We start from the raw sequence: 140760 nt of genomic DNA on the forward strand, positions 1-140760 counted from the left end.
CTCTTTTAAATTTTTGTTTGTCTTTTGTAAGCGGCCTCCCCAGTGTCGAAATCTTAGATCCGCCCCTGCTGATCGCTAATATAAGTGAAGATAGAGACGGGGTGAGGAATTTCAACAACAATACTTCAATAATTGTAATCCAGTTTGTAATATAAAAATTAAAGTATAAAAAGATGCTTTATGTTGTGACGAATGTTTATTTATAATTTCAATCTCATCCATAATTGATTCAATATTGAAAGTTTAAGCAATCTCTTTTCAAATATATTAGTAATTAAATATTTTTTTCATATGATTAATCTCAATAATAGGTGAGATGAGATATTTTTTTTTAAAAAAAAGAGAGAATAGAAGAGATTTGAGAATTAGGGAAAGGCAAAAACTTATGTGAGTCGGTCTCACGGGTATTATTTGTGAGATGAATCTCTTATTTGGGTCACCCATAAAAGAGTATTACTTTTTATGCTAAGAGTACTATTTTTATTGTGAATATGAGTATTGTTAACCCGTCTCACAGATTATGATCCGTGAGACGGTCTCACATAAGACTCACTCTTAGGGAAAATAGAGAGAGAAGAATTGAGGTAAATTGATATGATTTGTTTTGTATTTTATTATTTATTTATTGTTCATATTCTTAAAAATATTATTACGTGAAAATTGATTTCTTCACATTTAAAAAATGACTGAATTATTTAAAAAAAAAATGATATTTTATCGAACAAGTAGGTGGGGGCAGTAGAGGGGGCGATAGATTTTATCATATATTTCTAAATCTATCTATCCAAATAAATCTAGTGAAATGTATTCAATTAAGAATTTTAATAATTTTTAATGATTTTTTCAAATGATGACTTTTATGAATATTATAGATTTTTTGTTTTTTTTGCAGAATCTCATATATTTATATGAAATCATGTAGACTTTTTTGCAAGATTTTTATAGACTGAATTTTTTTTATAGCATTTTTTAAATTTTGTACTTAATTATAACATATTATTTTTAATTAATTTCTTTGAACCAATAATTAATTGACATATATAACATATACAGTTTGAAATAAATTTTCATTTATTAATTTAAATCATATAATCCTCACATGTTTATATGTAAATTTGTATGTATGTTTGTAAATTTTTTAAACTACATCAATTGATTAATTTGTAACCTTGTTTTTGAATTGATAATATACATGTGAAAATAATATTATTTAGCGTTGTATTGATATAATTTTGTATAAAAATCTCATAACTTACATATTAATTGAACTTGCTAAAAAGAATTTAAAAAATCATGATTGTTGTGAAAATTATTAAGAAATAAAAAAAGAACGAAGCCTTCAAAACAATAAAATTGGCTCATAATTGAAATATATGATGAAAAATATGACCAAATAATTAAATAACTCAATCTTCCAAGGATGAATTTTCAGATTTCGATGTTCATATCAGAATCATAGCATCAACGGAGAAGTGATTTGGATGTATAAATACCGCATCCATCCCAATTCTAATATCATGTATGATGAAATAAAATGTAATTTCAAATAATTAAATTAACATATATTTAACAATATCAAGATAGTGTTTACAAATGATTAAAAAATAATTATGGACTTTTCATTTACAAATTTTTGTAAAAAAAAATTCCTAATCACTTTTTTAAGCATTTACAAACATTGCATAGGATTCAAAAATTTGGTTAAAAATAATTATGGACTTTTCATTTACAAATTTTGTAAAAAAATAAAATTCCTAATCACTTTTTTTAAGCATTTACAAACATTACATAGGATTCAAAAATTTGCTTTTTAAAATTTTGACGGTAAAATGTCATTACCCTTTATCCAGTAACATAATGCAAACAAGAACACGTGAAAGATCGAAGTAGGATCTATTTCCAGGTCGTGTGGAGTTAAACCACCTTATCTTATGTCATGCAAAGAAAAGATGCATTAGGAAACAATAAAGGTAACAATCATCACAAATCCATAGATCTTCATAAGTATGATCAGCCACAACGATACCAAAACAAAACGATCATTTCCGAGTCGAAAGTTCTCAAAATGAGGCACGATAAAGGGAAAAAAATCAAAGAAGATAACTTTTTAAGTTCGAAATCAAGAACCATTGCATGAAAAAGGATCAGCTTATATCGCTATCTCAGTTGCACTCGACAACGGCTTCAGCAGCCCGATGAGGTTTGCTCTTTCGCCTATTTCCATTTTGGCGAAAACCATTAGACTTAGCAGACTCTTTGGTTTCTATTCTCGTTGCATTTCCATTTTCCTCCTTCACCAAGACAGCTTTCTCCTTCGTTTCACCGTTCTTTAAACGTTTTTTTTCCATTCTGTGCCAAGGTTTTGCTTTTTGAGTCTATATCCGGTGCTTCACCTGTGTCTTCACTGGACCCATCTTCTATTTTTCGAGCTTCTTCTTCGTCTACCTCGTCTTTAAGTGATTTTTGAGGTCGCCCCCTTTTCTTCTGCGCAGGAAGTTTTTCTTCTTCGCCACTGCCAGTGTCATCTTGGTTGGTCATGGTTAGCTTCTTTCCCTTGGCTCTACCTCGACCCATGATTTTGAAATTGGCGTTATCACCTCAATTGTGGATATTTCTGAGGAAACACAGTTTCTCATGTCATACGATACAAGAATAAAAAGAACAACGGTTCTTAAATCTTAGAGCACGAGAGTAGTATCAAAATAAAACCTGAATCTATTTTTTCAACCAAGAAGAGCACATTGGGAGCTGTGAAGCAAATACATCAAAAATAAAGAACAAACTAAGAAGAAAGAGAGACCGTACGAATGTAATGAGTGTGTATTCTGAATAGGTTTTCACGACTGAAGAGTTTCAATCTGAAACAAGCCAACGAGGTGTCATCAGATAGATTAAATTGATCATCTTTACTTATCTATCAGTAGTGCGGATCACAGAAAAGACAATAGACCTTGTATTCAAGTTTCACTCAACTATATAGCCAAAGCATACAACTACATGAAGGGGCAAATAGACAATATTCATTGAAAACCTCAATGTAAAGATTAGGAAATGGAACAATGTTGGTCTTTCAGATTTGCTCGTTATTCAATACCAAATTTTTTAGCAGCTAAAACTTTTGGCCCTGAAGAAAGGTATGGAACACTTTGCATAGAATCAGTATTTTCAGACCACAAAACACTGTACTGTTAGAGATGTCGCATGCTAAGTGATATGGACACGAATAACATAAATGATACACATTACACAATTTTCTCGGTATGTTTTTGCCATGATGGAACAATAAACAAACACTTTGCTAGTAAGCATCTCCAAAAATACACAGACACAACCCAGACAAGCACTAAGAATGAATGGCATGTGCAACAAATTTTCAAATGAATCTCTCTGGACTGCAACACAAAATTTGAAAGTATAAACTACTCCCAATATCCGATGTCGAAATACCACTACCAAAGGAGTCGAGCAACTTGTATTTTTTGAGAAAACTTCTATTCTTTTCTCCCATTCAAGAGGGCAAATACGCTAAAATCCACCAACCAAGATCCAATTATTTACAAAAAGTCTACAACGCACATCATATTCAAGAAGCGCATAAACAACATCTATACACACAAACCAAATTTTTTAATTAACCCGAGGTTAGATTCAAGCGATGTTGCACCCAAATAAAATAACAGACGAATGCCCTTCCAAAAGGCGCATGCAAGAGCAATTTTTACAAAGTTGCAACAAAAAGAAACCGACAAACAAACAAAACAAGAAGAGATCCATGGACAACTGAAAGTACAAGTAGCCACAAAATCCAGAATTTAAATCTGCACCATTCACAACAGCAAATAAAATAAATACATAATCAGTAAACATCCGAGTACAATAAGAAAAATGAAAGAAAAAAAACACTCACCAAAAAGATCATCAGATGACTCATTTGGATGGGTGAATCTATTGAACGATACGTAGAACAGACGCCTCAGAAACCACCAGCGCCCAGATTAAATTTAAATCTCAAGATTTTGATAAGACAATGAAAAGGCGATACAAGTAACTTGTACAGCAAAAAAAATCTAGGGGAACGGCAAATAACCCAGATCAAGAATGTCGGTAAGAATCGAAAAATCCCATTTCTTGATGAAGCAAAGGACCTCAAAGTACCAAGATGGTTTAGAGAGAGTTGAAGATAATAATCTATCTCAACCAGTGTCAGTCTTTGTAAATGCTGCAGTAACTGGATTTGGGGTATTCTGGTTTAATCACAAAAAACCCCCTCTAACTTTATTCATATTCAATCAGCTCTCTCTCCTGCTATCATCAAGTATTCAAGCCCATAGTATATTTTCGTAGTAGTATTCGAACTCGCGATTTTGTCTCAAACTAAAATTTTTAACAATTTTTAAAATTTTATTCAACGCATATTCTTTAAGTTTTATCAAATTCTTTATTTTTATTATTTTTTCATTCTCTACCATTAAATATTATGAACAATTAATAATTACTATTGGTATTATTAACCGGACTCAACTAAATGTGTATTCGACTCAATTGTTTAAAAAGTAATAAATTTATTATGTCATCAAATTGCGAGATGCACATAACATTAAAGATACATGTATAAGAAATAAATCGAGACGATCATAAACAACATGATTGTAATCGATTAAAAATGTGTCTATTTTTATTGTTTATGTACACTTGTTTTAATTTGTTGATGGTTTACTATTTTCTTTTGGTTTTTCTTCCAAATAGTCAATTACAATAAATAAAGGCAAAAATTTGTGTGAGACGGTCTCACGGGTCGTATTTGTGAGACGGATCTCTTATTTGGGTCACCCATGAAAAAATATTACTTTTTATGCTAAGAGTATTACTTTTTATTGTGAATATGGGTATGGTTGACCCGTCTCACGGATTATGACCCGTGAGACGGTCTCACATGAGACTCACTCATAAATAAATGGGAAAAAGACAGAAAACTTGAAATCATTTTAAAAGGGACGGGAAAACCACTAAATTAAATAAAGAGATGGAAAAGAACAAATATATATATATATATATATATATATATATATGAAATTAATCAAAAGATTAGAGAGTGGGTCTGTTGTGAGATGGTCTCACGAATCTTTATCTGTGAGACGGGTCAACCCTATCGATATTCACAATAAAAAGTAATATTCTTAGCATAAAAAGTATTACTTTTTCATTGATGACCCGAATAAAATATATGTCTCATAAAATACGACCCGTGAGACCGTCTCACACAAGTTTTTGTCAAGATTAAAAATCATTAAAAAAAAAAAGGATCATTTGACAATTTTGGAGTCTATTTGGTATTTAACGCGCTCCAAAATAGAAGGTGAAAATGAGAATTGGTTGAAGGTCTATTTGTTCTCCATTTTGGAGATATTATGCCCAAAGAGGTTTTTAAAGAAAAAGACCTTATTTCAAGCATCAGACTGTGGGAAATTAGTAAAATAATCTTAGTCGAATTTTTTAAAGAAAATGATATACTCAAGTATATTTGAAATACATTTGAGGAAGTTATTTTCTTAAAAAATGTTGATCAAAGTTATAAAAAATACACTGATATGATATTTTCGTTGTTTCCGAAATTAATTTGATAATTATGACTTTTTTTGTTATCTTTTGGAGGAATTATCGGCGAACAATGATTCAAATCTGAATTTTTGGCTTTAGAATTTCTATATTTTTAGCCATTGAGCCTATGATTTATTACATCAAGTGCAAATTCTATCCACAGAAAATGAAGAACCCATGGATTGTTTTGAATGCAATGGGGGACATGAGAATTTATCTAACCAACAATCCACATAAGTGAGTCTCTAATCCAAAACCTATTCGGTGAGGCCCCAAAGAACATATGCATTTTGAATGGATAATATCATATATTACAATAGGTTTTTAGTGACTGACACAAGACATGTACAGAATCTTGCCATCACAATAGGAGATTTGGAATGCGAGTTGCAAGCTTCAATCATGCTTTTACTTAGAAACCATGGCAACACATGATAGTCACAAAAACACAAGATCAAACTTCAATTTATTTCAACTGTCAATATGATTTCTTGCTCAAAATCTAAGTCCAGATATTTCACTGCCAGTTCGTATCAGAGCTGAAGAATGTAATTCTTTTTAGTAACCAAGTTATGCTACTCTGTACATCCCGAGATCTTTCGTCCCTAAACAAGGCAGCAAAGCTACCGAACCAATTTCCATTATGAGATTGAACCAACAGGTTAGTGCAAGCAAGATTATGCGCAATGTTCCCACCGATAGACTCAAGTTGTTAAGGGTACACCATTCAAGATTCTCATTTACCAGACCAGACCAACTTCTAAACCGAACTAAAACCAGGCTTTTTTTGGACTCTCTTGTCCTTCATCACTTCCCTCACATCTTGAACACCTTCCCACTTCCCTTCAGAAGCATATATATTCGACAGTGTCACGAAATCTCCTGGCTTTCTCATCTCCATCCCCAGATGATCGGATATTTTTTCAGCAAGATCACTCCTTCCGTGAATCTTGCAGCCATTGAGAAAAGCTCCAATAACTGAATTAGTACCCTCAACCGGCATTTGTTTGACAATAGAATAAGCCTCATCCATCCTCCCGAAACGACAAAAAAGATCGACGACACAAGCATAATGTTCACGGTTTGCTACGACATTATATGAAACCATGGTCGCAAACAAATCCACTCCTTTCTCGACTTGGCCACCATGGCTACAAGCACAAATAACAGCATTCAGAGTAACTTCATTTGCTTGTATTCCTTCTCCCTGCATCTTTTCAAAAAGCTTGATAGCAGAATTTACCATCCCATGCTTCCCATAGCAGCCGATCATAGCATTCCATGAAGCTGCATTCTTGGTATACGTCATGTTGAAAACATTCAAGGCATCTTTAACGCTCCCACATTTTGAGTACATATCAATAAGAGCACTTGCCACAAATGCATTGACATAGATTTCTGTTCGATATATTATGCCATGAATTTCTCTACCCATAGAGTGTGAACCAATCATCCCACACGCAGGGAGCAGCCCTGTCACAGTCACCGGATTAGGCTTAACTCCAGCAACCAACATACTGTAAAACAGCTTCATCGCTTCACTAGCCTTATGGCTTTGAACAAATCCTGAAATCATTCCATTCCAAGTAGGCAAATCAGGAACATATCCTTCTTCTCTCATTCGAGTACAAAATTTGAAGGCACCATCACAATCTCCATTCCTGGCGTGCCCAACTATGATGGAGTTCCAAGTGAATTCATTAGCTTTAATTTCTTCCAGTCTCATTCTTTCAAACAAATCAACAGCCTCTCCAATCATCCCCTCGTCAGAATACCCACAAATTATGTTAGTCCAAGACACTACATCTCTTTCACTCATTTCATCAAATACTTTTCGCGCGCAGCACATCTTCCCGCACTTCCTATACAAATCCATCAAAGCATTGCAGACGAGCACATATATTCCATAACCCGTTTTGCAAATCATGCCATGAACTTGTTTCCCCAAGTTCAGGTCCAGCAAACCGACACAACATTTCAAGACAGCCGAGAAAGTGTGTTCGTTATGAGAAATGTCGGGATTTCTTGATTTTGTCAATGAAGAAAAGTACCCAATTGCTTCTTCGTGAAATCCAGAAAAAGTTAACGTTAAAATCATCCAGTTGAAAGCAAAAATATTCGGGTTTGGAGACTCTTGAAAGAGTAATCTCGATGAACCCAAATCCCCACAGCTGGCGTATGCACCTATGAGCTTTGAACTTAAAGAAAAAGAATTCATGTCGACTCGTGTCGTCAACATTAATGCGTGGATTTGCTGACAGGGTTTCAGTGCTCTCGGTTTCAAGCATTGCTCCAATAATAAGCCGAAATGATGACAAAACGAGCTGTTTTGTGAACGTAGGAGCTTTTTCATGTTCTGGACAGAGGTAATATAATGCCTGAAAAATCCATCTTATTAAAAACAGCCGTGAAAATGAAACATGCAAATATATGCGTTTAAACCATGAAAGAATGGATGAAATTCGATAGGTTTTGGGTTCAAAAAAACCATGAAAGAATGGTTTGGAACTGAGGTTAAAAAAAAAAAAGCACAGACTTTCAGCCAACATTCAACACATACACTACTACTTGACAATTGCGGTGTAAAAGAGACAGCGAGACTTATAAAACGGATTTACAGAGAACAAAAAGAGCATTTTTTTACCCCCCAAAAAGGGTGAATCTAAGAAATGAAGGATTCGGGATGTGGAGGATTAGGCACATCGATTGCTCCTTCAAGCATATGCACTACTCTCTTCATATTAGGCCTCAACGATGGATCCTCTTGAATACACCAAATGCCTACCATCACGAATTTCTTGAATCGTTTTATATCCTCAATGGCCTCCTCGTCGTTTTCCACCAATAGCTTTAATGTCCCTGTTTCGTAACAATCGTAAGCCCAATCAGAAAGAATCACCTCTGCCTCATCCTCAGCGTATCTTTCGACCTTCTTTCTGCAGCAAACGAGTTCGAGCAACAAGATTCCAAAACTGTAAACATCAACCTTGCTTGTAATAGGCATATTTCTAAACCACTCCGGAGCAACATACCCTCTGGTCCCTCTTAGCTCAGTTGTGGTTTTAGTCTGATCGGGCTTCAAAAGCTTCGCTAACCCAAAATCTGCTATTTTTGCTGTAACGCAATCGTCTATGAGTACATTATTAGGCTTAATGTCACAATGTATGATTTGAGTGCTGCACTCTTCATGCAAATAGCACAGTCCTCTAGCAGTTGCAAGTGCAATTTGCACCCTTCTGTACCAGCTAGGCCTTGGCTTTTTGAAAAGAAAGCTTGCTAGTGAGCCATTGCTCATGAATTCGTACACCAAAAGCCTGTTCTGACCTTCATCACAGTATCCTAGCAACATGACTAGATTTTTGTGGTTGGTTTTGCTGATGGAGCTCACTTCGGCTTTGAATTGTTGTTCGGCTTCTTTAGGTATCTTGTCCAGCTTTTTTACCGCAACCACTCTGTCGTTTTCATTCCTCAGAGTGCCTTTGTACACTGTTGAGGAAGCACCTCTACCCAATTCTTCTGTGAATCCATTTGTAGCTTCTTGTAGCTCATTAAATCTGAAGCTTCTTAAGTTCACTTCTGGATGGAGGGTACTTGATTTTTTCCCATTAAAATGGAAGAGACACAGAAAAATCGAAGTAAGAGTGAGCAAAAACATTGAACAACCCAACAAAAGAGAGAGCGTGATGATCAAAGTGGTTCTGTTGCTCTCATTTTTTTTTGAATTACTGCTAGAAGTGTGTATTGTCTCATTGTTTTTTCGTATTTTTATCATCGTTTTTCCAGTAAAATTAGCATCAAATCTTCCGTTGGAAAGAGGGAATCTCTTCTTCCAACAGTTTCCGTTGTTATAAACCACAGCAGGACAGAAACAATCCTCAAGGCAAGCCTGTCGACATTGATCCTCGGTCATTGATCCAAAGGCAGTATAAACAGACCAAACAAAATCGGTTTTAGGCAAGTCGGTGAAGCGAAAAAGGTCAGCTTCTTGTGACTGCTGATCGCATTCAGGTTGGGCGAAATCCGGTTTGCATCCACTGATCCTTATGTTTGAATCCATCGGAGAGTATCCATCAGGGCAATTACAATTTATCCTCGTATCAGTTCCCACAGAGCAAACACTATTGAAACCACAGGCACCTGATCCAGTAACTCCAAGAAACAACAAACATATATTTGAAGGAGAAGACTGTGAAAGGGACCACTCCATCGCCCTCCCACCTGTTGAATTAGCAAATTTAGGATAGACATAGTGCCGAAGAACCCCATCATATTCCAGTATCGCTCTCTGATAAAACATGCTCGTTGAAGGGCCACTACTAGACAAGAACTCAAGTACGGTCCCATTATTTGTTGCAAGAAATATGTAGCCAGATTCGTTGAAGATCAATTGATAGGCAGGGGGGACATTTTGAGTCGACCAATATGTATACGTGAACGCGGCATCATCCATGGGGAAGTTTCGGGACTGAAACGCAAGTTGCCCATCTTGTACCCGGCACACGAATCTCCCCATTGAGTAGTTCGTGTCGGAATAGTCGGATACAAGCCTACCCCCTTGTTCAAGTGTCTGGGATGGCAACAAAGTATTAGTTGGTACTTCGAAACTCTGCCACACTATAGCTGAAGAATTGAGCGCCAACACAAAATTACCACTGTCGAGCATGGCGCCGTAGGCAACCCCTCTGGACATGGCAACATTCCAAATCTGATCGCCTCGTGGACCACTGAGTTCCAGACCGCCATCCGCAAGAAGCTGGACCTTTGATCCTTCTTCTGCTGGACTACCACGATTAGCCGACCAAACAATGGTTTTTTCGGGTATTTTATCGAACCAGATGGCCAGCAGATAGTCTCCATCAGGCGCAATCCTCTGGAAGCCGAAAGCGAAATCTCCCGAAGGTGATAACCAACTGGTATTTGTGCTGTTTGCAACTAAGGATGCACCCAAAGTAACATTGCTGTAGCGTTGTGCAGAAGATGATAGTGGAAGCAAAACCAATATGGTGAAGAACAATATTGTACAAAAAACTGCGAAAGCCATTCGACGTTTGAACGCAAAAACTCAAGGCATGCAATTTGAAAAGGTCTGGATATGATTGAAGTGGGGAAGAACTTAATAAATATAGAAGGCAAAAACTTGTGTGAGACGGTTTCACGGGTCATATTTGTGAGACGGATCTCTTATTTGGATCATCCATGAAAAAGTATTACTTTTTATGCTAAGAGTATTACTTTTTATTGTGAATATGGGTAGGGTTGACCGTCTCACGGATTAAGATCCGTGAGACAGTCTCACATGAGACCTACTCTAAATAGAAAACAAGGAACTTTCAAAGGGTCTGAGTACGAAAGAAGTGGGAAATAACTTAAATACACGACCAAAGCTTTAAGCTTTGGAAAAGTCGACTCTAATAATTCATTCATCCAACTCAAAGACCGGCATTTGCAGCGTCTAGTCAAATGAAATTTGAATAGATCTCGTGGCCTGATGAGGTAAGTTCCGAAGGGCTTATTCTTGTCGGGTATTTTATTTTTTGAGTGCGCCTCATGTGATAGTAATACTCTTTAACATAAAAAGTAATATTTTTTTATGGATAACTCAAATAAAAGAACCGTACGACCTCTGAGACCGTCTCACACAAGTTTTTGTCTTATTTTTTTAATCTTGATCGACTATTATTTTTAAGAAAATCACTAGAGAATGTCATTTTTTTTTTAAATATTTGAACAATATTATTTTACAAATTTCTTCTCAATTCATATGAATAACATTCCTAGTTTATCATAGATCAAATTGTTCCGAAGACTTGTCTGAGAAAACTGGAGTCTATTTTTCCAAACGTATGATTTGAGTTTTCCAAATATACATTTTCACATTTTAAAAAATTGTAGTTGTATATTTGATTTGATAACCATTTATCGTAATGTAATTTTTTAAAAAAATGATTGATCGATAAAATAAATTAAATAATCTTGAAAATAAAAATTGCACTTAATTGAATTTATTAATACAAGTTGGACTTAAAAAAAAAACACAAGTTAAGTGTACACTTGATTTTTAGTTTTAATCATGTATCAATTTTTCAATTTAGAAGTAGTTCATATATCAATTTGTCGATTTATAAATAGTTTGTGTATCAAAATCAATTTTACTCGATTACTTCTTTATGAGAAAAATCAAACAACGACTATTCTTTCAATTTAAACCAAAAGATTGACCAATTTCTTTTTCTTTTTCTTTTTTCATATACAAAAGATATATAACTATAATTTCCAATACACGCACATATATACATTAATTATTTTTTGGTGAAAAAATGGTTATTGGAAACTTACATGTTGAACTAATTAATTAAAGAGTGAGTCTCAGGTGAGACCGTCTCACGAATCCTAATATGTGAGACGTCAACCTTATTGATATTCACAATAAAAAGTAATACTTTTAGCATAAAAAGTAATATTTTTTCATGGATGACCCAATTAAAGATCTGTCTCACAAAATACGACCCATGATATCGTCTTATATAAGTTTTTGCCTTAATTAAATATACTGTCGAGAACCATGCTTCTTAGCTCAACCATTGATTTGCCTTGAAAGATTGCGTAATTGTAATCGTTCCAGCCTCTCTCTCCAACCATGAAAAGGATACTATGAAGTTTCTCCACACAATGTATATATCAATTTGTAACATATTATTAATTAGACTTTGAAAATTTTATTTGAAGATGAAAGATTGGTTACAAAAATAGAATGAAAATAGGAGGCCATCCAATGCCAGGTATTTTGTTTTTTAATTATTCTTCATTTGGATTGTGGGATTATTCATAATTTAAAAATTAATTTTCCATTGATTTAGGAATCTTTATCTATGAGACGGGTCAACCCTACCGATATTCACAATAAAAAAAATAATACTCTTAGCATAAAAAGTGATACTTTTTCATTGATGACCAAAATAAAAGATCTGTCTCACAAAATATGACTCGTGAGACCGTCTCACACAAGTTTTTTCCTATTTTTTTAATGACATAATTCATGTAAAAACCGATTGTCCGGTACTAATTTGTTTGGGAACATGTTTTTAAGATTTACATACATTAAAATGTAAATTTTTTTAAACATTTAATCTGATTTTTCTTATTAATGCATTAAGTACATATATATATATATATATATATATAATATGATGTTTCCTCATTAATGTATTATGTACATATATTTAATATAATGTTTTCTCGTTAATACATTAGATACATATATTCAATATGATGCTTCATATACTATTTCTAGTAACAAAGTTTAGGGGACAATGATAACTTCTATTTTTAGCATACTTTTTAAGGGCATAATTCATGAAAAAAACGAGCCGTCTGATATCGATTTATTTGGATATGTTGGTTAAACATGCATGAATGAGAGTAGTAATGAGATGAGTGATCTCTTGGAAAATTATCGTCTGTCAAACTGTTGATAGTGTGTCGTTTGATCTGGTTGACTAGATAAACTATAAAAGAGTAACATCATATTTTAACGGGTGGTGGAGACAGTGTCGGTGGTGGAGAAATAACAAAATTGATCTTTAAGATATATGAGACAACACCAGCAGATAGACACGTACTTCCCCAGACTCATAGGCCTAACAGCCTTATCCATTAGCACCCAAACATGCGCACTATGCGCTGCCACGAATATACAGATATGTGAAAATAAAGTAGCGTCCTAACTAACAACTATAGTTTTTGGCTTAGTATTAAACCATGTGATCATAATAAGGAATCTTTTTTAAAAAAATTTACAGACATTAAAATGTAAATTTAATCTTCTTTCTCCCTTTTTAATTATTAATATGATGTTTTATCATTGATGCATTATGTACATATATTCAAAATTATGTTTTCTAATTAATGCATTAGGTACATATATATAATATTGGGTTAAACGTAGACTAATACTGGGATGAGTAATCTTTGATAAGTTCTCATGCTTCAAGCTGCTGAAGTTGTGTTGCTTGATCTGGTTGGCTAGGTGGACTGTAAAAGAGTGACGTCGGATCTTAACGGCTAATATTGTCTCTGCCGGAGACAGGTCGATGTAAGGAAAATGGTAAAACTAATCTTTAAATGATACGAGACATCACCAGCAAATAGACTCGCACCTTCTTGAACTCATGGACCTAACTATCTGACTCATTAACACTCAAGTAGGTGCAGTTTGCGCTGCCACAAGTATAAAGAAATAAAGTTGCACATTGGCTAACAACTATAATATTTGCTTAGAGGTAAGTGTGTGATCCAAACAATTAGTATCACAGTGATCATGAGTTCAAGTCTCCCAAGAAACCTATTTCTCTATGCTTCTTGGGGGGTATTTTGGGTTAAGCGTACATGAGTTAGAGTAATACTGAGATAAGTGATCTCATGAGAATTCTCGTTCTTCAAGCTGCTGACATTACATCGCTTGATTTAGTTGGCAAAGTGTGTCATAAAAGATAATGACACATCTTAAAAAGATATGAGACAACATCAACAGATAGACACGCACCTCCCCGGACTTATGAGCCTAACAGTTCGACCCATTAACACTCAAGTAAGTGCACTCTGCGTTACCATAAGTTTAAGGAAATAATGTTGATCATTGATTAACAGTTATAGATTTTGGTCTAATGATAAGCGTTTGATTCTAATATTTAATATGATTTTTCCTATGCTTTTTTTAATAATAAATAATTGGGGAAATGATAACTTCCATTTTTACCAAAAAAAAATTATTTTTGCATATACTAGTACATCACGTGTGTGATGCAAGAAGTGTTATTTTATAGAATTAATGATTAATTTTCTAAGTATGAGTGTTTGATTAATTACTTAATTCTTTTTTATATAATATAATTCGAATGTAATAATAAAAAAATTAATTTGACTGTTGAAGATGGATATTTCTTTTGAGAGTTATATCAAATCATATAAATATATGTTTATAACCATATTTAAAATTTAAATATATTCATAACATTATATAAACAAATTTATGTATGTATTCAAACGTTCCTACTTATTAAATTTATTAAATAATTACATAAAATAGTTTAATAAATAATTACATAAAATAACATGTGTTCGACAAATGAGATCCTAGTTTAACTAGAGAGAGGAAACGGGCATGGAGGATCTTCAACTTCAACAATGCCTTCAAGCATTAGGCAAGCTTTCTTCATACTCGGCCTTCGAGACAATTCTTCTTGAATGCACCAAAGCCCAACTTTCACCATTCTTTCGACCCTTTTCAAATCATCCAACGCTTCATGATCATCCTCCACCACAAGATCCAGTCTCCCCTCCGTGTAGCAATCCCACACCCAATCAGTAAGAACAGATAACTCCTCATTGCCAGAATCCATATACTCCAAGCTTTTCCTGCAAGAAACAATCTCCAGAAGCAGCACACCGAAGCTGTAAACGTCGACTTTCACGTTTATCTCTGTGTTCCTGAACCATTCGGGAGCGACATAACCTTTCGTTCCTCTTATATCAGTCAACATCCGGCTCTGATCAATCATCAAGAGCTTGGATAATCCGAAATCCGTGCATCGTAGTGTTCATCAAGAAGTATGTTTTGAGGCTTTATGTCGCAGTGAATGATTTGGTTGCTGCATTCTTCGTGCAGATATGTCAGTCCCCGGGCAACACCTATGGCCATTTGAGTCCTCTGGATCCATCTTGGCTTCTTTTCACCAAAGAGGAAGTTTGCTAGTGTCCCGTTGCTCATATATTCATATACTAGCAACCGATTTGGCCCTTCATGGCAGAATCCGAGGAGGCGAACAAGGTTCTTGTGATGAGTATACCCGATCACATTTACCTCGGCTCTGAATTCTTTTTCAAGATCTTTAGCAACCCTTTCGAGTTTCTTCACTGCTATAATGGCTTCGGAAGAATTCGGCAGCACCCCTTTGTATACTGTCCCGAAAGCACCCCTTCCCAGTTTTTCTTTGAACCCGGAGGTAGCTTGTTCGAGTTCTTTATACGTAAAGCAACGCAGATTTGATCCGATGGAGGTGAGGGTTGTGTTGGAATTTGTGATCTTTTTGTTGTATGTCAGGAAAAATACTACGCAAGCTGCGGTAATGCACAAGAAGTTTATGAACACTGAGCTGCCTAAGAGCACTGATACGATGAGAATCAATGTCTTCTGGTTCTTTTTTGTGGTATTTGGAGTTGAAATATTTGGATTCAAAAAAGGATCACCCTTTCTTAACTTCAAAAAGGCCTTGACATTTAGAGTCGCGTCAGTTCTGCCATTAGAGAGGGGCAGTTTCTTCTTCCAGCAGCTATTATTTCTGTAAATTGCCACAACGCAGAAACAATCATTCAGACAAGATGATCTGCAGTCTTCTTCTGCACTAGGAGCTATTTGTAAATAATCATTAAATGGCCAATCTGTATCCTTAATTTCCACCAATTCAAATATATCTTCAGGCGAACCTTTCTCACCTTCGATGCAGTTCAAGGCAGCTTTGGGCTTGCAGTCTCCATACTGGTCATTCGGATCAGCCAACGTGAACCCTCTCGGACACACACATGTAGGCCTCCTATTCTCGAGATAACACACACTATTATAGCCACAAGGCCCGCTTCCTCGGTCTACGAAAATGGAGAGACAGATATCCTGCGGCCAAGAATTGGCAACATTCCACCCTGGATTACCATTCTTGGGATGATAGTACAGAAAAAGAACTCCATCAAAATTTAGGGTAGCCCTGTAATAATTTTCAGAAGCTGGAGGGACCGAACGGGGTGAAAGATCAGATTGTTCCCCATTTCTTTTCCTAACAAACAACAAAGCCCTTTCGTTGAAAACAAGCTGATAACCAGAATTCGATGCATTAGTTAGATCAGAAGTCGAGCTACTATAATAATCATAATCAAAATCTGCATTTGAAATCACACTTTTAGAACTGAACACGAAATTTCCATTGTCAAGCATCCTGGCGTAGAATCTTCCCTGAGAAAAGTTTGTATCCGATTTTCTTGAAATAAGCATGCCATTAATCTCAACTGTTTGAGTAGGCACTATGGTATCTGTCGGGTTCTTGAAGCTTTCCCACAACCGGATCGAATCACTGCGGAAAAGAACAAGATTTCCAGTATCATTCAAGAACCCATATGCAGTGTCATCAGGAGAAAGATCAGTGCTCCAAATTAATTGGTTCTGAGCATTCCGCAGCTCGAGCCCGCCTGCAGCAACAAGCCGGATCGTGGAGCCCCGAGGCACTGGGTTGCTGCCATTTTTGTACCAGATTATGGTTTTATCTGGGATTTTATCAAACCAGATGGAAAGCAAGAAGAGATCTTTGTTATCTGAGAGCTGTTGGAATCCAAAAGCAAAGTCTCCAGAAGGCGAAAGCCACGGTTTCGAGCTTTCATCCGCTGTTAATGAAGCTCCAACTGTTACATTACCGCTGTTTTGAGATAAAGCACAGAGCGGGAAGAGGAGTAAGAGAAAGAAGATGAGATCCTTACGGAGCATGGAAGTCATTTGAAGGAGATTCTTTGGAGTTTGTGTGGAATCGATCACTCATAATTCTTTATTTATCAGTGAAAAGTGAGACGATTTCATGCGCCAACTCGAGAGGGCGAGAGGCTGCTCACGTCTCCTTGGGTCCATATTTCCTGGAAAGCATGCAACGGGTCCGCGACTTCACTGTATTTTATGTTTTGTTTGATCAAATGTTGCCTTTTCTCTAAACTATTCATATGACCATGATTATTTTCAATATATTTAATAAAAACATAATAGTTTTTCATGAATCGAGTTGAATTAGAAGTTCGTTTTATTAATTTGATTCATAAACCCGTAGTTTTTATATACATTGAATTGATTATATAATTGATTTCTCTATTTTTTCACATAAATATAAATATTTCGTTAGTGTTTTATTTTATTTTATCTTTTGTTGAGTGTATTATTAGATATATATATATATATATATATATATATATATATATATAAATTAGCTGATTGTGGAATTGCTAAGCTATATTAAATTAGATTATATTTATGTAATTGTATTACTCTTTGTCAAACACGTGGTCAAGTTTTGGTGCCGTTCAAATTCTTTTTTGAATTAGTTATATATATTGGTCGAATGATTTTCAAGTCGAGAAGGTCGTTCAAGGAACAAAATCAAAATTAATAAATGATCTGTCTTAGGTTTCAAAAGTCAAGAATTGTTTAGTTAGCCAAGTTGAAGAAAAAATTGTGAGCTGACCCGAGAAATTAAATATTAATAACACAGAAAATTATATGGGAAAATTGCATAGCTCTTTGGTATATTTGCCTTAATATTTTGCTTTTTATTAAAAAAAAGTGTTCCAATTCCAACAACAAAAAAGACAAAAACTTGTGTGAGACGGTCTTACGGATTGTATTTTTTGAGACAGATCTCTTATTGGGGTCATCCATGAAAAATATAACCTTTTATGATAAGAATATTACTTTTTATTTGAATATCAGTAGGGTTAACCCGTCTTACAAATAAAAATTCGTGAGACCATATCAAGAGAGACATACTTAAAAAAATGGGGAAATTTTTTAGAAGTGGTCGTATGTTAACGTTTTGTTAGGACAAATACTTGTGAATATTTTTATAAAAGTTATTCAAAAATTTTTTATAAAATATTTTAAAATTTGTTTTAAGAATACATATTTTTTTGAACATCTATTCCATAAATAATATTTTTAGAGTTTAAAGGTGTTTGGACAACTGTTTAAAAAATTGATTTTATAATTGAAAATAATTAAGAAAGTGTTTCGACAACTATTTGATAGCATAATTTCATCCCGTCCAATAAATGGATGATACATCTTCGACATTCACATAATTATCCATAATAGTTGTCCAATATATGAATTCTAGATATATAAGTATAATATATGTATACATATCTATACTTCAATATTATTATAGATAAAAAATCTACTAAATAGAGACAAAATAGTTAATCATTAATGACACCAACATGTTGTTTACAAATTGGTCTTATACCAATACTTTTCTTTCAAAATTATTATTGTAATTTATTTTCGATTTTATTTCTCTCATATTATATTATGATCATTCTTTAATTTCTAAAGCTATGATATGAATATTAGTTTAATATAAATCAAATCAGAACAAGACTGCACTAGTATATATTAAAAATAAAATAATTAGTCACATATATATTAATTTATGATATTTTTAATTATATATATTTCTTTAAATCAATTATGATTATGTAATTATTTTGTCAAAATCGTATCCGCATATTTCGCAGTCTATGAACGAACTCCGTCCAGGTTTATTCAGTGCAAAATTTTTGCTGTGTGTTTTCTATTTACTTGCTACAGTTTCACCATTTGACTTTGCTACTGATCTTCTCTCTCTGGAGTTTCTAAGATAATTTTTGTTGGACTATTGTTGGACTTGGACTTTTGTAGTATTGGGCTTGGTCCATTTGAATGAGAAATTAGACTAGCTTGTGGATGGTAAGTGGGAAGTGTCCCACATAGGAAAAAGAACAAGGCATTGGTGAGCTTATATTGATTTACACTTTGTAGAGGTGTAAGTAAGATTGGTCAAGAGGCTCTCTCTCGCGCGCACAGGCGCAGGGGTGCAAATCATGGGCCCGATTTGCAGTGGAAAAAGGCTTGACTTGTGTGGACGTGCGCGACCTGGGCGCGTCGAATGTCGGACCGATCAAGGCAAAATTTCCCACCAAGGTTCACCTGGCTTTTGCTAATTTTCTTTTTCGAAATTTCAGTTATGAATGACCTTCCAGCTGCCTGACTCTTCACATGGCTCGCGCTCCAGCTGAGTGACGGTTGGTGCTCCAGCTGGGCTGGCCTTTGGCCTTTCGGATGACCAACAGTTACAGCCGGAGTGCCTATAAAACAGAGGCATCATCAAGTCTTTCAAAAATAATCCATCACACTCACCTACACTCTCAGATTTTCGAAGCTTCATTCTGCTACCCTGTCTCGGCACCCGCTGCTTCCCGCTGCTGCTCTTCAGTCGTCACACTGTCTCGTGATAAAGTTCAGGTACTTTTTCGGTTCGCCGTGGTGGTGCCTTGTGCTACGGTACTACTGGTTTTCCGTTGTATCCTGGGAAATAGACGTCCGCATTCAGCCTCGCAGCACACACCGGAGGGGACGAATCTGTTTTAAGGACACTGTATTTTCATACAGGCCTCGGTTTGATTTAATTTGAGCATTATTCTACTGTTTTGTTCACTTTACTACATCGCTTGTTTTAGTGCACGCTTGTTTTAGTGCACATTTTCGCTTTACTACATCGCTTGTTTTAGTTGTGCTACCTCTTCTGTTCGCAATAATAGTACATTGTTCTCGTGTTCCTTTTTATTTGTGCATATACGTTTGTTTAACAATTTTTTGGTATAATTTTTACTAAAGTTCCTCCAGCAGTTCCTCCAGCTTTGAAAACTCGTTTATGCACCAACTTCAACACAGCAGAAGGATGCAGATTTGGAGACAAGTGCCATTATGTGCATGGTGAGTGGGAGCTGGGCATGCCAGCACGCTCATCATATTAAGACCTACATGCATGCTATGGGACAAATGCCAGGAAGATACAGTAGTGGTCGTTTTGAGCAAAATGAACCAGGCCTTTTTGGAGCCTCGGTTACTGCTAAGATCAGTATCGATGCCTCTCTTGTGCGAACTGTCATTGGAAGGGGTGGCATGAACTCTAAGAAAATTTGTCGTGTAACTGGAGCCAAGCTGGCGATACGAGATCACATATCAGATCTCAACTCGAAGAACATCGAGCTTGAGGGTCAAATGGTACGTGATCAACTAATTAGTAAATGTGAGTTCAGGCTTGGGCCGACCCACAATGAATCGGGCAACGGGTGGCCGGCCTGCTCCTACAAGCAACTTTAAAACAAAACTTTGTGACAATTTCACGAAAGGATCATGCACTTTTGGTGAAAAGTGCAACTCAGGTTGGCGGTGTAACAATTTGAGTTATTGGATCTTGCTATGATTCTTGGAATTTACTTGTTTGTAGGATCTTGATTCTCGACTGTTGTAGATTCATTTAGGCTTTGTATGAATGTGATCTTCTTGTATAGCAACTGTAGTGAGTATACATTTTTGGAGTTTGCAGAAGATGGAATCTTTCAGGAGTGTGATTTTATTTTTATATGACACACGGAGAAATGGTGCAGGCAACCGTAGCTATTCACAATAATTTATGACGTTACATGTACATTAATTCGAAAAAAAATCAATATAAAATTCACTTGTTGTCTAAATCTAAACATATATTGAATACAAAATGTCGTGATATAATGATCGTAAACATTGCCAATAACAATTTATTGATTGTATTTTTAGTATTATTCTATGATAACATTCAAAAGTAAAAATATTTCATGCAAGGCAATTCAAGTAGCTAAATGTGGAAGTTACGGGCTGTGTACATAATGTAAGCTAAAGTGGATGTAATTTTTTTGATATTATAATAGTTATTTGGAATCATTATTTTAATTTTATTTTAAAATTAAAAATAATATTTATTGCTTGCCATCTTTTCTTACTGATAAGGCCACATCGTACAAATATTTTAGGGATTTAATTTTATAATATTTGCCTTATCTAGAATTTTTATCCCAAATTATGTGATTATTTGAATTAATAATTTTAAATTTGAATAAAAGTGAAAAGTGTTTAAATTAGGAGATAAAATAAATTTACTAGATTTCAAAGGAAATAAATATTCTTATTCCTGGATGATATTGAATTTTTGGGAAAATCTATGTAAATCTTGACAAATATCTTATATATCTACACTTTTTTTACTTGATATGAGCTTAAAAAGAATTAAAGGAGAGATCCATTTAGGAGAATAAAAGGGCAGAAGCGTACAAGAGAAGGAAGGTAGCCAATAACAGAAGAAAGGAACAGCAGACGGAATAGCAAAACAGTGCGGAAGAAGGAAAAGAAGAGAGGAAGACAGAAGACTTTTGTTGGAGGAATTCCTCACACGCTACAAATTACAGAGAATCTCTTTCCATTCCTTCTTAATCATGTTTTCTGTATTGAATTTAAACAGTGAATTGCAATTTTATTTTAAGTTTATGGAGTAGATTTTTATAGACTAAGGCCATGATAGGGACTGAGACATATTATTTTTTGATGTTTTGAGTTTAATTCAATTAGATTATTTATTTTATTCATTGATTGATGTCGTTTATCACGTGTTCTTTTAATCTGGCCAATTAAATAGAATATTTGTTGGTTAATCTAAAACCGGAAGGCGATAGATTAATATTTGCTTCACACATCAATCAACACATGGTTAAATTGACTAGAAATAGTATTCGATTTCAGTGTGCGACTTTAGGTTGGAAAACTGGAATTTCACAGCGATCTAATGCGGTTCAATCTAATTAAATTCAGTTAGAAATAATTGGACTGTTAGATTGAATTAGGTTTATTAATTCAAGGAACGTTCAATGAATAATTTTGGGAATTCCGTCGTGAATTAAATAATTAATTTATTGAATTTAAATTTGACACGTAGATTATAAGTTTGTCTCGGTACCGTTGTGCGCCTTAGTCGTTTTTAAATAATTTGAATTTTCGTCTAAATTAATAGTTTGGATTAGTTTTGCTTTAGTTAATTTATTTAAATTGTTTGATTTAGTTTTCATTAATTTATCTCCCCTCAATTGACTTTATTAGCCTAAATTAGGAAAAATAATTCATATTCTAGTAATTAAACATCGATCTCTGTGGGTACGATACCTGGACTCATCTCCAATTACTATTACTTGATCTAATCCGCTTGCTAGATTTATTCCCAACCGAAATCGTCGGTCACTTATTGTTAAAAAAGTTTATAACATGTAGAAGTTCATAAATGTAATCAAGTTTTTAGCGAATTATTCGGAGATTGGCTCGGTAAAAAGCTTGTTTGAGATCGTTCGTTGATGAGCTCAATTTCGAGATCGAGCTTAAGATATTTGGCTCGTAAACTAGCGAGCTTTTTTACGGGCTTGAGCTCAGCTCAACTAGTTTGTTGAGTTTTGAGTGTACAATAATAACTTGTATTGTTCTACATAGAACTTTGAGTGAAAGGAAAGTGATTGAAAGACAATAAAATGATAAGCATACCTCTTAAATTATCATATCTCAGTTGACATTTTTGCCTATGAATGCTAGACAAGCTCGAAAATTATATTGTTTAATGATTTTGGAAATGAGACAGCTTAACGAGTCGAGAGCTCGAGTTAGACTCGTTAAACATGATAAATAAGCTATTAACGAGATGAGCTCGAGCTCTTCGTGAGCTTACTAATTTTAAAACGAGGCGATCTCGAATTTCATGATAAAAGCTCAAACTAAAGCTCGACTCGAACTCGAGCCTATATATGTATATTAAACAAGCCGAGCTCGAGCTCGAGCATGATAATGTTCGGTGTACATCCTTATATTAAAAAAAATCTATCTAAAAATCTTTTCCAATTATTTGATGACGTGTAGTTTATTTAGCACCAATGTCTCGAGTTTGAAATGATTTATCGATTTCGAGACTCATTTGTAACAATCTATTTCATCAATTAATTTTGTTTCCAAATTAGATCTAAGTCAAAATTTATCTGGTCGAATTAATGGAAATAAATTTTGTTGTTTGGATAAGATTTTCAAATTTATATAGATGAATTCTTAAATTGTAAACTGTATATCGGGTTTTTTCATGTTACGTTTGTAGTATTTATTATGTAGTCAAAATTAACCTTTGGATTCCAAACATGTAATTTTAATAGGTTCACGCCATTTAATGGTGTTGAGATTCAAGAAAACTACTCAAAATGAAAGATTGATAGACTAATAGGTTTATTGTGAGACAATCTCACGAATCTTTATATGTGAGAGACGGGTCAATCCTACCGATATTCACAATAAAAAATAATATTCTTAGTATAAAAATTAATATATCTTTTCATAGATGACTCAAATAAGATATATATCTCACAGAATATGATTCGTGAGACCATCTCACACAAGTTTTTGACATCCTTGCATACCGATTGAATGATTGATGCCTAAGAGAACCCAGAATTCATGAGTTGATACCAGAAACGAACACAACTGATTTGCACCCTAATTATATGACTTCGTTGATTTGAAAAGATAGTTTTAATTTTAATTTTATACGTACTTTGTTTGAAAAGCGATAGTATTTTGCGACATCTTAAGAAAATAAATTTGGAGATATTATTCTGAATTTTTTTTTATATAAAAAGTGATACGCTGCATATTCGGGCATATGAATATAAAGACTTTTTATTTAAACAATGAAAATGATTTTGAAAAGGCAAAACCCAATTAGTGTCAAAAGTTTGGCTGCCGACTTTTGAAGATTTCCCCCCCTTTTTTATATATATAAAAAAAATCATATCTAGATACAATTTTTTATATAATAAAAATCAATATTCTAAAAAGCGTTAGACGATCGTCTCTCACTTTAATTTTTTTTAAAAAAAGATACCCTTGGGCTTGTTAATAAAATTCATCAGCCTGTAAAAATTTTTGCTCGAGATATTTTTGGATCCCAATAAGCTCAAAAGTTCGGTTCTATGTTCGTAAGAAACGATATATTTTTTAAAAAATAAAGTAAAAAAAAATTACAACTTAGGACATTTATTTATTTAGTCTTAAAATATATATGCATGTATTTTACTATCTTAGAAATAAAAAAACACAAAGTATTAAACTAAAATATAATATAATTACCAAATATATCCTAAATTTCGTATATTGTTCATCATCGAGATTCATTTTATTAATATAAAAACTCTTATGAGATCATGATATCACGAGTCAATTTTATAAGAAATATATTCTATTCGGATCATTTATGAAAAAATAATATCTTTTATTGTAAATATAGAAATTAGAACCTACCACATCTCTCCTAAATAAGAAAGTGACGTCAAATCAAGAAATTTTAACAAACTACATATTTTGTGAGACAGTTTGCTCGTTTCACGGATAAAAACTCATAAAAATGTCTTCACAAAGTAAGTAGTTTATGAAAACCTCTTGATTTGACGTCACTTTTTTATTTAGAGAAGATGTGATATGTTCTCATTTCACTCGCCTGCCCAATATATAAAAATGAATAACGTTTATTTTTAACCAAATGTACCTAAATTAGAACAAAGTACATAGCTGCGTATTAACCAATTAGACTACGTACGATTTCTTTTGTATTACTAGAATATACGTGATTTGATTATTTGAATACATTATTCCACGAATTCGATGGTCCCAAAACTCTACCGTCTGTAAAGTTAAAGTCTTTTATTTTATTTTTTTTATATGTAAAAGTAAAAGTTGTAGTAAAGAAAAAGTTGAATTAAAATATTAATATTAAGAATATATATATATATATATATATCAGTTTATATGCTCAAATTTCATCGTACACACTTATATAAGTATCGATGAGTGACATCCATATATTGGATGTATAATTTTTCTATGTTTCATCACATCCAGTAGATGAGTGTTACCTAATCGATCGGTTCACACATCATTTATGATCGTATCATATCAGAACTATATATATATATATATATATATATATATATATATATATATATATATATATATATATATAATGATTTTGAAGAATGATTTTGATATTGTGTAGGCTTTGAGAACGGAATTTTAGCTAGGGGATTGTAGCATGCGGATGCGATAAATCTCGGAGGAATATAAATGTACTTAGAAAAAATAATGTTACTATTCTATACTACAAATACAACAATTCTTGATATATATATATATATATATATATATATATATATATATATATATATATATATCTCGGTAAATTTAAGAAAAATGTAAGTATTTTAAAATGTTCATGCTTATTTTATAATTTGTTTTTTTTACAAGAAATATATTAAATGAAATGAATATGACATCCAAATGAATTTTCCATTAAAAGTCAACACTTGGTGAACTTACGTTGCATATTTGAATATCCAGTATTCTATGACATATTATGAGTACCTTCTATGTCAAATCAAGTATTTACAAACACAATTTAGGTACTTCTCATCCAAATGCATATTCCATAGAAATATTAATACTTGGAGAACTTACGTTGCCTATTCAAATATATAAACATATTGTGAGTATCTCATTTACGAAATCAAGTATTTATGAACTCAAATTAGGTACCTCTCAAGTAAAACTAAGTACTTTTAAAATTTTCATGTTTATTTTTTAAAAAATATTTTAACAAAAAAATATATTAAATGGATGAATATGTAATCCAAATGCATTTTCTATTGAAATACCAATATTTGGTGAATTTACTTTGTCTATTCGAATACCAGTATTTTAATACATATTATGAATATCTCATTTACGAAATCAAGTATTTGCAAACTCAAAATAGGTATTTCTCAAGTAAAACTAAATATTTTAAAATTTACAAGCTTAGTTTGGAATTTAATTTTTTTTACAAAGAAATATTAAATGAGATGAATATATCATCTAAATATACCTTTCATGAAAAGACAAATAATGACTGAATTTATGGCGATCTTCGTATTTTCTGATCTTCGTATTTTCTTACACATTTGGAGTATTTAAAGAGTCAAATCACGTATCTGGAACGTCAAAATAGATACTTTATATGTCAAAATAAGTACTTAATCTTATTTCATTATGAGTGAGCAACTATATTTTTTAAAAAATAAAATGACATGAATAAGTCATCATAGTGTATTTTTAATGAAAAACCAACAATGACTGAATTTCTTGTTATTTTTCGAAAATATAGTATTTTTTTACACATTTTGAGTATTTAAATAACAAAATCAAGTATCTGAAACCCCATAATAGATACTAATATTTTGGTAGATGGAAAAAACACAATTAATTTGGTGGATAAAATTATATATTTATTTAAATAATAAAAGGGCAAAAATGTAAATTTATCTTCGTAGGGAGCTAAAACTAAGTTTGTAGAGTTGTCAGGTATTAATTTGTAAACAAAATCATTTAGGTACTGAATCTTAAACAAAAGATATACAGATGTATTTTTTTAAAATTTTCCCTATATATATAGTATATAATAATAACATTATTTATATATATAAGTACCATGCACTTTTTTTAATCACTGATTTATTATTTTGTTTTATTTAAAAAATAATAGTATTTTTTTGGAAAAAATTGTTTTGATACGAGAGATAAAAAAATAGTTACTTTTCATCAGCACTGAAATCAGGATTTGAAATTTACCTAGACTGAAGTCATGACCGACAACTCTTTTGAATCAGTGACCGTGATGAGATATTTGAGACATGTATTAGTTTTGGACTGCTCGGTCTAATATCAAAATGGCCTGAAAAAATACACAGAAATAAAAATAAATAAACCAGGCCACTCAGGTTTTAGCTCGGGTGGACAACACGTAGCTCCGCCCTTGTTATTCATGTCTCAACTTTAATAATAATAATAGATACAATAACTATCTAGCACATATATTGTGTAATTCGATGTTCTGAGTAATATTACGAGCGAGCTTGAATACATAATGATGCCCCAAGGGAACCCGGGCCCGGATACAGACCCTGACCCGAGAGGTTCTCGGACTCGGGCAAGATCATAGCAGAGAGAAAATATCAAAGTACAATTACTTTCAGTAAGCCGGGGTGAAAACCAGGATCCCGGATCTTCAGACGCCCGGCAAGTTGTGCACCCAGTTATCTGGGGAATTCCCAATGAACCACTTGACGAGCCACCGCCCAGTGAGTAATTAGCCAATACCCGGGGTAAAAACTTCCCGGTCCGAAAAGTACCTCAAAGGCACCCGGGTGGAAAATACCCAGGAAAGAGACACGTTCTCTCCCTGACCACCACGTCTTCCGGACATCGCGGAGCCCATCCTCCCACACTCCATGACCAAGTCCACTCTCAGTACATGGCCCACTACTTTGCAACGTGGCCCATGACCCCAAGTCATGGACCACCATCCGAACTTTGCGGGCAAGTTATCTATCAGCTTCATCTATAAGTACCCTCCGTTGGTATTTCACAGAGGTATCGACTCTTCTCTGAATACACACAAGCACTCACAAATATTCTTACTTTCTCTCTCAGTTTTCCTTTGCGTACATCACTGACTTGAGCGTCGGAGTGGATACGCCGGAACAACTTCCGGCGCCCCCTTAACGTTCTGTGATTTCAGGATTAATACTCAGGTCATCCCGGGCGTTAGTCCTCAGGCTATAGGGAACTCAATCTTCCCAGATCACCAGCCATTCATTATAGAGAATTCAAACCGCACAGATATTCAGACACCAGACTTGGCAGATTGCACACCCGGCTATTAACCGATTTGCCCGGTCGACATCATTGGCGCCGTCTGTGGGAACTGTAGCTAAAGACGTAGATATGGTTACCACTCGTAAAACTACGGGGAACCACTCTGGTCCTCAAAATCCGGAAGGAGGTCAAGAAAATCCATCGCCCAGTCACTTCCCAGAGGAGTTGGCTCAGTTGATAGCTGCTGCGGTACAAAAAGCCCTCGCAGAAAGGGGCCTACCTGAACCCAGCCAGTCAAAGGAAAATGAGGCAATGGGAGAGTCTCCTCTCGAAAAAGAGAGAGACAGAGAAGAGAATTTCCAGGCGTTTTCCAAAGCTCCTACCCTTGCTATGGCCCAGGAGCTAGAAGATTTGAAGAAGAAAGTGAAAGAGTTGGAAGCTAAAGCAGGGTCATCTCAGGTTTCAACCCCGGCTACTTCCCAGGGATGCCCTTTCTCCCTGGAGATTGTGAGTGAGCCCCTCCCAGCTCATTTCAAAGCTACCAAAATACGGGAGTATGATGGAAACTCAGACCCTGACGAGCATCTCACCCGGTTTGAGAATATGGCCATGTTACATTGCTACTCTGACAAAATCAAGTGCAAGGTGTTCCTCACCACCCTAGTGGACTCTGCCCAGAGGTGGTTCGAAAAGTTGAAACCCCGGAGCATACAATCTTTTGCAGGTTTCAGAGACACTTTCTTACACCACTTTAGCAGCAGCAAGAGGTATAAGAAGACTGCTTTTAGCTTGTTCGAGGTAAAGCAATCAGGTGATGAATCTCTTCGGGCGTACATTCGCCGGTTTAATAAAGCATCCCTGGAGGTGCCGGCTTGTGCTCCTTAAACCAAAACTACAGCGTTCACTCAGGGACTCAAAGAGGGAGATTTTTTCAGGTCCTTGGTGAAGAAGCAGCCCGGGAATTTTGAGGATCTGCTGTCCCGAGCAGAAAAGTACATAAACATGGAGGAAGCGCAACGACAGAAGAGGGAGTCCACCTGCCGAGAAAGAAATGATCGAGTCGGGAAAGTTGAGGACAACGCCCGGGGAAATAATCTCGGGCGTTTCTCTAGATACGCCCCCATGAAGCCGCACCGGGGTGAAGGAGTCCATCTTTGCAGCGATGATCAGGGACCCAAATTATATCGGTCACCTCCAAGCCTGCTACACACTTCCAAGATGTGCTCCTATCATGGAGAATGTGCTCATAGCACAAGTGAGTGCCGAAGACTGAAACGGGCCCCTTCCCAGTCGGGCCCCGGGGAGCAGGCACAGTTAACAAAGAAGCCCTGGGGGCTCCCGTGGGTAAATAAAGATGCAGGGTACAAGTCGGGGGACAAAGGCCAGGTCAGACAAGAAAAGAAAGATAACACCAGTCAAACGTCTCGAGGTCGGGAAAACAGAGACGGAGGAGGGTCACCCACCCTTGGGGTGATTAAAATGATCTCGGGGGGATCAACGGATGGAGATTCCAACCGGGCCAGGAAAGCACATTCCCGACAAGAGAGTTTTGGAGTGGAGGATGTAGGGAGGGATGAGGGGCCGGTGATCAGCTTTGGTCCCCGGGATCTTCAGGGAGTCAGCCTCCCACACAATGATGCCTTGGTCATCCAAGCGAAGGTGGCAAATTATGACATCCGCCGGGTTTTCATCGATTCGGGAAGCTCGGTGAACATTATTTTCCAGGAGGTCCTGGACCAGATGAATTTGGAGGGCTACCAGTTGCAGCCAGTGGAAACGGCATTATTCAGATTTGCTGGCCACACAGTTTACCCCCGGGGGGAAATCACCCTGCCCCTCACAATAGGAGCTGAGGAGTTCAGGAAGACGGTGATGACGGTTTTCACGGTGGTAAGTGTTCCTACCTCTTACAATATCATTTTAGGCAGGCCGTCTATGAACGCTCTCCGGGCTGTAGCCTCGGCTTACCATCAGAAGTTAAAGTTCCCGGTGGGGAACAGAGTTGGAGAAGTAAAGGGAGACCAGCCCTCCTCCCGCAAGTGCTATGCAGAGACGGTCAAGATTGAAAATAAAAGAGCCCGACGAGGCGGAGAAAGTAGGAGGCCAGGGAAGGAGGAGGTACACTCTATCCAGCACGTGCGCATGGTGGAAGGGGATGAGCAGGAAGAAGTAAGCATCCTGCCTGGGCAACCCATGAAGACAACAAAAATAGCCAGTGACCTTGAACCAGCCACCCGTGCCCAATTGTTACAGTGCCTTGAAAAGAATGCGGACATCTTTGCATGGTCTTCATCAGAGTTGGTAGGGATCTCCCCCCACGTAGCAGAGCACAAGTTAAATATCATCCCAGGTTCTCGGGCAGTAAAGCAGAGGAAGAGACACTTTGGTCCCGAAAAGGATAAAGTAATTGCCGATCATGTGGGGGAACTATTGAGAGCCGGGCAGATTAGAGAAGTCCAGTTTCCCACCTGGCTATCCAATGTAGTCTTGGTACCCAAATCAGCCGGCAAATGGAGGATGTGTGTTGACTTTAGGGATCTAAACAAAGCCTGCCCAAAAGACTGCTACCCCCTGCCCCGGATTGATCAGCTGGTGGACTCGACATCGGGGTATGAATTGCTGTGTTTCATGGATGCCTACCAGGGGTACCATCAGATCCCCTTGGCCCGGGAAGATCAGGAGAAGGTCAGCTTCATTACCTCGGGAGGAACCTTTTGCTATGTGGTCATGCCCTTTGGATTAAAAAATGCCGGGGCCACATATCAAAGATTGATGGACAGGATATTCATCAAGCAAGCCGGGCGGAATATCGAGGTTTACGTGGACGATATCTTGGTGAAATCTCGGGCACACACTGAGCTCATCCCAGACCTCGAAGAGACCTTCTCTACTCTCCGGGAGTATGGGGTGAGGTTAAACCCGGCCAAATGCACGTTTGGGGTTAAGAGTGGCAAGTTCCTCGGGTTCATGGTCACCGAGAGAGGAATTGAGGTCAATCCAGAGAAAGTCAGGTCTATTACTGAAATGGCATCCCCAAAGTCAGTCAAGGATGTGCAAAGGCTCACAGGGAGAATCGCCTACCTTATCACGCTTCATTTCTCGATCTGCACACCGGAGCTACCCTTTCTTCCAAGCTCTAAGGAAAGCCAAAGAGTTTGGCTGGGATGAAAAATGTGAGAAGGCTTTCGAAGAATTGCAGAATCATCTAGCCGGGCTCCCTGTCCTTGAGAAGCCTGGACCCGGGGAGAAACTTTGGGTGTACCTTTCGGCCACTGAGTATGCTGTCAGCTCTGTACTGATCCGAGAAGAAGGTACTGATCAAAGGCCGGTCTATTATGTGAGCCACGCACTCAAAGGGCCCGAGGTTAGATATACCGAAGTAGAGAAGGTGGCCTTGGCCCTGATAATTACAGCACGAAAACTTCGCCCGTACTTCTTGTCCCATCCCATCACGGTGCTGACCAATACCCCCCTCGGGAGAATCATGACTCAGCCAGAGATCTCGGGAAGGCTGGTAAAGTGGACTGTAGAATTGGGAGAGTATGACATCGAGTACCAGCCCCGGAAGGCGATTAAAGCCCAGGCCTTGTCAGATTTTATCACTGAGATGATTGTCCCCGATATCGAGGAAATTTGGAGAATATTTGTAGACGGGGCTTCCGGCAAAGATGGCAGTGGGGTGGGAATACTATTGATATCCCCCACCGAGGAAAAAATACAGTTGGCAGTTAGGTTGGACTTCCGGGCCTCCAACAATGAAGCAGAGTACGAGGCCGTTATCATCGGGATAAAAGCGGCCCGGGATGCTGGAGCTACCCGGGTCATTATTTATACAGATTCGCAGTTGGTAGCCCAACAAGTAAAAGGAGCGTATGAGGCCCGGGAGGAGAAGTTTGTAAAATATCTGACTATCATCAGAGAGTTATCAGCGCATTTCATAGATTGGAGCATAGAGCAGATTCCCCGAGAGAAAAATACTGAAGGCGATGCCCTGACAAAAATGGCGGCTTCACTTTCTGACTATCGGGAGCCGGGTATATCTTACCACACTAGCCTGGTATCCTCAGTGGATACCGGGCCTCCTCAAACCCGGGAAGATAATTGGGCCACCCCCATCCTTGACTACATCTCCCGATCCTATCTACCCGAGGATGTCAAGGAGGCCAGTCAAATCAAAAAGAGAGCGGCTCGGTTTGTTGTGATCAAGGACATCCTATACCGGCGTTCTTTCCAGGGTTCCCTTCTCAAGTGCATCTCCGGGGACGAGTCCATTTATGTTCTAAGGGAGATCCATGAGGGCTGCTGCGGAGATCATCTTGGAGCAACCTCCCTGGCTAGGAAGGCTTTGCTCGCTGGATTCTGGTGGCCTACGATGCATCAAGATGCTGCCCGGGTAGTCCGTTCATGTGAGGGATGCCAAAGGCATAGCAACATTAATCACCACCCAACTGCCCTGATGAAACCTATCCGGGCCTCTTGCCCTTTTGATCAGTGGGGCCTGGATATTGTGGGATCCTTCCTTGTGGCCCGAGCTCAAAAAAAATTTTTGCTCGTAGAGATTGACTACTTCTCTAAATGGGTGGAAGCAGAGCCCCTGGCCAAAATCACGGAGGGAGAGGTTCTTAAATTCCTGTGGAAAAATATTGTCTGCAGGTTTGGGATCCCCCGGAAGCTTATATCTGACAACGGCAGGCAATTCCAGGGGAATAAAGTCAGAGCCTAGTGCGAAGAGATGAAGATTACTCAGGCTTTTACCTCAGTTGCCTACCCACAAGCCAATGGGCAGACTGAGGTAACCAACCGCACTATTGTCCAGGCACTCAAAGCCCGGTTATACGGAGTTGGAAAAGACTGGGTAGAAGAGTTGCCCAGTGTTCTTTGGGCATACCGTACCACACCTCGGACAGCCACCGGGGAAACACCATTCAGCTTAGTGTATGGCTCTGAAGCAGTACTCCCAGCCGAGATCGGGCAAACTTCAGCCCGGGTGCACACATACCCGGAAGACAATGATAATGCCCGGGCCAGTGAACTCGATCTCATTGAAGAAAGGAGAGAAAGAGCGGCAATCAAAATGGAGGCTTATCGGCGTTGGGTGATGAAAGCTTATAACCAGAGGGTCCGACCTCGAGAGTTCCAGATAGGAGACATGGTCCTCAAAAAAGCAAACCCGGCTGGAGATGTTGGCAAGCTTGATGCCCGGTGGGAAGGACCTTACAAAGTGGTGCGCAGAGTCAGCTCAGGCGCTTATTATTTTGAAGATGGGCATGGCCGTCTTCTCAAAAGACCCTGGAATACTTTCCACCTCAAGAAATACTTTCCTTAGAAGTTGTTGTAAATTTCCTGTGATCACTTGGCAATAAAAATCAAGCTTCGGAAAAGATTATTCTTAAGCCCGGTAGGTCCCGAACCCCGGCCCATATATATAAGGGCCCGGGTGATACCATACCCCGGCTTCCCTTCAAACTATTATTAAGGGCCCGGGTGATACCATGCCCCGGCTTCCCTTCAAACTATTATTAAGGGCCCGGGTGATACCATGCCCCGGCTTCCCTTCAACAAGTTATTAAGGGCCCGGGTGATACCATGCCCCGGCTTCCCTTCAAACTATATTTGTTAAAGCCCACCTTGAAATAAGGAAAGGCTTTATTTGTCACTATCTGCTGAAATTCTGCAGTATCAAGGAAAGAAGCCTGCCACCCCTCCTCTTGGGTGGCCTGAGCTGCAAGAGCCGCCTCCCGAGCTGCAAGAGCCACCTCCCGAGCCGCGAGAGCCGCCTCCAGCTCGCCTGCTCTCTCGGTGGCCAGCCGGAAATCATCCAGGGCAGCCCGGACATCTAAATCTAGCTTCTCGGCCCGGATCTCTGTCTTCTCCAGCTTAGCCTTTAGTGAGATGACCTCTGCCCGGGCCTCCTCGAGCTGCGCCTGCAAGCAATCTATTGTGGTGCCCTGACCAAGGATAGCCTCCGCATGGAGGTCTTTGAGCTGAGCCAGTTGTGCCAAGGCGTCATCATGGAGAGCTTTGGCGGAAGCTGCCCGGGCCTCTGTGGTCTTTTGCAAGGCGCCCATTTTCTCGAAGGCAGCCCTAGCCATCTGCCCGCCCTGCAAATAGCCAAAAAATGCGTAAGGAAGAGAGGATAATGATGGAACGAAGAAACAGAGGGAGAGGAAGAAAAATACTTACAGCCAGAAGGAGATTGAAGCTCTCCATCATGAGATCCCATGCTTTCGAAGCCCGAAGGATGGTCTCCTCGGCAGGAGTTGCCATCCGCTTCAACGTTTGAAAGCCCATCGTTGAACTTCCAGCTGAGAATATGGTCTCAGGCACCGCAGGGGAGGGGGAAGTAGTGCCATCAGTAGACAGTGGCGGGACAAGCCCGGACCCTTGAGCCACTTGAGTCACCACCCGGGGCTCAACACGGACAAGCTCTTTTGAAGTTTTCCTTTTCTTGGTGGCTTGGAGGGGTCGGTCCGGGGACTCGTCCTCCCCTTCGATTAAAATAACCCCTCGCTCCTTGGGCTCGGTGGCCTTGGCAGTCTGAACGCTCGGAGGGGTACGAGCTTGCCCGGCCTCAACAGTAGCCGGGGTCTCTTTTCCAGGCACCCGGGATACCGGCTCCTCCTCGACCCGATCTTCCATAGCCATCCGGGATGAAGACCCCCGTTGCTCCCGTTCCTTCCTTTCAGCAGCAGCGGCCTTCCGGGCAGCCTTTCTAGCCACTTTTTCCTCGGCCAACTTTTGGGCAAAGGCTTCTTTCATCTCGGCGTCTGCAGAAAATAAAGCAGCCCATTAGAAACAGATAAAGCGGAAAGGAAATACAATAGAGGCTAGCAGAAGAAACCTACCGGGGCGAGAGGCATCGAACTCTTCGATGATGCGATCGGTAGATTCCTCCACCCCGGGGCTCAGCCCGTAAGTCACCAGTAAATTTTCACCGAGGAGGGCAGAGGAGCTATACACCTTACCGCCTACCACCTCCTCACACTGGGTGTAAGAGTCAAGTGTGCGGTAGTTTTCAGGAAGACCCGGCTGAGTAGGAAGGATAGAAATAAACCCAACCGGGCATTCAGGGAGGTTAGCAGGACAAATGTAAAAGAACCGGCGTTTCCAGTCCTTGACGGAAGAAGGAATATCTCCGAAAAGTTTGTGGTGAGACCGGGTCTTGAAAGAAAAGGCGTAATCGCCAATGTAGCAGATAAAGAAAAAATTAAAAAGGGAGGGCTCGAGGGGGATATCGGGATGCATGGAGATGAGGGTGAAAAAACAAGTCATCATCCTAATAGCATTAGGATGAAACTGGTTGAGAGGAATGCCAAGAAGAGAAGATATCCCAATAAAAAGAGGGTGAAGGGGAAACCTGAGGCCATTGGTAACCTGGTCTCGGAAGAAGGTAAGAAACCCTTCTGGCGGCTTGTCAGCCCGGTCACTAGGGCCCGGGATGACAATGGCATGGTCCGCAGGGATGGAGCCAAGGAGGCGGATCTCCTCGGCAGATTTGGCTCGGAGGGAGCTCACCATGGTAGAAAACCATGGCAAGGGGCCAGAATCAGCAGCCCGAGCAGGAGAAGGAACAGCCCGGGCTGAAGGTTTCGAAGAAGTTGCCTTCTTCTTTTTCTTCTGGGGACGGGAGGGCCCAGCCCCGTGAGAAGTTTTGAATTTTTTGAGGGGAGGAGGAAGAGGAGTTGGATTCTGAGGACGAAAAGTGGAAACAGGGGAGGCAGAAATCGGTGGACTATCGCGCAGGGCCTCCGACTCGAATTCCGAGGAGCCCTGGTAGATATTACCCGAAGTAGAAGAAGTACGGGAGGAAGACATAATGGAAAAAAGGGGAACTTACGCGGTGTTTGGAAGAGAAGTGGTGGTGTGAACGCCGGGGATTGATCGGAAATATGGCAGAGCTGCAGACGCGGAGGCTTAGTGAAAATTGGCGAAAGTAATGAAGGGTTGGGGAAGGAGATATATAGGAGTAGAGAAACGATCTGGGCCGTAGATCTAGCCGTGATCCAAGGGCCCACATTGGTTCAGAAAAATACACCCGGATCACGGATCTCCGCCGTTGATCTGGAGGGATATGAACGATCAGATTTGCATCGTAAGTCGCACCAGGCATGTGAAAGGACGTGTAATCATGAAGGTGTCAGACTTATCGGGTCCTCGGGAGACGGAACGCTGCCGACCGTTGGAAAGAAAAAGGGAACACGTATCATCAGGACATCCTACATATCATTCAAAAAAGATAACTGGCGTGTTACTTCAAGCCCGGGAGGTTTAAGGCCCCGGCAAGTTATTTCAAGCCCGGGAGGTTTAAGGCCCCGGCAAGTTATTTTAAGCCCGGGAGATTTTAGGCCCCGGCAAGTTATTTCAAGCGCCCGGGAGATTTTAGGCCCCGGCAAGTTATTTCAAGCCCGGAAGGTTTAAGGCCCCGGCAAGTTATATCAAGCCCGTGAGGTTTAAGGCCCCGGCAAGTTATTTTAAGCCCGGGAGGTTTGAGGCCCCGGCAAGTTATTGTTAGTCCGGGAGGTTTTAAACCCCGGTTTTTTACTTTAAAACCCATAAACTTGAAAGAAGTACACAAGCAAAGTGCGCAAAGTAAAATTTTATTAATAGAATCGGTGAAATATTGCAGTAGCCAGCCTAGAGCCTACATGATCCTCCCAGTCCGACATCCAGCTATGAAGCTCAGGGAAGGGAAGGTTGGCAAAGGACTCGGTAGCAGCAAGCTTGCGCAGCTGTTTCCACTCCTTCCGCAGCATCGCCTGAAGCAGAACTTGATCAGTGGCCAGCTCGGCCACGTGCGTCACATAAAATATCCGTTTGTATCTCCTGGCCAGTGCCCTCTGTGGCCTGGTGAAAGCCAAACCATCTTGGAATGATTGCACAAGATTGTGAATCTTATGCCAAGTAGACATGACTTTCGCCAGAATAAACTCCTCGATGGTCCTCTTCAACGACTCTAAATGAGCACGCGTAGAGGGTGGCAAGTGGCCATACGGGCTGCTGTTGACAGTAGTTTCACTTGAACTCGGCATGATTGAAACGATCGCTCTCACTTCGCCTTCGTCTACGCATTTATAGGCAGAGGGTAGGTAGTCTGGAGGAAGCCGAAAGGTTTCCGACCCTGTGAAGCGACTCCGCATTTATGGAGGAGAGAGATTAATCGCGACCGTTGGCTTAAGCATACGTGTTGGATCAGGAAGCGCCTCGTAAATTGGTTCAAACATAAAAACTTTTTATGGTTGTGACACCGTACCAGGGGTCGAGAAGTTTTAGGTTATCGGCATTTTGTGCAGCCTGGGAAGCACGAGTCCCCAGCATTTTGGGAAGCCCAGGAACCATGAGTCCTCGGTATCTTGAGAGGCCCGAGAAACACGAGGCCCAGGCGTGTCATTCACAGCCCGGGAAGCACGAGGGCCCGGGCTATACGTGTCAATTAATGGATTTAAAATTGTCATATCCAAACAGTGACAGAGAAGGAAACTGAGATAAATTTTTATTTAACTATATACATTGGCACGTACTACATCGTCATATTTTTCTTCTATTACAATTATTCGTATCTTCAACCAAGCAGACAGCGGGAGAGTGGAGCCTTGCATAAAGCTTGGAGAACCGAGAATGTTCTTCAGGAGCTTCAATTCCTTCCGAAGCATCAGCTGATATACATGGCCATCCGTGAAGATGTCCACCCACTCTGCTATGTGTAATTGTTTGCGCACTTTCTTTAGCTTGGGTACTAAAGCAGGGGTGGTGGTTTCCCCAGAATCATAGAGAAGTTTCAGTGCTTGAAGCTCTTCCCAATAGCCGAGAACTTCGTTAAGCACTTCGTCTTCTATGATGGATTTTTGGACTGCCAGGTTGGGCTCCCTAAGGGCCTCAGCCATCCCTGGGGTTCTTGAGCTGCTTGCACCGGCCATATCTATTGAAGTAATCAGCAAGGGATAATGGAAGGATTGGAGGATACTATATATTTATAGGAAAGAGGAGTGTATCACAATCGTTGCTTCTCGAATATATCAACGGTTGAGATGGGTATCGGAAGTTGCACCGAGCAGGCGAAAAGACAGGCGTAAATATCGAGATATCATAACAGTCTTCGAAACGCGAAACATTGCGGATAAGTTTGAATTTTAGGGCTTACGACAGCATCAGCAATGATATCCACATCTGTAGAATTCTAGAAGACTCCGCTATCACCAGGAGAACTGTTTTTTACTAATCGGGACAGCGAGACAGACTCTAGCCCGACTTTTTTAGGAGGGAGTGGTGATGCCCCAAGGGAACCCGGGCCCGGATACAGACCCTGACCCGAGAGGTTCTCGAACTCGGGCAAGATCATAGCAGAGAAAAAATATCAAAGTGCAATTACTTTCAGTAAGCCGGGGTGAAAAACAGGATCCCGGATCTTCAGACGCCCGGCAAGTTGTGCACCCAGTTATCTGGGGAATTTCCAATGAACCACTTGGCGAGCCACCGCCCAGTGAGTAATTAGCCAATACCCGGGGTAAAAACTTCCCGGTCCGAAAAGTACCTCAAAGGCACCCGGGTGGAAAATACCCGGGAAAGAGACACGTTCTCTCCCTGACCACCACGTCTTCCGGACATCGCGGAGCCCATCCTCCCACACTCCATGACCAAGTCCACTCTCAGTACATGGCCCACTACTTTGCAACGTGGCCCATGACCCCAAGTCATGGACCATCATCCGAACTTTGCGGGCAAATTATCTATCAGCTTCATCTATAAGTACCCTCCGTTGGTATTTCACAGAGGTATCGACTCTTCTCTGAATACACACAAGCACTCACAAATATTCTTACTTTCTCTCTCAGTTTTCCTTTGCGTACATCACTGACTTGAGCGTCGGAGTGGATACGCCGGAACAACTTCCGGCGCCCCCTTAACATTCTGTGATTTCAGGATTAATACTCAGGTCATCCCGGGCGTTAGTCCTCAGGCTATAGGGAACTCAATCTTCCCAGATCACCAGCCATTCATTATAGAGAATTCAAACCGCACAGATATTCAGACACCAGACTTGGCAGATTGCACACCCGGCTATTAACCGATTTGCCCGGTCGACATCACATAAGTTGCAGCTTAAAAACACATATTTTAAAATGATTTTATTAAGAAAAACATATGTGATTTTGATGTTTAAATAAATATTAAAAAAGAGTTTGTTTTAAAAATAAAATTAGAAGCAGAAAACTATCTTTTGTAACCGAACAATATTTTTTTAAAAAAATTGTTTTTTTTAAAAAAAAAAACTTATAGCATGTTGGCTTATCCAGCCAAACGAATTATAAACATGAAATATAATGGATAACACGAATATATATCGTCAACTAATTATAATATCCAAATGTTAAATATTGAATAAAATAACGATACGAGAACATTCAATACCTTTTATATCTCATATCGAATAAAATAAAAGCTAAAAGACTATTTTTTTGGATAAAAGAATTTGCAATTGTTGCTTTTCTGTGTGTTTCGAGTAAACCATGATAATCAACACAAATAGCTTATAAACTATAAATACTGACAAGAGAATATAAGAAACAAATTTGTTTTCTAATTAATTACATGTTCGTATTGCATGAGTAAAAATAAAATAAAATTATATATATATATATATATTATATATATATTTATATATATATATATATGTACATGTATGTATATATATGGAACATGCACATGGCCGTTGCCTTGGAAGATCCACGTCAGATTAAAAAGCATGTACTTTTTTGAATTTTAAAGCCACCGTAGCATAATTGCCTTTATTTACGCAAGTGCCCCCACCTCGTTTATCCCTATGAAAGCTACCGATCAACACTAAAATATATATACAAAAAATACAAAGAATTCCAAGCAAAATATGTTCGATAATACTGTAATATATATATAATGAATTTCATATAATTTTCTAATGACTACGATATTTAATATACTTTAAAAATTCGAAGATATCTATAAATTACATATTTAATATAAGATTATTTTAAAAATTCATGTGAGACCGTCTCACGGATCATAATCTGTGAGACGGGTCAAATTTACCTGTATTCACAATAAAAAATAATACTCTTAGCATAAAAGTAATATTTTTTCATGGGTGACCCAAATAAAAGATCTGTCTCACAAATACGACCCGTGAGACCGTCTCACACAGGTTTTTGACTTAATATAATTACATTATCATTATTCAAACAATTAACAAAAACTATAACAAATTTTACGAATAAATTCGATCTATTAATGATTATACTCATGATTTTAATCGTCCTTATTATATATATAAGTAATTAAAATAATAGACATTTTAAAATCAATGACTCTTTCTTAATCGTATTTTTAAATCTATCATTTCACATTTTATCATCAATTTTTTTTCAAAAAAAAAAATAATCTAAAAGGTCTTAATTTCAACACAAAATTACTTGAAATAAAAATATGATGAGAAGAAAATAAATCATATGAACATAAAGGTATACACAAAAATATTGATTGTAATCAATAAATTAAAAAGAGATGACAATAAAATATTCCAACAACGCAAAAATATTAATGAGACCGTCTCATAAGTCAAATATTTTCAATAAATCACCTATCCAACCAACTTGTAAAAAAAACTAATTTTCATTATAGATATATATCAAATCGACATGTCTCAATACATTATCAGTATTATATTATCGCGAAACGTACGTCCAAATTCGAATTTTTTTCGATTAAATACTCATATTTTTCATGATAGATAGAAAAACAATAAAAATTTAACAACTCAAATATAAAATTAAAATTGAAATACATAATTTTTTTTAAAATGTTCGATAAATTTCCAAATATAGGCCAAAACCTATAACGGGAGAAAAAAAGTGAACACACGTCTATCTCAGACAAGCATAATTTCCTTTTTTTCACATATTGCAATCTTTTCACACAATATTTTTCCTTAACGTTGAAGTGGCATATGGTAATATCTGCACAAGCCAGGGGTCATTACACCCAACAAATTTAATTTTTTTTTTCCGTTGCCTCCACACTGTAATGAGATTCTCTAATGTCCTGTTTCTCTTCCTTTGTTGCTAAGTAGCTTAAAGCATCAGCACTCTCCCCAAACCCACTCACTCGGTCTTCTTTTTCTCTCTCTTAGGGCTGGTGCATTCTGGGTTTTTGATCTGAAAAACCCTTGAAAAATCGAGTTCTGTCCTGCACGCAACCAAGAAATCGTGGAGAAAGAGAATCGGTGCGTTTTTTCGTGGTTCATTTGCTTCCTTTTTGTGTTTTTTTGCACTTTATGGTGGAAATGTGAGTTCTTTTTTTTATTTATTTATAGAAAATGTGAGTTCTTGCTTCCGTTGTTGATATGTATCTCATATCTTTATTTATCATGATTTGTGAACGTCTTTCCATATGCTTTGTCTGTTTTCCTGGCGTATCTGCCTTTTTTCTTTTTTGTTTTTTAAATGTTGTTTATGTAGTTTTTCTGCGAGATTGTGATTTTTCTCGCTGCCATTGTTGGCGTATCTTGATTTTTCTTCATGAGTGGAGTTTTGGTGCTTAATGATTTTTCATTTTTTTGGTTCAGCTTAACATGCTGTTTGAAACAGTGCCGTTAATTTGTAATTCATCTGACTTTCTTTATTGTTGAAGGGTGGGTGCTATGTTGTTTTTATGAGCTTGGCAATTGAGAAAGCAACAGAAGTGTCTTTTCTTGAAGAAAATAAAGGTGTGAACATCTCGATGTATCGTATCACTAAATGTTGCAGTGTTTCTATCCCGTTAAAGCTTAATGAATCCACTGATATTTTCAGAGCCAACCGTTTATATTTGGTTGTTGAAAAAGGTTAAATAGGCATGCTCTATTATTGATTAATATGAGTTCCATTACTGACTATGCAAGAAACGCAAGAGAGAAGGTTTATTAAATTTTTTTGGCTTAGTTGTTTACTTTCTTTGTACTTTAATGCCGTACTGGACACTTGACTTATTCTGGATTTCTTTAATTTTATTATTTTTGTATGATTGGTGGGTGGCGGACTTTAATCTTACTGTTGCCTGTTCAAAGGCTGTTTTTGGTAATATGAATGTTCCTGAATGTATATGGAGGGGTTTGAAAGCATTCACATTGTATTGTGATTCATGTGGACATACAATAGCATATTGGACTTATGCGATATTGATATTCTTTCTTATGGTATCTTTTTACATTACCGGGTGAAGGAGGATCTCGAGCATGATGTCATCCCGTGGAGGAAACTCCCAGCAAAATCCGCAGCTGCAGCGGCGGATAACGCGTACTCAGACAGTAGGGAACCTGGGAGAGTCTATCTTCGACAGCGAAGTAGTGCCTTCATCTCTTGTGGAAATTGCCCCCATTCTTCGTGTTGCGAATGAAGTTGAGCAGAGCAACCCTCGAGTTGCCTACCTATGTAAGCCATGAATTTTTATTTGTCTTCACCTTTTGATAATGATAATAATGAGAGAAATATTCATTACGCACAGACACAGAAATTTACACTCACATGCATGTTTTCAATGTGTATGTGGAAGAGTTGTGTTACCAGTCACTTATTTTTGAAAATAGAAGTTTAGTTTTTTTTTTTTATGGAATCAGGTTTCTCACACTTATAGTTCATGAACATGAAAAGATACTCATCGGAGGTTGTATGGAAAGAAAGAAACAAATAATTTTATAATTTTGTTTGCATAGTTTTATTCATTGAATTCAAAGTTTAGATTTTTAATAGCAGGTCGTTCAGATCCTCTAGCTGGCACTCCTTTTGATATGGGCATTTTATTTGGCAAAGGGGAAAACTGCTTGCAATTTGAGAATAAGTTGTTGGTTTTTCCTTCTGGTGAACTTTACCCATTCATAATTGCAAAAGAAGGACCTTTTCCCCTTAGACATCCCTTCTGAACATTTTTACGTTGCTAATAATTGTCTTCCCTTCTTCGCAAGTTCAAGTGTGTTTTTGAAGTCTTGGAGTTCCTCCATTGTGATACCTGTTATGCTACTGTTCTTGCAATATGCTTCATTATACGGTTTATTCATTGTGTTTGAAAGAGAAAAATTCATATAAATTGTCACTTATGGACAACATGTAGTTGATTTTAATCAATTTGATATGTCATGCCCAGAACACGGAGTGTGGACATCGGCATGTCTCGAAAAGTTAGAAATATCTTTCAAGATACATAATGCTATGTAAAAACACCGACATCAAAAACTATAGATTTTAACGTGTGGAATTTTCTTGTCTAAATGGAACATACAGCTGAATACCACAAAACTGACGAGCTAAAATAAACGAAAGCGAACATAATTTCTATAGAAAGAGTAAAACATTAGCACAGCAGTGAATAACATCTGAGCTCGAACACCATCCCGGAACCATTGTCTCTCATGATTTTCTTCCCAGGAGGAGGTAAGGCGTGGTCGCAGTAATCCCTAAGTAATCGGCGTGGACTTAAAACACATTAATTTCGGAAAAAAAGCATAATGAGAAACAAGACAAACCAAACATATAAAGACCAGAGCAAATATTCATGTCTGCTAATGTCAAACTATTAAGTCCCTTATGACTAACTGACTTTAGTTCTTTATAATTAGCCTGCTTAAAGACGAGGTTAGAACAATGGAACTACGCACTATATCAGGGTTTGATTTAAATCAGAATAACAACTGTCCACTTGATAACTTTGCTAGGGTGGAGAGCAGACTACATCAGGGTCAAAAATCAGAAACCGGAACATGTTCCTAAACTCTGTTTCCTACTGCCTCAGTGCCGAATGACATATTGTTTTACAGGTCTTCATAAATTCAACTCTTGACAAAACGCTAACATGTTCATCTGAATTTATAACAACATAGATTACTTTTAAGTTTTAATACAGGAAACCCACTTACGAATCGTTCTTGAAGTGTTGGAAAGAGTCCATGTTGCGAGAATGTTTAAAAATCAGCCTTTTCTACTGCCCGATGTCTCTTAGCCAGAGTTGTTTCGCATTAGCCATAAATAATACAAAGAGATTTAGCAGCATTTTTTTCTGAGTATGTAATATGTAATGGCTTTTATGTGGTTTTCAGGTGAATGTTCCCATAGGGTATATATAGGTACATGAATTTCAAGCATGTACACTGATCTTAACTTTATGCTCCATTAGTGACATAAACTGAAGTTTTATGAGACTAATGGTGCTGAAAATTTTCTTGTAACGGTAGGAGAAATCTGAACATTTCACATGATGCACTAATTTTAGTATAGAACAATATGACATACAATATAAGAAGAAATAATTCTCTTATTTCTTATTTTCTAAAGACATGGATTAATACAATTATATAGGTCAACAAAGAGACATCAAATCCCATTAAATATGGGAAATATCCTATCATACCAATAATATATGGGAAATATCTTATCATACCATTAATATAGGATCCTATCATATTATACCAATAATATTAATATATGATCCTAGTTCAAAATAGAGGCTATCAAATCTCTATCAAATCCTAACTATTTCTACATTTAGTACTCCATTTTTTAAGTTTGTGATGTACGGGGGAGTGACCAAATTTGACCTTTGTGAACTTCACACACACACACACAAATATATACATTGCCTAGTTGCTTAGTGATAAACACTTGATTTATACTATCATCCCAGAAGTTAGAACCTCTCTAAAATGCCTTGAATGAGTGGTTATATTTGTCGAATTCTTTTTCAAAGGATGACTATCTGCAAAAAAAACACACTCTTTGTTATAGCGCAATATTTATTAACATATGGTTTGAAAAAGCTCGTCTAAGCTGTTGCTTGATTGATGCTCTTGTAAAAGGTGTTTCTAGCACACTTGTTTCACACACTTATCCTAGCCCTTTAGTGTTAGATATCAGCAGTGTTGAATGCCCTGCCAACGTGCTTCATGTATCTTTTTAGGGTACCAAGAGGTGTGGCGGAGGTTACGGAGAGGAATGTAAGGGATTTTTTATGTGATGGGGTTGATGAAGATGTGTGTTGTCATGTGATTGCATGGGATCAAGTCTATAACTGAAAGAAAGAGGGGGTTTGGGTATTGGAAACATCTGAATGAGGAATAGGGCCCTTATGGGAAAATGGTGGTGGAGTTGTTGTGTTGAGGAGGAACCGTTGTGGAAGAAGGTAATTGTGAGCAAATACGGGTTACATGATTATGGTTGAGACACAGGTTTTGCAAGATACCCATTTAGAAGTTCATGGAAGTTTATTTAGAGAATTTATCTGGTTTTCCGCCAATTTGTGAGGGCAATGGCTAGAAGGGGTGATAAGGTCAGATTTTGGGAGGAGGATAGATGGTGGGGGATTCTTCTTTTTAGGATCTACATCTTATTTTATTTCAGCTATCGTCGGCTCATGATAAACCCATTTCTCATTTTGTTTCCTCCTTTTCTTTATCTCGGGACTTGGATTTGCGGAGGGATCTGAGGGATGAGGAAGCGGATAAATTGAGCTCTTTGTTAGGATCTTTAGAGAAGGTCAGATTGGTTGATGTGTTTTCTGAGTCATATATTTCTATGAGTCTTTTTTTCCAATCAATGGATGATGCAAAGGAATGAACTTCAAGTGCTCTATCTCCGAATTGGTGTGTGTTGTGCCGGAATGAGGTACAGTCTCAGAATCATCTACTTATTCGTTGTTCCTTCACGAGTTGTCTTTGGTTCAGAGCTTTGGAAGAGATGGGTTTGGTTTGGTTAGCTCTAATAACTTCGCTTGAGCTATTTGTGGCAGATCTTGGAGGTGATCTTGGTAGAAGGGTAATGATTTTTTGATAGTAATAGCTCATTGTATTTGTTGGTCAGTATGGTTGGAGCGGAATAGACTGATTTTTGACATCTTAGAAGAGACTATCGAAGATTGTTGAGACAAGATTAAGTTTCTGACGTTTAGCTGGATTGGGAAGCATGTAGAGTTTAAGAACTTATCGATTTCAAACTTAATGAGAAATATAAGTTATATATGTTGTTGAGTTGTGCAGGGCTTTTGACAATTTGATTTCTTTCTGTGCATGTCACTTGTCCGCTATTTGTAATTAATGAATATGATATAGTTTCTTATAAAAAAATGTTTAAAGGTGTCGGTTTTCATTTATAAAGCTCAGTTCTGTTGGAGGATTGTTGCATTTCTGTTTTGTTATGCAGGTAGATTTTACGCGTTCGAGAAAGCGCATAGGTTGGATCCCACCTCAAGTGGGCGTGGCGTTCGCCAATTTAAAACAGCTCTTTTGCAGCGGTTGGAACGGGTTAGTATGAGAAAATATTTCGAAATGGGATAGTCACATAATCCAGGCATCAATATTTCTTCCATTTAGTTACCCTGAATGCGCTATATGTTCTCTCAAAACATATAATCAATCATAAAGTGTGTCCACACATTTTCAGACTCTGCATTTTATTGTGTTAGTTTTGGTTTACATAACGCTGGAAAGTTTTCACGTCCTCATAATCTTCCCACATTTTTTTAATTGTATCTACCGGAAAATCCAAGATTATAACTAGAGCATGCAACAATATTGAAATGCCTGGAAGTATGAGTTTAGTGAGAAAATATATCTTTTCTGTGAAGTTCCTAGTTATATAATATGTTTTTGTTTCGTGCTTTCAGGAAAATGATCCAACCTTAATGGGAAGGGTGAAAAAAAGTGATGCACGTGAAATGCAGAGCTTTTATCAGCACTACTACAAAAAGTATATTCAGGCTTTGCAAAATGCTGCTGATAAAGCTGATCGGTGAGGTTTTATTAAAGTCCATCGTTTTCCTAATTTGAAGGTTCAGTAGTGAGATATTAGCATTGTGTCTTTCGATAATGCTCAGTGCACAGCTGACAAAAGCATACCAGACAGCTAATGTTCTCTTTGAGGTTTTGAAAGCTGTCAATCAGACGCAGTCGGTGGAAGTCGATCGTGAGGTAAATATCTTTAATTGCTTTGTTCTAATATGCTATATGCATGTTCCCCCTTACTTTAAATTCTTGAGACAAAAATGAGCCATGGAACCAATGTTTTCCTCTTGTTTAATGTTTATATAATTCCCGTAGGTATTGGAAACTCATGATAAAGTTGCAGAGAAGACAGAAATATATGTCCCTTATAATATTCTGCCTCTTGATCCCGATAGTGCAAATCAGGCAATTATGAAATACCCCGAGGTCTACATTTAATTCCAAGTAGTTTTTTCTGGTTTCTGTTATTTATACATTTGCTAGTGATGCTTTGATTTTAAAGTTTCGTGTGAGATATACTGATTTGCAGATTCAAGCTGCTGTGCATGCTCTCCGGAATGCCAGAGGTCTTCCTTGGCCTAAGGATTACAAGAAGAAAAAGGACGAAGATATCCTTGACTGGCTTCAAGCAATGTTCGGATTTCAGGTGAAATAGCTTAGCTTTTTCTGTCACATTTCGTATTGCACAAAGTTAAAAATGTTGAAATAATATTGTTGACTGTCGAACAATATTCAGAAAGATAATGTGGCAAACCAAAGGGAGCATTTGATTTTACTACTCGCAAATGTACACATACGACAGTTTCCAAAGCCAGATCAACAGCCTAAGGTTTGTATCTTGCAATTCTTTTCTCTAACTTTGTATACTTTTTTGCAGAATTTTTGAATGTCTCCCTTGGACGCATGCAAATATTTACATTCTCCACCCACCTCTTGTCCTCAATGTTTTTAAATGCGTGATTCGTTTACTCTTTAACCACAGTCCGCAGCAAGGACAATTTTTACTGGAGCTGACTCACATTTACCTATATAATTTGTGGTGTTTTTCAAGATGCAGACGTCAATTTTTACCTGCTGGAAAAATTATTGATATGGTTCCATTTTAATTGAAGAAGCTGAATGTCATTTATGTTACAAAAGTCGAAGTTCTTTTGTTCTTTCTGATCCATTTATAGCTTAACGTATTCGTCTTAACTACACTGATTTATTGTAATTGATCTCTTTTGTCTTATTTTCTTGTGACGAACAATCTCTGACATGTAAATATGCAATTTAGTTGGATGAACGTGCTTTGAATGAAGTAATGAAGAAGCTTTTCAAGAACTACAAGAAGTGGTGCAAGTATTTGGATCGTAAAAGTAGCCTTTGGTACGTGTATAGGGTGTCTTTATTTTTCTGTTTCATATCAAAAGTTGGAATGGTAGGACCAAGGAGATATGATATTATTGCTATCCATATACTTGATGTTAAGGTATTTATGTTCGAATTTTTTTATTATAAATCATCAGTTCATCAGCATGTTATTTGAAATGAGAGTGACCTTAATATCATGGTCTTGAAGGGAAAATTTTCTCTCTTGCCCATGACACGATCACTTTTTCTGGTCTATTACAAAATACCGACTTGAATGAAATGTATATATTCTACTTAGTATGGTTTCTGATAGTTGCTAATCTTATGTAATTGTAGGTTACCAACTATACAACAGGAAGTACAACAGCGTAAATTATTGTACATGGGACTGTATCTTCTTATATGGGGAGAAGCTGCCAATTTAAGATTCATGCCAGAGTGCCTCTGCTACATCTATCATCATGTAAACTTTACATATTTATTTTATTTCACAACTAATGAGAATTAACACTGAGATGATGGCCTCGATTGACATATACCCTAAAAAGCCTGATATGCGTAAAGAGAAAGATGGTTAAAAATTTCCTAGTTTTAGCTGTGCTGTATGATTTTGAATGTCACGCTGATGCTTAGGTTAGGAATGATGTGAACTGACAAAGAAAATTAATTATAGTCTCTGAGTTACTGGTGCTTGGAGAGAGAGAAATGAATTGAGAGAAAGATTGTTACTAATTTCATATTCTTAAATGTGAATGTTAGTTTGATCCTTAAAATAAGAGTTAAGTAAAGAAGATCGATTCTCGTCCTCCACATGTATGTATTCTATATCTTTCTAAGCTTTGTCAGCACATATGGCAATTTCATTATGAGATGTTATCTTGCAGTCAACGCTCTCTGATAATCAGTTGTTTTTTATACCATGCTCGCCTTTCAATTTGGCAACACATTAGTGATGAATTTCCTAGCTAGATGTTAATAATTTGTTCGTTTGCATACTTTGGGCAGATGGCTTTTGAACTTTATGGAATGCTAGCTGGAAATGTTAGTCCCATGACAGGTGAAAATGTGAAGCCAGCATATGGTGGAGAAGAAGAGGCTTTCCTAAAAAAAGTTGTTACACCTATTTATGAAGTGATTGCGCTGGTATTACATGCTTTAATTGTTTTTCTTCGGTTTGTTGTGTGAGACAATATGATACTTATTATTTGCATTTTTGTTTAATAATTTAATTCTCAGGAAGCTGCACGAAGCATAAAAGGAAAATCAAAACATTCTCAATGGAGAAACTATGATGACTTGAATGAGTACTTTTGGTAATACAATAATTATTATTTCATAAATTCTATTTATCAGTTGCGTATTATAACTTATTTTTTTATATATTCCAGGTCTGTAGATTGTTTCCGCTTGGGTTGGCCCATGCGTGCAGATGCTGATTTTTTTTGTAAGCCTGTGGATCAGCTCCTGAATGAGAAAAAATTGGTATACATTTCATTGAAGAATGATCTTGCTTTTAATTTTTAGTTTGAAAATGTTTAAAAGCATAAGCTTGAGGGTTCTAGTTGGACATGTGGACGAAGAGCTGTTTTTTTATCTATATTTCTTCAATTCAGCTTGGGAGATGGCTTCTCTATACTTGTTCAGGGTGGGATTTAAGTATTTTTTCCCTTTTATCGCTGTAAAGGAGTTTCTTCTACTCAAATAGAGAGGGAACTGAACAACTTATACTGTTGAATCCATTTTGCCATAAATTTTTGAGCTCATAGGATATATTCCAATAATAGTATTTTCATCTGAACACGCCTTCTCACAAGTAAGTTGGAAACCAGAGATATGTACGTCCAAAATTAACATTCAAGGTGTATGGATTGTGGTTGGATATTGAGCAAAAATGGCTCCGATTTTATAAATTAATTGCAGCTTTGCAGTACGAAGTTTTGAACCTATAACCATGACTCCTATTACCATGTTAAAATTTTCTCACTGATGATTCACCTCATGTGAGATGGCCCAATTGCATTTATTCTTTGACATACTTTGCACAAGCTTCTATTAGTTTCAAGCAATAATACCGATTGATCATGTATGTGGCTTGTTTCTCTTGGGTGGACTGGAGCAGTTCTTGTTTAGTTTGCGATCACTAGGTATCGATTGTATAGATGAAAGAGATGTGGGCCAGAAACTTTCATTTCCTTCTAGCTTTTCATAATGCAGCCTAATTGAGTTTCTCATCCAATTTTCAGATCTATTGATATCTGTAATATCTGCCACTATCACCATCTCCACATGAGAAACCGCTCATTTGTATATTTGTATACCAACTGCAAGGATCTTGTGAAGCACCCTCCCTATGTTTATGACAATGTGATTTTTGTGAAAAATAGGATAGTAGGCCTACTGGAGATCGATGGGTTGGAAAAGTTAATTTTGTTGAGATCCGATCATACTGGCATGTCTTTAGAAGTTTTGATAGAATGTGGAGTTTCTTCATATTGTGCCTACAGGTATGATTTCATAGTTTTATGACTAAGCTCTCACTCATTCAATTATCATACTCTTTAACTTTTAAGTTGGAAATGTTCATTTGTCAAGGCCATGATAATTCTTGCTTGGAACGGCTCCGGACAACCAAGTTCAATTTTTGATGCTAGTGTCTTCAAGAAAGTTTTGAGCATATTTATTACTGCTGCAATTTTGAAGCTTGGACAAGGTATGATAGAGTTTCTTTAGCTTTAGTGTGATAACCCACTAGTGCATGCATACTCAAATTGAGACTATTTGAAAATAATTGTCTTCCTGTTTCTTATGGTATCCTTCGTTTACTTATGTAGCGATCCTTGATGTAATTCTGAATTGGAAAGCCAGACGCAGCATGTCCTTCCATGTCAAATTACGATATATCTTAAAGTTTGTGTCTGCTGCAGCATGGGTTGTTATATTCTCTGTTACTTATTCTTATACATGGGATAATCCTCCTGGATTTGCACAAACAATCAAAAGTTGGTTTGGCAATAGCTCAAGTTCTCCTTCTTTGTTTATATTGGCTGTCGTTATTTATTTATCACCGAATATGGTCGCTGCCATTCTATTTCTTTTTCCCTTCATCCGTCGATTCCTGGAGAGTTCCAATTACAAAATTGTCATGCTCATGATGTGGTGGTCACAGGTAGGTGACTTAATTATCCATATACAGAAGCTCTCTGATCAATTATTTGAGGTCTTAATGTTTTTGTTTCGTTTTAAATATTTCGCAGCCTCGGCTCTATGTTGGAAGGGGAATGCATGAAAGCACTTTTTCTCTCTTCAAGTAAAACTTTAGATACAGATTCTATGGTTTTGAAAAATTATCTCATATTGGTATTTATGTACGTTAAATTTGATTTTTCAGGTACTCGTTATTCTGGGTTCTTCTTATCATTACCAAGTTGGCTTTCAGTTATTATATAGAGGTGCACGTGTTATCCATTATACCAATATATGTTGTTGAATTTGGGTATCAACATTGCTTTGAGCAATAATCAGTCCAGAATTTCTGACAAACTGAGTTTTATTTATCCAGTTCCTACTTTCTTTCATCCTTTTTCATAATGGTTTTCATTTCCTGAAACTTGTTGCAGATAAAGCCTCTGGTGGGTCCAACAAAAACCATTATGAGCGTGCATGTATCAGGTTATCAATGGCATGAGTTTTTCCCTCAAGGTAGTCAGCACTTGTCTCTCACTGGAAGTCTTTATGTATGAAATATTGGTACAGACATGGCATTAGATTTATCGACTTTTTACGTGCTTGTGATATGCAGCTAGGAGTAACATCGGTGTTGTCATTGCGCTCTGGGCCCCTGTTATGCTTGTACGAATGATCCATATTTTCAGTTTATGGTTTTTCCTTGTTAATAATATTTTATTTTTGAGTCGAGACCCTGCCTGCATAGTGGTTCTTTTTTCCTTAAGAAAGCAACATTTTAGTAGCTTCTTCTCTTCCAGGTTTATTTCATGGATACCCAGATCTGGTATGCAATATACTCTACTCTTTTTGGAGGTGTATATGGTGCATTTCGTCGCCTTGGAGAGGTAACTGGATTTTTCTTACTATCATTTTGACGATATTATTTAAAAGTGGTAGTGTCCTTTTGCCGTTTGTTAGTGTTGATAGAATCAATACATGCCAATATTATTATTGGCAAGAAGATTTTCAGCTGTTTGTTGTTTTTGGTTTGCCATGCAAAAAAGCATTTCCAAATATCTTTTGGCTTAGGGTTTTTCTGTGAGGGCACAGAGGAATTAATGTTTAACATGATTAGAATCGCATTATGCTGCCAGATGACTGACTTTTTCCTTGGATCAATCAATTCTCTCTCCATTTGTTTTCAGATTTGGACCTTAGGAATGCTTAGATCTCGATTTCGGTCATTACCTTGTGCTACAGAGGAATTAATGTTTAACATGATTAGAATCGTATTGTGCTGCCAGATGACTGACTTTTTCCTTTGATCAATCAATTCTCTCTCCATTTGTTTTCAGATTCGGACCTTAGGAATGCTTAGATCTCGATTTCGGTCATTACCTGGTGCTTTTAATGCCTGTTTAATACCTAAGGAGAAAGATGAGACAATAAAGAGGAAAGGGCTGAAGGCCACCTTCTCCCGCAAGTTTGAAGTGGTAAATATGCGGGTGTTTCTTAACATTAGTACTGACTACGTGATATCTTTGGAATGGAAACAATAAAATGCATGGATCAAGTTGAAATTGAATTTGTTTTCTCTATACTTTGTCCCAGATCCCATCTAGCAAGGAGAAAGGAGCTGCAAGGTTTGCTCAGTTGTGGAACAAAATAATCACAAGTTTCAGAGAAGAGGATCTTATAAGCAATAGGTGATCACTGTCTGAATCTATTGTTGATTGCTTTTTCCTGTCTAATTTTGGAACAGAAATGGAGAAATGCGGACAGTTGTATCACATTGTTCAAATTAATTTTTGTTCTTAGGGAAATGGATTTGTTGCTTGTTCCATATTGGGCTGATCGTGATTTGGAAGTCATGCAGTGGCCACCATTTTTGCTTGCAAGCAAGGTTCCCTCATTTCCTTTTCTTTTTTATGAGATCTTTATGTTATTTTTTACAAACTATGGTTGGTCTTTTCATATTATTCCCAAGAGATCCCCCTCGTTCATAGTTATACATTTTCAAATTTAGCATATGATGAACAAGGTAGGGATGCAACTATTTTTTTCCTATTGTCTAGATCATTTTCAAGGAAGCAATTATAAACTTTGCAGTAAAGGGGGACTCTATATTAAGGATACAAGCAATTTGAATTTAGTCGAATATTGACCATTTTTTCATATTTGTGCTCAAGCTCTATTTTTCAGCCTGTTTGAAGCACAGGTCTTAGCTTGAACTATGTTGTGATTGAGATCATCTCTACATAATTTTGAATCAGGCTTGATTAGTTTGGTTTGATTTAATTCAAACATGTTCGAGCTCATTTTGAATTTGATAATTTTGTATGTAAATCGAATAGTATTTGAGAGAGCTTGGAAATCTATTGAGCTATCTAAATCTGTCTGCACCCCTAATCCTCACAAATGTATTTAAATGATATGTAAAGTGTAGACACAATTGAAACTATCGTCACACCTTGGTACTTAATTCTGTAGTTTTTGTGGGGATAAATCCTATTTTTGATTGAGCATTTCTCGTATAGAGGATGACAGTTGATACCAGAATTTATGAAATCATATTGAATTTTTTTCTCGCTGATTTTGTTTAATCAAACAGATTCCAATTGCAGTAGACATGGCTAAGGACAGTAATGGCAAGGATAGTGAGCTTAAAAAGAGGATTAAATCTGATGATTTCATGGATTCTGCTGTTGGAGAGTGCTATGCTTCATTTAGGAACATCATTAAATATTTAGTTCGCGGTAGATCGAGAAACAGAGTAAGTATTTATTTATTGCTTTTGAAATCCCAGTATAAATGTTGAATAGTAAATCTTAGATATTTGTGCAGTAGTTAAGATAGGATCTCATCTTACTTAGATTTTAATTTAAATAAAGTTTATATTCTGTAGCTAAGACAAGGTGATCCATTATCACCTTTCTTTTTCAACTTAGTTGTCGATGTGTTGGGGAGAATGGTGGACAAGGCAAGGCAAGACAATGAGTTGAAGGGGCTGGAAATAGGAAAAGACAAGCTACAAATCTCGCATTTACAATTTGCAGACGATGTTCTGTTATTTGCGGAATCAAAGAATGATGTGATGATAATAGTGGATATACTCAAAAAATTTGCTAGACATTCAGGGCTGAAAATTAATATGGGGAAGAGTGTTGTGCTGGGATTGAATTTCTCGGAAGATGAAGTAGATGAAATGGCAATCGCTTTTGGGGGCAAAAAAGAGACGTGGCGGCCAATCAAGTATCTAGGGTTGCCATTGGGAGGTAATCCCACAAAATCTGAGTTTTGGGAACCTGTTATTTCGAAAATGGCTAAGAAATAGCTAGTTGGAAAAAGTCATTTCTATCTAGAGGTGGTCGCCTAATTTTGATAAAGGCGGTACTTTGTGCAATGCCATCCTATTTCATGTCCCTTTCAGAGTTCCCAGCAAAGAGGCTGCAAAAATGGAAAAAATAATGAGAGATTTTTTGTGGGATGGTGACGAAGGAGAGAAACATTGCCACGTGGTCGGCTGTAAGCAAGTGTGTAAACCTAAGGAAAAAGGTGGTTTGGGAATGGGGAATATCTGTCTCAGAAATAAGGCTCTTCTCGGTAAATGGTGGTGGAGATGTTCGGTGGAGAATGGGACGCTGTGGAAAAAAGTCATCAAAATCATATATGGGTTACATGAAAACGGGTGGGATCTAGGGGTTGACGGAGAGAAAAACATTTAGAAGTCCTTGGAAATTTATCTCTCGGTCTTACCAGGCTTTTCATCAACTTATTAGGGTGGTGCCAAATCAGGGTAACATCATTCGATTCTGGGAGGACGTCTGGGAGGGAGGGGAGTCGTTTAAGTGTAGATTTCCTGCCTTGTTTCGTGTTTGTAACTTAAGTAACAAACCTATCTCTGCCATTTTGTTCATGTACGCTAATTCTGGGGGTTCGTCTTCTTTAACTTGGGATGTGAGGTTTAGGAGGGATTTATCAGAGGAAGAGTTATGTGAGTTCACCATTCTGTCAGGAGTCTTAGAGAGAGTTAGACTGCAGTTGGGTTCTCAGGATTATAGAGTTTGGTTGGGGGATTCGTCAAGGCTTTTCTCTGTTAAATCTTTTTATAACTCCTTTTCCATTCATCTGATTTTCCACAATTCAACTGCTTCCAAAAAATCTGGAAAGTGCACGTCCCGCAAAAGGATAAAGATTTTCTCGTGGATTGTGGCATTGGGAAAGCTGCCTACGTGTGACAGCGTGCAAAAAAGGTGGAGGGACTGCGTACTAAGGCCTCAGTGGTGTTGTTTATGTCGACAAGATGAAGAGCATCAGGATCACATTCTTCTTCATTGCTCATACTCCAGAAGCATTTGGATTAAAGCTCAAAGAGAGTTGGGAGTTCATTGGGTCCTTCCAAGCCAGGTTAAAGAACTATTCTGTTTGGATTCAGAATGCCCCTTACCACCGAAATTTAAGGAATTCTGGTATATGATACTTCACGGTGTACTATGGTCCTATGGTTGGAAAGGAATAGAAGAATCTTTGAAGATGCGCACGACTCAGTTGATCAAATATGGGAGAAAATAAAATTCAGGATTGCATCATGGACGGCGAGCTTCAAAGAATTTAATCATTTAAGTATATCAGACTTAGGGACTGGAAATTTGTATTGTCGGGGTAGTAGTTCGCGAAATTCTATATAGCTGATGACATTACAACATCAAATGTCATTACAGCATCCGTGTATTTGATCGCGGATTACTCATCCGCATTTTCTTGTAATCTCTAATTATTATAATAAAATTAGTCTTTTATCAAAAAAAAATATTCTGTAATTTAGGGATTCTTAATATGACAGAAGTTCTATAAAAGTAGGTTGTAGGCGATGTTCTTTAAAATGAATATACTAACGCTTTTTGACATCCACTGAATTTTTCAGGGTTATTGATCACATTTTTTCTGAAGTTGACAAACATATAGCGGGTGATGATCTGTTAACCGAATACAATCTGAATGCTCTTCCAAATCTTTATGATCTCTTCGTTAAACTTGTAAAATACTTGGTAAAAATTCGTCTTAGCATCTCATTCTGTTGCTGTTAATCTGGTGATATGAAGATTATGCTAAAGTCACCTTTTTTTGCAGTTAGACAATGATAAGAGGGAGAGGGAGAAAGTTGTCATCCTTTTCCAGGATATGCTGGAAGTAGTTACACGAGATATAATGTTGGAGGATATATCCAAGTACGTGTCTTTCAGTACCAAAACTATAATTCAGCTTTGACTCCTGGATAGTATTTTTTTATTTTATTGTACTTTCATATATAGCTTGTTAGATTCAATCCACGGTACATCAGGACATGAAGGAATGGTCCCTCTTGAGCAACAATATCAGCTATTTGCACAAGCTGGGGCCATCAAATTTCCAATTCCTGAAACAGAAGCTTGGAAAGAGAAGGTAAATTGAAAACTAGTAATGTTTCTGCTGCTCAACTTTGACTTTTCAGTCTCCTTTACATGCATCATTTAACCTTTTTCTTTGGAACAGGTCAAGAGATTGTATTTGTTGTTGACGGTGAAAGAATCTGCAATGGATGTGCCATCAAACTTAGAAGCTAGAAGGCGAATTTCCTTCTTCTCTAATTCCTTGTTTATGGACATGCCTGCAGCCCCTAAAGTCCGCAATATGTTATCTTTCTCGTGAGTTCTTTTTTTTTCAAAAAAATTCTGCTTTTCTGATAGTTTGTTGTTATTTTGTTCGTGGTACTAACTGTTAGGAACAAAATTTACAAACTGAAATTATATCGCAACTAGAATGAAAATGTTTTCCCAGAGATACACAATTGTTACAAAACCTTAGAAGAAATGCTAGTATTTCCCAAACCTAAGCTTGTCACATGATACAAATTAATAACTGAATGCATTATCTACTCTCCCCACTCACATTTATATATCCTCCCCATTTCTAGATTATTCTAAGGCTCTTGGACTTGGGCCCATTATATTATTATATTTGGGTCCGTAACAATACCGCCCTCTTGAAAATCAGCCTTGAGGACAAGGCTGGAGTTAGGAAGTTGTTTGGCCACAAGTAGAGCATCACGCCGAACTGTTTTGCTCGATGTGTGATCACACATTTGGTCTAGTATATAGCTTCGTGCTTCTGTGGAGCCTCGTGCATAAAGGATTCACGACTTGTTCTCGAGGCTTCAATAATTTGTAGCTGCTTGTTGCAGTTCCCTCCAATATCTTTATCCTCTTTCTCCACGCAGGCGATAACATTTATACCTGTGTCAGTAATGGCATCTTCCTCCTTGTGACGGTTGTATATAGCGTATCTGCGGATCCGGTACTGGTACACAGTATATCCTCCAACTCCAGCTACATCCAAAGTCGCCATTACACGACATACAAAACCCTCCTAACTTCGCCACTATCATATTTACTTATGCACATGTCATGCTCATGTATGTCTAGCAAATGGCCCTTCCAATTGCAACATAAAAGCAATCCTTCTTTGTGCCCATGCTTTGACAGCATCATTGAGCCACTACAATGCCTTTTAACCACTCTATCAAATTCATGCAGACCCATAACATTCCGCCTCAATTTCACGACAACGGCATCCATAACAACATGGCCCAATCTATGCTAAAAAATTGTGTCCCCAACAGCTGACGCAGCAGCACCTAGAGCCTGTTCATCGGGAATTTCATTCGGATAGTCGGCGGATTGTGTCTCCTGGTGCATTGTCCGAACCACGTGATGTGCATTTTGCTACCATAGAAATCCTTGTATTACAAGCTGCCCATGCCAAGGTCATAAAATACACCACCCAAAATCAGCAAATATGGGAGATGACCCTCAATCCGCATGTTCCTTTTTAGAAAGGATGTTTACATTATTAAATATCTTCACGGTCCGCTTATCTCACAAGAAATTCGATCTAGCCTTAAAAATAATGAAGTTCTCTGCCTCTACCAAGTTCCCCAGTAGTCCTAGCAGAAGTTGGCAACATGCAGCTCTGCCGGCTCGTACTTATTCTGCCTCAACCACTTCCCGCCTTTTCCGGACCCTGCTGTGGTTGCCTTTCTTCTGCCGATGACTGGGTTTCTCGCGTTTGCTCATCAGTGGCCCCCTCCTTTCCATGGTTAGCTGGTCAGCAAGATATCGCACTAGTCTTCTTGTCAAATAAGCACCCTCGATTAGTTACTTAGACCCAACCCGTATGTCTGCTAATAGGATGATTGTGCAAGGGCCTGTAGGAGTCTAGCCCGGTCCCCCCCTTCCCCTGCAATTTCATTTTCGAAGACATGACTCACTACCAGTTCCACAGCCCTCAGAATGGGATCTGGGACGTGGCCCCTTTTCCTTCTCCAACCAACATCTTTGGGCCTTCTAGGGGTATAGCCCATGAGTTTTCCTTTCTCCACAACCCACTGTGTTAACACCATATCCATCTTCCTTTCCATTTTAATGCAGGGAAACCTTCATAGGGGTTTCACCGCCTCACGCCCACTGTATCTGATAAATAATTCTTCGGTATCAACCGTGACCAGGGAGGTCATTTCAGTGCACAATTCCATATATGTCTGTAAAAGTCGGCTTCCCTGCCCTTTTATTCCAGAACTCTTTCCCAAGTTCACATTTGGATCCAACTCCCTCAAAATCATGTTGTTCAAGCTTTCTCATGGCTTTTCCCGATTTCTCACTGCGTTTGTCAGCCTCATTATCAACAGTTTGGTTCTGGAGATCCTTGTTCTCATCAGCTTGTTTTTTATATTCGGCTTGCTGGCACGTCTCTGGATCTTTGTTTCTTACTGGAGATCCAACATCCCCTCGAATGAGCTCTTCCGATAAAGGTTTCAATTCCAGTAAGGACTTGAGAAATTGATTAATGGAACTCATATCTTCAGCGATGACTTTCATATTTTCTGCAATGTTTTCATTTTTTCCTCCCTTTTCATCAACGTCTCCTCTATTGCTTCCAATCTTCCTCTCTCCAGCCATGGAATCCGGCTTATCGGACCAATTGTTAGGAACAAAATTTACAAACTGAAATTATTTTGCTACTAGAATGAAAATGTTTTCCTAAAGATACACTCTGTTACAAAACCCTAGCAGAAATGCTAGTATTTTCCTAATGCAAAGCTACTCATCGATTGCACTACCAATACCCCATTTCCATTTGGCACTTCCTCATTATTATTTTTGCACTCTTGAATATTTTGATGTTTGCCCACGTATGAGTGCTGACATAAAATTGTATGATGTTCACAGGGGATGTGTTCCCTCAAATGTTTTCTGCAAATGCAGCTAGAGTCTAATATATGGGGTAACCATGGTATGAATTTTCAATGATAAGGGCCAGGATGAATAAATTCTTCACTAGAAAAACATTTTCCTTCACTGGAAAGAAACATTTTCTAGAGACCTCAGCCATAATGTGTTACAAAAATAATTACGCAAGAGCGTTTTTTGGATGCTAGGGTACTTTCAGGGTGGTTTAAAATATATCACGAGACATTATATTGTGAAACCAAACTTTCATTTCTTTTTCTATTTTCTAAATATGACTATGTACCATTCTTTAGAGTTGATTAAGTTGTAAGGTACTCAACTAGCTTTTGGTGATTCTAGCCATATTTGTTTCTGTACTTCAATTCTATTTTTGTTGGACTTTATGTCGAAAAAAGTGGTTAATGTTTGTCACATTTCCTGCCTCTTCGGAATCAATTCAAAATTTAAAATCATTATGTATGCCCATAATTATTGGTGACTGTAATTTCGATTATAATTCCATACATGCAGTGTTCTGACACCATATTACACTGAGGAGGTTCTCTTCTCGCTGCCTGAGCTGGAAGTACCTAATGAAGATGGGGTTTCTATTCTCTTCTACTTACAGAAAATTTTTCCAGGTTTGTACTTCGTATTTTGCAAAAACATTATATTTGTTCTAAAGTACCTAATTTGTAACTAATGTATGCAGATGAATGGAACAATTTTCTTGAGCGTGTTAAGTGTAGCAATGAAGAAGAACTTAGAGGATCAGATGAATTAGAAGATCAACTATGCCTTTGGGCTTCGTACAGGGGCCAGACGCTGACTAGAACTGGTATGTGATTTATTGGAATTTTTGATTTTTATCCACTCCTACATACGTGACATATGTTGTTTGTCAAATGTAACTGTTCTGAGTTGATCAAAAGCATCCAGTACAAGGTGATGAACCCTCAATGCCACTAGATTTCCTCGGACATAGATACAACTTGCTAATGAATGGTTCACAATGACACTGCCTAATTAACACATTGATATCTCTTCCATTCCACATTTGACACTGTTGGAGTGGCTTATCTATCAACTCATCAATGCTCCAGTCAACAAAAATTGGATCACATTTGTTGGTCGGCATGATCTGTTGACTTACATACATGTAGATCATGGTTCACTTACTCCAGTCATTAGTTTACATAGTCAAAACTTTACATTGTGTGCTTTAAGAGTGTCAACTGTCAATTAAGTTAGTTTATTCATGTCAGAAGCAGTATCTGATACATCTTTGTTGTTTGTCACTATCATTATGTTAACTATAGAATCTAGATTTCGTGGATTGATGTCTGTTTTATTTGTGACAGTAAGAGGAATGATGTATTACCGCAAAGCACTGGAACTTCAAGCATTCCTCGATATGGCTAAGGATGATGGTACTTTCTCTGTTCCCTTCTGTCTTTGGATGAACAATTAGCATATATATATATATATATATATATATTGATTTGCTGCATGTGTTCACGTTTGATACAAACAACGCTAGCACTATAAGTTATGTTTATCAATAAGAACAGATTTAATGGACGGGTACAAGGCCATTGAGTTGAATGAGGATCAAATGAAGGGAGAGAGGTCTCTATGGACGCAATGTCAGGCTGTGGCTGACATGAAGTTCACATATGTTGTGTCGTGCCAGTCATATGGTATTCACAAGCGATCTGGTGATTCTCGTGCGCAAGATATTTTGAGACTAATGACGACGTAAGTGCAATAGCTTTAAAGGTTACTGCCTTCTAACTCTATAACCTAAATTGCGTTTCTTCGAGCAGTTATCCCTCTCTTCGAGTAGCATATATCGACGAAGTTGAAGCAGCACCCAGTAAAGACAGGCCTAAGAAGGTTAATGACAAAGTGTACTATTCCACTCTAGTGAAGGCTGGTTTGCCACAGTCAAATGCTTCAGAGCTAGGTCAAAATCTGGATCAGGTAAAAGATAACTGAAATAGAAGTCACCTCCCAAATATGAAATATAGACAGTTTGCTAAATATTTAAGAAAATATTATCTGTTTAATCAACACAAGAATTTCTCATTAATGTAATTTTTTAGGTTCCTGGTGCGAGATCTTTATTCTAATTAGGGAATAAAAGGATGTTGTCGTTGATAATATGGATTATAAGTATTTGTGTTTTTAAAATTAGTGACTGAGATATTAAAACAGTATCCGTTTTTTTTTCCTTTTCCCCTCGGGGAGGATGCCTGGATTTATGATTACTTACATGTAGAAGTTTCACACTCATCATTGAGCACCATGGAACCTGGGCCTGAAAGGGGTAATTCTTTGAAAACATACAGGAGTTGGTGTAGTCACTTTATTTTGTTGGTTGTTTGAAGATGGTTTATTGTAAACTATCGATGACTTTCCACTGACTGAAATGTAACAGATAATCTATCGCATTAAGCTGCCGGGGCCAGCTATCTTGGGTGAGGGAAAGCCTGAAAACCAGAATCATGCCATTATTTTTACCCGTGGAGAAGGCTTACAAACAATTGATATGAATCAGGTATAGAATGCTCTTACTCATTTAGAAGACTACTATTCTCTTTCTGAGTCCTGAATCTAATATCCGATTTTAGGATAACTACATGGAAGAAGCTCTGAAGATGAGAAATTTGCTTCAAGAATTTCTTAAAAAGCACGATGGTGTGAGATACCCATCAATTCTTGGTTTGAGGGAACATATCTTTACAGGAAGGTGAGCACTTAATGTTCATCAGCTCTTCCTGGGTTATCAATTACTTGTTACTTTACTGTAAACTTATCTGTGCAGTGTTTCTTCTCTTGCTTGGTTTATGTCAAATCAAGAGAGAAGTTTTGTCACTATTGGCCAGAGATTGTTGGCCAACCCTCTGAAGTAAGTTTTCCCTCTCCAACTTCCTTTTGCAGCCGGTAAATCATTTTTTCATGTATGCATTTCCAGGTGGGTGGCCAAGAAATAAATTCTTATTGTTAATCTTGCTGTACTGCATTTTTTTGGGTTAATTTTTCTTAAAACCTTGTGCGATGTCTGAAGACTAAGTCATTGTATAAGGTAGGCTAAATTAGCTAGTCGAGGCTACATTTTGAGGGTTATGTGTGTTATTTGTGAGTGAATTATTGAATATTGGGTAGACAAACAAATGATGATGTCTTTTGGTTTAGGGCACCCAGAGGATCTGATCAATTTAAAGTTTGCATTTATTATTTATAACTATAAAAGTTGGTCCATTACGCTGAAGCTCATTAAAGGTGATTCAGGTTATTATGATTGATAAACTTTTGCATCATTTCCAATTTTGTCCTTCACCCAAGTGCCGATATGTTCCTGTAGTTTCATTTGTTCTTAACTTGCCTCCCTCTTAAGTTCTTTTCTGCGCCCCTTGTTTTTTCACGGTCAAACTTCTCTACTTCGAACTAATTTGTTAAGCATTTTATACTGACATTTCCATGTTTATACAGGGTTCGGTTCCATTATGGTCATCCTGATGTTTTTGATAGGCTATTTCACCTTACTAGAGGTGGGATCAGCAAAGCCTCCAAGATTATTAATCTGAGTGAGGACATCTTTGCTGGTATGTTCAGCACAGCTTCAATTTTAACTTTTTGCGTCGACAGTGATTTGACACGCCTCGTTTATCTATGAAAAATGCAGGTTTTAATTCTACACTTCGTGAAGGTAATGTAACACACCATGAGTACATACAAGTTGGTAAAGGGAGAGATGTCGGCCTTAACCAGATTTCTTTGTTCGAGGCAAAAATTGCAAACGGAAACGGAGAACAAACATTGAGTCGGGATTTATATAGGCTGGGCCATCGTTTTGACTATTTTAGAATGTTATCTTGCTACTTCACCACCATTGGTTTCTACTTCAGTACTTTGGTACGGGACATCAAAAAATGTTGCTCAACAGCGTAGTTATTTAATTTCCTAGTGGTAATTTGTGATGGTTTTGCGTTTCTTATGGCAGATTACGGTGCTCACCGTGTACGTGTTTCTGTATGGCCGCCTTTATCTTGTTCTTAGTGGACTTGAGAAAGGACTAAGTAACTTGCCTTCAATTCGAGACTATAAACCTCTTCAAGTTGCTCTCGCTTCTCAATCATTTGTGCAAATTGGGTTTCTCATGGCTCTTCCCATGATGATGGAAATTGGCTTGGAAAATGGTTTTCGAACTGCATTAAGTGAGTTCATTCTGATGCAGTTGCAGTTGGCACCTGTTTTTTTCACCTTTTCGCTTGGGACGAAGACCCATTATTATGGAAGGACATTACTTCACGGTGGTGCAAAATATAGGCCCACAGGTCGTGGATTTGTGGTGTTCCATGCAAAATTTGCTGATAACTATCGACTCTACTCTCGTAGCCACTTTGTCAAGGGGCTCGAGCTAATGATTCTGCTTCTTGTTTATCAAATTTTTGGCCAGACTTACAGAGGTGCTGTTGCATATATCTTAATCACTGTGTCTATGTGGTTTATGGTTGGCACTTGGCTTTTTGCTCCCTTCCTCTTCAATCCTTCAGGGTTTGAATGGCAAAAGATAGTCGATGACTGGACTGATTGGAACAAGTGGATTAGTAACAGAGGAGGTATTGGTGTTCCTCCAGAGAAAAGTTGGGAATCATGGTGGGAGGAGGAACAAGACCATCTTCGTCATTCTGGAAAACGTGGCATTGTTGCTGAGATTATATTATCCTTGCGGTTTTTTATTTATCAGTATGGACTAGTTTATCACTTGCATATCACCAAGAACACAAAAAGCATATTGGTATGGTGACATCAAATTCTTCCACAGCCTCTAATTTTCCCCTTTGATTTTTATAAATTTGAATAAATATATCTCCATTTTCCAGGTGTATGGCATGTCATGGCTTGTGATCTTCCTAATTCTCTTTGTCATGAAGGTGAGAAAAATATTGTTCGATAGAATTCGTATTTCTGGTGCACCTTCACAAATGTTCTACGCTGATTATAGTTTCATCTACTTTCGCTTTAACTGGATAGATGCTGTGACAGGAGTGGATTATACTTTGCCTAGCTTTCGGAAAGTGTAGTAGTGTTTGTGTTGCTTATATTTTGTTTAAGCTTATATTTGCTAATCTTTATGAAAATATTTTTTTTGAAAAATTGTTTATATAATATTAGAATTGTCATTAAAGTGTCGTGAGCATTTCAACAGCTTCCAATGGAATCTTTTGGTTCAGATATGGATTTTTAAGTTAGATATTGTTATGTGTAATTTTTACAACATATTTTTTTGTTCTAAAGACAATATCTGTCGGACGGAGGAAATTCAGTGCAAATTTTCAACTCGTTTTCCGGCTTATCAAGGGTCTGATCTTCATCACATTTATCTCTATCCTCGCTATTTTGATAGCTCTCCCACACATGACACTGAAAGATATTGTGGTTTGCATTCTTGGCTTCCTGCCAACTGGTTGGGGCTTACTTCTGGTTAGTGATTTTTCCATCCTCTAGCCTTTTTACGTTTACCTTCTTATGGCTTTGCTTTTGTAAGTAACTAGCTCCAGGAGCTGTTTTCTGGCCGTGGAGGCAGTGAGTTTATAATTCTCTTTGATCTAACTTTCTAGTTTGCCCGAATTAAATTTCAAAGTTTAGCTCTGGTTGTTTGATTCGAACTTAATTATCTGACTCTATCATGAGAAGGTTCGGATTCTCGTAAGCAACTCAGAAAGGTCAGGTGGTTTTATAACTCAGACTGCGCATGGAGTCCCCTGCCTTGACATCGAGATACCCACTATGAGCTCATGAGTTCTTTTAACTTCAAATATGTTTATGTGATGCGATAATTACATTTAAGGTTATGTGCTGCAGAATACAGTATTTCGGTTGGAAAATATATTTGAATATGCTATAGCTCAACTTGAGTTGTGGATTTATCGTATACTACTTTATCAATTGAAAAAGCTCTAGAGGCTCATTTCATCTGCGATAAAAAACAATCCTGTGGTGTGTATATTCGTCAGATGCCGCCCAAATAACCCCTAGGGGTGAGGGGTAAATATGAGAATGGTGCTCAAAATCAAGTTTTACTCAGAAAATTTAACAACTTTATTATGTGTTTTCCAGATTGCTCAAGCATGCAAACCTGTTGTTCAAAGGGCTGGATTCTGGGGATCAGTTAGAACACTTGCCCGTGGCTATGAAATATTGATGGGTTTGCTTTTATTCACACCGGTGGCCTTTCTTGCATGGTTTCCCTTCGTATCAGAATTCCAAACTCGAATGTTATTCAACCAAGCATTCAGTCGAGGTCTTCAGATTTCTCGGATTCTCGGGGGACACAGGAAAGACAGATCTTCAAGGAACAAGGAGTAGCATGTCTGATGCAGGAGTGAGGTTATCATTCTACTTAAATTCGTTCCTGCCAAAAACAATACTTCTTGTGAAGACAACAACATTCGTTAATCTTCTAGTTGGTCATAGCCATGCACACTTGGCTATGACATTTGGGGGGCTACCGCTCCATTTTTGGGATAGTGTAGCTAACTATTGTTCTAAGGCAACCACCCCTCCCACCCCCCTTTGAAAATTTTAAAGAAAAGAAATATTATTAGTTTTCTTTCATCCTTGTTAAGTAATTATTCAAGTTTCCTGATTTGATTTAAGTTCCTCATTGGTAGGCTTAGGTTTATAATAATTTTTCAAGTTTAAAATCTTATTTTACATTTAATAACATCTCCCATTAAAATGTCTATGAACAAAACGCCACGAAAATCCAAAAAAATATGTATTCTGGACAAAAAAATATGCATCTGATGAGTTTTAAGGACATATCGAGCAACTGTTTTCATATGTTAGATCACACCAAATTTTTTTCCCATTTTATCTCAACATTTTGCTCACACCTGTGAGTTAGATTTTAAATTAATAAATTATCTCTATTTTTAATTTCAACTCGAGGGACCACTTTAAAATCTAACTCTAATAAATTTTAATTTTAAATATTAGCTTTTTAAAATTCAAAATTTGATAAATAACATTTATTTAAAAATAATAATTAATTAAAAAACAGAAGCAGCATACAATATAAAACAAAAAAGGGAGAAAAGAAATGAGTTCTTGTTTTTTCTATTCTTTTAATCCTTCTCACAACGATTCTTTTTTTCTTCATCCTTCACTCATTCGTTTTCTCTTCAATTTTTTTTCTTCCTCTACATTAAGCAAGAGAATATTATAGTCATTTGTTTTCCTAAAAAAAGTTTCAATTTTTCTCAACATTGTCAAAGATTTTAAATCAGGTGTAAGTTCTAATTTCATCTCAATTTTTTTTTATCGATTTATCAGTTTTTATTACAATGTATATATTGTTATATAATTTTGCATATATTTCATTCTTAATTGTTTGGTCGCCCAAACATTATGGGTTCAGTCGCCTGATTCTGTTTCCAGTCGCTCAATTCTGTTTTCAGTCGTCCACTTTGATATGTTATGTCATCCGATTATATGTTAAATCATTTAATTTTTGTGACATTTTTATTGCTTATTTTGTACTTTTACTAAAAAATATTGTTTTTTTGAAAGTGGATGGTTGGATATATATATTTTTAAATGTAATTGAACATTAATGATTTAGTATGAATGAATCGAAGATATTTTGTACTATTCAATGTATAAACGGTGATCAAATTAATGTTTTGTCGATTATTTACTGTATTATAATATATTATAATCGTGTGAGTATAAAATATAAAAGTGGCGTAAAATAATTCAAAGAGCGACTGAGTGATATATGATTCTTATAATATAAAATACGAGCAACTTCATGTTTGGGGTCTATTCACTATATTTTAGTATAGTATAATGGCGTGATAGTGTAAAAAAAAAATAATGTCATCATACAAAGAGTGACGGAGTGATATATGAGTGATCTAATAGAACCACTTGATGTACTAGAAAATATTGTTTTTAACTTATTTCACACTAGTTTTCATTTTATATTCTCCTATCCATAAAAATATATTATAATATATTAAGTAGCATATAAAACATGAACTTGCTAACTATTTTTTTACTATATAACTCAGTCGCCATTCATTCGTCCTCAGTCATTTTTGCTTTATTTCACAATATGTTTAATTTCGTAATTTCTTATATGTGAAAACATACCGTAAGATATAAAACACGAATTTGCTCATTTTGTTTTTATCATATTACTCAACCGTCATTCGGTCGCCCTTAATCTCTTTTTAGCTTATTTCACAATATTTTTCATTTTATAATCTCTTATCTATAAAAATATATCATAATATATTAAGTAGTATATAAAACATGAACTTGCTCACTATTTTTTATTATATAACTCAGTCGCATTCAGTGCCCCTCGGTCGTTTTTGCCTTATTTCACACAATATTTAATTTCATAATTTCTTATCCATGAAATCGTAACATAATATAGTAAATATAAAACACAAATTTGCTCACTTTATTTTTACCATATCACTCAATCATCATTCGGTTGCCTTCCATCGCTTTTTAGCTTATTTCACACTATTTTCCATCTTATAATCTCTCATCAATAAAAATATATCATAATATATTAAGTAGCATATAAAACATGAACTTGATCACTATTTTTTACTATATAACTCGGTCGTCATTCAGTCGCCCTCAGTCATTTTTGCCTTATTTCATACTATGTTTAATTTCAAAATTTCTTATACATGAAATATACCATAATATAGTAAATAGGATATAAAACACGAATTTTCTCACTTTGTTTTTATCATATTACTCAATCGTCATTTGGTCGCCCTCAATCGCTTTTTAGCTTATTTCACATTATTTTTCATTTTATAATCTCTTATCAAAAAAAGTATATTATAATATATTAAGTAGGATATAAAACATGAACTTGCTCAATATTTTTTACTATATAACTCAGTCACCATTCGATCGCCCTCAGTCGTCATTCGGTCGCACTCAGTCATTTTTGTCTTATTTCACACTATGTTTAATTTCGTAATTTTTATCCATGAAAACGTACCATAATATAGTAAATGTGATATAAAGCATTAATTTGCTCACTTTGTTTTTATCATATCACTCAATCATCATTCGGTCGCCCTCAATCGATTTTTAGCTTATTTCACATTATTTTTCATCTTATAATCTCTTATCCATATAAATATATCATTATATATTAAGTAGCATATAAAACATGAACTTGCTCACTAATTTTTACTATATAACTCAATCGTCATTCGGTCGCTCGTAGTCGCCACAGTCATTTTTGCTTTATTTCATACTATGTTTAATTTCGTAATTTCTTATCAATGAAAACATACCATAATATAGTAAATATGATATAAAACACGAATTTGCTCATTTTGTTTTTACCATATCACTCAAAAGAAGAAGAACAAATGAGCAGCCCAAAGAAAGAAGAAGAAAACGTTAGTTTATGTTCAAAGAAAAAAAAAGATTTGAAAATATTTAAAATAAGGGTAAAATGAACATTTCAAAAGTGAGTGTTAGTTTTTTAAATTTGTTGTTGTTGAGTGTTATCTGCCTAAATTTTCCAAACCGGACATCATTTCACAAGTCTGTATGAACACACATGCATACTCACATCAATATCTTTCTGCAGGTGTTGCGTATTTATATTGTTGGAAGGCAAAAACTAATGTGAGACGGTCTCACGGGTCGTATTTTGTGAGACAGATTTTTATTTGGATAATCCATGAAAAGGTATTACCTTTTATACTAAGAGTATTATTTTTAATGTGAATATGGGTCGGGTTGACCCGTCTCACAGATTGTGATCCGTGAGACGATCTCACATGAGACTTACTCTTGTTAGAATAATAATTTAAACATAAATTTTGTTATTTTGAAATTGTCAACCCAACCCAAATAATTCTTGGATCGTAAATATTTCAACAAATATTAAAAAGCATTATTATAAGAAATTATTAATGTATAAAATTATTTTTTTAAAAAATAATTATCATTAAAATTAATTCAAAGTAAGCGAAATAAAATTTAAAAATATCTATCTAATAAAACTTAAAAAAATAAAATCATGTTTTAACAGAGCAACCGGTCCGCCTCGGCTTGCTCCGCCCTAAGACAAACCGTTTGGTTTCAACTTGTTCAACCTGCTGTCAACCCCGGATTATTCCATCTTACCCCTGCAGATGCAGGGCAGTGCCTGCAGAGGTACATCCAAGGGTACATCCCACACACCTTCGTAACCCCAAATCCCTGGCTCAACCCAACTTGATAGCTCTACTATCTCATCTTATCACATTAATTAGATTGTTTTATTATATTATAAAATTTTCTATATTTTTAAATATTTTTTAAAAAATATTTCATTAATTTTTTTTTTTTACTAAACACACATATTATGTGTGCCACAATATGTTAGTATAGATAAAAATATGTTTGAAAATTTAAAATGAAATATTCTTTTAGAAATCATAAAAAGTTTAATCAAATTATATAATGAAGATATAATAATTATTTTACATAAGATTTCATTAAATTTAAAATTAAATCAAAGTAAATTAGTGTAGAGATTTTTACTTTAATTATATAATAAGATATACTTTTTGTAGTGAACGAAAGAAATTTTTTGGAAAAGTCAAATTTGGTCAATATTTATATTTTTATGGCGAAAATGAACAGTGTAAAAATTATATATTTTTTTACGATAAAAACTTGTGTGAGACGGTCTCACGGGTCATATTTTATAAGACGAATATCTTATTTGAGTCATCCATGAAAAAAATATTAACTTTTATGTTAAGAGTATTACTTTTATTGTGAATATTAGTAGGTTGATCCGTTTCACAGATAAAGATTTGTGATACTATTTCACGAGAGACATAGTTTTTTTTAAAAATTAAATTTAAATTTTATTTCATTTAATTAAATATAAAAAACTATTAATTTAAATTTGATACGAAATCTTCAATTAATTCCTTTCCCCAACTCACCGAACGATCTTTGTGTTTTCCGTCCAAAGAACGAATTACGGAGGAACACGACTAACTACACGCTTCAATCTCAACCGTTTACTCCTCATCCACTGATCGAGACCGTTAACTCATTCCGCTTCCCTCTATATATAAGAGCCCAATCTCTTAATCTTTACATCGTTCACGATATAAAACCTAAAATTCTCTGTTGATCAAATCGATTGAAAATTACAAGTCCTGAATTCGAATGATTCCATAAATTTTGCGCCGAACGCGATTTCGATCTTGAATTTTTTTTTTGTGAAGTACATTTCTAAATCTTGCGTCCTTGTTGGAATAATTTGGAGTAGGATTTGGATTTTGATCTAGATTCCCTCTTGTCGAACGATTGGAAAAATAAATTTGAATTGTGTGTTTCCCTGGTGAGATTACGAATCCGGTTGCTTAGGCTGATTCTCGAATTTGTCGAATTCTAGAGGATTTACTTCGAAATTAACGAGCAGGCGATGATGATGAATCAACAGCAGCAGCAGCATCAGCAGTTGATGAACATGAATCCTAATTTGATGAGTTTGAATCAAATGAACCCACAACAACTTCAGCAGTCTCAGCCTCAGGTAATCTCATCGAACTGTTATAGGCTTGGTGCACGTATTCCAATGGTCTTTGAATCGAGTTATCCGATTAATTATTATTCTGATCAACAGATGCTTCCGATTAATCGGAGCTATGGTGTGTGGCCCCCGCATTTGCTGCCGCAACTGCCGTTTCAAAACCCTAATCCTAATTCGAACGTCGGTTCGGTAAACCCACCGGCTTCTACTTTCAAAAATCCGTTGGGTCCAAGGAGCCGCTGGAAGGGAAAAAGGATGAATAATCCCAACGACAAGAGAAGGAAGGAGCAGCATAAATCGCTGATGGTGGGCGATAGTGGCGGTGGTCTTACGGGTGGTGTCAAAATAGTCGGTGGTGGTGGTGCAAACTTGAATTTTAGTAACTATAATTTACCTAGTTTGAATGAGTTGCAGTATCAAAACCGGTTGAAGACTAGGAAGTTTTTCCCCAAAAAAAAGTTCAATCAGAATAATAACATGAACATGAATATGGGTTATACTAATAATGATTATGGTAACAGCAGGTGTGCTCCATTTGCTCCAAGGAATACCACTTCCTTTTTAATTAGGGCGAAGAAGAGTGGTGGTATCACGTCTTTGGTTTCTCCATGTCCGGTCACGCCTGCAGTCTTGCCGACTCCTATTTTTTCTCCTTCCCGGGAGGTTTTAGTGGACATGGCCAAGGAAGAGTGGGGTGTTGATGGGTATGGATCAATGAAGGGGTTGATTAGGTTAAGATCACCTGGACATGAAATGGAGGCTCACGAGGATGGAGAGGATGGTGACGGAGGTTCGAGTGAGAGTGATGTGGAGGAGCATGTTGAGGTCGAGAGGAGGTTGGACCATGATTTGAGCAGGTTTGAGATGATTTATAACCCTAATAGTGTCAGTGTCGGTGGGATGGAGTATCACAATGTGTTGGAGAATCGAGTGGATGATCAGGATTCTCATATTGCTCAGCTGGAGGAGGAGAATATGATATTGAAGGAAAGATTGTTTTTAATGGAGAGAGAGATAGGGGGCTTGACAAGGAGGTTGCGATGCCTTGAGAGGAGGGGAGGAAATAGAGTGGAGGACCACAAGGAGGTAGTGGAGAATGAATCTGATGATGGAAGTGATAGTCGTGAGTATGCACATTCAATGGAGGAAAATAATGATGAATTTTGTGAAGAGAATGTTCATGGGTGTGGTTTTTCCCAAGGCAACGATGATAGCCATAAGAATGCTGTTTTTTACGAGAACGTAGACAACGGAGATAGGCTATTTGGAGCTGATAAGAATGATAACATTGCAGACCCTGAATGCAAAGTAGAAAAGAACAATGACGAGCTTGTAGACAAAAATAAGGACAAAAAGATCATTGTTCCATGTGATGAAATAGAACAAAGCAATGAGAACATGAACAAGTGTGCAGATATGGAAGTGAAGGCAGGGGATAATTGATTAGGCTGAGTACAGAATGGTAGACGTAGAAGTTTGTGTTGAAAATATTGAAGTTGCAAAATAAAAAGTGATTCCTAACATGGATGATGCAAATTCAAGCTTAACAGAAATATTGATGACTTGACAGAATCGCATTGGCATAGTGACTAAAAAAGTCGTAGTTTGGTCTTGCTCATGATGAATCTGTACATTTATTTGGGTAGAAAATCCACATCTAGTTTTGTCTCCCAATCTAACAATGAGAGAGCAGAACTGAGTTCTTTCCTACTTTTTGGAACATGTTTCTTACCTAATGATCTTAGTTCTTCGTATGCTTCTACTTAAAGTTTCAGCTTTATGTCTTGTTGTGAGAAGGCTTATAGTTGTGAAAGACTTGAATTTATATTTTGTTTCTGATGGACCTCTGAATTTTTTGGTCTATGGCTTTGTTCTTTCAGCTTTTACTAGTTATCTGATGGCTATTTATGCGGACCACAAGGGGGTGGATTCTTCAGACTCTACCTGCTGCTATTGCACCATCTACTCTGAATCCCTCAAAGGAAGGAATCTCGTTCTGTATAAATTCAGTTTTTTTCTTTTCTTGGTCATGCCAAGGGAAAAAGGTATTCTGAGCCTTACCGTTGTATGCAGTGGATTGTCTGCTCTACAACGACCAGCTCTCCGATGGACGGTGGAACTGCTAATCAATTCGATAAATAGCACTCGAAACTTGGGGTATATCATTTTCACGTTTTTCTCAATTATTTAGATTTTGTTTGATATTATTCGATTTTACGTTTTGTGTGTGTGTACATATCACAAAAATTCTTATGAACGTCTTAATGTTCAATTTACAATTTCGTAAAATAGATCTCTCTTATCCGATATATTCATTCAAAATTATTACTTTTTATATCAAAATTATTACTTTTTCATTTCTTGTTTAGTTCAACTCTTACAAGTTACTTAATATATCACAGGGAAAATCATTGTTTAAGGGGTTGGTTTCGTTTCTCTTATAAGTTGCTTAAAATATCATTGGGAAAATTTCTTTATATTTGTTTTTTTTTTTGTGATTTTAGTCTCAAATTTCAGTTTTAATATATTTTTTTCACAATTTCGATCATTTTTAGACATGATGTTGATGTGACATCAATGTAGTGCTAATGTGGTGCTGTCTTTGAGTCATGTCAACAATCTCGATTAAAAATGATTAAAATTGTCGAAAATCGAAAAACGCAAAACTAAATTTAAATTTTACTACATAAAAATGAAAATCACAAAGACAAACATAGATGATTAAAAAAATGGTTTTTCTAATATTATATTTCCTAGAACTTAAAACGTATATGTTGATTTTGAACGATAACATAAAAAATTAACCTTCTAAAATCTTGTATAGAATCTCTACAAGTTGTAAGGTGATTTCAAGATCCTATAATTTTTGCATTCTGTTTATGATATAAGTTTTTTATAAAGAGAAGTTGAAGTATATATCCGACATGGATAAAGGAGAATTGCACATCATCGATTCTAAAATTTGGTGATCGTAAATGTTGCGGAGTAGAGAGCCGAGCCGTACAGCATGCCGAAATTTACTAGATACAAGCCAACAATTGAGTATATTAAATGGTGCCCTTTATTATGCACCCTCATGTTCAGAATTGAAACATGCATGAAAAGTGTGTGCAGCGACACTACTTCACATGTTCAAAACCATTATATTTCAATTTACTTTTATGAAACTCGAAATTAGTACCAAACTAAACATATCAAACTTTTCAAAACTAACTCGCACTTGGAAATCTAGTGTCGCCATTTTAAAGAGAAGTGATGACAGATAGTGTTGAAACCTGAGCGAAATTTTCATCATCATATATATAACGCATTTGGTCATTCATACACAGAATTTTTTAGATATTTGGAATCTATATTGAGTTTAAACTTTTTCAACGTCACGTTGAGCTAGTTTTTTCTAGATATTTAGAATGTATCAGTTTGAACTTCATTTTTAGTTTGTGTTGGGACGGCAATGGTGACCGAGACCCGTCGGAAATTTGAAGGACCGGAACCGTTGGATAATTATATCTATAGTATTTTTTTTATATAAAATAATAATCATAAATTAAACGAAATAATGCAATTTGTGTCTTGTTATAAAATCAATACAATCAAACTAGTTTTATAATCAAACTAATTAGTTAGAGATTTTCACCCTTGTATGCTCACCCATGAATAAACAATAGCATAAACTTTGTCAAGTGTTGAGTTTCAAAAAAATTGTCGAATGCAATAGATTTTTATATAATATAAGTAAAATATACACATCTGGTCAAGAAGGCTGTCACACGACCCATATCCATACATGTACAATATTTAATACTCGTAAACAACCCAAGACCCGATTTAACATAGACATACCCTTAATGTAACCGGAGCCGTGGCCATCCTAAGTTTGTGTCTATAATTATAATATATAGAATAAATGAAGACACATGTGGGAGGAAGGGGAAATGTCATAGTAAAGTGAGATTAGAACTGACTATGGTTAAACCTTCAAATTACAAGGATGGGAGTTTCTTGAAAACTAAAGTTACACTTGTACTTCTAAATGGTTAGTAAGCAGAGTCGCCAATCCTAGCTAGTATCCTACATAAGCCTAAACTAGATGTCTTTCCATAGCTTCTGTTCCACTTTACACTAAGAGTTGCAGGGAACTGTTGAATGTCACCTAAATAATATTCCACTAAGGCGACAGTTTCTCCCACATGTAGCGACCTGGGAGGGGTAAGTCATTCACAATATCGAAGTTATACCTGCAAGACAAGTCGTCACCAAAAAGATGTAGAATTAGTTGCCTCATCACAAGTCAATTCTTTTTAGTACGAGCAATAGCGTAAAACAAATGAAACGACCAACATACTTCTTGATAAAGTGTCGATGCTGATCCTCCTCCATTTGGGTGAAAAATTCCTCGAGTTCGTAGTCTGTAGGCATGCTTCTGAGACGAGTATTTCGGACCCTTTGATTGGTAGGAGTAAGAGTTGCAGACTTTGTGCTGGAGCCCGGTGTGATGCTAGTGTCGGCATCCCTGATCAAACTACAAGGCGTGCTCTCCCTGGTGCTCCTGCCCCAAATGCAGACTTATCAATAAAAGAAACAAGAGAACAAAGCTATCAAACTATTTATTTAAATCCAGCTAAAAGACGTCCAAGAAACTCTCCAGCTTCCAAAAACATACACAAGCATAATTTCCTAAAACGTTTTTGTGAATCCAAAAGCAACTAACATGAAATATGCCAACTTTTATCAAATACTGATGTGAGTTGAAAATAGGAGTAAGCTCTAATTCTAAAAGTGGATGAATTTTGGGGGACCTCTCATAGATCTTTCAACCAAAGGCCGAATAAATCTTTTTACAACACCTAAAAAAAGACTTCATCAAACTGAGCTAGTTTCTTCTTCTTCTTCTTTTTCCAAGAACAGAAACTATGCTATTTTTTCACCAAAATTCAATTACATCCCTTTCCCAAAATAAAAGAAAAACCCTGCAAACACATCTTCCTTCATATTCTACTTTTTTTTCCTTCACCGATCATATCAAAGAACACACAGAGAGAACAAAAAGGCGAGGAGAAAGGAGAATGTGAAGAAGAAACTATCAGCTTTCGTTTTCTCTAGCCAAATGATAATTCAAAAATAGCAGAAAAATTATTTAAACAACATTTAAGAAGTAAAAAAAAACAACTAAACATATAACACCCACATAATTTTTTTCAAAATAATTCTATATTAGCATAAAATTGAATTTTTTTAAAAAAATCAAATGGATAACCCAAATCTAACAAAAAAATATGGAAAATTTTAAAAAGTAAATACCTTCCCCTAGCTTCGGACACCAAAGTATTTTCCCCGAAGGAAGCCTCGATTTCCAAATCCCCCGTTTCAAACGCTCTGCATACACCTTCTTCTTCCTTGGGTACACTTCCACTTCCAAACTCCTCTTTTTCCGGGCAATTTAGACAATCTTTCGGAGAAGGAATCTTTTGCATGCTCTGCCTGACAAGAGTGGCCTTCTCAAGCCGCCGCGACCGCAACTCGAGGTAACACTGGTCCGGCTTCGGGGGCAACGATTCGGCCGAGGAATGGACGCGCTGTAAGGCTAGGGTTTTGGCGCGAGTACGAACACCCAGGGAGGACTGCGAAGCATCCTTCACCGCAACGTCGCCACTTTCTTTCGACTTCTTCATATACTTTCCCATCCCACTGAATTTCCTACGCGCGTGAAATCGAATTCGGCACGATCACTGAAGCTAACAGAGAAGGGGTTTCATGGTGGAGGGAGGTGGAGGAGAGGGAAACGAAGGAAGATTTCAGAATATCTCCTCTTCGGGTGTGGGGTAGGGGTCTGGTTAGGGTTTATAAATTAGAGGGCGAAAATTGCTATTCGGTTTTTTCCGTTTAGTCCTCAATATATATACTTTCTTCATTTCAAAACCGTGCGGTCATCTTCCTTTCGACTTTTTGTTTTTCTTTTCAAGATATAATTTTTTCATCAATATTGAGAAAATCATTAAAATTAAAATTTACAATAAACTTCCTATTTTTAGATAAAAATTTGTGTGAGACGATCTCACGGATCATATTTGTGAGACAGATCTCTTATTTGGGTCATCCATGAAAAAATATTACTTTTTATACTAATAATATTACTTTTTGTTGTGAATATGAGCATTGACCATCTCACAGAATAAGATTCGTGAGACGACCTCACATGAGACCAACTCTATTTTTTATTCGAAAAATAGTGTCGATTTTTTCAAAATTATTAAAAGAAGTTAAAAGAATATAAGCAAATAACAAAAAAATTAATATTAAATATAGAATTGTACTATATATTTGAGATATTGATAAAAAAAAAATATAACATATATACTTATAACGATGTATGAATATTACTGTCCTATTATAATTTTTGGTTTTAAATTATTTTTTGTGTAAAATATTTTAATTATTTAATTTAAAAAATATATATTTGTGATAATTTATGTATTATATGTGAAATAATCGTTTAAAAATTCAAAAAAGTAGATATAAGTAAAAAAAAATATTTTAGTAGGATAAGATAGTTATAAATATTAGCAGAATTGGTAAAATCTCTCAAAATCTCGATCATTTTGATCTCGTCTCATTCTTATCCCAAAAATATCCTAACTCGAGCTTTTTTGGACTTGAATTGTATGTAGTCGGGAGAGAGATAGTGTATGTAATATATTTTGGATGGAATTATTATCCCTACTTGATTATATTAAAAAGTTGAAGCTTATGAATTCAGATAAAATATAATATTATTATATAATAGAAATGGAAGAAAGTGTGTATTAAATAATCAGAGAGATAATCATTACTATTATTGAATTTATAATAAAGTTTTCATTGGAATGCTAAAAAAAGGCTGACTCACCTGTCCTTTTTGTGGTGCCACTCGTGTGCAAATGAATATCAACCATTAATTCAGCATCAATTGTATCCATAAAATTCAGACTTAATCTCATGTCATTCAATTTTTCGAAATCTAAATCATTTCTGATGCGACCACGTCGGTCTCAGGTCGACACTATATTAGTATTACGTAAAAAAAAAAAATCAAAATTATAAAAAAAAACAATATAATTGATTATAATTCAAAATTCATAACGTAAAAAATCAAAATCACAAAATTATTAATATATATGAAAAAAAAAAATTAATTTTCCCCAAAAAATAAACAGAGAAGAAAAAAATGGGCATCCATACTAATTTTCATTTAGTATCTATTATATCATACATACCCAATAAGCATGCATGCATCTCTTATTTGGGTCATCTATGAAAAAATATTACTTTTTATATTAAGAGTACTATTTTTATTGTGAATATGGACAAAATTGATCTGTCTCACAAATTAAGATCCGTAATATGATCTCACATGAGAATCGTTCTTATATATTTATGTTGTGTTGGTGGACCTATAAATTGTGAGGTTGGGACAAAGAGAGGGGATATCCGCTGGTTTATTCTAAGATAATATTAAAATAAAAAAAAAATTATTATATCTTAGAAATAGGATTAGGACTTCCTTAATGTCAGACGAATCCGGTCCCATGAAAGGAAAAAGGAATCTCATGCTCCCGCCAAAAGCATGCACCCCCATTGGTCCATATACATATGTTCCCAAAGGAAACTATTATCTTAATTTCCATTACTATTATTTATCATCACACGAGAATAAAAAAATATGGTAGTTGATCATATATTAATATATGTAGCTCTGTTTTAGTTTTTGCTTGTCCAGGTAACTTTACATCTAAAAGTAGGGATATTTAGAAAATAGACCTGGTGAACCACTTTTCTGAAAAAATAAGCTCCCTAAGTGTATTTGAAATACACGACAGAAAGTCATTTTTAAGGTTAGATAACAAAATAACCTGCAAAATTATTACATAATATTAACAATCATAGCAATATATTTGATCAAATGAGTTTAAAACCTAGCTGAGTAATCTCATTCAAAAGGCTGTGTCAATATAAATGTAAAGGAAATATTGCACACAAATTAATAGAATTCCGTTATTTTCTGTTTTTCCTTGGCTCGTTTTCTTTCTACATCAGTGTTTTTTTCTCAATAATAAACAAAACCAGCTGATAAGCAGAAATCGATAATGTGCTGTTAGATATCAATCCTTTCACACAATTGATGATCTTACATCATACAGTATGGTTGATGTGCTTCCAACTTGCTAAGCTTTCACAAACATTAATATTATGTTAATTTATAAAACTTAAAGTTCCGAAGACATGTCAACACTCCCCAATTGCTAGTTAATTTTATCACCTTATTTCCATAATTTAACAGAACTGTCGTGACTTGCGGAGGCGACCATTCCGGTCTGAGGTGACTGTGCCAATGCAGCAATTATGTTTTCGTGGGCAGCGACTGTCATGCTTTTGTTCTCGGCCATGTTCCACAACTCCAGAGACTACACCAAGTTAAAGGGGTGTTATCGAAATATATTAAAAAGGTTATGCATAATGTTTTAAAAATGCAAGTTCCGTCCCACAATGTTATCTTGCTACCCTCTTCACAATTTCTGGGTCCACCCTTATTGCCGAGCCTGGGGGAGTCCTAACACTAGACTTTTTGAGTTCATCACCAAGGAATTAGGGTAATGTAGCATAATACATTATGAAACTCAGATGCAGGATTAGTTGGCAGGAAAACATGGACACGATTGGCATCCCCAAATAAGTCTGATTAAACAGATTGTCGTGTGCGGCTGCATGTGTGTGTGTAAGAGAGGGGATGGCCTTACTCGCAGTCCGCCAATGACCAAGAGGGCTGTATAGCTTGGGTGAAAAACACAAGAATGGAACTGATTCCCATTGGAATTGAGCTCATGAATGAACTCTCCAGAGGCTAGTGACCAAACTTTAATGCTGTCCTCACTAACAGAAGCCAGCAGATCACCACTAAGGTCCCAGCACAAGTAGTTCACCACACCAGAATGCCCCTAATGAATCACCAAACACTTTTGTGACACAACAAAGACTTTCACAGTATAACCTTGGAATGACAGACAGGTCAGAACGCATACAAACCTGGAAAGAATGTGTTTGTCTGTCATTTTCAACATCAAATATGGAAACCACCTTATCCGATGCCGCGGCTAATAGATGTCCGCTTATTGGTTGAAATCGAACTTGTGCGCTGCCTCCTTGCTACATGACAAGCAAAACCAGAATGATAAAAAGCAGTTTAGAAAACAAAAAATAGTATTTATGATAGGAAAAATAAAATTCAAATATGGCTATTCAAGGACAGACCTTTGAAATACGAGTGCATGAAAATGGACTAATATTCCAATAGCGAATTTCATTGTTACTATCACAGAAACAAAAAAGATCATTCTTCTTAGGATGGAAATCCAGGGACATGACATGGGAAGTATGCCCAGTATAAGCATTCAGGCAGTAGCTTGGCTGCGTAAAAGATTGAAATAAAGTAAATACTTACAGTTGCAAAATGCAATACAAGTTTTTTTTTTTTAAATATAATGGATTCAGTATACTTGGGTGGTGGATAAAGTTTCAAAGGTGAAAGTAGCTGAGAAATAAGTAACATACAAATGTGCTAGTGCGTGTCTCATAGTTTTTATCGCACCAGGTTAATTCAAAAGTATAAACTTAAATTAAGTAAAGGCAAGAGGGATTAATACATTGGCTGCATCCCACAATCTCACAGACTTATCAAATGAAGCTGTTGCGAGTTGAGTAGAATTTGGCCTGAAGCGGACGTCTGTAATTAAGTGCTGATGTTCTTCTGGCGTGCTCTCTGTATGCAGAGTATCCATGTTCCAAAGAACAGCCTAATGCAAGTGATGACAGATATATTACTCAGAATATTATGAATAACCAAGAGTAAACTCCTCCAGTAATCTAAAGTGGGGCCATGTGAAATTGAAAATCAAGAGAATGGAACGAGACTTAATGCAATGACGCACAACGATAGAAGACAGCATGTGGTTTGCACACACTTTTGTGTTATACAGCCCCATAAACACTGGACAGGATTATACCTTTTTGTCATGTCCAGCACTAGCTAACAACTTCCCATCAGAGGAGAAATGGCAACAGGTCACCTTATTCCTTGTCCGAAAACAGCTAACTTCCCCAAATGTAAAACCTGAGATTAAGCTGTAAATGGTGAAATTGACATTCATCACAAAATACATTTAACCAAACAACAGATTTATATATGCTACATTTGAGGTGAACACCTTTTGAGGTTTCTGTTTTATGCACATTCAGGGTTTGTTTCAAAGAGCTATATAAATTTCCATCTCCTCCATCATTTGACAAAAACGATTCAACATTATCTTCAAGGGAACCAATGTCTCCAAAATTCTCCAAGTCATCCTTACAAAGCAAAGAAACAATGAATTAAATGGCAACATAGTGCATACTCCTCAACAGAGTCATCAAATTTTACAAGATAATCCATAATATCAGCTCACCAGAAAGCTGAAACATATTTATATGACAAAAATGCATTGGCACAAAGCTGAACATCTTTATATAACAAAAACGCATTGGCACAATCATATGAACATCAATTGGATACTTTAAAACAGTTTGTTACACAGGATGGCATAGGTAAGTACAACACATACTTTGTCGATTCGATGTGGGAGAATCAAGATTCTTGCTGTTGCCAAAGTTTGTAGGTCATCCAGAAATTTAGGGAAGGAACATTAAAGATAAGGAAAGGAAGCCTACAAGAAAGACCTGCGCTTACAAGTTGATTTGTAGATGATGCAATTCCACCAGTACCCTCAGCACCATACATCATCATGCTCTTGGACACGCTGTTGACATGCTGAAGGCTACTTGCAGTAGTAATACCATCACCGGGTGTGTGTGTTGATTGCGGTGAGCTCGGAGAGGGTCCTACCGTATTTCCAGTACCAGTACTGTTGGCACGTCCTGATGAAGAGTGTTGTTTTCTTTTCCTGTTGTTCTGTTTCATGTCAAAAATGTGTCATATACTTTCTAAGGTTAGGTAAAATCAAGGATCGCCAAGCCTATGAAAAAGTCGGTACGAGGTGATAGTATTTGTGATGTGTGCAGCTATATGATCAATTAACAGAAACACATATTTGTAGGTTTATTATTGTTTATCCAACAAACCTTCATCAACAACTTTACAAGAAAGAACTAACCTGTTGCAATTGTTGCTGCTGCTGCTGATCCTGTTGTTGTGAAGAAGACTGCTGCAATTGGGCCATTTTCATCTGTTCATAAAGAAGGAATTTAATAGCAAGGACAATGCTAGTGGCAAACTAGCACCTAAATTACATACTGCTACTCCTCTTTATGCTTTACAAGAAGCAGCAAATGTAAGAAGTGTAAAAGAGTTAAGTATTTGTCCACCAATTAAGCAGAGCTGACCCCAATCTCGCATACTCATCAGAAACTAGTTCGTGAGTAAAATAAATCCACAATCGTCTAGCATATGAAAAGGACTGGCCAATGCCCAATTAATGAAAGCATCATGCATTGTTCATTTAAACAAAAACTTTTAAGAAATGACATCTAAATTAGCCACAGAAAACTCCAAGGTATTTAACAGTAACTGAAAATAAAGGGCAGGGAGAGGCATCGGGATAAATTTTTTAGGAAGTATAGTTAGTTGGCTGTTACATATTGGTCCTCTATGTGAAATTATTAAAACAGTTTTTAGGACCATATATCAAGAAATATAATTCTTTCCTCCTGTATCTTTTTCCTTTCACTACTAATATCTTGTGTGAGAGAACCTCAACTGACAGATTCCAGGATCGAAGAAAATGCGATCCGACTTCGAGTACAGCCATATTTATTCAATGGGGTAAAATTTGGCAGTTACATATCGGTCCTCTATCTGATTACCTAAATGGTTACATCACATAGGGGATCACATGCATTAATATAAGCCAACAATCATGATTTCAGATACAACTATAACCTTTGGTGAATTTGATTGCACTGGAGAGCAAATAGATCCATCATTTCTGGGAGTTTGGCCATCTTTCACACTAAAATTACCCCTCGGTAATCCTCCAAACCCATAATTAGAAGAATTGCCAAGGTTGCCTTGTGCCTGTGCCTGTGCCTGTGCTTGTGCTAGAGCCTGCTGTTGTTGTGATGCCAAAAGAAACTGATTCTGAGCCTGTAGATTTGGTTTTTGTACTTGTAAACCCATACTTGGCCTCAATTGATCAATTCCCTACATGTTATGGTAAAGATCATTTCCACAATGGGAAATTAATCCTTAAATAATAACAGACAAATAAGCTACAACACACTCACAGTCAGCGGCCAGCCCTTCAATGGTAGACCAGTAACACCTTGATTCAAACCTGAAACAAAATGATTCTCAATCAAATGATCAGACAGAATCATCATGAAAATTCTCTTGGGAAACTGATACAGCAACGATCCAATTATTATGCAACTCTGACATAATTAAGATCTGGACAAGTATGATGAAGCTTCACAAGCAAATTACTGATATTGCAAGTGTCGTTGCATCATTGATGCTGCAATCTACGTGGCAAATTATTGCTATTATTGGAAATGGTGACATGGCAGCATAATTCTCGCTCTTTAGGCACCCGGCTTGCATTTTTATAGTATGTCACAAGTCAAAAGAGCATCTCTAACCCAATCTTTATGATTCAAGGAAAGATAAGTGAATAGTTTCTCTCACCACCAGTTAGCTATTAGGCATAATCACACCCCATTCAAACTTGTCTTCTAGAGTTGAATTTCCATTTCAGATGCTTCCTTTGAGTTTTGCTATCATGGCTAGACTAAAAAATTAATCACTGAAGTAGTAAAGGTAATGCAATGGATAATATGACCATCTAACTATATCTATATCGATATCTCTGATTGCATGTAAGTGTGCGAGAAATTGCAATTTTGATCAGTAAACGCGTCACTCTGGGAAGTGGTCAAATGCTACGAAAAAAAAATTTGCTGGAACAAAGTGGACATTTTTTAAAATGAGTTGCCAATGGAGATGCTCTTGTTCAAATTAATATAAAAAAAAGAAAGGAGCCAACTCAAAATAATTTTTACATACGAACAAAATCATCATTCATAAACCCAGATACCATAACTGCAGGTACCAAAATGCAAAATTAGTGCCATGTTTTTAATTTCTTGACCGTTAATAATGGGAATGCACATTTAAGTGTTCATGCCTAGAGAAAAATCCAAAGAGGATCCAGACCGAAGAACGTATTTGGTTAGTTCCGATTTTTATCCATCATGCTAGAAAACATGTCATCATCAAATTAGTAATGTTACCAACGCGCACATCCTGATTATTTTAAACATCAACACCAAACTTTCAATTTGACCTTGTGTCTGTACAGCAATAACCTTGCCGCAAATAACGAAAAATAACATAACTCTCTCTCAGAAAAACACCTAGCTTGCAGAAACATTCAGAACTATTACCTGCACCACCAAGTCCAGATTTTGACTGAAGAATCGCTTGACCATATATAGATGATGGATCCATGGGCAAAGACTTCTGAGTTGCACTCAAGTTAACTTCCGTTTTAATGTCCTGGAAACATGAAAAGCTACAAGGTTGAGCACATTAAGTTAAGAAAGTAAAAGGGATCAAAACAAAATGGCCCCAACCAAAAAAAATGGTATAGTAATTACAGGGGCCAGTTGAGGACGTCCTTGAATTTGCTGCAAAGCTGCAGACATGCTCCCCGAATTGCCTTGCACCGCTTGTCTGAATCGATGGCTTGGAAATAAGAATCCAATGGGACAATACAAAAACAATTAAAAAACATCCAATTACGAGGTCGCATACGGCGTTACCCTTGTTGATTTGAAGCTGACTTCAGAAGTGCCATCCTATTTGAATCAATGAGTCCGGCTGATGTCTCCGAATCCATAGAATGGGGATGTTTCATCTGTTCTTCATACATTTTCATAGCCAATACACTGGCAGATGGCTGTCCTATCATCCCGTCAATTGAGTTCATTGGACCGCCGAGGGGGGGATGATTAGGATCCCTTCGCTGTAATTGGGCTTGGGCGTTGCGCTGCTGCATGAGCTGCATTTGATGCATTTGCAACTGTTGTTGCTGCTCCCTTGTTTTGATTTGCTGAGTCTATCATTATTCCACGGAAAAATTATGTGTAGATCCATAACATGGATATCAATATACCATGCAATGAAACTTATGCACCAGGAAAAAATTGCAAATTTATCAGAACCTCAATGTAGGCAGCCGCTGCCTCTGAGTGCTTCTCGTTTGTTCTTGCAATGAATATGTCCCAAAAGACAGACCACCACTCGAATAGAAATCCTCCTGGGGCATCGATGGCTAAGAATAGTAGCCAAATGAAAAATATAAGTGCAAAATCAAACAGAGTCTTAAACAAAAGTCAACCAAATTATATAATCAAAGCTCAAATAATCTCCTACCTACAGGATCTGTAGCAACTTTTCCCTCTGTCATGAAAGCTTTGGCAGAATTGAGCAATTTTCTTTTCAACAAATAGTCATGAATATAGACATCAAGCCTAGTGAAATAAAATTACAAAAAAAAAAAAAACAGAAACCTTTGTCAGCGATCACTTAGTTATTTAATCAACTCAAACAAAATAACTACTGAAACCGTTACAGAAAAATGCGAACCAAATAGCATAATTGATCTACAGCAAGAGAATTACTTGATATTGATAAGAAGTATTTCCTCAGCGATCATTAACCATTAACAGGCATTAATTGGTATAATTAGAAACTGTTTCTCAAATTGGTAACAAATGATAGGATATTTACGTATATTTCCCTTCTGAATTCACCCACAACTGGAAAAATAATAGGAAAAAAACACCAAAAAAATAATTAATTACATCTTATCAGCTTCCCAATTACTCTGTGCCATGACTGATACTCAACCCGAATCCAAAGAACTCTGCAAGGTCAAACACTGCCCACAGAAATCGATTCAGATTAAGTTAACGCAATTTAAAACAAAAGAACGCAACTCCAGGAGCCGATTTTTTGCCCCAAAAAAATTACAAATATTAAGCAAACCCAATCTAGAAAATCTATTTTAAAGTACTTTTTTTTGGACAAAATAAAAAACACTCTTGGAATTACCGCTATTGAGATATCAGTTCCTGCATTGACGATCCACGTAAACACCAGACGAAAAACTTAATTCGAGATATTTCACAACAAAAACCGCGAAATCAGCCAAATTCACTTTGCCGGAAAGGGTTCTTAACAAAAATAATATGGAATTTCTCTCAGCTCCGCACACTTTGTTCAAAAATTCACTAGCGAATCGACAAATTCTTAAAGTTTCTCCACTAAATCAGCTACTCGGGCGCAAATTTCTTACCAATGTCCTCCCCGCGATCGCGATCTTAGATTAAATCAATTAACCCCGCAAACATTTCAAGATTACAACACAAAGTACACACTCACGAACACGAACGTTGTGTAAATATTCTCAATAAATATTATTCGAAATCACCAACCTTCCGAAAAAATAATTCAAAAAAACAAAGAAAATTTTATGAATTGGATTGTAGTGAAGAACGACGCTCAGTTTACAGAATGAAAGAGCAAAGAGCAGAGAGTAGAGAGAAGATAAACATCAGCGACGCGAATGCCCAAAAAATAGCTGGAAAAGCGGTCAGGTTGGGATCTGACCTCAGGTTTGGTGAGGTACCATAGGTATTCACATCCGTGACTTTAATTAATTAATTAAGCTAAGCGGTCAGGTTGGGATCTCAGTTTCAGGTTTGGGAGGAGACTTGTTTCTAACCTTGAAAGTTTCCATATCAATAAATGATAAATTTTGAACCTGATTGTAAAATTTATATCTCAAGTATATTATTCAGTTTTTAAATTTACTAATATTATTTTATCATTAACTAAAATTTTGAAAAACATGAAATTATTTTTTGAACGAATATAATGTAAAATAAAAATTTGTTTATAATTTTTTGTTTTGTTAATGATTTTTTTAACATGTTTAAAAATACAAACAAATTTTTATGTTCGAGATGGATAAGATATTTAGATATAATTTCAGTTTTAATTTTTAATGATTTTGTTTGTGATCTTGTGATCAAAATAGATAAATAGTTTTGAATTCAATTTTATAAATCGTTAATAGTTCGAATTACCGTTTCAAAAGAAATCATGGAAAGATCAAAACATATCATATATTTATTTTTTCACACATAAAAAAATTCGAAAAAAAATACAATACATCTTTCCAAGATGACAAAAACTTATGTGAGATGATCTCACGGGTCGTATTTGTGAGACAGATCTATTATTTGGGTTATCCATGAAAAATTATTATTTTTTACGCTAAGAGTATTAATTTTTATTGTGAATATCGATAGGATTGACTCGTCTCACAGATAAAGATTCCTAGACCGTCTCACAAAAGACTTACTCTTCTAAGATTAGGTTAATAAAGATATATTAATAAAAAATTATATCAAATATAAAAATCGAACTATATTGCAAAAAAAACAAAAACTTGTGTGAGACGATCTCACGAGTCGTATTTTGTGAGACAGATCTATTATTTAGATCGTCAATAAAAAAATATTATTTTTTACGATAAAAATATTATTTTTTATCATAAATATTGATAAAATTGAGACCTACTCTTAAAAAAATACGTAAAGCCCCACTTACCAAAGCGTTATCAACTATTTATATAAAATTAAATAATGATTTAAAAATAATATTAAAAAACGACGCAAACTTTAATCCATCCAACACCCATCTAAAACTGACAGGCTCATAAAGAGCCTAGGCTCGGCTGGAGGCTACGGTTGGGTATCTAGTGGAGCCTAAGGCATGGTTAGAGGTTTGGTAGAGCTAGTGGTTAGACATGTTAAACATCGAACAACTGGGCATTCAGTGAAGGAAAGAAAAAGAGGTTGGCAAGAGACTGTTGGAGGATGACGTGGCGCAGGGTGTGTTGTAACATGTTCGACGTTTAGCATTTTCAGTGTTTGGTGTCATTTTCGCGAAATGGAGAATCTACCATCCCCATTTGGAAGAAAAATATTAAATATCCAACCCCATCTTCGGCTTGTAATAAATCCAAGGTTGTCATTTCCCACTGGGATGCTTGATTTTTACTATTTTTTTATTTATTGAAAATTGCATTTATACATTAAATATAGTTTGATTTTGTTGCATCTTTTATCTTAATCTTAAAAGCTAACCAAATATACTAAAAATCTCATCTTTCACATCCAACTATCATTGTAAACATCTATGTTCATATTGATCCATTTTAATGTTAATCATGCTCAAATTATGACTATTTACACTTGGTTTTATTCACAATATTATGACCATTTTAGGTAAAAACGAACAGCGTAAAAAACAACTTTCCTCGCGTCTTAATACGATCCGATAAGAGACACAGTTGAATGAATATGGCTTGCTTTTGGTAGAGATAGTGTGCAATCTGTATGAGGATACCTGTAGAAAGGGATTCTCAGTTAGGAGGTTACTCGTGTGCTGACAGCAATTACCAAAGTAGAAGCTTCTGTTTCAATGATTCAATCCTTGAACATCAAAAGGAGATGAAGGGGCAACAGACACATCACTGACCAGGTGCGTTCGTGAATTATGCCTTAATTAGTCGAACAAGGTGCCTAGTGAAATGTATCCAGTGATCTCCAAAGGTCAATCCAAATCCCACACTCGACGAATCGAAATGTGAGAGGTCCCCGAGAGAAGGATTGTCATTGACAAGATAACATTGATCAAAACTAAAATCCTACCAGCCTGGTCAAGAATGCCAGGAACATGTTCAAACGGACGTATAAAAATGAAACTTCTGCCACGCAATCCGTAAGCTCCGTGATAGGGACCAAACACGGGAAGACCCACGAGAACCAGAATGAAGTACAGAAATTGCGGCTATGTTCTCTGTCCCATTTTTTCTCCGGTTGGACTGGTGGATATGGCAGAGTTGCCTTTTACATTTCTGTTCCTATGCATCTGCTAGAAGAATGTTGAAATCAGAAGAACAAAATTATCGACCAACATATGGCAAATAAGGGGAATTTGCCCGATAAAGAAAAAGGAAGTTAACTCTTCTACAAGTGCAAATATTTACTCCCTAAAATGAACTAAGGTCTTCCACCCGCATTTAAAATCACAGATCCTCCATGTGGACAACAAATCCTTTGCATTTCGCTTATAAAAACAAAAATTTATTTCCCTGGGTATGGTTGTTTCGGCGTTGCCCTTCTGTGTGCAAACAATATTGCTGCACAAAGATTGGTGAATTTCCCAGGACAGACACTTCAATCAAACAATAACCTATGTATATTTCCTATGTTGTGTTACAATTCAACTACAATTATCTACAGAACAAAAGCATGGAAGAGAGGTACTTTATTGTTTCAGAGAATCAAACCGCGTCTTGATTCGTTTGATGAACATTTTTTTCAGTTTCCAATTGAAGACTCGCTTCTTTAGTTCCACAAAACTCGGCCGAAGGGAAGTTAATTCCTGTGAAACCAATCATTACAGCAACAGCTCCGATATAATCCAGGAGACGAGGTGCATTACCGGTCAGTGAATCCACTACAGCTGCTAAAGGGACCTGAATTGTAAGACCTGCCGTGGCAACAGTGGTTGTCGTAAGGAGTACCGCCTTGGCCCATAAATAGTCGCTCAGTACGTTGTCTAGTAGACCTGAAAATAGAAGTTCCAAATTTAGATTTCGAGAATGTCTATGCTACGGACAATAGTTGCGACATTATGGGTAAATTTCAAAGGAAATATATGGCAAACAGAAGCACAAAGGTGAGAGAGGAGAATCCAAGGAAGCCAAAACCAAATTCTAACCCGCATGTGACTATGATACAATTTTTGAATTTAAATAGGCTAAGAAGTATCAAGCTTAAAAAAGGGCATTCCATTTCCAGCCAGGGCTCAGGAAAGTGGGGCAAGATGAGGCAATAAAATGATTTTGGAGAGGTGAAACTTTGTAGTAACTAGTTCTAAAAAATAATTTACATAATATTTCAAAAACAAATTGATCTGACGGGCTGCCCTGATTCCTGTTTCAATGATAATATTACAGGGAAGTTTGTGAATCCGTCCAACCGAGATAATGCATCTTCTTTGCGTCAAAAAAGTATCGCAGTCCTTGAATGATTCAAGGATGACAAAAAAAAGGGATGCAAAATCAGAATGATACTTTAAAAAGCAAAAGCTACCGTTTTGTGTTATAAATGTTGTCACATAGGCTGAATAAGAAAAATATAGAATTGACGATGCCAGTGTCAGAAAAGGTTATGGAAATTTACATTTAAAACCAAGAAGGGAAAAGTGTGTAAAAAGGGTTGAGGCGCACGTCAATAGGTAGAGAAAGAACTAAAATTGAACAAAATAGGATATATATGTGTTCCATGATACTACATTCTGAATAAGAAAAATATAGAATTAAGGATACCAGTGTCAGAAAAGGTTATGGAAATTTACATTTAAATCCAAGAAGGGAAAAGTGTGTAAAAAGGGTTGAGGCGCACGTCAATAGGGAGTGAAAGAACTAAAATTGAACAAAATAGGATATGTATGTGTTCCATGATACTACATTCTTGACCGGAAGCATAAATAATTAGAGGAAACAGGATCTATTAAGTTGTATCGATTGCACTGTGCCTTCTCTCTAGCATACACATATTAATGAAAAAAAATTAACAAATCTATCTTCCATGATAATCAAAAGCACAGAGGTACGAACAATTATATTAATTAGACCATGAACATGATGTAACTCTATCAGCAAACCATAGGTGATGAAGAACGTTTACAGGTGAAGAACACGAAAAAAGGTATGACCAGTTGAGCACAACAAATGTAAAACCGATCAATGTCTCCAGAAACAACATAATTAATAAATAAACCCAGAGCAGTTAAACATATTCAAAACAATAGTCAACCAAGATTTTAATAAAAAGTTGAAGCTTATGAGCATACCTTTACCAATAATTAAACCAAATTGCTTCCATGTCATAATGCTAAAAGACTCAACCTTGGCAAATTCTAGAATCAGAGTAACAGGGAAAAACAACACTAGGTTAAACAACCCCAAGAATCCAAGAAACTGTGCCATACTAGCATGACCTCTTGCATCATCTTCGTCGGGTAGCTTCAGGCGAATAAGGGTAATGTAGACAGCATAAAATGCAGAAGATACAAGAGAGAGAACATCTCCAAGAAGGGGACTTGAGGCGACAGCGCTCAATCCTGTCCCTGAGTCTCCCAAACTTACAATTATTGTTCCTCCCATGCAAAGAAGAACGCTAATCAGCTTTACCCAAGTGAACTTCTCACCCAAGAACGCAAGAGCTACCAAAAAAGTGAAAAGACTGGATGCACTGCTTAGGATGGTATTGGACTGTACATCAGAGGAAACAACTCAATCAAAGGAGCCCTTGTCAGGAAAATATCAACTAAATCATTTATTAAAAAAACATTGTCAGACCCAAATTCTTACCGTGACTGTAGTGTACTTGAGTGAGAGATTGAACGTGAGTTGTGCCAGAAACCAGAATGGGCATATCAAGAGGCTTACTTTCGCGACTCTTCCACGTGTCCATCGCCCTTTGGCATCCAATCCTATTCTGCAAGTCTTCTCAACGATGCCATCTTGATGAATTACAGCTTCTTGTTGTGCCACTACAACTGGAATCAAACCATCGGTCGGAGAACCGGCCTCGTTATCTTCTAAAAGAATCACCTGCTCAGAAACTCTTGATTCTTGCAAATCACCATCCTTTCCATTTCTCCAAAACCACAAGCTTCCATACTTATCCTCCAGATAACGACCGATTTCAACTAGAGGTATATAAACCACGAACAATGAGTTGCAAATATATGTGACTAGAAACGGTGAAACTCCACCATCTACCACAGATTGTACCACAAAACTAGCAGCAATCCATATTGTTGCAACTGCAAATATATACACCAATCCCAGAACCCATTTCCAGGCTTGACTTTTCATTAGCCCGATACCCAAAATTACCAGAATAGTCCTCGCAGTGCAGACCTTTCTTCCTTTCGTTTCTTTAAAAAAATCCAAAAATCTCTACAAGGCAAGCCTCTTCAGATCAAAAGCTTATATTATCGATAGAATCTGAAAGGAAAAAATTCCACTAACTGAGAAACACAACACGGATTCAAAGGAACAAACATGGAAAAATCAAAATTTGGCACACAAAATCAACCAAAAACTCCCGCATATCATTCATAAAAAATTTGAACAAAAGCCCATCCTGTTAATCTTAGTCACATAAAGCATATACCCAAAGAAAAGTAAGATTGTTGACTACATTTTGAAGAACGGTGCACGCACATTAGCCAAATGATAATATATTCTGAACAAATAATGAATAAAGAGCAATCCAACCGAAGTCAACATAAAACAGCGTACAAGTCGAGAAAACGGTGATTTGGTAGGGATGGAGAACTTCGGTCCCTGAAAAATAAAGTTTTGGAAATCTGTTGTTGGAGGAATTCCGTTACGGGTTTTCTGGATTCAACCTTCCCATTTCCAAATATCTCTATATTCTTTATAATTTTTTGTGAAATAATTTTTAATTCAAACAACACAAAACAAGAAAAATTATACGTACCAACCTCTGTTTTTCTTTTTCCAATTAAGTTTATTTATTTATTTATTTTAATAAAAATGTGAGTATTGTTGGAGTTAAATCTAAAATAATAATATAAAAATAAAATAATTTAATATAATAAGAAAAAAATTTAAAAAATATAATTAATAAATATGTTGTCTTTATATGTATATATATAAATGTATCACTAAATTGTACTCTATTAATAGGAACTTTTTATTGATAAATATTCATTTATTTCATATATTTATATTTGTGCTTGTTTTTACACAAATTAAGAAAATCATTGAAAAAGTAAATTTTACATAGAAATTTCATATTTTATCTTTATTCCATTAATGTTTTAATGAATAAAAAGTTTGTTGAAACTCATTAATATATTTAATGATGAAGGTAAATTGTCAAAATAATGAACCACATTTTGATTCTCCAATTTCTATAATCTCACTTTGTGAATGCTTAAAGCCTTAAATTACCCCTTGTACACGGAACTCAATATAGAAATATTATTGCCTTTTTCTGACTTAATTAATTAGGCATTAAGGGTTTTCTCGATAAGATTATTGGGATTTTTCGACTTAATTAGGTGTGAAGGGTTTTCTCGATATCATATCGGGATATTTAGATTTTTTTTTATTTTTAATTTAACAAATTTTAATCATATGATCAACTATTTCATAATAATTTGTACCTATATGGATGGTATCTGTACTATCCCCAATCCCTGTAGGAATTTCGGACACATAAATTTTCTCCTTCCAACATTCATTGACCTAGTAAACAAACTTTCTCCATGGTATTGGTTCCAACAGCTCTTTAGCAATGGATATCACATATCATACTTTGCATTCATTCATCTGTCAACTGATTTTCTCTTAAAGTATTGATGACCATTTTCTTCGGAAACTTTCTACTCGTCTGTTCTTAGCTTCAAATATCATCTTGATGGATACCCAACACTGTCTGATAATGTCTTGTGAGCCGACATACTTATTCTCAATTATATGCATCCTCCTTTCATTGATCAAAACATCAAATCAATGTTATTCACATTCATGTTAGTTATAGGAGGGAAACGTTCTCTATCCACTGGCACAAGGAATCTGAGAACTCCCTTCTTTCTTTCTAATTCAGCAACCTTTGAATATAATTTATTTGTAGAGAAGTTAAATACTTTCACATGGTATAACATTTCATTGCAGGTGCTGGGCATTCTCTCTCTTTTCTTCTTTTTTTATACGTGTTTTGTTCTTATTGAAAAGGCAATACCCATGGAATAAACAAGAATATGTTTTGGTTGATCGACTTGAAATTTTATAATTCTATTTATTATCTCGGCTTTTGTAGACCACGAAATACTTAAACATCAATTATTTGCAATCAAGTTGACAATTTCCGCTTAACGGTAATAACGGATTTTTATCTGAAAGTTGAGAAAATAATCTTTTTTTTTAATCAAGAGTTGACCCTTATATCTATACAGAGGCTTATTGGTGTTGTGCAGCTTTAAATGGTAACCAGTATACATCGGCATGGTCTATCTTCCAGTGTAGACCCACCCCCCTTGTACAAGGTGAGAAGAACTTGTCTTAAGCTTGAACCCACCCCAGAACCAATATAATCTTTCACAACAAATGTTTCTCTGGATGTAGGATAGTGATAGTCTCTGCCGTATACATCCTACAGCTTTTTATACCAAACCAAACTAGCCGCCTCGACCGCAACCCAAATGCACACAGCTGACAACAGTATAATCGTGTTCAAACAAAGTGAAAATCAACAGGCCAACTGGTCTCTAAACTGAGAAATCTCTTCAAAAATCGGAAGCCTTTTTGATCTGGCAGGCGCCCATTCATTCATCACTCGTTCGAGGGCCTCGACAAAATCGTCTTCAAAATCAATATTTGAGAGAATTGGGTTGGAAGGTTGCTTACAATCCAGTATCAACAACAACTCCTCAGCCCGATTCCTTGACTTCAAGTCATCTGAACCTGGAAGTCTGTACTGAAGCACATCTTGTAGAACCAAATTTGCCTCGTTGTATCTGGCTTGTTTGATGAGGCAATGACACAAGTTCAAGGCCTTGTTCGTGTCCGGATCGATCATTTGGGCTTTACGATACACCACTTCTGCTGCCATGTAATTCGACTTTTGCATGTATGCCCATCCTAGGTTCCCCTGTCGCCAAAATCACAAGTTCATGTTTTAAGAATCATCTCTCTTCATTTCATTAATCGACTGCAGATGCTAAGAAATTGTCTGTGTTATGGTTTTATTCCGAGTCTTTTAGCGATTGATTTAATCACATACCAATATCCTTGAGGTTTCTTGTCTGATAGAAACTTGAAACTTCTTGCCATGGGATCGTGCGGTTTTGGTAGGCTTTCCATTGAAAGCTTCTCCCAAGTATATCAACTTAAGCTTATGCTTGAGTAGTGCTATTTGTTCATCAACTTTCCCACATTTCTACAATGCAAAAAGCTTGCATAAATTTCAATCCATACATCATATCTAGATAATATATATAAGTCCACAGCCATTGCTGCGATGGATAAAAAATTAGGCAATCAACTTCATATGTTTCTGGAAAAAAAATTTACATTTTAAAATCAACATACATTAAATTGATTCTCCTGTCTAGGAAGGGCGACTGCGATTCTTGCGACCATTGAATACGCTCATACTTTGCATAACATATTTTGCACTACATAGATGGAGGTTTGATTTACACAAAATGAAAAGCCAACGCTCCCAAAAAGGGAAAGAAAATATTTTTGATGGGACACAAATAACACCCTTTCTTATATATATTTCAAATTGTAAATAAACATTGTCAGATAGCCAATTATTTTATGTTTACATGTTCTTTAAATGTGACATGTATATGCATGACTTTTTTAAAAAAATTATTTTTTTACCCCTTTAGGAATGTAATTTGAGATATTTTCAGTTCTGAGCATCCAAAGGCCCAAGGGTCCTAGTTCCACAGTTATCATGTGTATAAGTATAGCAGAATATGGAACACCAAACAAAACCTTTGATCCGTAATCCACGTACCTTGTACAAGTCAATGAGAACGTTGTCGAGTGATTCTTGTGCTTGTCTGGGGCAAAGGACCCGAAAAGATTTCACGGCCTCGATTGCTTCCTCAGTTCTACCAAGTTGCTTCATAACTATGGCCATATCTTTGAGGGCACTCTCCACTCTATCTCCCATATTTATAGCCTTCCAAAACCATACTATAGCTGATTCTGAATCCTTCTCGACCAACTGAAATCAAACAAACAGTTTATTTAAATTATGAGATGACATCAAACTTAAATAATCATCATTGTCCGATAAAGAAATTAAAATAGGCCAAACAAGATCAATTAATTGAGGAGCCTTATTCAGGATCAACATGGTTGAGTCCTGCTCGATGCCTTGTAACAAGAGAGTGGTCGACGACAACGAGCTAAATGACGAGTAGGCTTCTTTAGCCGTAAGACTGTCTATTGACTCTATTCTTGGGTTTTACTAACCCCAAAACACAGAAAATCCCCTCATTTTGTAGATTACAAAGTTCTCAACAACATATGAACGATATCTAATATTTGATCCCCACGAAAATATAATTCATTCGAAAATATATAACCTGGACTCTGTTCTTGTCTGAGACTAGGTATGGAAACTGTATAGATCAAAAACACCACAAAATACAATCTTTAAGGTATTAATAATGCTGTAAATGGTGCCACTAAATCAACCTCCGAGATATAAAACCTATTTCTCGAAAATTCCCAAAGCTACCCCGCATCCCTCCCTTTTTTCCCAAATTAATCGATTTATTTCTTATATATATATATCATACAAAAAATAATTTAGGATTTTGTCAGAGTGACATGACATGTTATTTGAGTCATTCATGAAAAAATATTATTTTTTATTACAAGAATTTTGCTTTCAATTGTGAATATCAATTAAATTCACTAGTTCACAAAAAAAAATTTAGAGACCATCTTACAAGATTCTACTCAAAAATTTAAGCTACAAGTTTCTTGGCTTTTACCAACGCCAACAAGTTTGGCGGTTCTTTACAAAAACACCTAGAGACTCAAAACACACACGCAATTTAATCAACATATCATAAATCACACAAAGATGAACTTTCATATCAGTTACTCATAATTAAAATCAATGCCGATCCGCTGCATATATTGAGCATTTAATAGCATAAGCAACTCGGGGATATATTACAATAATAATATAATAATAAATATTAAGTGCTAGCTCCATAAATTTTAACCCAGAGTTGCAAAAAATAAATTTTAAAAAAGAAAACCTGGGCATGTTTGGCACGAACATAAGGGCCATCTCCGGCGGGAACTTTGTGATTCACATGATACAGATCTTTTTCTTTCTTATTAATATTTCTCGTCCCGCTTTCCATTTCTGCTTCAGAAAATGGATTCCGGAAAAGGGAACTGTTAAATCTCGATTAAGAAAGTGGAACCTGAGAGAATCACAGGGTTTAAGACTGTTTTAGAATGGGTTTCAGGATCAGATGAAGAAGAATGTGCCATGAAATGAAATATAAAGGGAAAGTGGATTAGTGGAGAAATAATGAACGTGGACGATGTGTTGTCCAGGTTCATAGGTTGTCATTTTTAAAGAATCTGTGATGAATATTATATATATATATATATATATATATATATATATATATTATCAGATCACATTTTGTGAGACGGGTTTATAGAAATGATACTTGATTTGTATGATAAATTTTAAAAAAAAATTATTTTTAAATCAAATTATAATTTTTTATTTTTAAAAAAATTATAATAATTCTTGAACAAGAAAAATATAATGAAATATTAATATTGTTGTTTTACAATGTAATTTTTAAGAATGGTTGACATTAAGATAAAGTTGTCATGTGGCTTGCCACGCATCTTGTCTTCCATAAATGAAAGCCGTTCGGCCGTAAGTCAAACATAAATTAATATTAGGAGATTGCTTAAAATAATTATTTTTTTTAAAAAAATATTATGAATTTATAAATTTTTAAAATTGAAATAACTAGTGAGAAGATAGGAATAAAATAAGTGTTTAATTTATTTATTTTTTTAATTTCAATTTTCCATCCAAATTATCATACCACTTTTTAATTTTTCACCAAATTTTTTTTACCTACTCATATATCTACATCTTGGATTTATCACTAAATTTTTGTACATGCAACCATTAGCATATTATTAAAGTTAAAGTTCAGCTTTATTGACAAAATCTATTTTTAAATAAAAAAATAAACCTCTTAATTATAGAATTAATTCATTTTAATTTAATAATAAATATTTATTTATATCTATATATATTTAAAAATAACAAAATATAATTATAAAACATCTCTCATTTTGAGACTTATTAGATGGTTGAATGTCATATCTATATTATAATAATAATAATACAACACAAAAGCTGTGATGAGACTGTGTTATGAATTGTTAGACATATCTTTTATTTGGGTTACCCATAAAAAAATATTATTTTTTATGTCAAAAATATTATTTTTATTATAAATATAGACAAAGTTGACTCATCTCACAAAATTAACTAGTGAAATAATCTCGTACAAATTTTTTCATTTTGTTAAAAATCTATACGTCCATACCTCTCTATACTCTACGTATTAGCACCTTATATAATTTATTTTTTTAAAAAAGAATAAAATAAAATCAAAATTCGATTTTTTTTAAAAAAAAAACAACAAATCCTTCTCATTATTCAACATGCTTAAATAATTAATCAATAAATTTTAATTTATGAACATATATAAAAATGTAATATATATATATAACAAATTTTTATATTAATTTAGATAAAAACTAATCAAAACAGTATTAAATTTGATAAATTTTAAGCAGTCTTTATGAAAAAATATAAGGTTCGTTATTATCAATATAATCAACGACACGCTACATTCGATTTGTCATTTGTCCATATATTTGCATTTGCTCGTTGTTGTTATTGAGTGTCAAATATTTGAACAAAGTTGTTATCTTCGTAAACTTGTTTTGATGAATGTTGAACTTCTTTCTCTGTTTCAACTGGAAATTCATCATATCAACACTCCTTTCGAAGAAAATTGTGCAATTTGGTACAAGACAATACAAGATCCGCCCATGTTGTATATGGAAAATGGAGTAGTTGTTTTGAATATTTTGAACAACGATTTAAATATACCAAATATCCTCACAATGACGTTCTCAAAGAGAGATGACGAAGATTGAAAAACTTTTTTGCATCTTCAAGGTGACGGACGACCTTGAATTTTTGGAGATGATATTGAACACCTCTAAAAAGACCCAAAAATTGACGTCGATTTCTATAGCCATAATCCACTAAAAATTTACCTATCGAACTGTATTTGTAGAATCAAGTAACCAATTGATACCATCTATAATATTGGAAAATTACAAAAAATTTAAATAAGTAACATATAAAACAAAAAAAATATTTTGTAGCACCTCAAGCCCATTATTTCTTGATAAAGCATACGTCAATATGTTTGAATCATGGGCATATTGTAATGCCCGAGATTTTATTACCGCAATCTGAAATTGATCTGAAATGATTTGGCGATAATTGATGTGATTATAGACGGGAAGGATTAGACCGAAAAGACGAAAGAAAACACGGAATATGTGCGAGGACAGAACACCTCGCGCATATGCGCGACGAGGATCCGCGCATATGCGCGTGAGTGGCAGAAGACCTCGCGCATATGCGCGAGAAGTGTGCGCGCCTATGCGCGAGCCATACGAGAAGCCAAGGGAGAAGTCCCGAAGAGTTGGCGCATATGCGCGACATGAATGGGCGCATATGCGCGAGAATGGCAGAGAAGTTGGCGCATATGCGCGGCTGAAGGCGCGCATATGCGCGAGTATTGTAAGCCGAAACAGTAGGTCTCGCGCATATGCGCGAGGAGAGTGCGTGCATATGCGCGAGTTGCTGAAACGCCGGACAGGAAGCCAGGCGCATATGCCCGGGCCTTGGGCGCGCATATGCGCGACACATGCATTTTGCAAATCAGCCACGTATCTTTGGCATGCCACTTGTTATGTATATATATATAGTGTATTCTTCAGATTTCCAGCAAAAACGAACGAGATTTCCTTAGAAATCCTCCAAGTTCCATGGTAGTTTTAAATTGCGATTTAGCAAGATTCGCTTATTCAATTTTGCATCCAACTACAGTACCGTGATCCTCTCGACGAGAGCTTTGATTGGACGTAAGTTTTATTGCGTTTGGACATGGCTTGAAATTATGATATTGGGAAAATTGTGATTTGCCTATTATTATGTGTTCTGGATATACTGATCAGTATATAATTGAAGTCAGATTGAAGAACAGACTGTTTATATAATTGTTACGATTTTCTGAAATAATATGATTGAGATTGTGCAGATTTAAGAATATGACCTGTTATTGCTGGGATTATGATTTGTATCTATACTGATTATGTCTCGTGATAGTATGTCTGTGATGTAGAAATTGACAGGGTTATCAAGATTTTATTATTATACCGTCGAAGCATCAGTAGATTGGTGTTAATCAGATTCAGTATTGATTATGATTGTATCGTTCTGTCGTGACATTGAACAAATTATGTTTGATTTGAGTATTGATCAGAACAGGTTCTGAATTGAATTGTATGTTGATATTGTGTCTATTTGATATTGTCATTGCCAGATTTGGGTATGGACAGATTGGAATTCGAGAATTCGACTTCGTCAGACCGCGAAGACAAAGGTATAAATTGATGTTGATGCGAGATTGCACAACTCGAGTCCGATTTGACTTGAGTTTCCCAAAATCACATACTTCATCTTATTGCATTGATATTTGCAATTGATGTGTTTGATATCTTTGATTTATTGATTTGTGTATTGAGTCATAGGCGGATGCGCCTAGTCGTAGACGACTGATCTCATGACAGAGGTGCCCGATAGTGACTGAATCGTCATTGGCCCATTGCACATTGTCACAGAGGTTTGGCATGATATGCCGGGGCTGATTCGCTCAGTTGTTGGCTGATTCGCCAGGGCTGATATGTCCAGTCTGTGGCCGATTCTCCAAGACGCCAGACGTTTGGCTATATCGGAGTGAATAGAATTGGAGTTTCTTCTATTACTGGTGTTCGATATGGAAAGAGCCAAAGTCCGTGAATAAGAACATGCCACCACCCCGATCGGGAGTGTAGGTGGGTGTATGTTCTTATTCCGATCGGGATCCCTAGATTAGGACGAGTCGAGTATGAGTTCATGAGTCACTGAGTGTGATTCAGAGTTTATGTGTCGGATTTGATACATGTTATATTCAGAGTTTATATTGATTCATGTTTCTGATTTTGATACATGTTATGAATGTTTATTTCATGTTTTTATAACTGTTTATATGAAATGCATGTATACATGATTTATACTGAGAATATTATTCTCACCGGAGTTATCCGGCTGTTGTCTTGTTTGTATGTGTGCTTGACAACAGGTGAGACAGGATCGGGATCGGGAAGAGGATGAGAGATGATAGTTAGTGTGGAGATCAGGGCCCAGAGGCAAAGTAGGATCCATCATTTGATGTATAGATGCTGAACCTAGTTGAGATAGATATCTGTAGTACATACGTTGTACTTTTAATACTGATCTATATTAATAGATTACATTACGTTTCCGCATTTATAATTTAAAAAGAAAATTTTTAGTCCCACTTTTCTTAATTGTTATTTGACCTTAACAATGATTAAGACATGAATTAGCGTCCGGGTCCCCACACATATCTCTCCCACCCACTGAGCACATATATAAATTCTAAATTAAAGTTACAAGCTGCTAAAACATTTTGAGAAATTGTCATGTGATAATCACGATAACTGTTAGAATCATGCACATATACTGTTGCTGGAATATGAATGTTATCAATAGCCCCAAATGCAATCCTACGATAAGAAAAACAAAATAAAACTAGTGGTACTAATAATAATAACAACAAAAAAAGCATTACTTACTTTAAAATAAAGATAAAATATTATACTATGTCTCATTCTTTCAAGCACTGCAGATCTAAGCTTGACCATCATGCCTACGACATTGCTATTCAATGCTCTCAACACCTTGTTGAAGTTTTGGCTAGTATTGTATTGTGATCGACTAAATATTTTACGAATCAAACAATATCGAGTATTTTGACCAACAACAAGTAAAAACTTAGCAATCATTTCTTCAATACAAATGTATCTTATATCTTGCAATGATGATTTTTCTCTAAGAATGTTGCACAATTTTAAAAATATGTCAGGGTGTATTCTATGAATTTTTCGAAAGTTTGTTTGATCATCTTTTAATATTTATGAATATAATCATATCCATTTGATGTTATTGGTCGTATATATATTTAAGGGACGATAGACATGATCGCAATGCACGTTAATTACAGGTTCGGTCGACCCTACCTCTGCAAGCACTGCCCGCAGGGGTCGATCCAACGGCTCGGATTTTTCCGAGTCAAATTTTTTTTTTTTACATGGAGGTGGGCCCGGATCACTCATGTGGAGTGATCCGGGCCGTTCATTGCCCGTGCAGGCACCGACTGCACGGGTAGGGTGAAACAAACCTTAATTACATACGTAGTTAGCATACAGAGGATCCCAAGAATTTCCTTCAACAAATACCTAACAGTTTCGTGTAATTCTTCTTCAAATTCCTCTACTTCCATTTGATCTGCTACTTCATGTAAATTGGTATATGACATTTAATGAGCCATCTGATATTAGACAAAGAACTAAAATAAAAAAAATCTATGAATTTATCAAAAATCCTTTCTTGTAAAACTCAAACTTATATAAATAATCCAATAGCCCAGAATTTGTTAATACTTTAATAATTAGGAAACAAATCAAAAAATATGTCCAGAAAACATAATATAACTCATTATTGATCATATCCCTAAAAATACTCATTCATTTAATTTATAGTATATCCATCTCGAACGATCTTCAATCGTCATTTTCAAAAAAAATCCATCTTCTTTGATATGGTGTTAAGCAAATCAAACACGACCACGGTTATCCAAATTTGTGACTTCTTTGATAGCATTCCAACAAGTGTCACCTGCATTCTCTATTGATTTTATCTTAGAAACTACCTTCTCAAAAGTGTGAGATATTTCATGCATATCATTTGGGTCTGTATTCTTGAGTGTGCTTTATTTTGCTTCAAACTCGGTCCTATCTGGTTTTTATGGAACCTTTGAATTTATGGGCTGACATGATAATGGTGAAGCAGAGTCCTCAAAAAATAGAGGATTGTATGAAGCTTCTTGTTTGTCACTTTGCACGAATTCATCACTATTATAAGCAAAGACATAATCATATAATAAATTAGTTTTTCTATTTTCTTCTATCTCAAATGTTCATGCATCTGTGTCATCTCTTAGTCCGATAAGTATTTTCTAATAGCAATTCATGTCACAATCGCAATTCTCAAATCTTCATAATCTTCAAAAGTGTCTGTCTGATAGTGTTCATGTTTAGGCTGAGACTGGTAAATAATAAAAAAACATCAGGTGTTAAAACTAGTTATAATTATAATTATAAATATAAATTTTATTATTTTAACTCAAAGACTCTTACATTCAAATATTCTCTCATACTTCATCTTTAGCAGTGAATTTATTTTTCACAGAATCTCATATGAAACCAGAGCCATGACGTATAATTTTATAATAATTGTTGTATCGTTGTTTGAACCATTTTTTTAAATGACTTCTATATTTCGTAATGTATTTTCACATCTAAGTTTTTCATTTAGATCATGAATTTTTTTTTATCTATGATTATTTTTGTTAAATACTCAATTCTTATCACATCATCACCGCATTTCAATATCAGCCATGAATTTTAGCAATTCTTTACTCTCTTAAGTCGTCTACACATTATATTTTTCTTGTGAATCTCCCGTAGATAGTATTACTTGCATAAGATAGAAAATTTACAATGATAAGAAGCTATCAAGCATATACATTTTACTAAGTATTGACCAAAATAACAAATAACAAATAAATCACTGACACAAAATAAAATCAATAAATAGTGATATGGGGAAGTCTGTTTTCATATATATAAAAGCTAGCAAATAATTTATCTGTCTATGATTTTAATTGTTCACTATTATTATCTTGAGTGTTACATATTTTTGGTGGAATTCTCTCTGTTGAGGAACTATTTATTCTTGTAATCTCGTTTAAAATGATTTACGATTATTTTAATTAGTGCAAAAAAAAAAGGAGGATGATAATGACATTCGATGCCTTCATTGTAAGTAAATCGGCATTATTGTTTTTCCAGAAATCTTATTACAGAACCTCATCAAAACTATAATAACAGTTATATATGTTTCAGAATTTCTACACCTTGAAGCAAATGTAAGGTAAAAATTTGTGTGGGATGGTCACACGAGTCTTATTTGTGAGACGGATCTCTTATTTGGGTCATCCATGAAAAAATATTACTTTTTATGCTAAGAATATTACTTTTTATTGTGAATATGGATAGGGTTGACCCGTCTCACATATTAAGATCCGTGAGACGGTCTCATATGATATTCACTCCAAATGTAATCAGACTTGGAGGTAATCAGTAAATTCTTTTACCTGACTCTACTTATATTAACAAATAAGAGATGTATGTTACTGAGATGTTTACCGATATCTTTTTCTCATTTATACAGTATTATAATTTTTTTAATCAAATCAAATCAACAAAAATATTGTAAATTTCTTATACAGAATGAAAAATAAACTTTGAATAGAGAAAACAAAACATAAAATTAGATAAATAAGATTGTTTTAATTCTTAACTAGAAACCACAATTTTTTGTTTGAGAAAATACAAAAATCGAAATAGATTTTTTTAGAAACTGAAAGCCAGATGCACAAATTTTCTCATATTACATTATATGCAAAATTTAGGAACACACATATAAACAGATAGAAACAAACAACGAACGAAATACAGAAAGAGATACATAGAAATCATAATACATTTTTTTAAAAAATCAAATCAATAATGATTCAAGAAAGAAATCATACCTCCGAAATTCGAGAAACCCTCTACTTGTTTTCAGAGAGGAGAAAATAATTGTCTTTGAATGAGGAAGATAGATATATGAGTGATCATGATATTTTGTTCGATTAAAAGTCTACTAAAATCTCTAGAGTGAGTAAAAGATAATTTTTGTGTTTCTAAATTTATACATAGAGTTTCAAGGTTTTTACGTAAAGAATTATATTAAAATTGTTGTAAATCTATTGAAATATTGGATATCTGTGATTTTTATAAACTTTTAAAAATTCAAGTTTGAATATTACTGATTTTTTAAGACTTTAAAAATATTCAATTTAAATATCAGTGAAGTGAACTTTTATAAAGTTTATAAAAATTTATATTCAATACTTATGTACTTTTAAAATTTATAAAAATCAATAAAAATAATTAAAATTTCAAGATTGAATACAGCTGACCTATTTCTTTAATTGGAACGGACGCTATCTCGAATATTCTCACCATGGGGAAAACAATGATTATCTGAATTGAGTTCATTCAAAGTCACTCACAAGTTCAATCAAAGGATTAAAACCAGGCCCTTCTTTAATTTTAGCAAATTGTAATTCCGAGCCCTCAATTTCATGAAATTTGATGTCTTTGTTGATTAGACTAGGCGATCTTTGTATTCGTGCAGATGCGCCTTTATATATTTTTTTTGTAATTGAATGGTGACGATGAAAGATTATTCTTTCTGGTCTTTTAGGGCTAGGGCTTAAATATGTGGAGCAGGGGTGGAGATTTGTTTTTCGCAATTTTTTTTGGGAATTCATGGGTTTTTGAAGCTTATTGATTGGAATTGTTTATATTTGATTGAAATACGTGGCAAAAATTTTAGAATTGTACCGTTTGCCTTGCAACTGTGACAAGATGATGCTTTATGAAGGCTTATCTTTGATCTAATTCCAATTTATTAATGTAATCGTATGGCTAACCATAAATTAATGGTAGCTATCTCATCTTATGGGAACAGGCTCACACTTTTCTAGTTTTCTTACAGTATTTTGAATGATGTAATTGCCTTTTTGGAGTCTGTTTAATCATTGTTTGATCTCTGATTATCATGCTGAATCTTACATGAATGACACTTTTTCATTATGTGAAACAACTGCAGGTTTTAAGACTCATTGGTGTTCCTGGTTTAATACATACTTAATAATTCGTTATCTGAGGCTTATTTCTCCTCAAGATTTTCTGAGTCCTCCATTTTCAGAAATTGATGGTGGAGGCAGAATCTTAGTACACTGTCGGTGAGTAAATCAATGCAATGGCTGTTAGTCTTGATTCTGTTTTCATTTACAATACTAAAATGTGATAGTCAATGAATCGAAATGCAGTCAATTCACCTAGTAAATGATCAGTGAGTAAATCGATACAATGCATGCTCGTTCTTTTTTAACATTGTTTGGTCCGAATCAGGTGTGATCAAATCAGAGGTGGTAGAGGTTTTTTAACCTTTTGTTTCGTGGGGGTGGGATTGATGCACATTTCAATTTCAATGGCATAAAGCAAGCTTTATTTTCTTGTTCTTTGGGTTGGTAGGAAATCTCCAGTTTTTTGCCACATTGCCACCCTGAGGAAAGTCTTCTAGTTGTGGCTGTCTTTTGCATATATATTATTTTTGCCGCTTCTATTTCATCATTATATCATTATATATAGAAAAGTGCTTTCTCTCCCATCCCCCTCTCTTTTGCATTGTTGTGGATTGTAAATGGCATGCTAATTAATTTATCAGTGGCAACATATCACAGTGTAAGTAGATGGCTTGTAGAAAAAGAAGCATCCCAAATGATGCAGATGTGTGTGCACCATACAAGGAATGGGATGAAGCGTCATGTCCTATATGCATGGACCACCCACACAATACCGTTCTTCTCATTTGCAGCTCTCATGACAAGGGCTGTCGCTCCTACATTTGTGATACTAGTTATAGGCATTCAAATTGCTTGGATAGATTTAAAAAACTCAGAGAAGAAAAAGTAGATTGCTTGTCTGCTCCCGGTTCGATTCAAGGAAGTCAGCATGATACTATTATTGCTACAAGTAGAAATTTCGACCCGACAATTGACGTCAATGACAGTAATTTGAATATTTCTCTTACTGCTAGTAGCTCTGCAGCATTTGTGGGCATGCCTAGAGGATCTGGACTAGGTGCCATCCATAATGTGAATCCTAGTTTTGAAGATCAAGAAGTTTCATCATTGGAAAGGCTTGATCTAGATGAAACTCACATGGAGAAATCAGAAGATGGATCGAATCTGAGATGCCCTTTATGCCGAGGGAATATTTTGGGCTGGAGAGTTGTAGAAGAGGCTAGAAAGTACCTAAACCTGAAGGCAAGAAGTTGTTCTCACGAATCTTGCTCGTTCTTTGGTAATTATAACGAGTTACGATGTCATGCTAGAAGTGTTCATCCTACAGTACGACCAGCTGATGTTGATCTGTCGAGACAAAGTGCATGGCGTACGCTTGAATGTCAGAGAGAGTACAATGATATTGTCAGTGCCATTCGATCAGCCATGCCTGGTGCAATTGTACTCGGTGATTATGTTCTTGATAATGGTGATAGATCATCAGGTGAACGGGACAATGAAGGTGGTCGGTGGTTAAGCACATTCTTCTTGTTTCATATGATTGGCTCGATAGATTCACGAGCAGATGGGAGAGGTGTCAGGTCAAGAATGTTTCCTAGGTATCGCCGCGCCACTAGAACCATCTCCAGACGCTGCTACCTATGGGGTGAAAATCTATTAGGTCTTCAAGATGTCGATGATCATGATGAAGGAGATGGAGATGATGAACTGAATTCAAGTATACTAAGTGATATTGGGGATGATGCTCCTCCATACCCCAGTAGGCGTCGGAGATTGAGCCGTGCTCAGTCAGATGAAGATCAGCCTTAGTCCACTCAATATCCATCGGGTAGCCTATTTTTTGTTTATGAAAACGTGTAGGGGTGGATTCAAAATTATTAATGAAGGGTATTTAAACATACTTTCTGGGTTCAAATTTTGGATTTTCTTTTTATAATATTGACACAAACTTCGAAGAATTTTCAATTTAAGATGCGCGTACTTGTCCTACTCCCTTCCCACTTTATCTCTCAGTTTGACCTGTGGCTTGGATAACTGCTGGTAATTCTAGCTGACCTTTTCGATTTTTTTCCTCATGATGTTTCAGTGATCTGTATGACAAGGTTTTCTCTTGATCGCGTCGACAGCAGCATATGCCGTGGGCTCGAAGCCTGAATATGGCAGAAAACTATTATGGGCATGTTTCTTGGATTTGTTCACTTGTCGTCTCCTTCGTTGTAATTCAAGGTTTGTTAATAGCTTCTGTGTTTCCCGTCACAAATTTGTAATACTTTGTGTAATTTAACATGCAGTGTGTTTAGACTTCCGTTTTGTTGTTCATGATGATGGTATGGATGTGTCGTAATGATGTAATGTGTTCATTATACATTGTAAATTTCACTTTCACGCTGTTAAGCTACACTGAATGTTCATTATTTTAACACTTGCTCAAAATTGAATATCTAAATTTGCTTTTTAGTTACCGCACAAAAACTCATGTGAGTCAGTCTCACGAGTCAAATTTGTGAGACGAGTATTATATTTAGATCATTAATAAAAAAAATATTATTTTTATGTTAAAAATATTATTTTTTATTGTAAATACGAGTCTCATGGATCACACACGAGACTTACTCTAGTTACCGAGCAAATAATTGCTGATTCCATAGGTATTCCCTCCTTTGACTGATTCTTCAAATGCCAAAATTTGGTTGCTTTCGAATTTACTTATTTGAACATGACATAAAACTTTGTCTAAATTAATACAAAAAAATCCTTGACATGACCGAAAAGTGACACCTCGGTAGGGAGGTTGGAATGAGACGGGTTTGGGGGATTTTTTAAGGGAAAAAATTGATGGAAATCCAATAAAGTGTTCCATACTTGTATCCATCCGTCCAATCGCAACCTTAATTTACAAGATTGACAACATTTGAAACCCACTTTCACTGGAATGAAGACATGTTATCTATGAAAAATGCATTGACTAATCATCATGAATACGTGAAATACTCCCATAGATTAACCAAAAGAAGAAGAAGAAAAAAAATCAAGTACTTGATTGATAAATTTTTTGTTTGATATAGTTTGTATATCATCCTACAAACACATAATTAGTCACAACAAAGAATTTTCAAAATGGTTACAACGGATTCCCCCTAACTAAATCACGACACAGTTCTTGGATCTTAAACATCAAATTCGCACAAGAAATTAGTCAGTTAAGTAAGGCAGAAAAAACCATAGAAATGATTAGAGTTTTACTGTCCTTTCTTTCGATGTTTCATGTCACAGCTCGTCCAGGGGAAGAGCGAACACGAGGTCTCGATAAATTCCGGCCAATTCTCCTTCCCGTCTGTTTCGCGGCATCTGGCTTGGCTTCGGGTTGACGCACTTTTACTCCTCTGATCATCTGTCTCACGAACCACACAAGATTCATCAAAACAAGATTGCTTATATCCTATGCAACTTAAATAATTTTGCAGTAAAATCTTTTAGATTTTATGGGACATGCAATGACGATTTCACTTGGCGTTAAACAAATGCCACGACAAAATGTAAGAACAAAATATTTATGGTTCAGCCATATTACAAACAATTTCAGACCAAATAACACAGTCTTAGAGCATCTATATTGGCGTTCAAACCAATGTGTCACATCATTTGAAATTTATGTTATTTTTTTCGTGGGAGGTCCACCCCACACGGTCTCTCCCACCACCATTTATTCTTTATTTTGTTTTTAATTTTTTTTTTAAAAGCTAGAAAATTTATTAAAATCCAAAGGCCAAAAAAAAAAATTGTTAATAAATTTAATAAAAATAAAATAAAAAATTTATATATAATTTACCAACAGTTAATTAAAGACTATTTTAATTTTAAAAATCAAATTTTCAATTATAAATACTCGTCATCAAGATGACAAACTATTGCATTAATCTAAACATATTATTCTACTTCATAAATCACTCCAAAAATTTCCTCAACTATCTTCATCATCTCAATTTCATTTTAATTATTTATTTCTATAATCCTATTTCTTTTTTTTTTTTTTTACCGAAAATGGATGGAAATAACATATGTTTTTTTTAAATATCGTTCTCAAAATTCACAAATTCTACCAAATTATTTATATAGTCTATATCCACCAAATTATCCATGCTGTCCAATTTTCCAAGTGATTCGAAATTTTTCGAACCAGTTTCCTAAATCCCCTATGAGCTCCATATCAAACACCTACACTCGAACATTTGCAAAATATGAACAATTCATATTTCATATCGCATTTTTTATGGATTTTCTAATCCACATGCAACCGATATGCTTTCTACATCTATGACGGAACATACACCAGTTTCAATGACTTCTTTCCCGGAGATTCAATTGTCCGAACATGAATCCCCAATTGAACTTGCGAATTTTTAGAAGTAAGATTCAGACATTGAGGGTAGGAGAAAACGGTCAACCTGGAGAAATGTTGAAGACGGACGAAGTCTTAGCGAGATCATTTATCACTATCAGTGATGACTCAATCATCGGCAATTATCAAAAGACATGCTTTCTGGAGACGTGATGCAAACTACTACAATGAAAATCGTCTCGCAGATACACCCAACAGAAGTGCAAGTGTCAGGAGAAAGTATCGGGAGAAAGACAATACATTTAATTTTGAGCATGTGTGTGGACAATCATAAAAAATCGCCCAATGTTTACTCCACAATTTGTTGATCACCTTATTGGCACGAAGAAGTGGAGCACCTCAAATTCGGGGGCAATCAACACCTCATCCAACCAAGATGTGAATCTAGATGTAGACATAAACGAAGAAGACACTCATCCGACAGATCAGAAGACATGGAGGGTAAGACAATAAACTAGACAATATAATTTCACTTAATGTAATTTTTCTTTTAAATAATGTAATTCTCCCGAAAGTAGTGAATATATAATACAAGAAATGTTTATTCGAAATATGACCATATAAGATAGTCCTCGACTCTCTTAGGTCTATCTAAGAGATAGTCCTGGACTTTCTAAATCCAGGACTATCTTTTTCATTTTCATACCTATAATTATAGACGTTGCAAAGTAGTATTTGGAATATAAACATAGCATGACAAGAATAATATATATAGACACATTATGCTCTCTAATTATTCATTCTAAAAGCACATCATTCTAGAAAACACAATTAAAATTCAATATGCCAACAACTCAAGCTCCACAAGTACAACAATACTTGAATTGTTATTTTACATATTTTGTAACATTTAATTTATGTATTCTTTTTAATTTTATGCAATTATGAATTTTTTTTTCTTATGTTGTGATTTGTCATTTTAATTTATAATAATATTTTAATTTTATATAAATTAAACTCGTAAAATAAGATGAAAATTTTTTAGGTAATAAATATATTTAAAAATATTATTATTATTTATTTTAAGTAATAATCATTTAAATTATGTAATTAAATAAAAAATGTATTTATTTAATCTACTATATTATTAAGTGTAAAACCCTTAGAGTACTTACCTTAGAGACCACCAAAATAATTAATTCCATAATTAACCTTATTACCCTACTAAAAAAAATTTCATCAAGTCACTCCATATTTTAAATAAAAAAATTTAAACAAAACTTTCTTTTTAAATCGAAAAACTCTTCTAAATTTAAAATAATTTTGTATTAATTATTTAGTATTATTTGATCAAATTAAAAATAATAATAACATATGCAACACGTGTGCATATCTTACTAGTGTACAAAAAGGCATAGTTTGGTACATATGATAGGATAAGCATGTAATATATAATATAAGGATAAGTTAAAGATAAATAAGATGTAGGATATTATATTTAATGTTTGATATAATTTTAATAAGAGTGATTAAATTTATATATTAGATTATAATGATAAAATTAACCTTATTATAATAAATTTTATAATTTCAAAGTTGTTGCTTGAGTTCATATTTTTTATTGTTCATACACCGATAGTCCTTGTATGATTTATTTATTTTTACCTAATTTAATATATGATATAATACGATAATTGAGCCATTGATTTTGTGAGTTAAATCAAATATCAATTTGTAATGTTAATCGGTTGATACTAATAATTTTATTGAGATTTATAAAAATTATTTAATAAATGTATCAAACATGTGATAAAGAGGATTATTTATCAAATCCTCCTTTATCTCATGTACCAAACTATGCCTAAGAATAAAGATGAATGAGTCGACAATGAGACCCACAGTCCACAAATAGAGGGTATTAATGTTAAAATGAATCTCTAATAATGAAAATGTTAATATAATGGATATGTAACATGAATGGGGGAATGGATCCCTTGGGGGCCAAACGAACTATAAATGAGAAAAACTAAAAGAAAAGGAAATCTTACATATTTGCTGCATTTTGTGTCTAGGTAGATCACTATAAAATCTCCTTCTTGGAGTCCATTTGCCTTCACAAAATCTCCTAAAAAACCAACCACGTGATCAATAAAAGCATGATCGATTACAATAAGGTTGCCTTTGGATTAGATGATCTGAATTTGAGTTGTATCTGAGCGGACGATTTGAAATGACTCAATATTAGAGTAATCTGAAATTCATTGTCAAGCGGATTTTGCCAATGAATTAAAAATGACTAGTTTCAAATTAATCCATCCAAATGCAACCTAAGTTCACCGCTTTTTAGCCATATACACTACCTGTGTTTTCAAGAAGGTACATTCTACTTTTGTTATTTGGCCAAAACCTGTAAAATTAATCAAATTCAATAAATTTCTGAGTCGGAAAAATGTGATTGCAATGAAAATATATATGCATCTGTACCTATATCGCATATTCCAGACCCGAGAAGCTCCAATATCTTCCATGGCAATTGTAACTCCATCCCTGGTTTCGATTTCGGGGAGATGGTTTTCAGCTTCCTTCTGATGGCAAGGTTATTGGGAATTTATTAAACTTTACCCATATCAATGAATCTAGAAAAGCGAGTTGAGAGGAGACACACATTCTAACAGGTTCTTACAATCAATTTTATAAAAAATCCCAAGGCAAGATTTAGTTAAGACCGAAAAATTACCTTTGGCAACACAATCCTTCCTAGATTACCAACATCACTTTGCTTCAAGACTTTCTGCATCAAAAACTTCAAGTTCCTCTCCGTCGTCTTCGAACAACCCTGTAGACAAAAGATCAACAGAAATGTTAAATATAGCCTCCAATCTTATAGCCTCCAATCTGAATCTAAAATTCAGACAAAAACCAAGTACATTTTGACATTGATCCGAATATGATTCCAATCCAAAATCCTGCTGTTGCATTGAGCCTCGTTTGACTTGATCGTCGGAGGCATCAACCGGTGGAATTGGCTCGATATCTGTTGGGGGAATCGATGCAGAATCAGTGACATGAGGAGAAAACACCCAATCTTCTGGTGAACTAAGTGGATCGCCAACCGGATGTGAACAATCTATTTGATTTTTATGATTATTGTGTCGGTGATGGTTTGAGTAGAGCCGTTTTTGCCGAGCCATTCTATTCTTTCGGGCCTCTCTAGTTGCAGAACAGCCTGACCTAACCAAATTCTCCCCATTTGGAGCAGAAGTCTGATAAGGATTCCCCACGGAAACTTGTTGGTAGGACGAAACAGGATGACTATTATCCGTAGAATGGCTAAATTGAGGGGACAAGGACATGGAATAAGGGGCCGGGGTCCAGGCTTGAGCATTGTTCATATTCTGGTATTCTGATGATGGTGTACAAGGCATCACATTCATCACTTGCTGATGATGATGGTATGCAGGAGGGACTGGAAGTGGCGGGTTTGAATAAGTTGCACCGCCGATATTACAGTAACCAACTGCCGGAGGAGGAAAACCTGGGTGCACTGGTGCAGGGATCATACACGGAGCCGTGGGAAAGCAGCATGGGTTAGAGTTATCAGGAGAGACAACATTAATGTAACTAAAATTGGAGTTGGGAACAAGGGTTGGATTAACTCCTGGGTTTTCTTGATGCTGATACTGAGATTGAGGGCGGCGGCCGCCATTTTTTTGAAGCTGGTAGTGCTCCACCCATTCAAGAATCAATTTCAGAAGACGTTTCATACCTTCTTCAGTTCCGCCCAATCGCTTTGAAGCATTTTCAATGGTGGATCGGTTGAGTTTTATTTTCCTCACATCCTCTGCGGATATGTGGTCTTTGTTTTGCTTCAACCAATCGAGAAAAATCATGGAAAGCTCCTTATTCCCTCGTAGGAAACTAAACCCATCGTTCTCTTCCTTGCATTGGGCTTTCTGCGGCGGCGCCTCTTGGCCTGGAATGATTTCTCGGTTGTCGAACAGTGAAGATGGGTCCCACAACTCATTGCTGTCAATCAATTCCATGTACCCCAAATTCTCCATCATATTAACGCAATCAGAGTCGAGCATACTGTCAAGGTCAGACAGCGTCGGCGCAATATCAGTGGCGGTGGTGGAGGAGGATACGACCGCGTACCCCTCTTCGGTTTGGTTCCTCCTCCTGTTCGGCACCGCCCACGAAGCCTCGGGCGAGGAGGAAGCGGCGGAGGAAGAAGAAGGCGTGGCCGCGATGGTCTGCGCCGCCGCTGGTGCGGTGGAAGACGACGACGAAGAAGACGAAGACATACAAGGCAACTCCGGCAGAGAGGGGAAATCACCGAACAAAACAGAAGCGTCGTTAATATCTAGAAGAGTATTATCTCGCTCGTTTTCAAACCAAAATTCTTTCTCCTCCATCACCAGACCTTGCTCCTCCACTTCCATAGCTTCAAAACCACCACCACCAGAGTTCTCCCCCTCCACCGCCATATCCACCGTTTCCGCCTCACAATTTCGGCCTGAAGAGTGCTGATCGTGTTCAGCAACAGTTGACCCACCTTCTCCTCTTTCCTCAATCATCCTGAATCTTCCAAATCAATTTTCTTGAACCATCGGTCCAGTTCACTGAATTTCCAGAAAAAGAAAGGAGACAAAAGAACAAACCTAGTACATATAAGGAAAGAACATCAATCTGTAACTAATTAAGGATCTTGCGTCAAATCTGGCAACTCGTACCCATGACAAAAAATACATCTAAAGTTTCCATCCAACACCGAAAATATATTCCAGGAACAGAAATGTACGTACTTTATTAATAGAAAATCCAAAGAAAGCGACCCCTTCAACAAGACAACATTTATTATACTGTTAGATTTAACAAAAACGAAAGAAAAAATAAATATTTATGATATATATATATATATATATATCATATCTGTAAGTGTGTGAGAGAATGATATCATATTCCCCGGGTCGGGTCGTTCGAAGAACGAAAGGACCCCTAAAAGGGCAAAGTTTCGGTGAAACCCAACCACCGTTGTTAATGCCCACTTTGTTCTGTTCTGCGGAAATTTTCAAGCTCTTTAAATTCAATTTAATGGCTTCGTTTTTAATAAATAAAAATTTCGCTAAGCAAAATCAAAGGATCTCTCTTTCTTTTGAAAAATAATTCCGTTTATTTCTTTGTTTAAAAAAACGAAAAGAAATCATTTAGACTTATCCGAAAATAATATATATATGTGTGTGTCTCTCTCTTTTATGATACGGTTATCTTGAAACGAGTAAACTCTGTCCATTTTTACAATCTCGCAAAAACTTTTGTTGGACAGAGTTGACTCGTCTCAAGATAACCGTGTATATATATATATATATATATATATATATATATATATGGGTGTGTGTCTCTCTCTTTTATGATTGATACACATATATATATATATATATATTTATATCTGGGTGTGTGTGTCTCTCTTTTATGATGAGATGATACTCAAATATTAAATGTAATATATACATATACATGATTATTATTAATGTGTTGGAAAGAAAATAATCTACCAACTTGATTATCGTAATGCAATACAACGTTATTTGTATTTGAAAGAAATATACTTAGAAATACAATAGAGACATAAAATTTAATAATATAGGGAGAAATATGTATAAATAATAGATCTCTTGTAAAACGCTCTCACGAATCTTTATTTATGAGACAAGTTAACTCTACCGATATTTACAATAAAAAATAATACTCTTAGAATAAAAATAATATTTTTTCATGAATGACTCAAATAAGATATTCATGTCACAAAATACGACTAATGAGATCGTCTCACACAGATTTGTTCTAAAAATGTTGTAGTGCGTGCAACGGGGAGTCTAAATTTTAAATTGAAGATAAGGTGGAAAAAGAACAATAAACTTGGGAATGGTGATACGATGTCAAAGGACTCTTCCAGAAGAAGCCCTAATATCTTTATTTATATTATATTATAGATATGCCTTTTTCCTTTAGCATGTTCTAGATTTATTTTAATGACGTGGATCTCGTAATTATTATTATTTAATTTGAATATATTTTTATAATAAATTATGATAAATTATACTTAACAGATTATGCTCGAAAAATTCACGTGAAAATATATTGGTTTGAGAATCATTTTAATTAATACTAACTATTAGTGATCTTTGGTGTCTTTTCTTCATGTATACATATAAATTTTTATTATAAAAAATATAATAATTAATAATAAAATCTCAACAATATAATTATTATAAATATATAAAATTTTGTCGTATTTTTATTTATTAAAATGAATATCTAATACATGTCATATATATATATTGACGATTTATTTTTCTTTCTAGACGTAGCAATCGATCGTTATCAAAATTCATTTCACATAAAAAAAGTGCGAGCATTTTTTTTATAAAAATTGTTTTGGCAAATCTAATTATTAGAATATTTTAAAAAATTTACATACTAAATTTTTTAGGTGAAATTACATTCCACTCAATTATATTTTGTAGCTCAACCGTAATTCTCGAGACATGTATTATTTTAAATTATTATCGTCGTTTAAATAATTGAGTAACGGTACATATCCAATAACATTTGTATAACAATTTTTACAACATAAAAATTTAAAGAGTGGGTCTCTGTAAAACCGTCTCACGGATACTAATTTGTAAGACGGGTCAATCCTACCCATATTCACAATAAAAAGTAATACTCTTAGCATAAAAAATAAGACAAAAACTTGTGTGAAACGGTCTCACGGGTCGTATTTTGTGATACCAATCTCTTATTTGGATCATCCATGAAAAAGTATTAATTTGTATGCTAAGAGTATTACTTTTTATGTGAATATCGGTAAAGTTAACTCGTCTCACAGATAAAGATTCGTGAGATCGTCTCATAAGAGACCTACTCAAAAAATAATATTTTTTCGTGGATGACCCAAATAAGAGATTTGTCTCACAAATTCGATCCGTGAGATCGTCTCACACAAGTTTTTGCCAAATTTCAATACAAAATTCTATTTATCAAATTCTAATGATAAATTCAACATAAATTTTATTATATAATAGCAAAATCTCGTGAATAATGATTGTAAATATTGTCGTAACATATATTTGTGGCATGCTTAATACTATTCTAAATAATTTATTATTTTAAAGTATTTTCGTCATATTAAGTTTTAAAGTAAAAAGAACACAAAATGAAATTTAACTTCATTTAAATATAGTTTTTTAAAAAATGTGTAAATATTTTTTTAAAATTATTAAATCGTCTTTTTAAAATAGCTGAAACTGGAAACACTTTTTCCACTGAAAATTATTTGTACAGAATCGTTGTCCGTTTATTCTTAAAATATTTTATAATTTTTTTTTAAAAAAACAACTTTTATCAAATCGTCTTATAAAATACTTATCTATAGTGACCTATATGTATTTAAATAAGACAAAAAAAGATTAATTTTATTTTTTTTTTATAAATTGTTATTTGTTTCCACTTCGTCGTGAATCCGTTGAGCTAGGACTTCAAGATCAGAAAGGGTGATAATTAGAAGTGTTTAGAAACCAAATCAAACCGTGTTTTGGATCATGAGTGAGTCTCATGTGAGACCGTCTCACGGATCATAATCTGTGAGACGGGTCAACCCTACCCATATTCACAATAAAATGTAATACTCTTAGCATAAAAAGTAATACTTTTTCATGGGTGATCCAAATAAGAGATCCGTCTCACGAATACGACCCGTGAGACCGTCTCACACAAGTTTTTGCCTTGGATCATTTTAAAGTTTAACAAAAAATCAAATGGTTATGAAATCATATCAACAGCCTTGACTCTTATCCTAAGTCGACGGAGACCTAGATGTACCTCAATTATTTATCTATTTCCTTATGTTTTTCTTAAATTAACTTGTGTTAGTTCACGAGTTTGTTTAGCTTATTCTGGTCAATATCTCCACCTCTTTAAAAAACGATTACATTATTATATATGAAAAAGAATTATGTATGATATGTTGTTTATTTATTATAAGTTTTTTGGGCATGAAAATATTTTATTTGATCTTAATTTAGTTTATGTTCCACTATTGATTTTTAGTTTATGTTCTATCATAAGCTAGTGTAGAACCGAACGCTTGCCGCTTTACTAAAAGTTATAGCTAGTGGTAATGGTGCAACTCAAATCTTTTAAACCACATAGCAGCTCAAGCACTACGGTTCGATCGCTCTACCAAGCAGGGACAATTATTGCACCAAACAATATCCCTCCTAATAATTGCACATCGCAATCAATGGGAATCAAACCCGTGACCTTAGCTCTGATACCAATTATAAGACCGAGCGTTTGACGCTTTACCAAAAGCTATAGCTGGTGGTAATGGTGCAACTCAAATCTTTTAAACCGCACAACAGCTCAAGCACCACGGTTCGATCGCTCTATCAATCAGGGACAATTATTGCAGTGAACAATTAAAAATAAAACTCTAGCATCCTATCCAGAGACTCAAAGAATTAGGCATGAATATTATCTAGCAGCGAGATCCCCTCGGCTAGGAACATAATCTTATATGAAGCAGTCAAGATTATGCTAGCTAATTTTAGTATTTCTCAATGTTTTTGGGCTGAGACAATGACCTTGTAGATAGCTTTGACCAGGTATGCCTCTAGATCGTTGCCTTGGTAATAGTAAATTTCATTGAAATCTGGTTGGAAAAGAAAAGAAGATGATTTTTTTTCACCTTTTCTTTTGTTTTCACCTAGGATGGTAACCCCACTTGTCCTATTTGGAGCATTTACACAGGATCCAAGGTGAATCTTGATATTTAGTGAACACGCCCCACTATTATTTATCTATATATGTGTATATATTATAAATAATATAATGTTATAAAATAATTTTAATGATGTATTAATTTTTAAAAAGTTTTCATTGTGTGTTGAATAAAATTTTTGACGGATCTAACAGGTTTAATTCAGATTGGACTCGTTGGGTTTACGGGACGAGACATGTCTACAGTGAGGAGGGACGTGTGTCAAGTTCAGCCAAACACTCATCTTATTGTCATTTCTATTTCCACGAATGTACATTTGAATGAAAAATAATAAAAATGTTACTTAAATCCATCTCATTTTTCTTTTTTCCTTTCATTAAAATCTTCCAAAGAATTAGGGTGTTCAAACTTTGGTTTAAACTGAAAAAATCGTAATTTCAAACCGAAAAAAAGAATCAAATCGAACCGAATTGAACATGAAATCAAATTTTAAAATCGGATATAAATGGTAAAATTGAAGCTTATATGGTTCGATTTCAGATTATATTTGTCAGAATCGAATCGAATGAAAATTTTGAAAATTAATATCTTAATTATATTTTATTTATATTAATATTTTACGAGAAGTTATTTAGTGAATTAAGAATATTTTGTGTTAATTTTTAGTTGATTGTTATTTTTTAAAACTCATTTAGATTTTATGTTTTAAAGTTTTACTAAAAAGTTAACTAAAAAATTATATATTTTATTTTAAGTACCTCTTTAAATAATTTGTCAAAATCGAATAAACCTCACCGTTTTGTTTAAAAATCGAACCAACCTGAACCAAAGTAATGCTGACTGGATATCAGATTATATATTTCTATAACAAAAAAACCAAAACAAAAAACAAAAAACCGAACCCAACTGACCGATAAACACTTTTCTTCCGAACTTGATGAAGAATCCGATACACGACCCGAATGGAGGAGGATATGGAGGAGATTTTTTACCCTATTAAATAAATAAATAATTGGGTATAGGGATGAAGGTGAGTCTTAAAGAAGCTACATTCGATCCGGATATCCGATCAAATTAACATATATATGATTTTTTGGAAATGATGTTAATTCTAATATGCTTTTGTTGAATGATATTAGTTTGATAGATTGAAGAAAATTATTAGTATAGAGTTGATGTTTTTGTGTTGGATAACGATGTTATGATAAATTATTTCTATATTTTGTTATTTTTTCTCTAATGTTTATAATTTGCTTATTTATTTTTATAATTTTTGCCTTATTATTCTAAAAAATTTAGGAAATATCTATAACTTACTTGAAATAATTAAAATTTGAAATACAATAATAGTTGGTAATTTGATATTTTGGATAGATTGTGAATATTCAATCCTCTAACATGTATGATGTTAGTGATGAAATTGAATATTCGACGGAGATGAGGATGTTGATAAAGATGAATATAGTAAATGAGTATGAAACCGAAGATGTAAAATCTTACCTAAACCCGACTCATTATCATCCCTCATAAACACCATTAATACAATCAATCGAAGTATTTATATTGTCCGCATGGGCTTAGCTCAGTTGGTCAGTATCAGTGAATCTTGGAGCAATGACCAGGGATCGACTCTCGCAAGCGGCAGTGTGGGAGTTAAATTCCCTCCAATGAGGGGAAGCTCCTTGTGCGCGGCGTAGCATAAGGTCTAGCTGCTGCTGGTTGGTTGAGTCACCATGATTTACCTCCTCTCATAATCCTGTCGGACCGGGGGTGAGGGGCGCCTAAGGTGAGCGATTTCACCTTTTGGAGCAATCGAAGTATTTATATTTCCTTTCCATTCTGTTTCTTTCCTTATGTCGAACTGTGAAACTAAGCCTAATATCCTAACACTGTACAATATCTACAGTTAAATATTGGTAGGTGCTAACTAGTATAGCTGTTCATTTTTTTTAATGGCATTAATTTGGTCGCAAAAATTAAATTAGTTTGGCTATAAATTATAAGATGGAAAATATTTATGTAATAAAACCACTGGCATTTGTATATTGTACATCCATGCCATGACTCACACAGCATTAACCATGTCAGAAATTGCATAAATGGGTGGGTTGGTAAATCAACAGGTACCAAACAAATTGTCTATAATTTATGTGAGTGATAATTTCAAATTATTTCAACTAAATTTACACGAAACACGATTATCTCGATCGATGATCTTGAATACCATTATCTATGTTTAGTAGTCAACATTGATATATAGGGTATTATACTATTATATACGTAAGCATAATTTTTGTTAGAGTAGTCTCTAGTGAAACATTTTTATAGATTTTTTTTTTGTGAGACGTGTCAATTTGATTCATACTTAAATGCTACGTTTGGTTGGAGGATAAAATTATGAAATGATTAGGAGATAAATGATTAAGAGAATGATTGAAGTAGATAATGATAAAATAATATTATGTTTGATATGAATATTGTTAAGAGTGCGATAATTAAGAATCTTTTGATGAATCGACAAAATTGCTCATCCACTTCGGCGGCGGCAGGCAGCAGGCGGTCTACTGGCGATCGGCCGACGGCGGTCGGAAGTCGGTCGGCGGTCGGTGGAGGGGAAGTATTGGTGAGTTTGGATATAGAAGAAGGTAAAATTGGAAAAATAGGTTGGATTAAGAGTTGGATAAATAATCCTAGGTGTGATTATTTTATCCCAGTTAACCTAATCATTTATAGGAGAGGTTGACTTGGTTAAATTAAAATTCTACCAAACATAAGATTAGGTGGGTAATATCCCCAACCAAACGCAGCGAAAGTGAAAATAATATTTTTCTTATAAAAAGTAATATTTTTTTATGAATCTAATCGAGTTGTAGATATGTCTCACAAAATTGACATGTGATATCGTCTTACAGGAGTTTTTGTATTTATTAAATCATCGTGGCGGAGAAACGGCTCTGGTTGTGGAAGGATAATTTCTTAATTATAAATATTAAAATCATTGTGGGCAATTTAAGCACATATTTTTATTAAAATTATACACGAAATTTTTAAAAAATTGGATCCACGTATATGGTGAATAGTTTAATAATAGAGGCATATGTAGGAAATTTTTCAAAAGTTTTATGTGAAAGATAATTGTATTAAGATTTAATTTGCGACTGATAATTAATTAAAAATATATAGTTGTATAAAAATTTTGATTGTTCGGAATTGATTGCAACCCCTCTCGTCCCCGAATTATGACTAACTTTAATTTCCTATTAATCAATGCAAATAATTCTCAGCAAAAAATATTTACTAAGTTGGTTGAGTGGGCAGGCAGATGACAGTAATTAATTAAATTAGTTGCTCTGCTTTTTATTATTATTTTCAAAATATATATATATATATATATATATATATATATATATTATAATCGTTGAAGAGATGTTCGTCTATCGGATGTGATGAAATTGTATAGACGTCATATTTATTATTTTTGTTCTACACGCTTACTCGAATTAAAAGTTTAATAATTTTATGTTTACAAGATTTTGGGCTTCAGAGTTAACTTTAATTTCAAGGGCTATAAAGAGGAGTGGTCACCTCACTAGATTTCAGGTGTAAACTAAAGTGTTAGCACTGAAAAATATATGGCAAAGTGGGGTTTCATGCTTCTTCTTTTTCTCCTTGTTTCTCACCGCATCGCAGCTAGGTTTTTGCCAAGTGATGCTGGCTTCACTGACCAGAAGAACTTTGTCGCCTTCAACGACGTCGGCAGCTACGCTGGCCTCGGCGATAATGGGATTCCATTCGTCGGGGTAGGTGGCGGAGTGGGAGCCGGCGGAGACATCGGCGGAGTCAATGGATTCAGTGGGATTGGTGGTGTCATTGGGACTGGACCTGCCGGAGGCGGATTTGGCAGTGGAGCTGGTGGGATAGGAGGAGCTGCAGGAGGATTTGGCCGTGGTGCTTCCGGCGGCAGTGGCGGTGGTGCTGTTCTGCCGCAGCCTTGAAAGTTTATATTAATTGATATATTTACATGTGCATGCATGCACATGTAATATATTGACGTTTGTTGTTAGATTGTGAGGTTTAAATTTAGATTTGATTGTTTTGTTTACTAATTTAGACTGAGTTGTGAGAGTTGGTGTTTATTTGACATTGTCATTTATTGTGTGGTTGATTTTCTAATTACACATGAAAGTTTCGTTTTAAATTTTGCGTGTTCCTTATTTTTAATTATTTTTTATAATATGAAATATGCCTTGTTTAATCTATATAACTTGTGTAAGTCTCTTGTGAAACGATCTCACGAATCTTTATCTGTGAGACGGATCAACCTTATCGATATTTACAATAAAAAATATTATTCTTAGCATCAAAAGTAATAATTTTTCATGGATGACCCAAATAAGAGATCTGTCTCACAAAATACGACACGTGAGGCCGTCTCACACAAGTTTTTGCCATATAAGTTTCGTTTAAGTTTAATATTTGTTTGTTCCTTAATTTAATTATTTTTTATAATATATATGAAATATGTCTTGTTTTATATATATATAGACACACACACAATAAAAGAGGTTTGAGGGAAATATATGAAATAATATTGACAAATATGTTGAAAATCATAATATTGATAAAATTTGATCTAAATTCTACAGTACAAATTTTTATTATATAAAAAATTATAAACGAATAAAGTAAAACGATATTTTTCATCTAATTTTTGAGGTGTTTTCGTACTTCATTACCACATAATAATAATAATATTAACCTTAATTTTCGAGATTTTATAATTGATTATAGGTTTAAGAATGAAATATTTAAGTTTATCAGAACATTTTATGAATGTAAAAGTGTTCTGCTGATATTTTTAGTTGTGTGACGTTAACTTGAGTATTACATCATGATGGATAATGAAGGAAAAGTTTTGATACATAAAATCAAATCCAGTTAATAAATTTACCATATACTGGACGAATTTCGTAATTTTTCATACTAAAAAATGATGGATCAACATTAATTTTATTTTTGGGAAAATTATTTTTATTTTATATTATATTCTTAATGATTAGTTCTCTAAGCAAAACTATAGGCTATCTAAAAAAAGAAAAAAGAAAAAAGATTGCTCGTGGTTAAAAAAAAATGATTTGCTCGAATTACAATATCCTTATTGAAAATACGCATTTTCTATTTAACACGGTTGTACTATTATTTGCTATATTTTCCCACTTATTCAATATCTTCTTTTTTTTTCCTGAAAAATAAAAATCGACATAATTAATCAATTATGTATTATAATATGATCACATTTATCATCATGTAAGTAAATAATAGGAATTCATCAAAATAAAGTTATGAAACAACACTATAACATCCACAATTTATCATCATGTAAGTAAATAATAAGAATTCATCAAAATAAAGTTATGAAACAACACTATAACATCCACAATTTATCAATGCTTTAATATTTAATTAAATAATTTTAATATAGTTTTACAAATATTTGATTAAAAAAATTTAATATAGTTTTACAACAATTCACTTAAATACATTAATTGAATCATGCAATAGTAATGCACAAGAAGTTGTGTGTTCGTAAATTTACTGAAAATAAATAAACATTATCATCACAGGAGAGGACCACATGTTCATTTTGAAACTCGTAGTTTCTTCCATTCTCCATTTATAACAAGAACTTTTTAAAAACATGTCAAGAACAGAGGTGCCAAATATAATCTCCCAGTTTGTCTAACCAGTTCTCACAAAGCTTTTAAAATGACCGAGTATTCGCGAGTTCATGTCCCCCTCGCTCTCTGCGAACTCCAGGATCATCACATGTAAAGCCCCTCCGGAACACCTTCTTTCTTTTTGAACATAACTTTGTCTTTGGCTTTCTTGAAATCTGCATGTGTCACCTAAATACGATATTTAAAAAAAACCAATATCAATATGCCGGATATACCAAACATAGGTGTCCAGATATAACAGAATTTAAGAAATCAAAAGGAGCCGAATTCCTGAGTCTTTTTCAGTGTTTTTTGACTATTGACTTGATTAAACGTGAAAATAGTAAGAGCTTATTATGAATACTTGAACATAAATCACGTATCACATTTGCTTCATTTCAAGAAAATAATAAATTCCAGATTACTTCAAAACCTATTTCCAGGAAAAAGTAAATTGATAAATGCTTATTTTGTGGAACATTTTACAATCATTGTAATTCATTGGCTTCGGCATCCAAATAAGTAGTGAGCATACGGAAGGTATATTGGATCAGGAGCATTGTAGAATTACACATGTATATTGTTCTCATTACACATGAATTCTCGATCTCTATTTCCAGAGAATTAGTGCACAAGACAGCTCAGTTACACTTCGCCCTTCCACCACACCAATTAAGAGAATACTAATAGAGTTTTGGTCAAAGGTTTTGTCTAACCTTCATACGGCGCTCTCTCAAAGCAAGTAAACCAGCTTCAGTGCATATGGCCTTGATATCAGCTCCAGAAAACTCATCTTTTGTCATGACAAATTCTTCAAGGTTTACATCATCAGCCAATGTCATCTTTGACGTGTGTATCTAAACATCAAACAAGAGGATTATTGATTGAGGAAGACAGTCATTGGAACAATAGAGAGATCGCCTGATGCCTACTACTTAAAGTCACAAATCATGGATGCGTACCTGGAAAATACGCCTCTTTGTTTTGATATCTGGAAGAGGGAATTCAATCTTTCGGTCTATTCTACCTGGCCGAAGGAGGGCAGGATCGAGACTTTCAATTTTATTTGTTGCAAGAATTACTTTAACATCTCCTTTAGAATCAAAGCCATCCAACTGGTTCAGCAATTCTAACATAGTCCTCTGAATTTCCCGTTCACCGCCTGAGTGGGCATCATACCTGCAGGGAGCGAAGCATTCACCAAATAAGTACCCACCTTTTTTCCACCAATTTATGGCCGATTAATCATATCAACATCACCTTTTTGTACCCACTGCATCAATTTCATCAATAAAAACGATTGATGGAGAGAGATCATCAGCAACTCTAAACAGTTCTCTAACCAATTTAGGGCCATCTCCAAGATACTTTTGAATCAATTCACTACCAACAACTCGCAAGAAAGTTGCCGATGTAGAGTTTGCAACAGCCTGGAGAAAATAAATAAAACAAGAGGATGGCAAGATATAAAGCCTCCGGCCTTTGAGGCTTTCAGGATTTCATCTAACAAATAACTATACCAAAACATAAATATAGCAATCACTTGATCAAACATATGAGCAGGAACAAGTCAGAGAAATAGACCTTCATGCAAAGTTTAAACAAACTCCCTGCACATGTTGCAATAATTTTGACTTTGTTCATTAAGTCGCAGGGAATAAAATGCACCAAAAATTAATCAACTAGAGAAAGAAAAGTTCAGAAACTTTAACTACTGCTGATATTGAATAGTAACTATGAATTTATTTCAAAGCGATCATTATTTAATTTGAACTATGTTTATTTAAAAATAGAAATTAGTATAATAGACTAATAGCAGCAAAGTAAAAGGACAAGTTTCCCCACTATTTTACCAGTCATGGGACAAACTAGAGATTGAGAATTGAAAAACAAACAAGTGATGCTAATGGCAAAGCCCACATATGATGATATCCCATCATTCATGTCTCTCACAGAGGGTATGAAACTTGTAGATAAATGACATCATTCGCTGAAAACTATTGAACAGAAAGAAGAACCACACAAACCTTTGCAAGCAGTGTTTTCCCAGTCCCAGGCTCTCCATAAAGTATGACACCCTTGGGAGGTTTAATACCGATATCCTCATATAATTCAGGGTGAGTTAACGGAAGCTCAACTGCCTCTTTAATCTCCTGGATCTGTGCATCCAGCCCACCAATATCAGCGTAAGATTCCAATGGAGCTTTCTCAACCTTCATAACTGATACCATAGGATCGACTTCGTCTTGAAGCAGTCCAACAACAGAGAGAACCTGTAACATTAAAATTCCAATTATAAAATTCATTAACCATTTGCAAAGGTGAAGCTAATTTTAGCCCCTTAATGATCCCCACAGGAACGTTGTACGGAAATCCAGTCATACCACGAAACTCAAAGCCAATGGCAACCGCCCAACCCTAATAAAAAAATTGCACTGTTCCCTTCATAAGATATCGATTAAATTCATTTGGACATGCACCTTCTTGCTGAAAGAACATAATCTCCACCTACTAAGTATTCCATTCAGCAAAAGCAAAAGGAACATATGAAGACTCCAATCCCTCCCCCTCTTCCTCCTTGTCAAGCACTATTATATATTTACTCCTACTTACTTTGAGATTCACAGCTCCAAAATCTCAGCACTCAAAATTTCTACCTAGAAATTCTTAATATCTCAAACCAAGCATCATACAAATGGAGCAACTGTGACAACATTTCCAACTGAACTCTACTTTTCCAAACCCACAGTTCAAAATTCTATTTCAAACAACAATCAATACCTTATTGTGCATGAGAATAGCGCATCCGGGTTCGATCTGATCCTTATCCACAAACGACAAGATCCCCACATAGTACTCCGGCCCAACCGAGGAGGAAACAATGGCATGATTCTCATCAATCAACTCCTCCAAATTCCCAACACTCATGGGTGACCCACGCAGATCATCGACCTTGGACCGATCCTCCTCAGTCTTCTCCTCCTGTGGCTTCAGCCTCTCCTGATTAGCTACAAACTCTTCTTCCATCAAAAGATAGTCTTTGATTCGCTCCATCTTCAAAAGCCGCAGCTTGCACTTTGTCAGAGGCGTTACCACAGGCAGCCGAGCTGCAGCCTCAGGACCCTTCTGCTTGCGCTGCTTGCGTCCCACGCGAGCCGGCGGCGCCGCCGGCTCGAATTTCTTCTCCTTCTTGTCGCCGTCGTTCTTCCTGTCTCCCGGGAGTTGCCTGTTCAGACCACCCGGCGTGCCCTGACCCATAATTTCCAAGGCAAATCGAAAATCGAGATTAGGGTTCTTTATGGTACACACTGGGAGTTGCCTTTCCGTACAAGAAAACTTAACCCCATCGGACGAGATAAATGATAATAAATACTTTTCTTTTTTATAATTACTTTAATTTATATTTAATATAAAATATCGTAATTGAAAGAAAAAAAATATTGAATGTGGTAATTGTAAAAAAATAAAAATTGGATTGAAGTGACATTATAATTATAAAAAATATTGAGAGATTATACAATTGAGAATGATAAATTATAAAAGTAAAATGGAAAAAAAAAACAAGAAATCAACAAGACACCAATTTTTTTTATCACTATTGAGATTCTTAATAGATTAATTTCAATATTTTTAAAAAGTCAGTTACGAAAGTTTATGTTTATCATTAGAAAAAATTGTATTTTTTTTATTATTAGCGATTTTGATTAATGCTATCAAATTCCAGTATTAGTTATGTATATTTTAAGTTTTTACAATGTTAATCATCTTTTTATTGGGAGCATTGATGTGACACGACACACGTCAAGAACAAATCAACGTCGAATTAGCGCGCAACGCCACATTAATATCGCATTAGTGTAACGTTAACACCACATATGGAAAAACTAAATTTGCGAGAAAAACAAAGTGATCGGACTTAACTAAAATTTGACAACGTCGAACACCAAAATTACGAAAAACAAATATGTAAGACGAAAAATACAATTGTTTATTTATCGTTATCATCAATATATAAACATCATTTGGTTTATAACTGTGAGATAATAAAGAATATAAAATACATGGATTATAATCTAATATATATTTGTAATGATTTATAACTTTAATCTTTTATAAAATTAGCCCTCAAATGAATATTCAAGTTAGAGTATGTAAACATTTGATCAATTATCATATATTTTATTCTTCATATCAACATTTTTTTTTCTCAGACGAGTCTGTCACACATTCTCCAAATGATTTATCTGAGTATCGTGATTTTCACACTACAATATTAACCCGAGAATTTACCTAATTCGCAATAAAATATAGTAATTAGAAATTCTAACCTCATTTTTTAAAAAAAAAAACATGCAGGATCAATGAAACATTGTCCTTCACAACACACTGTAAACATATCATTGAATTTCTTAAGAATCTTTGTATCAAATGTCGATAGGTTGGCTGACATTTTTTCATTGTCGTATTGTATATTGTCAAATTCAATAGGATGACCACAATTTATTAAATATTATTTGATCAATTAGATAATTTTTCAGTCAATCAGTGAATCAGAACGATGTTCAACTAATTTTTTTTTAAGCTAACTAATTTTTTTTAATTAACATTGTTTCACGCTAAAATTATTTTATTCGTTTTTTTTGTAAATTTATATTTAATGACCATAACAAACAAAATATATATATTAACGAACTCAAATCAGAATTCAAAATTTTGATTAATAAAATCTCGATAATTAAGATCACAACAAACGAATCGAGCCCAAAATGATCAGTTTTTTTCAATTTTACGCAAACTAAAGAAAATCATAATTCAAATATTAAAATGAAAAAAAAAAAAGTAAGAGTAGGTCTCTTGTGAGACGGTCTCACGAATATTTATATGTGAGACGGATCAACCCTACCGATATTCACAATAAAAAGTAATACTTTTATCATAAAAAGTATTTTTTTTCATGAATGACCCAAATAAGAGATCTATCTCACAAAATACGATTCGTGAGACCGTCTCACACAAGTTTTTGTCGAAAAGTAAATAGTTGTTTTTTATAAGGCTAAATTTCCTAATCTGCCCCTCCCCAAGCTCCATTGTGGTAAAAGTACTTTCCCCAGGATGATATATGCAAAAGGCCACGCTACACAAAAAGCAACCTGAAATCCCACGAAAATGATATAAATGAAAACGGATCCTGACTGTCAAGCACATATAAACTTATTACACGTTTAAAGCTCATAATGGATCCAGGTTTTGCACGCAAAAAAGGGCGTAATACTAAGAAAAGAGGAAGACGATCGATGAGGAAAATGTGTAGTTCAAGCTCAAAGCATGCCATAGAGCTTTTGTAGCTACTTCGAAAGATAATGTCGCAGCCGTGAAGATTAGTTTAGTTGAGAAACATACCAATAGAGCAGCTAAGGCTCGTCGTCGTAAGGAACATTTCGAGCAGCAGATCCTGAAAGATTCAGGGAAAGGTTCCCACGGGCATGGAATTCAGCCAAGAGTGGCATATAATCAGCAAGTCCATCACCAAAGCTGTTTCCAGACATGTCCAGATGCTCCAATTTTCCTGTTGAAGTTGGGAGAAAAAAAAACTCAATGTTGGATGGAGGATAACTTCTTCTATATTTCTCAAAATCAGTCAAAAATATCTGGAGATCGGGAACCTTTTGCGGCTTTCAAGCCAGGTGAAATTACTGCTATAGATTCAACAGGCATTGAGTTATATCGTGCATCAATTGCGATAAGTTCGCGTGCTAATGAAATTATCCTCGCTATGAATTTTGCAGATTCAATTCCCCCTTGGTTATTGCTGCACCAATTCAATTGGTGTTTTAGTTTTCTTGAAAAGACAGAAAGTCAAACTTATCTTGTGCCAAGACAAATACAGGTGAAATCATGTGGACCTTATATTCATGTACACAAGCTTTAATCCCTCACATATTTCCTTAAGTGCTAGCATAAAACCAGAGGATCCAAGTCCAGTGTCTTCAACATCGAGGCCACGAACACCCGTGCACATAAACTTCCCTAATAGTGCCCCAATTTTGCTGGAGGAAAGCAAGGATTACAGAAATTCAATAGCGAGGAAATATCAGAATTCTTAAAAGCATAATAGAAATATTGGGTATACCTGCCAAGGTGATTGCCTTTGATTGAAAGCATTTTGAGTGGTGTCTTCATAGTTGAAAGTACTCCTAAAAGTTGAGTCGCATGGTTGCAGGTAAGCTCACAATTCTCAAGCTTCAAATCAATGAACGGCAAGTCTCTACAGGAGATCTCCATAAAATATGAGACAAGACTCCTGGAAGAAGTATTTAATTATGTTCGATGAAAACTTTATAAATCAGTGAATGAAGAAGATACAATGCATGAAGATCAAAAGGGAAAAAACAAGGATATCCTGAGATTAACCATCTCTTTAACCTGATTCCATCTTCAATGGGATTGTCACTTAAATCAAGATTCTGTAAATTAGGCATGTGAACCAGAGCCTGTCTGAGACTGTCGGCATCATCTTTTTCTAAATTATTATTCCTGAAATTTAAACATCAACTTTTATTCAATGTGCACGAAATTTTTAAATTAATCTACTCGCCATGACAAGCATCAAGCAATTTGACAATTAGCTATGCACATATTTAGCACTTGCAAATCATCTTTTTCTAAATTATTATTCCTGAAATTTAAACATCAACTTTTATTCAATGTGCACGAAATTTTTAAATTAATCTACTCACCATGACAAGCATCAAGCAATTTGACAATTAGCTATGCACATATTTAGCACTTGCAAACAATATGTTCACTCCTATCTCTCCAAGGTTTGGCAGTTTGTACTGAAAGCACATCGGTGGGAAAGGTAGGGGAAAAAGGGGAAATTTATGAGGGATGGACAGATACTAAAGGGAAAATTTACGAGGGATGGACAGATATTCTTTTTGGGTTTTCCCAACTATTTATTTCCTTTTCACATTCAGCAAAAACAAAGATTTATGTTCGGGGCCAAAAACAGACCTTCTCAGAAGCAGCTTTTATGAAATACCATCATTCATGGATTTCTAGAGTTCAGTCAGCAGGTGTACCTAGCGCTACAATCTTATGCACGAAAGATTTAAAATATACCATCTTTCATTTGCGACACCTAATTCTGTGCTATTGTAATCATGGAATTCCAATCTAATGGTATATCCCTTTATTAACAAGCTGCCCACTCAAATTGTTTTCGGAGATGCTATGTATTTTAGTTTTTTCGAAAACTACGGTCTTACTTTAAGGCATTACAGATTCGGGCATTCCTACAAGCAAGGAACAAAGCAAGTATGGAAAAACAGTATATGACCTAAAATCCATTTAAAATATAAGCTGCCGTATACAGATTTGGACAACTCTTGAGCCAATTTTTTTTAACGATTTTAAAGTCACCTTAAGTTAAGCACTCGTAATGATTGCAAAGACTTTCCTAATCCAAGAGAGCGACTTGTTGATTTCCACCGAAACTGAGAAAGAAAACCTGAAATCTGCAAAGGCATATTAATATTGTATATTCAGAAATAAAATGAAACTTAATCGTGCATAAGTCCAACTTACATTATTTTCTGAAAGGTCTAAAATGGATATACTAGCAGAAGAATCAAGAAGGGTACTGAATACCACTCTTGCAAAGTTCCGCCCCAGATGGTCATCACATAAGGTTAATGAATGCAATGACCTGCCAAGAATGATGTGTTAGAAAACAAAAACAGAATATCATCAGATGTAGAATTTTCATGCAAGGAAAAAAGAAATTAATACAGTGCATATGGAGCTAAAATTAACAGAACCCTGATAAAAATAGCACCTGAGATACAGTTTCAACCCCATTCTTAGGGAATCGACAAGTTAGAGATGATGATGTTAAAGCTCACCATTGGGACGAAAAGTTTCATGATCATTCTAAAGTAAACAAGAAACAAATACTTCGTCCAATATTTGTTTGAACAAAAGTAAAAACCACCTTGTCCAATATTCATAAAATGAAGGATAGTAAGAAAACACAAGGTATTCGATGAAGTACTAAATCCTGAGACTTCTTTAAAAATGACATTGTTTGATTTAGAATGGAATAATTTTAGATTATATCTGCATGAATGACAGAATTGGGCATACCTCCCTGATGTCAAGAAACGTGTCAATTCTGCAGGCATGGGAGATGAATCAGTTTGTAGGAAGCTAGATCTCTTGATCGAGAAATGCTCAATTCCATGTGTTTGAAGACCCTTAATGTACAGTGACTCCCAAAATTTATCAACAAAATTTGACGAAAGCTTGCAATGCATAAAATCAACTGACTTTAGAGTTCCACTATTCTGCTTCAGAAGTTCACATAATCCCTCAACCTATTAAGCAAAATGTGGCAAATTAGAATGCATCAACCAAGTAAAAAGATCATCAAATTATTATGAATTCTATTTCTGTGATGTTGACCTCAAATATAAGACAAGGAAATAGAGCACACTGAGAATAAAGGAAAGGTGAATTTCGCCAAGGGATGGCGTTTTTTGTTGAAACGTGGACTCGAAAGGGCCAGCAGTACTTCATTTCGTTGCATATGCACAGGGGCATAAAGGCAAACTTCGTTGAATGGTCCGCTTTCAAGTTTAACGATTCTCTTTTCTATTATTGAAAATTTCTGTGAGGTAAAGGAAGTGAAAAAGCACTGAACTTACATGGTCAGCAGATTTAATCCACTGAAGTTCCAGTCTCTCTAACTTACTAGTTTGTAACAAGTGCTGCAACAGAATGACAATAAAAGATAAATTAAATCAATTTCAAACATCATAAAGTAAATCTACATTACATTTCTTCGAATTTTTAACGTAGCCAGAAATATAGGATTCACATCATCTCCAGAAGGTTTTATGCCACATCTCTTTATTGATTAACATATGCTCCATTTCTGATGTAAGAGTTAATAAACATCCAGGAAATTAATAAATTGGGATAAATTTAAAAAGTTTAACATTGAAATATCAGATTATTGGAGCAAAAATTCCTTGAAATACAGAAACGAGACGGACCAGTTGGAAGAGAAAAAGGCAAACAAAAAGATGGTACATCTTCAGAGCGTAAACAAAAGATCTCTTCGATAATGAGACTCCTCGGAGTTGGAGATGCCATGAAAACAATGAACTAAACTACGAGAGAACAAACACATTGCAGCTTATTCTTGAGTAGATATCCCACCTAACAATGACAATTTAAGCCAGGAACAGATGGAGAATAGAAAAAGTAGGAAGAGATGGAGAATAAAAAAGCAGAAACAGATCGATCCACTTAATGGGGATATAGACACCATTAAATTATAAAAGAATCAGTCAGCTGCTAATCGCAAGTATACACATGCAACTTTGGCATAGAAAACAAAGTAAATAGTCTGATGCATTTTTTAGATAATTAGGAAGACTTAGGTAGGCTCATATGAGTTAGATCTAAATAATTTGGAACAAGTATCAGACAAGTTACAATACCATCAATAATTATGACCGCTTCAGAAAAAGAATTGCCAAAGAATTGTGCTATGGATGCAGACAAATGGAAAGGGGTAAATCCCGTAACGTGGATTGAGCAATAAAACTTATAGTGAAAATCCTTGAGTAGAAAAATAGCATATAATATGTCATATAACTGCAAACTTCCACAGTGGGGTAAGGAAAGAAGAAAAACGAGATTGCCTAAGGAACATATCTGGTATCCAAGGAGCACAAGGATCTGTGATTACAGATAGAAGTGTCAACCACTTAGAGCAACAGCAAAAGGTAATAAAAAAATATGAATAGGAAACCACGTGCTATCAGCCATTTCCACTAGAGATAGAAGTTCATGATTCCTGGAGTGATAGCAACTTCAATAACAATGACAATCAACAATCGACAGCAGATGCCTACTATAGTTGGAGACTGAATATCATTTGATCTATCAACAATAACTTACACAGGTTTCTGCAACACATAGGACGTTTGGAAGCCTCAGAGATCTGCAACAGAAACAACACTATTTCAACAAGAACCAGTTTCCTAATACTATTACATATAAAAACAAGAACAGATTTGTCCTGTATAGAGTTAACGTAGATATGATGCTGGCTGATAGATGGGACAAAACAATTTTTAGCTATAAAATGTACATGAAATCTGCCGAAATTGAGAACCGGCAGATTAACAGGCTTAAAGTGGAATGGAATTAATACTATATTATTCTGATGAGTTAATCGATACAAGGTTTAAACATTTGGTCCATGGTGCCCAGATCCACTGCATGCACAGAGTAAAAGATAAACAGGTTCTGAAGTTCTTTTGTTTGTAGGTTTCCATACAATCTTACCTGGCATAAACGCCAAATTGTTGGCAATGACCAGAGAATTTCTGATGGCAGCTCCCTGACTTAATCAGGTGATCCCGGCAAACAATGTATTGTAGTATAAAATCTGCACGGAGGAAGACATGCTCAACTGCTTCACGTTAAGTTCTTGGCACATGATACTCTTAATTTCTTTATATATCAACAGAAAATTTAAATAGAAAGAGATGAGTAATCGGATGTACGGGCACAACACAGATAAAGAAAAACATTAGCAAAAATGGGAATAATAGAAAATGATCATGATCTTCCGTATGTTTTCTCTCTGTTTTGCAACTTGCAAGTAAGAAAACATGAGGCAGACTGGGTATTGGGGAGGAAATTTATAAAACTCTGGGTAAAAAATAATCGCCTGACCTGGAATTTGTATTTCCCCAATAGAACCATCATAAGAAGGGAGGAGAGCAGTCTCTGCAACAGCATCCACACAGCTGGTCATAAGATGACGGTAAAATCTTATTTATTGGAATAGTGACAAACAGAGAAACAATCAAATCATTTATTATGTTGAGCCATCGCATACTCTTGCAAATGTTTCTCCCAATATATTTGTTGCCAATCGTTCGTTGAAACAGTCTTTTCTTCACCATGTTTATCCAGCCAAGATACAGCCTGGGTTGGATGATCATGAATAGGCCATCGAAGTTTGAGCAATGCCCACCATGCTCTGTCCAAAATCCCACATCTGTCACAATTACACCAAACGCTGTCAAAATTCCTGCAGATTCCACTTTCCTATACACATCAAATATCAAATATATTAGAATACATGAACCATAATTCCCAACCTTTTGCGTTTTCGACAACCTCCATGGTATTCATCAGCGGGTTCAAAGTAATTTCTGAAGTCTAATGGCCTGGATCAAGATAAAACTATGTTAAGATGGCCGTTGTGATGGAATATGAAGCTTCTCCGTGCTAATATCTGATCAAACAATTTTCATGTGAACCACAAAGCACCATCCTTTTTTACTCAGCAGTTCACATGTGATGACTGAAGAAAGGACACTGTTCTAACACATAATCACTGAATCGAGACATTCCATGGCCGAAAAGCAGACATAGCAATGTTAGAAGACTCGTTACCTCAAGTCCTCGAGTTCCACAAAGTACTAGCTGGTCTATGATACGGAAGAAAAAAGGATGAAAACGCAAAAGTATATTATATGGGGATCATGTACTTGCACAAGAGTAAAAAAGCATATTTACCCATCTTTTATGGGCCAAAATACTTGTGCCTTCAGTTTAAACACAGGTACATTAAGAAACGTTTGACACTAGTTCTGAAGGAAAAAGACTTCTTTAAAGCATCGTATTCTAACAAGGGACAAAATTTGCACGTGCAGCTAATGGTGCTTGTGCAAGAGCAGGGCCGGACCTTCTATGAGGCCGAGGAGACCACCGTCTCAGGGCACGGCCCTAGAGGGAGCCAATTTTTTTATTTATTATTATATATATGTTGAGTTGGTGGTCCACTGAAATAAAAAAATCTGGCCTAATATTAATTAAAAATGATATCAATTCGAATTTTTTTTGTTTATAATTGATCAAACTCGATCTTGTCATCAAATTGGATTTGAACAATTTAAACAATATCGAGGGAGTTTTGGTTATTTGTTGAGTTTTGAGAAATTAAAGAGTGAGTCTTTAACTAGCTTGATCAAGTCTTGCATGGAACTTCAACAATTTTTGAGTAACGATGGATGTTCAGACGTTAATGGTGATGAGTTGTATTCGGAGTTGATGATCATAAGATGATATTTAAAATATTAAAAAAAGTGCAATTGATATGCTACAATGTTTGGCGAAACTGAATTCTTTATTCCCAAATACTTGTACTACTTGTAAGATTTTTTTGATCATGCCAGTAACAGTTGTATCAGCAGAACGAAGCTTATCGAAGTTGAAGTAACAAAAACTTATCTTCGATCAACATCACAAGATAGACTAAATGTGCCACTTGTCGATTGAAAAAAAATAGTCCGACAACTGGATTATACAGATTTGATAAATATTTTCGTCTCTAAAACAACTAGACGAGTCATGAGTCGTATTTAGGTAATTATTTCAAGTATTTGTTGAATTGTTATTGATGTAAATTGTAATATATTGTTTATCGTATTTGTTATTTGCTGACTTAACTTTACAGTTAACTATTGCAACAAGAGAGCCTATTTTTCACTTTCGTCTCAGGCCCCATCGAATACAGATACGGCTATGTGCATGAGCTAATATGAATCAGTTTCAAGGCCATCCTGAACTACTAGAAACTTTCCAAATAAAAATGGATAGGTGCTCAAGAAGTCAAAACACCAACAAGGAACCCCTAATTCCATGTAAAAGGTAAGCACCACACATGTTAAAAGTCATTATACCAATTTTTTAAAATAATATATCAACTTGAGAGGAGAGTAGAAATGACTTGGGAAACAACCGATTAATAGTAACTAAGAGTGAATTAAATTTCCCATCGCACAACAAATATAAATGGTAAACACGACATTAATGACAGTACCACAACCTATCTTGATTCTATGTAATTTCAAGATCAAAAACTGAAAATAACTAAAGAGTGATTCATAAAGGTTTTATAACTCACCTGTTCTCATGTAGCTTCTGTAATGCCAATGGAGGTAACAATGGCAACAAGCCATCGAACAACTCGGATGGAAGCTCATAAATAACAGATGACAATTTATTATCATCATCCCCTACAAATATAAGCAAAATGACCGATCAAGAGCGGCACTAACGAACTATAAAATTCGTTAAGGAAAAATAAATACGAACCACAATTCTCACCGATGCCATAAAATAAATCGAGAAGAATAATATAACTAGTACAGCAATAGTTACCGATGAGAAGTTCATCTCTGATGTTTTCCATGCATAAATCAACTAATCTTGGAACTTTTCCCATTCCTGAAACCATTTATGAATGTTGAAAAACTTCAAGAATATATTGAAAGGAACACAAACAAATCTAGGACGTGTGTGTGTCACTCTGGTGAAACAACTGTATAAAACTCGCAACTTTCCTTGTGGCTTCTCAAATACTGACGGAGGTAAGAATAGCGACAAGATGTCGAACAACTCCGACAATTATCGCCCACCTACGACGGTAATTCATTCCCACAAACATGTACAACCAAAATCACCCTTCCCGTTCATAAAAAAATGTAGAAATAGAATAAGACGGTAATATTCTCACCTCTGACGTGAAATTTTTTTTTCAAAGAGAGTGTATCAATCAATCTCTGGATTTCCCACTCCTGAAATCTTTTGGGAAATTTTCAGGGTTTTTAATCTTTTGATTCAGTCCTTATTTTTTTGTTGGGCAAAAATTTGTGTAAGACGGTTTGACGAATCATATTTGTGAAATTGATATCTTTTTTGGGTCATCTATAAAAAAAAATATTATTTTTTATGCTAAGAGTATTACTTTTTATTGTGAATATGAGTAGAATTGACTCATCTCAGATATGTGACACGTCTCACATATTTTCTAGTTATAATCATAAAATTGATTTCTTTAGATTATTTTACGGTGTAATTTCTGATTTAGTCTTTCGTTTATGTCATATATTTCTGACTTAATCCTCCATTTTCTGTTATCTCCGTGACTTAATCCTCTATTTTCTGTTATCTCGAATTGCTCCTCCATCCATAAAATTGATTTCTTTTAGATTATTTTACGGAATACTTTCGAATTTAGCCTTTCGTTTATGTCATATTTCTGACTTAGTCCTTTATTTTCTCTCGGATTCCGGATTTGGTCCTCCCGTTAATTTGAGTTTTAAATGGATGGAATTTCATGAGATATTTCTCTATTTAGTCTCACGTTTTATAATACTTTCTAGATTCATTATCTCGTTTTTCAATTGTCCCGACTTAAACCTTTATTTTATGTATTTTTCGATTTAGTTTTAGTTTTTTTAAAAAAATATTAAATAAAACACGTACACACATCAATAATTTAATATATCTAAGACAAAAATTTGTGTGAGACGGTCTCACGGGTCGTATTTGTCTCTTATTTGGGTCATCCATGAAAAAATATCACTTTTTATGCTAAGATACTTTTTATTGTGAATATGGGTACAGTTGACCCGTCTCACAGATTATGATCCATGAGACGGTCTCATATGAGACTCACTCTATATCTAATTAGCTACAATATAAGCATGCTTGTCTTTTTAAACAACCCACGGATGTGATTATGAAGAGTTGAAAAACATAAAAATAAAACCTTCTTTGCATTTGTCCATCTTTGGAATGGCTGCCCCTGATTCTATTATCAATAAATCATCTTTATATCTGATTTACTTGTAAGTTTTATGAGTATCGATATGTCTTATATGCCGCTTTTGGACAATCTCTCAGCAACTAAAAGATCCATTCAGGAATATGAGGACTAATTGAAGTAACGATTGAGACGAAATATATAAAAAAAAAATTGAGGGGAAAAAGCACAAGATGGAAGTTTGGGTGTCTAGGGACGGGGTCGGGTCTTATTTGTTTGATTTAGGATCTATCAAGAAGCGATTTTCGAAGAAAGATGAGTAATTTTAGTTAATTGAAATGGTAATTATCAGTTAAATGCTTGTTTTATGTCTCTTTTAACATTATAGTCAGCAGAAAACTAAAAAAGAAAACTTATATAAAATGAAGAACACATTCGGATCAGTTGAAAAAACGAATAATTAAATCGAGAAAATATGATAAAATGAAAGACTAAATAAGGAATTATAATTGAGTTTTATGCTTGCTTTCTATAATTTTTGTAGTTAGCATGAGGAGTAAATAGAGAATTATCTCATTATTTTATTGAATAAGATTTGTATGATCTTGTAACTAATTATTCGGTAATTTGGAATAAGTAAAATAATTATTGAATTTTTAAATTAAAATAATTATTTATGTCAAATAAATTTAGAAAATACGTTAAAAATATATATTTTAGAATTTCAGATATTTAAAGTGATATAAAATATATATGGATTTAAAATAACATACGAGTACAAAATAAATACAAAATCGGGTTAAATGGACATTAGTTACTATTTTTAATAACCAATATAAAGTATAATCATAAATTCTTCTACCAGTTTAGCCTGTGTTTAATATATAATTCTTCGGGTGAGATTGGTATATCGAACTAGTTTGATCGTTTGTTGGAGAATTATTGTTAATATGTCAAATATTGATTAATAATTATGCGAAATGGTGAATTTTTTGCTATATTGGGACAAAGTTTGGTAATTAATTTGTTAAGTTGGTTTTTTAGAAAAAATAATTCAAATTTAGTGATTTTCAGAATTAATTCGAATATTTTAGATTTGTTGGTGAATTGTGAAATATATTAGTGGCTCGTAAATAATTAAATAATGTTAGTAATTATTTGAGCTAAGAAATTTATTCACAAGTCGAATAATGTGAATTTTTTTTAAATATTATGCGACTTGTGAACTTTTGGGTTTTTTAGACGAATTCTAGTA

At 35.5% G+C, this 140760-nt stretch overlaps 15 protein-coding genes and 2 pseudogenes across 23 annotated transcripts; 6 read left to right on the top strand and 11 right to left on the bottom strand.

Moving 5' to 3' along the window:
- Positions 1-1965: 1965 nt before the first annotated feature.
- Positions 1966-4276, bottom strand: LOC140823256 (uncharacterized; annotated as a pseudogene).
- Positions 4277-5863: 1587 nt separating this feature from the next.
- LOC140823258 (pentatricopeptide repeat-containing protein At5g59600-like) lies at positions 5864-7951 on the bottom strand. The gene has a single exon (XM_073184504.1). The coding sequence runs from the start codon at positions 7949-7951 to the stop codon at positions 6359-6361; it is 1593 nt and encodes a 530-aa protein (XP_073040605.1). The 3' UTR covers positions 5864-6358.
- A 309-nt stretch (positions 7952-8260) lies between these two features.
- Positions 8261-10708, bottom strand: LOC140823257 (G-type lectin S-receptor-like serine/threonine-protein kinase LECRK3). Its single transcript, XM_073184502.1, has one exon. It carries the CDS (start codon positions 10637-10639, stop codon positions 8261-8263), a length of 2379 nt encoding a protein of 792 aa, XP_073040603.1. The 5' UTR covers positions 10640-10708.
- A 3907-nt stretch (positions 10709-14615) lies between these two features.
- Positions 14616-17344, bottom strand: LOC140824717 (G-type lectin S-receptor-like serine/threonine-protein kinase RLK1). Its single transcript, XM_073186263.1, is given in 2 exon segments — positions 14616-15181; positions 15184-17344. Coding segments are annotated over 2 exon segments (2397 nt in total). The 5' UTR covers positions 17135-17344; the 3' UTR covers positions 14616-14735.
- Positions 17345-19260: 1916 nt separating this feature from the next.
- On the top strand, positions 19261-20677 carry LOC140824334 (zinc finger CCCH domain-containing protein 31-like; annotated as a pseudogene).
- Positions 20678-31442: 10765 nt separating this feature from the next.
- LOC140824335 (uncharacterized) lies at positions 31443-32681 on the top strand. The gene has a single exon (XM_073185934.1). It carries the CDS (start codon positions 31443-31445, stop codon positions 32679-32681), a length of 1239 nt encoding a protein of 412 aa, XP_073042035.1.
- Positions 32682-41037: 8356 nt separating this feature from the next.
- LOC140823259 (callose synthase 3-like) lies at positions 41038-66131 on the top strand. Its single transcript, XM_073184505.1, is given in 45 exon segments — positions 41038-41210; positions 41618-41693; positions 42188-42396; positions 46150-46250; positions 46613-46737; positions 46823-46916; positions 47046-47156; positions 47260-47376; positions 47467-47559; positions 48007-48098; positions 48420-48546; positions 49089-49226; positions 49320-49396; positions 49472-49565; positions 50468-50587; positions 50676-50793; positions 50915-51249; positions 51338-51390; positions 51472-51532; positions 51701-51782; positions 51883-51932; positions 52067-52153; positions 52604-52741; positions 52860-52954; positions 53067-53151; positions 53860-54006; positions 54008-54021; positions 56173-56296; positions 56379-56476; positions 56561-56690; positions 56781-56932; positions 60044-60153; positions 60225-60350; positions 60874-60942; positions 61084-61270; positions 61339-61495; positions 61953-62072; positions 62146-62264; positions 62340-62423; positions 63008-63120; positions 63201-63430; positions 63519-64316; positions 64402-64452; positions 64817-65002; positions 65639-66131. Coding segments are annotated over 43 exon segments (5853 nt in total). The 5' UTR covers positions 41038-41210; positions 41618-41693; positions 42188-42200; the 3' UTR covers positions 65888-66131.
- A 4528-nt stretch (positions 66132-70659) lies between these two features.
- LOC140823260 (uncharacterized) lies at positions 70660-72971 on the top strand. The gene is made up of 2 exons (XM_073184506.1): positions 70660-71111; positions 71202-72971. Exons 1-2 carry the CDS (start codon positions 71001-71003, stop codon positions 72549-72551), a joined length of 1461 nt encoding a protein of 486 aa, XP_073040607.1. The 5' UTR covers positions 70660-71000; the 3' UTR covers positions 72552-72971.
- A 2073-nt stretch (positions 72972-75044) lies between these two features.
- On the bottom strand, positions 75045-76942 carry LOC140823261 (cyclin-dependent kinase inhibitor 3-like). Its single transcript, XM_073184507.1, has 3 exons — positions 76410-76942; positions 75454-75657; positions 75045-75346 (listed from the first exon to the last, which is right to left on the bottom strand). The coding sequence occupies exons 1-3, from the start codon at positions 76790-76792 to the stop codon at positions 75277-75279; spliced, it is 657 nt and encodes a 218-aa protein (XP_073040608.1). The 5' UTR covers positions 76793-76942; the 3' UTR covers positions 75045-75276.
- Positions 76943-79215: 2273 nt separating this feature from the next.
- On the bottom strand, positions 79216-86777 carry LOC140823262 (transcriptional corepressor LEUNIG_HOMOLOG). 2 transcript variants are annotated; one of them, XM_073184509.1, is made up of 19 exons: positions 86490-86777; positions 86248-86302; positions 85998-86074; positions 85567-85664; positions 85356-85465; positions 84954-85249; positions 84789-84864; positions 84576-84687; positions 83418-83467; positions 83074-83334; positions 82289-82360; positions 81865-82086; positions 81347-81485; positions 81146-81252; positions 80786-80935; positions 80394-80549; positions 80169-80288; positions 79883-80080; positions 79216-79549 (listed from the first exon to the last, which is right to left on the bottom strand). In XM_073184509.1, exons 3-19 carry the CDS (start codon positions 86027-86029, stop codon positions 79406-79408), a joined length of 2343 nt encoding a protein of 780 aa, XP_073040610.1. In that variant the 5' UTR covers positions 86030-86074; positions 86248-86302; positions 86490-86777; the 3' UTR covers positions 79216-79405. The 2 variants fall into 2 exon arrangements, with proteins under 2 accessions (XP_073040610.1, XP_073040609.1); XM_073184508.1 differs by having other exon boundaries at positions 86248-86777.
- Positions 86778-89536: 2759 nt separating this feature from the next.
- LOC140823263 (thiamine-repressible mitochondrial transport protein THI74) lies at positions 89537-92742 on the bottom strand. 4 transcript variants are annotated; one of them, XM_073184511.1, is made up of 4 exons: positions 92460-92742; positions 91649-92290; positions 91129-91549; positions 89537-89838 (listed from the first exon to the last, which is right to left on the bottom strand). In XM_073184511.1, the coding sequence occupies exons 2-4, from the start codon at positions 92156-92158 to the stop codon at positions 89552-89554; spliced, it is 1218 nt and encodes a 405-aa protein (XP_073040612.1). In that variant the 5' UTR covers positions 92159-92290; positions 92460-92742; the 3' UTR covers positions 89537-89551. The 4 variants fall into 4 exon arrangements, with proteins under 4 accessions (XP_073040612.1, XP_073040611.1, XP_073040613.1 ...); XM_073184510.1 differs by having other exon boundaries at positions 92588-92741; XM_073184512.1 differs by having other exon boundaries at positions 92564-92741.
- A 1746-nt stretch (positions 92743-94488) lies between these two features.
- Positions 94489-97379, bottom strand: LOC140823265 (protein SULFUR DEFICIENCY-INDUCED 1-like). The gene is made up of 4 exons (XM_073184514.1): positions 97111-97379; positions 95847-96059; positions 95100-95255; positions 94489-94967 (listed from the first exon to the last, which is right to left on the bottom strand). The coding sequence occupies exons 1-4, from the start codon at positions 97216-97218 to the stop codon at positions 94566-94568; spliced, it is 879 nt and encodes a 292-aa protein (XP_073040615.1). The 5' UTR covers positions 97219-97379; the 3' UTR covers positions 94489-94565.
- Positions 97380-105352: 7973 nt separating this feature from the next.
- On the top strand, positions 105353-108446 carry LOC140823266 (uncharacterized). Of its 2 annotated transcripts, XM_073184515.1 has the most exons (4): positions 105353-105494; positions 106047-106182; positions 106684-107854; positions 108113-108446. In XM_073184515.1, the coding sequence occupies exon 3, from the start codon at positions 106693-106695 to the stop codon at positions 107833-107835; it is 1143 nt and encodes a 380-aa protein (XP_073040616.1). In that variant the 5' UTR covers positions 105353-105494; positions 106047-106182; positions 106684-106692; the 3' UTR covers positions 107836-107854; positions 108113-108446. The 2 variants fall into 2 exon arrangements, with proteins under 2 accessions (XP_073040616.1, XP_073040617.1); XM_073184516.1 differs by lacking the exon at positions 108113-108446 and having other exon boundaries at positions 106047-107935.
- A 620-nt stretch (positions 108447-109066) lies between these two features.
- Positions 109067-115218, bottom strand: LOC140823267 (B3 domain-containing transcription factor ABI3-like). 2 transcript variants are annotated; one of them, XM_073184518.1, is made up of 6 exons: positions 113293-115218; positions 113103-113201; positions 112850-112947; positions 112726-112772; positions 112414-112490; positions 109067-109417 (listed from the first exon to the last, which is right to left on the bottom strand). In XM_073184518.1, exons 1-6 carry the CDS (start codon positions 114940-114942, stop codon positions 109289-109291), a joined length of 2100 nt encoding a protein of 699 aa, XP_073040619.1. In that variant the 5' UTR covers positions 114943-115218; the 3' UTR covers positions 109067-109288. The 2 variants fall into 2 exon arrangements, with proteins under 2 accessions (XP_073040619.1, XP_073040618.1); XM_073184517.1 differs by having other exon boundaries at positions 112850-112950.
- Positions 115219-122712: 7494 nt separating this feature from the next.
- LOC140824718 (uncharacterized) lies at positions 122713-123335 on the top strand. Its single transcript, XM_073186264.1, has one exon. It carries the CDS (start codon positions 122783-122785, stop codon positions 123143-123145), a length of 363 nt encoding a protein of 120 aa, XP_073042365.1. The 5' UTR covers positions 122713-122782; the 3' UTR covers positions 123146-123335.
- Positions 123336-124726: 1391 nt separating this feature from the next.
- On the bottom strand, positions 124727-128217 carry LOC140823268 (26S proteasome regulatory subunit 4 homolog A-like). Its single transcript, XM_073184520.1, has 6 exons — positions 127649-128217; positions 126895-127140; positions 126128-126297; positions 125830-126046; positions 125584-125724; positions 124727-125056 (listed from the first exon to the last, which is right to left on the bottom strand). Exons 1-6 carry the CDS (start codon positions 128123-128125, stop codon positions 124973-124975), a joined length of 1335 nt encoding a protein of 444 aa, XP_073040621.1. The 5' UTR covers positions 128126-128217; the 3' UTR covers positions 124727-124972.
- Positions 128218-129800: 1583 nt separating this feature from the next.
- On the bottom strand, positions 129801-138571 carry LOC140823269 (uncharacterized). Of its 3 annotated transcripts, none has more exons than XM_073184522.1 (18): positions 138474-138571; positions 138119-138184; positions 137862-137973; positions 136051-136119; positions 135786-135947; positions 135620-135693; positions 135227-135329; positions 134837-134879; positions 133573-133635; positions 133013-133242; positions 132455-132575; positions 132290-132384; positions 131291-131401; positions 130998-131168; positions 130771-130914; positions 130531-130676; positions 130268-130433; positions 129801-130017 (listed from the first exon to the last, which is right to left on the bottom strand). In XM_073184522.1, exons 2-17 carry the CDS (start codon positions 138180-138182, stop codon positions 130279-130281), a joined length of 1863 nt encoding a protein of 620 aa, XP_073040623.1. In that variant the 5' UTR covers positions 138183-138184; positions 138474-138571; the 3' UTR covers positions 129801-130017; positions 130268-130278. The 3 variants fall into 3 exon arrangements, with proteins under 3 accessions (XP_073040623.1, XP_073040624.1, XP_073040622.1); XM_073184523.1 differs by lacking the exon at positions 129801-130017 and adding an exon at positions 138297-138375 and having other exon boundaries at positions 130096-130433; positions 138474-138566; XM_073184521.1 differs by lacking the exon at positions 129801-130017 and having other exon boundaries at positions 130096-130433.
- Positions 138572-140760: the final 2189 nt, after the last annotated feature.

Source organism: Primulina eburnea, chromosome 2 (genome assembly GCF_022965805.1).
Source record: "Primulina eburnea isolate SZY01 chromosome 2, ASM2296580v1, whole genome shotgun sequence".
Taxonomy (NCBI): Eukaryota; Viridiplantae; Streptophyta; class Magnoliopsida; order Lamiales; family Gesneriaceae; genus Primulina; species Primulina eburnea.

What these genes read in the sequence shown, in the direction of transcription:
- LOC140823257 (XM_073184502.1), bottom strand. Translation starts at nt 10,639, where the DNA reads ATGGCTTTCGCAGTTTTTTGTACAATATTGTTCTTCACCATATTGGTT.
- LOC140823260 (XM_073184506.1), top strand. Translation starts at nt 71,001, where the DNA reads ATGATGATGAATCAACAGCAGCAGCAGCATCAGCAGTTGATGAACATG. An exon ending in TTCAGCAGTCTCAGCCTCAG is followed by an intron (nt 71,112 to 71,201) that starts GTAATCTCATCG and finishes TCTGATCAACAG; the next exon opens with ATGCTTCCGATTAATCGGAG.
- LOC140823265 (XM_073184514.1), bottom strand. Translation starts at nt 97,218, where the DNA reads ATGGAAAGCGGGACGAGAAATATTAATAAGAAAGAAAAAGATCTGTAT. An exon ending in TTCGTGCCAAACATGCCCAG is followed by an intron (nt 96,060 to 97,110) that starts GTTTTCTTTTTT and finishes GTTTGATTTCAG; the next exon opens with TTGGTCGAGAAGGATTCAGA. An exon ending in TTCTCATTGACTTGTACAAG is followed by an intron (nt 95,256 to 95,846) that starts GTACGTGGATTA and finishes TTTGCATTGTAG; the next exon opens with AAATGTGGGAAAGTTGATGA.
- LOC140823267 (XM_073184517.1), bottom strand. Translation starts at nt 114,942, where the DNA reads ATGATTGAGGAAAGAGGAGAAGGTGGGTCAACTGTTGCTGAACACGAT. An exon ending in ATTCGGATCAATGTCAAAAT is followed by an intron (nt 113,202 to 113,292) that starts GTACTTGGTTTT and finishes TTTTGTCTACAG; the next exon opens with GGTTGTTCGAAGACGACGGA. An exon ending in ACACAAAATGCAGCAAATAT is followed by an intron (nt 109,418 to 112,413) that starts GTAAGATTTCCT and finishes TTCGTGAGACAG; the next exon opens with ATGATCAGAGGAGTAAAAGT.
- LOC140823269 (XM_073184522.1), bottom strand. Translation starts at nt 138,182, where the DNA reads ATGGGAAAAGTTCCAAGATTAGTTGATTTATGCATGGAAAACATCAGA. An exon ending in CAATTTGGCGTTTATGCCAG is followed by an intron (nt 134,880 to 135,226) that starts GTAAGATTGTAT and finishes TTTCTGTTGCAG; the next exon opens with ATCTCTGAGGCTTCCAAACG. An exon ending in CTTGTGTACATGAATATAAG is followed by an intron (nt 130,677 to 130,770) that starts GTCCACATGATT and finishes GAATTGGTGCAG; the next exon opens with CAATAACCAAGGGGGAATTG.
- LOC140823258 (XM_073184504.1), bottom strand. Translation starts at nt 7,951, where the DNA reads ATGAAAAAGCTCCTACGTTCACAAAACAGCTCGTTTTGTCATCATTTC.
- LOC140823268 (XM_073184520.1), bottom strand. Translation starts at nt 128,125, where the DNA reads ATGGGTCAGGGCACGCCGGGTGGTCTGAACAGGCAACTCCCGGGAGAC. An exon ending in CTATTCTCATGCACAATAAG is followed by an intron (nt 127,141 to 127,648) that starts GTATTGATTGTT and finishes TTAATGTTACAG; the next exon opens with GTTCTCTCTGTTGTTGGACT. An exon ending in GATGCAGTGGGTACAAAAAG is followed by an intron (nt 126,047 to 126,127) that starts GTGATGTTGATA and finishes CGCTCCCTGCAG; the next exon opens with GTATGATGCCCACTCAGGCG.
- LOC140824718 (XM_073186264.1), top strand. Translation starts at nt 122,783, where the DNA reads ATGGCAAAGTGGGGTTTCATGCTTCTTCTTTTTCTCCTTGTTTCTCAC.
- LOC140823266 (XM_073184515.1), top strand. Translation starts at nt 106,693, where the DNA reads ATGGCTTGTAGAAAAAGAAGCATCCCAAATGATGCAGATGTGTGTGCA.
- LOC140823263 (XM_073184511.1), bottom strand. Translation starts at nt 92,158, where the DNA reads ATGAAAAGTCAAGCCTGGAAATGGGTTCTGGGATTGGTGTATATATTT. An exon ending in TCAAGTACACTACAGTCACG is followed by an intron (nt 91,550 to 91,648) that starts GTAAGAATTTGG and finishes TCTGATGTACAG; the next exon opens with TCCAATACCATCCTAAGCAG. An exon ending in TGGTTTAATTATTGGTAAAG is followed by an intron (nt 89,839 to 91,128) that starts GTATGCTCATAA and finishes TTCTATTTTCAG; the next exon opens with GTCTACTAGACAACGTACTG.
- LOC140823261 (XM_073184507.1), bottom strand. Translation starts at nt 76,792, where the DNA reads ATGGGAAAGTATATGAAGAAGTCGAAAGAAAGTGGCGACGTTGCGGTG. An exon ending in GTGTCCGAAGCTAGGGGAAG is followed by an intron (nt 75,658 to 76,409) that starts GTATTTACTTTT and finishes CATTTGGGGCAG; the next exon opens with GAGCACCAGGGAGAGCACGC. An exon ending in CATCGACACTTTATCAAGAA is followed by an intron (nt 75,347 to 75,453) that starts GTATGTTGGTCG and finishes CTTGTCTTGCAG; the next exon opens with GTATAACTTCGATATTGTGA.
- LOC140823262 (XM_073184509.1), bottom strand. Translation starts at nt 86,029, where the DNA reads ATGGCACAGAGTAATTGGGAAGCTGATAAGAT. An exon ending in AGTTGCTACAGATCCTGTAG is followed by an intron (nt 85,466 to 85,566) that starts GTAGGAGATTAT and finishes TACTATTCTTAG; the next exon opens with CCATCGATGCCCCAGGAGGA. An exon ending in ATCTGGACTTGGTGGTGCAG is followed by an intron (nt 83,468 to 84,575) that starts GTAATAGTTCTG and finishes ATTTTGTTTCAG; the next exon opens with GTTTGAATCAAGGTGTTACT.
- LOC140824335 (XM_073185934.1), top strand. Translation starts at nt 31,443, where the DNA reads ATGACTCAGCCAGAGATCTCGGGAAGGCTGGTAAAGTGGACTGTAGAA.